This window comes from Lissotriton helveticus, chromosome 5_1 (assembly GCF_964261635.1).
Source record: "Lissotriton helveticus chromosome 5_1, aLisHel1.1, whole genome shotgun sequence".
Taxonomy (NCBI): Eukaryota; Metazoa; Chordata; class Amphibia; order Caudata; family Salamandridae; genus Lissotriton; species Lissotriton helveticus.
Genome location: NC_136065.1, coordinates 124,171,078 through 124,315,256, shown reverse-complemented (window position 1 = coordinate 124,315,256; position 144,179 = coordinate 124,171,078). Strand labels below are relative to the sequence as shown.

Genomic DNA, 144,179 nt, shown 5'->3' with positions numbered 1-144,179 from the left:
CCCGGCTCCCTAACCCGCCTCAGAAGAATTATCCCTCTTCTTATCCTTGGGTGCTGATGTAATTAATAAAGAAGATTACAAAAATAGATTACTGGTACAGTTAATCTAACCACAAATATATGGCACTGGAAGGTGGCACATAAAAACAAGTGCTGCCACCTCCGCCTCTGAAAAAATGATGTAGGCTTGCACCATTTGACACTGCCAACAACAGCAAGGTATGCGGCTAGCAGACACACTGGTGTAGCCGCACCCTCTCTCACACCTCTTACCCTCCTCTGCCATGGTGCTGGGTGGGAAGAAAAAATCTGAAAGAAAAGGAAGGACGGAAGGAATAATAACCAAGTAAAGGGAAAAGCAAAAAAAGTACAAAAAAGTCATGAAAAACACACAAAAATAACATGAATGTAAAATACACAAAGACACACTGATAAAATAAAGGAAAATGAAGTGTGGATGAGGCAGATGGGGGAGAATTGAAAAGATTAAGGCTGGATTGAAAATAAGCCTAGCAGCACCATGCATAGAGGAGAAAACAAAACGGCCACACCCATGCAAACCACGTGGTGCCATTCACATGCAGTTTCCATTACAGAAACGCGCATTGTGCTACTCCAGTGGTATTCCGTGGAATCTCGTAGAGTTTTTGGGCCGCTCCGCGGAATTCCATGTAGCAGAACTCTGCAAGCATTGCCCTGGCCTATATATAAGCATGTAAAAGCCAATTTTGAAAAGAAGAACATTCTATGAATTGGTTTCTATAGAATGGTAAATTCCATTCAGTCTGCAAATTTCGATTAAACAGTTTAGGTGAAATGAATTCTCAGTAATGGTTTTCCATGAGTCGTTTTTCTATAAGATCACATCCAACTACTGGAACACTTGTTCGTCCTTAGTCCCATTATGCATGCTCTGATGGGGGGGCGTGGCTTGGACAGCAATGAGGACGGGAGCCTGAGTCCGTTACCTCAACCAACCCGAGGAAATAACGGCGATTTAGCGAGCGAAACAAACCAGCGCAACAGCCAAAACTACAAGCACAGACGTCTGAATGTCAAGCGCTCAGACTGAAGTACCCCACCACAGCCATTGAAAACCGCAAAGCCAAGAATCGGTCCTCAACACAAGACCAAGACAGACGCGAAGAGGAGCAGAAATGGCGTCACTGCACCGGTGCTAACCAGGGCATGAGAAGACCTAGCCCCGAGAAAAAGGAGAGTGAAAGGGTCCGAAACGGAGCACCCACCTGAACTACCAAGCCAGGTTAGTGCTAAGAGTTTGGGCAAAAGAGAGCACTAAACCGCGAAACTGCTAAAAAGGGACTAATAAACAATCTGGCAAAAACAAAAATCAAGGTGCATACTGGCAGTGGCCATCTTGGCCAGCACACAACCGCAGGACGCAATAAAGTAGGCGAGTATGCGCAGAAGTAACTCATAGGCGTGCCTGCTACACCAGAGGAACATCCTTAAGCACAGCCCTAGGAGCCGGTGAGCCCATGAACCTGAGAGTGCGAACAAGCAAGACATATCGAAAGGCAACTAGCCAACGGGATATACGAAACTGGAAGTGCACGCTGGTAGCGGCCATCTTTGCTACCCACCAAACATAAGAACAACCCTGGTCGATGGCACGCCGGTGAACCAGCGAGTGCGGTCAAACTCAACGAATCAAAGACAACAAGACAACGGTGAATACAAAATTGCAGGTGCACACTACTAGCAACCGGCGTACCCAAGATCAAGGCAAACGGCCACACGAAGCTGGAGGTGCCTGCACAATCAACCTCCCATGCCCACACTGTCCTACCCAGTGCGGTAAAGTAAGCTAACAAGAATAGAAGGCTAACTGTCCGACCCAGGGCACAGAGTAAGGGGAAAACGGCGAGCACAGCGAAGACCACACGAGAAATATGAAACTGAAAGTGCACACTTGCAGCAGCCATCTTGGCCGCTACAAGCTCGGCGAACAAAGCAGAAGGCAAAACGAGTGCCTGTACAGAGGGGTAAGCTGTTAACAGGCCGACCCACGGGACGCAAAGTAAGAAAAAGACAGCGATTAAAGCAACAGCACCACGGGGCATATGAAACTGAAGGTGTACACTGCCAGCATATCAACAACAAAAGGTACCAGAGGGTCTCGAGGAGTGTGCCCAAAAGAAACAGAGAGCCAACCTTTCCCAGCAGACCAAAGTGATACAACACAGAAAATTCTCAACAGGATGAGGAGAGTACCCATCAGTCACCATACGGATCCGCCCTTCATCATTTGGGATTTTATCCGTACCACCCGTCTGAGAAGCTCGGTGCCACACTGTGAGGTCAACCCGGTGGTAAGGGGGTTCCTCAAAGGGGAATGGCAGTGACAGTGTGGTAGACCACTCGATATAGGTAAGTGGCCCTGGATGTGGGACTGGGGTGTGCAGTGCTAGAAAAGGTGATAAAGTGAAAGAAACCCATAAAGTGTATGTTTAAAATTGGTTTGAATAGGCACTTGAAAAAAAGTTTATTCCGTGTTTGCCTAACATACCAACAGTATAAAAACAATATAACCTAAGGCCTTCTCATAAGGTAGACTGCTCTAGGTCAGAGTAGGTCGACTAGTTTCTGCAATAATGGGACTATAGTTCCCTTGCATTCTTCAGGACCAATATAAATAAAAACTACTGCACCAAGTGAATTAAAAAATAGTAGGTGAAAGATGACACCAGGGTAACAGTGCAAGTGCTAATAAGTCACCTGAACGCTCCCGGTGCCCTTACAGTCTGTGTTGATCACTAAGGAGAAAAAAGTGGGTTAGGTATGGTTAACAGTATAAATTGGGCTGACCAGAAAGTCTGTTTCAGTACACTGCCAGCAGCCATCTTGGCCAGCACACACGTACCTAACACTACAAGCTCGGCGAACAAGCAGAAGGCAAACGAGCGCCAGCACAGAGGGGGAAACAGCTAACAGGCTGACCCAGGGGGCGCAAAGTAAGAAAAAAGACAGCGATTGAAGAACCGGGTTTTCTTAGAACCCAGCGGTGCCAGGGACACAAACGAAGTCTTCGAGTTCTCCTGTCTTGGAATACAGAGACACGGAATACTTCTAGGTGGCATCAGATATCAAATTAATTAGCTGCAGCTAGTAACAGTAAACCAAGCAATACAACACGGTGTACAACTCAGGAGACTGCTCAATTTTCATAGAGCAAGACATCACTTTTTATGCTGTTTTTGATTAATTACGAATGCACACCCACTGCGGCAAATTCTGACCAATGGAATACATTTTCACATACATTATTACATTCCAAAAAGCTCACTTTACATTGTACCAACCCACAAGTTAATTATTAGGACTGTCCCAAATTCAATTTCCACAAGCCGGACAAACCCATGATTGAAAGCACTACCCATGAAATGAAAAGTCGTAAGAAAAGAAACAATTCAGATGTTGAGTAGGATAAGATATGTGCAAGAAACTAAAAGTTAACGATATCCTGAACATTGATTGGTAACCTCAGACAACGATCAGCTAGGAAAATTGGCTTTGTGAAAGGGTCAGTTTCAGGTGACGGGGTCAGCATCTTGCAGTTCACTCGCAAGTCGAAAAGAGCCTGTTAATGCATACATGAACAACGAAGCCCATGTAACTTTGTTTGTTCGTTTACCTCCATAGGCCTACGTGAGGGCAACACAAAATCGCGTCACGAACAATGCAAACAAAATGGAGTCCGGTCCCGAAAACCACGGAACCTCAGCCCCTCCTTTTGCCATTACGTAGGCAATGACCTAAACTCACGTCAATCTGAATCCAGGTCTATATCTATTCTCATTAGGTCATCAAGGTGTTGCTGTAAGATCATCTTATTATCCTTCGCTTCTCTCGGGACGGGTCTTCTCACACAGATCGTAGCACAAAGGCCACAAATGGCGGGACCACACTGGATGCATAAACAACAGGAGAAAAGAATTGCTAAAGCCATACCAAGGAGCATCAGAATCTTCCATCCCCATTTGGACAGCTGTTCCCAAAACCATTCTATCAATGACTAGTTCCCTTCGTCTACATGTATAGACTCAGCAAACTTATGCAACTTCAAGATGGCTTGGTACACTGTCGGGGCATTATCTGGTATGAAAACGCAGCAACTACACCCGATCAATTTACATACTCCACCTCTATCTGCAAGTATAATATCTAAAACAAAACGGTTTTGTAATGTCATAAGACGATCTGCTTGAAGCTCAGCTGTAATATTGCTAAGGGCACCTACAGTCTCATTTATCGTGGCCTCGACCACTCTCGTGAGCTGACAAATATTCCTACTATTAGCCATAGGACCCCAAAAGGGCAGAAAACCCTTAAAGAAGTCTCCAACTTCTTGTGCGACAGTATCTTTCGCATCGATAACACCTCTACCATATCTTGTCTTATGATAATTGAAAGCAGCTGTATACGTAGGGGGAAGCAAAAATGCCACATAACATGTGCCTGTAAAATCAGAAGACAACCATGTATATGCTCTGTCGTAACAAACAAAATACGTGCCTTTAGCTGGCACGAACGGTGGAGATTTCTGCGACGTATAGACATAGGTGTGAACACACACACTCTTACCAAGCTGAGCTCTCGGATTCTGACCATTACCTTGCAGACAAAAATGACATCGGTGGGGTACAATCCAAATAGGAGGAGACCTTTTCTGTCTCTCTTTCTCTGTCAAGCTAATGCTATATCCAGTCTTGTTCCAACCAACATATGCTCGTACCTCATCTTTAGGGATAGCATTATATGCATCAATATCTCTGATCATATCTACTATTCCTTTGTATCAAGGCATTATTACTCGCATTATCTTTGACGGAACGTACAGGAGATGCTTCATTCGCATAGATAAACATTGCTTGGAGTGCCCATACTGACCCATTAGGCGAAAAAGGCAAAACTAAATATGGCATTCCCTTATCTGTCGTATGTGGCATAAGAACACAAAGGAACCACTTTCCGGTTACCACTGCCGCGACAACCTATTTTAATGAATTTAATTAATCAAATTCATACTCAATTCTTTGTTTTGTTCACAATATATCCAATAATCTTGATCTAGTTTATTCTTCAATCCATTATACTCATTGCCATATTTTCTCTTTCACTCTTAACTTTCCACAAAACGCAGGAGATTCACTGTTTCCACATGCCATAGATTTTATTGGAAACCCAATGCATTTCGGGTAGGACCCTTCCTCAGGGGTTTCTAAATTACAAAAGGAATTCATCGTATTTAATACCAATGTTCTGGTAATACTTGAAACCAACCAAATTTACATTTTTCTAAAACAATTCATTTATACATAAAAGTACACTCGTTTTGCTTATAGCCCGATCGTGACTACCCACTCACCCTTGCTCGATATCAAGACTGCACATCCCCTCTTTTGTTTAACATCCTGATATCTATACTATACTATATATACGTAAGACCACATAAGACCACACCCCCAACAATTAGTGGTATTTACAACTAACTGATGCTAATGCAACATCTGTATAAACAAATTGTTCACAAATTCTGATCTTCGTGTCTGTTCATGTTCAGGCAACGTGTGAAACTCATGTGGGGAAACAGTAGAAAAAGAAAGAGTAGGTTGGGAGGTAGATGCAAGCGTCTGTTGTGTAACATAGACAATCCAACCCACGCAAGGCAATGTAATATTCAAAAGCATTAGAAAACACAGTATTAAAAAACATTTGTTACGGACCAATGTACACATTTTCACTTTACAATCAATTCTCTTAATACCCTTATCAGACTCAAAAGACTCCATCCTCTAACGTGCTGCTCATGGCTATTACCTTCTTCACTTAAGTGTGCGTCAAGATCGTACTAACGACCATGAACTACAGACCTTATGTCAATACGCGGCTCACCCCTTAAGGCTGTACCGCGACCTTGCAGCTGAGTCCGGATGGTGACTCGAAAAAGAAAAAGAAAAATAGTCTCTTGATCTGACAAGGTGTAATTCACTACATAAAAAAAATTCAATCTTTATTTGTCCATAGGTTCAGTCTTTCTTGGTCTTAGATTGTAGCGCTCTTTACCAGGCACAGTTTGCTCTTGAAAAAGGATTTCCGGATTTGTTGTGTCAAGTCTCAAATGGGAAGGCACAGCAGCTTGCAGAATGTTGTCATCCTTGCGTTCTGACTCAGTCCATGTCAAATGTGCATCACTAAAAGGTACAAATCTAGGAATTCTTTCACATTCAGAGTCGGCTATACCATCCCTCACCCACTTATCATACGGTAAGGGCAAAGGAACTCTTTTGCAATGGGTGGCATGCACCCAGTTTTTTTTACCAGCTACCCTAACAGCAGTTCTAGTGGCCAAAAGGACCAAATGTGGTCCAGTCCATCTTGGTTCCAAATTCTTAGTTCGTTGGAAATTCTTCGTCAAGACAAAATTGCCAGGTTGAATGGTATGGCCTGGATCTGCAGTAGCTGTCGGCAAACTGTCATAGACCTGTTGGTGGAGAACACGTAATTTAGCAGTCAAGTCATGTAAGTAATCCACCAACATAGGGTACTCAATCTCACTGTATTTCTTAGGACGAGGCACACCCCAAACATTCACTGGCCGACCAAAAACTATTTAGTATGGGCTAAGTCCCACACGAGAATGCGTCCTTGTTGACAAAAGAGCCAGCAGCAAGGCATCTGGCAAGCTTGATTCCGGTCCAGGGAAGACATGGCTTGGCAGTTCGGGCTGGACTGTTCCCATGAGGCTCAGGGTCAGACTGATTTGCATATGGCCATGTCTGAACTGGGGTGGCGGAGTGAGCTAAAGAACGGCGATGGATTAAACCCAGATCAGTTGACTGGGGGTGAGTGTTTGTATTTTCAACCCTCCGTCCATCACCACCTTTGTTTTTTCTTTGTTCGCCCTAAGTTGGCAGGGTATGCTCAGATGCGAGTCCCTTGCTCACTTTGCCACTGGAGTTAAGCAAGCCCGGCTGAAGACGGCTGTAATGCCAGAAACCGGCCCTGGGAAGCTTGATTCCGGTACATGGGAAGACATGGCTTGGCAGTTCGAGCTGGACTGTTCCCATGAGGCACAGGGTCAGACTGATTTGCATATGGCCATATCTGAACTGGGGTGGTGGAGTGAGCTAAAGAACGGTGATGGATTAAACCCAGATCAGTTGACTGGGGGTGAGTGTTTGTATTTTCAACGCTCCGTCCATCACCACCTTTGTTTTTTCTTTGTTCGCCCTAAATTGGCAGGGTATGCTCAGATGTGAGTCCCTTGCTCACTTTGCCACTGGAGTCAAGCAAGCCCGGCTGAAGACGGCTGTAATGCCTGAAACCGGTCCTGGGAAGCTTGATTCCGGTCCAGGGAAGACATGGCTTGGCAGTTCGGGCTGGACTGTTCCCATGATGCACAGGGTCAGACTGATTTGCATATGTCCATGTCTGAACTGGGGTGGCTCAGTGAGCTAAAGAACGGTGATGGATTAAACCCAGATCAGTTGACTGGGGGTGAGTGTTTGTATTTTCAACGCTCCGTCCATCACCACCTTTGTTTTATCTGGCCATGTAAGGCCAGTGCTCGCTTGTATTTTAGCCTATTTCAACTTCAACATGCCATTATAGCACTCGACAAGTCCAGCAGACTGGGGGTGATTCGCAGCATGGAATTTCTGATTGATACCCAAACCAGCACACACTTTCTTCATAATCTGACCCACAAATTCATTCCCATTGTCGCTCCATACAATTCTCGGCAAACCATATCTAGTGAAATACTCTTTGAGCAAAACCTTGGCTATAGACAAGGCAGTATTATCCTTTAGGGGGTAAGCCTCTATCCATCTGGGAAAGGCGCAAACAACCACAAGGACATACTTCAAATTATTGCATCTCTCCATGTAAATATAATCTAGCTGTATCACCTCAAACGGATACGTCGGAGGAGCAAAATGACCAGCTGGAGTTGGATTTCCCTTTCCAGGATTGTACTTCAAACAAATCATACAATGTATCCCCACATTCTCAGCACATTTAGGAATTCCAGCATTCTGCCATACTGGAGCCAACAACTTGCATATCCCTTTCGAGCTAATGTGAGCCATTCCATGAGCCATAGTAACCACTGGGAACACATACGCATCAGGCAACAACCATCGCTGGTGTTCCGACAACTCAACCCAACAACCCGTCTAATCCAACATAGCCGTACTTTCTCTCCATGTACTCACTTCCTTTTCTGTAGCTTCAGCCTGAATTGACTTCAAACTTTCTATTGTGTCTTCACACATTCCACCAGCCATAACCCAATTAGCAGGGCCTGCGACATACATACGGCTCATCATGTATTTCGCCGTTTCCTTCGCAACTGCATCCGCAAACGCATTTCCTCGACCTACATCCTCCACAACTTTCTTATGGGCACTACACTTCACAATTGCAATCAGCTGTGGGAGAGTAAGTGATTCTAGAAGTTCATTCACTAACTGCCCATGCTGTATTTTCATACCATGGGAAGTAAGAAATCCTCTCTCTCTCCACAAACGCCCAAAACTGTGGGCAAAATCAAACTGGCTATCAGTATAAACATTCACTCGCTTTCCCTCTGACAATTAACCCTGGGCGTAGTGGGCGGAGTTGGGCTCCGCGGAGCTACGTGAAGTGGGCGCACAACTACGCCCACCCACGCAATCCGCGTAGCCCCACTCCGCGCCGCCCGCCTCCCTCCCGCCCTCCCTAAATACATAAATAAATGAATAAAAAGCTTTAAAAAACACTTACCTTGTCTGCCGCGTCCCCGTGGCTCCCTCTCGCCGTCCCGCGATTCGCGCCGCCACCGAATCGGATCCTAATGCGCATGCGCGGGCGGCCGCGCATGCGCATTCCTCACAAGAAATGCGCATGCGCGGCCGCCCGCGCATGCGCATTAGGATCCGAAATGGCGGCGCGCATCGCGGGACGGCGAGAGGGAGCCCCGGGGACGCGGCAGACAAGGTAAGTGTTTTTAAAAGCTTTTTATTCATTTATTTATGTATTTAGGGAGGGCGGGAGGGAGGCGGGTGGCGGCCGGCTACGCACCGTCTGCGGAGCGCGCGTAGTGCCGCCTGGCTACGCCGGCTACGCAAAATGCGTAGGGGACGGCACTCCGTGCACTCCGTGCACGGAGCGTAGCTGGCCGCCCACCCTTACTGACAATACACACGCTCTAGTCAATGCAATCAACTCTGCTGCTTGCGCAGAATTCTGTGCTATGCGTGCTGTTTCAACAACTGTATGTAAAGTTGTGACAGCATATGCCGCAGTCGTCTCACCATTCGGAAGCTTGAAACACGAACCATCTACCCATAAGGTACCATCAACATTCGTGAGAGGAGTATCTTTTAAATCAACTCTAGCCTTCGTTTCCTCCTCTGTCCGGAGAACACAATCATGCTGTTCCTGAACATCTGTCTTTACAGAAATCGGCAACAACGTAGCTGGATTCAGCACATTACATCTTTTAATGTGCACATGGCTAGCCAAAAGCGTCAACTCATATCCTGACAGACGTGCACTAGTAAGGTGCTGAGTCTTAGTCCTATTCAATAAAGTATCCACTGCATGTGGGACCATCTTAATCAATGTATTATCCAATACCAAACCAGCAGACTGTCGGATAGAAACAGCCGCTGCCGCTGTAGCTCTCAAACAACTCGGCAACGCTTTAGCTACCGGATCTAAAGTCGCTGAAAAATACGCACATGGGTGTTGCTTGTCTCCAAATTGTTGCGTCAACACTGACAATGCACATCCTTCTCTCTCGTGAACATACAATGTGAAAGGTTTACTGTAGTCCGGAGTACCCAATACCGGAGCACAATGCATCACGTAATTCAGAAAAACTTTTATGACATTCATCAGACCAAGGGAGAGGAGAGGGAGTATCTTTAAGAGTCAGTGCTAACAGAGGTTTCGCTAGCAATGAGAAATTCGGAATCCACTGCCTACAATACGACGTGATACCTAAAAAAGCATGCACTTCTCTATGTGTGGATGGCGCACTCATTTGGGCAATCGCTTGAATTCGTTCTGGGGTCAATCTTCTTCCCTCCTTCGACAAGAGATGACCTAAGTAGGTTACTTCTTGTCGGCAATACTGTAACTTGGAAGGTGACACTTTATGATGAAGGTCAGACAAATGTCATAACAAAGAAAGAGTAGCCTTTTTACAAATCTCTTCATCATCAGCAGTAACCAGCAAATCATCAACATACTGGATAAGAGTAGCACCAGTAGGCAACACAAAATCATCAAGCTGAGTTTTCAACGCCTGACTATAGATGGAGGGACTTTCACAATAACCTTGAGGAGCTCTCTTAAACCGGAAGCTTCGGCCTCCTAAAGAGAAGCCGAAAATATCTCTACTGTCCTCGGCAATCGGAATACGGAAGAAAGCATTCTTCAGGGCGATAACAGAAAACCAGGCTGCTGAAGCAGGAATCAGAGTCAACAAAGCAGTGATTCAGGGACAACAGGAAACTGTGGCACAACAATCTTGTTGACCTCTCGAAGGTCAATCACAAACCGATAGACAGGTGGCTGAGAAGCATCAGTACGCTTAAGGACAGGCAGAACAGGACTGTTACACATATCCTCTTGTTTCTTCAACTACACCCTTCTCAACCAAATCATAGACAATCGCTAGAAGAGCTCTCTCGCCATCGCTCAATATTTTATATTGGGGAATACGAGGTAACCTAGCATTCGACTTGAGGGTAACAACATAGGGTGGAATCTGCAAGAGACCAACATCATTGGGACCTGTAGCCCAAAGTGTATCAGGAAGAGAACGCAATTCCAGTGGAAGACAATCTTTAGACAAATACATCGGAGAAATCACTTTCTTACCCAAGGTAAGATGTACTCCCGAAGGAGAGCAATGTAATGTCAAATGCAATCTTTTCAGCAAGTCCAAACCCAATAGATTCCCACCACAACCACTCGTTAGAATAAGGGGAGCTTCCAATTCACAAGGACCAATAGAAAGGGACAGAGGACTAGAAACCGGGTTACAAACAGGGGCGTCTGAAAATCCTACTGAAACATTGGTCAAGCCAGACAAAGGTGCGCCAGGAAGTTTAGAGTGCATAATAGAACTCTTTGTCGCACCAGTATCCAAAAGAAAAGGTTCTACCACACCTGATGTAATCACTTCAACATAAGGTCCACTCTGGTCTACTGGAACTGACACTACTCCCTCTCTTTGCCCCATGGCTGTTCTAACTATCATGATAACCAGTACTCTCACTCTCGACATAATAATCCTCAACATAGTACTGGGCAGACTTAACAGTCGGAACATTCTGTCTGTCAAAATAATTCGCAGAATTCTGAAGGGGAAAGGAACGCTCATTCTGGGGTAACACACCATGCCCCCTACCCCTAGGAGCTTGCTGGAAACCACCACGACCTCTTTGACCAGATACACCATTCGCACGCTGTAACAAAGCCGGGCAACTATTCTTGAAATGACCTTCATCTCTACAGTAAGCACACTGATTAGGTCCAGGAAAGAATCGCGGAGCATAAGGCTCGGGCTTCTGTAACAATCTCTGAAACTGTGGGGGTTGCTGAAACTGAGGCTGATTCGGACGAGGCGGATAAACTTGCTGCAAAAGAACTTTCATCTTTAATTCTTTAGTCTTCTTCTCTATTTTACCCTTCTCATCTTTATCCCTATTCTCATAATATTGTGCAGTAGCCAATATCTGGGCTGACGAAGAAACAGCCCATGAACTCTCAGAGTCCTTTAACTTATTAGAAAGTTCGGGTAGCAAATTAAAGACAAATTTGTCCACGAACAACCTTTGACCACCTTCCGTACTCATGTCCTGACCACTATGATCGATAAACGTTTCCTCAAACCTCGTGAAGAAATCAGACACACTCTCATCTTTCTTTTGCTTGCATGCTGCCAACTTATCCCAATTTACTCGTAAAGGAGGCATCATCGTTTTCATTAAATTAATAATCCTACCAGGTAATTCTGCAACTAAGGGCTGCCGACCATCTGCAGCAACAATATTAGTCCACGTATCTCCTAATTCTTGCGCATGATTCTCATGACGAATCTTCGCCCACAAAGGTTGAGGAACTACATTACCCATTAACATATCTATGTCAGCTAAATTCATAATACATGCTTCAACTGTCTGAGACAACTCCTTGTAATAACCGGCAGGATTCCTACGGGGATAAGGTAAGGTCTGCTTAAGAGCCAAGACCTCTGCTCTCTTCCAAGGAACATGTACCCATACTCGCTGAAAATTTGCCGGTACACCCTGAATACCCTGATTAACATTAGCAACAACTTCCTCTCTCCATACTGGAGGAACCTCTCTCATAGGATACTGTTTCACTTTCCTCCTAACAGAGGAATCAGGTTCGTATAATGTCTGAGGCGGAAGCCTAGACCTAAAAACAAGTATCGTCTCTATGGCTTCCTCAACATCAGACTCCACTATCGTCCCGTTAGCAAATTCAGACTGAACATCAAGCACTTCCTGCGGAATTGGACCCAACTCATTATCTTCCCATTCCTGACAGAGAAAAGTACACATTACATCAAAAACATACCTTTGCTTCGGCGGATCCCACTGAAAGAAGACATCCATAACCGCTTGTAAATTATACCTGGAAACATTTAAAATCCATCTATGAGGCAAAAGATCCAACACTGCCCGTTCCTCGGGACCAGGAAGCTGACTACGACTCTGCTTACGTTCCGAAACAGGGGTCATACTCAGTGACCCAAACAATGGAGACTACAGATTAGCAACAGTCTCAGTCATTCATTTTCGAGCAGAAGGAGAAGAAGCAGACATAAGAACAGGAGAATAAGTATTTTGAGGGAAAAGAGGTGTAGGAACAAGAACAGTAGGAATCGAAGATGCAGAAGTAGAAGGCAAAGGAGTTTGAGGAAAAGCTGGTAGCAAAGCTGGCGACCCTAGAGTGGGTTGCACAGTAGGAGGCAAAACCATCTGTGGAGCACCGGGTGGCTGAACAACAGCAGGAGGTTGAACAACAAAGGGTGGAACAACCGGGGGTAATGGAGGTGCAGTAGCACCCTGCACATAAGGGGGTGGTAATCTAAGTAAATGAGAGATCCATGGATCTTTTTCAAGATCTTCATTTACTTTCGGAGGAGAAGACGACAAGGCCGGATAACATTTATCTATGGCCATGCAACGCTGTCTATCTAAAACTTCACTCGCACGCTCTTCTCCATCTTCCCTAAACTGCCTAGCAGCTTGTAGTACTGACATATTCTTATCTTTCCTATCTCTCTTTGCTTGCTTAATTTCTCGCTGTTTGGCTTCCTTTCGCCAGAGGCGGAAAGAGTCAAACATTGCCGGCCGGGCTTTCTTCTTAAATAGCGCAACTTCCAAATTATCTAATATATTTAATTCGAAACTACCATATTGGGGCCATCGCAAAACACCATCTTTCCTTGTATAGTGGACCCACACTTCATTATAAGTGATAGGACCCACTCCGTGTTTTGAATAGAGCTCATAAGTCGGAGTTCCAACCAGAGGTATCGGACACGAATCTTCCAATCGGGAATCCCTGTTGCAACCACAACTAAACCATTTCCCATATTTGCTAAGACCAGGCATCTTATAGCTCACTAGTCTAGCTTCAAACTTCAAGGGGTTATCAACTATCGATACACTTGTAAATATACGAGCCCCTCGGCTTCGATTTTTGCAAAAATCAAATCAAAACCAAGAACCAAAACAAAGTCGTGGGAGCGACCCACTTATACTTAACCAAAGTATCTGTCACGCCACCAGAAGACCGTCTATCGCCTTGCTTTACAAAGGATCAATCAAGGGTCCAAGACAGGGCGAAAGTCAGGGCAGCAGTCCTTCGTAACCGTCGGAAAGCGGGAAGCCTCGCAGAAAACACCTTCGGTCCACGTCGACATGCAGGGGTCGATGAAGTGGCGACCTTCCTCCCGAATTTCCTCACGTGGCTCCTCACGATCCTTGGGCTTGGACCGGTACCGCTGAAGTCGCCCCACGTAGGGCGCCAACTGAAGAACCGGGTTTTCTTAGAACCCAGCGGTGCCAGGGACACACCCGAAGTCTTCGTGTTCTCCTGTCTTGGAATACAGAGACACGGAATACTTCTAGGTGGCATCAGAGATCAAATTTATTAGCTGCAGCTAGTAACAGTAAACCAAGCAATACAACACGGTGTACAACTCAGAAGACCGCTCAATTTTCATAGAGGAAGACATCACTTTTTATGCTGTTTTCGATTAATTACGAATGCACACCCACTGCGGCAAATTCTGACCAATGGAATACATTTTCACATACATTATTACATTCCAAAAAGCTCACTTTACATTGTACCAACCCACAAGTTAATTATTAGGACTGTCCCAAATTCAATTTCCACAAGTCGGACAAACCCGTAATTGAAAGCACTACCCATGTAATGAAAAGTCGTAAGGAAAGAAACAATTCAGTTGTTGAGTAGGATAAGATATGTGCAAGAAACTAAAAGTTAACGATATCCTGAACATTGATTGGTAATCTCAGACAACGATCAGCTAGGAAAATTGGCTTTGTGAAATGGTCAGTTTCAGGTGACGGGGTCAGCATCTTGCAGTTCACTCGCAAGTCGAAAAGAGCCTGTTAATGCATACATGAACAACGAAGCCCATGTAACTTTGTTCGTTCGTTTACCTCCATAGGCCTACGCGAGGGCAACACAAAATGGCGTCACGAACAATGCAAACAAAATGGAGTCCGGTCCCGAAAACCACGGAACCTCACGATTAAAGCAACAGCACCACGGGGCATACGAAACTGAAGGAGTACACTGGCAGCAGCCATCTTAGCCAGCACACACGTACCTAACGCTACAAACTCGGTGAACAAAGCAGAAGGCAAAACAAGCGCCTGCACAGAGGGGGGAGCAGCTAACAGGCCGACCCAGGGGGCGCAAAGTAAGAAAAAGTTGGCGATTAAAGCAACAGCACCACGGGGCATACGAAATCGAAGGTGTACACTGGCAGCAGCCATCTTGGCCAGCACACACGTACCTAACGCTACAAACTTGGCGAACAAAGCAGAAGGCAAAACGAGCGCCTGCACAGAGGGAGTAGCAGCTAACAGGCCGACCCAGAGGGTGCAAAGTAAGAAAAAGACGGCGATTAAAGCTACAGCACCACGGGGCATACGAAACTGAAGGTGTACACTGGCAGCAGCCATCTTGGCCAGCACACACGTACTTAACACGACAAGCCCGGTGAACAAAGCAGAACAAAGCAGAAAGCAAAAAGAGCGCCTGCACAAAAGGGGGAAGCAGCTAAACAGGATGACCCAGAGGGCGCAAAGTAAGGAAAAGACGGCAAATTAAGCAACAGCACCTCGGGACATACGAAACCGAAGGTGCACACTGGCAGCAGCCATCTAAGCCAGCACACACATACTTAACACGCCAAGCTCGGCCACCAAAACAGAGGGCAAAACGAGTGTCTCACAAAGAGGGAGAGCAGCTAACAGGCCGTCCCAGGGGGAACAACCCGGAAATACGCAGACCAAAACAGCAAGGGTGCACAGTAAGAAAGAATCACCTCATCCAGCACCATCAAGCGGAACTGGCGGGAGCTAAAACAAGAACAAGGGCCATCCGAGAACCGAGCAGGTATAGACTAGACCGTCAGTACATGAGCAAAGCCACACTGGGTTCAAGAGGAGAGCAATCCAGCTCAGCCACACAACGCAAGGGCGACAGATTGGACAGCTACCTAGCCAGAAGGCGCCTTAGCGAGATGTCCAACCCAGTAGGGAAGGTTGCCAACGAAATAAAGAAATACAAAAACAATCCTGACTCGCCCTTGAAGCTCAAAACCGACACAACGCTGGACACAATCCTCAAGAAAGTCAATGAAGGCAACGAGGTTCCCAGATTCACCAAACAAACTATTGACAACATGTAACTAGAGCTGGCAGCCATTAGAGCAGACCAACACAACACAACCACTAGGATTGACTCGGCGGAATTGAGAATCAGCGAGATCGAAGATGCCAACACGAATTCCAGCAGGGCCCTGCAGTCAATCTCCAAAGCCAACTACAGCCTACAGAAACAGCTGGCCGAACAAGACGACCGCACAAGAAGAGGCAACATAAGACTTCTTGGCGTACCAGAAGGGAAAGAGGACAAACCCGGATCCTGCGCAGCCCTCCTAGAGGAGCTCATCCCACATATCACTGGTCTCAGCTTTGACAAACATTTCGAACTAGACAAGGCCTACCGAGTACCAGCGATGAAACTCCAAAGCGCACGTGGCCCCCGCCCGATTATCTGCAGACCCCTTAGATCGCAACAGACCGAGGCAATATTTGCAGTGGCCAGGAAGAACCAAACACTAAAGTGGAAAGACACCAAAATAATAATCACCCAAGACTTCTCGCGCCAAACTGTCGAAACAAGGAAAGGCTTCCTAGCTCTGCGGGACAAAATGAGGAAAGACAATATCACCTTCAGCTTTGCAGGCCCGGCAAGGCTGAGAATCGTGGACAAGGGGCACCCACTAATCTTCGACGACCCGGGAGAACTGAGAAGACATTTACTAGGTCCCCCGGTGGAGGACATGGAGTCGCAACACACAAAGACGGCGAAGGGAAGAGCATCATCGGATAACACGAGTGCAAATGACCAGGCCTGCAGTGGACAATAACCAGGCACACAAAAGAGCTCGATCACACAATCAACGACTCTACCTCAACTAACATTCTACCTCACGGTATAGCCTGTATCTAGATCAGGTCCGCACGATAAGACGCTCCCGTTCCCCAGGGTGGACACTGTCACCGTATCTGCAAACCGACACTACCTCAACACCCTGGGACAAGTGGAAGGTCAACATGGCATCAACTCCTGTATGGACCAATTGTATATCCTTTTCTGATATTCAGGGGTTCGTGCACGGCGCAAATATCGCAGACAACTGTAACCCTTGGGGGGAGGAGCGGGGGGAAGGAACTTTGCTGTTGCACGCCCATCTATCGAAATGCGGGAGGGGGGTGGGGGTTTGGGGGGGTAGGAGGGGTAGACCAGTACAGACTATTTATTCCTTTTTTCTTTCTTTCTCTACTTCTTTCATTCTCAACGGACACACATACACAGCCATCACGCATTGCAGACAGTCCAGACGGGGCACGCGGGGAGGTACCAGGAAGGGAGCGGATAGGGCAAAATGCATAGAAGCCAACCATACAACACCAAGCATGGGCGATAACATACATTCACGATGACAATGAACAACGACCACCCAACTACTATCTGACCTGAAGATAACCTCACTTAATATCAAAGGGCTCAACCACCCGATAAAAAGGAAGAAGATAATGAACTATCTAACCAATCTAAAAAGCGATGTATATGTCCTGCAGGAAACAAAACTTTCTGAAGAGGAAGCAAAGCGCCTAAAGGCGAGCTGGGTTGGACTAACCCTGTGCTCACCAGCCATACACAAAAAAAGAGGAGTAGTAACGATAATAAATAAGAAAGCCAGACTGACCTTACTCGAACACCAGGCGGACTAAGATGGACGCCTGCTAATCACTAGCCTGAAGCGGGGGGAAGAAACGATACACATCGCCAACATCTACGGCCCCAACACGGAGGACGAGTCCTTCTGGGGAGCAGTGGGAGACAAACTCGGCAATCTCCCCCAGGAGGAACTACTGATAGTAGCAGGGAACCTTAATCTGGTACTAGACCAAAATCTAGACTGACACCCACAAAGGACTAGCCACCAAACACAGCCCCAAAACACACTTAGGAACCTATGCGCAAAACACCATCTCAGTGATCCATAGAGACTCCAGAACCCAGACGCCAGAGACTACACATTTTACTCTCACCCCCACAACTCGTACAGCAGGATTGAATACATCCTGATATCAGCCACTCACACTCACCTCATAGAACACACGGAGATTGCACCAAGAACAGTGTCCAACCACTCCCTCATTAGCCTAACACTTAGCGGTCGCCACAACGAACCAACTAGCTGTAGATGGAGATTCAATAGCGATGTCATTAAGGACCCGACCAATGCAGCAGCCATAGAGGAAGCCATTAAAGAATATCTAGAAATTAACGACAAGCCAAACATAGACAAGGGTGTACTCTGGGATGCTATGAAGGCCACAATAAGGGGGAAAATTATAAGCATCAAGGCCAAAATGAACAGGGACAGGAACAAAACAATAGCAGATTTAGAGATACAAATCAAAGACCTAGAGATGCACCACAGCGTCAACCTAGCAGATAGGAACACACTAACTAACCTGACTAGGAAAAAATACGAACTAAATAAGATAGTTAGCGAGAGAGCGGGCACATGGATCAACAAGTACAAAGCCATAAATCTCTGTTCAGCAAACAAAGCAGGGAAGGCCCTGGCCTCCTACTTTAAAAGCAAGCAAAGACAACACACCATAGCAGCCATAACCGACACCAACAAGAAATCTCAAACATCCAACAAAGAAATTCTCAGAGTGTTCAAAGAATTCTATGAGGTATTATACAAAGAGGACAAGAACCTCAACCCCGACGGGGGGGTAACCCTCCTAGGTGAACTTAGTCTACCCAAACTAACAGAGGCACAATGCGCATCACTAGAATCTGTAATAACAGGGGCAGAAATAGATCTGGCAGTAGCGGCCTTAAAAGACAATAAGGCACCGGGTCCGGACGGATACACAGCCAAATTTTACAAACACTTCCTCCCCCATATTAGAAACACACTGAAAGAGGTTTTCGCACGCTGCATCAAAGCAGGGAAGATGACAAACTCAATGGCAGAGGCCAATATCATAGTCATCCCCAAAGAAGGCAAAGACACGCAATTTCCGCCGAACTATAGACCCATCTCTCTAATTAACGTAGACTGCAAAATATACGCAAAAATACTAGCGGGTAAACTCAATGCGCAACTCCCAAACCTCATACACAAAACGCAAGTGGGCTACCTTAAAAACAGACTATCCCAAGACCACACTAGACTCCTCTGCCACGTAATTAACTGTGCCTCCTCCAACACCAAACCAGCGGTGATGATCGCGCTAGACGCAGAAAAGGCCTTTGACAGAGTTTCTTGGCCCTTCCTTGACCAGTGTATGCAGAAGTTCGGCCTAGGGGAGAAGTATAGGTCAATGGTCACAGCTCTGTACAAAGCACCCAAAGCCCGAGTCATGGTTAACAGTGGCACATCAGAGGCCCTATCCCTGGAAAGAGAAACCAGACAAGGTTGCCCACTATCGCCTGCTCTGTTCCTACTGACCCTATAACCCCTTCTGACCATGATCAGGAACAATACCGAAATCAAGGGGGTGGAGGTCAACGGGAACACGGTCAAACTAGTAGCATATGCCGATGACATACTCATTGTGACAGAGAACCCCGAACCCTCAATAGAAGCACTAATGAACACCATCGAAGTGTATGCCAATGTAGCAGGGTACAAACTTAACAGAAGCAAGTCTGAATGCAAGCCTCTCAACGTTCACACCACCAGGGAGGTGTTAGGAAACTCTGGCCTACTCTGGCAGAAGAAGGCACTTAAATACCTAGGTATCTACTTTGACAGGGACCTCAGGTCAACACTGGAGCATAATGAAAAATCAATACTAAACAAAATAAAAGACAGACTTGACACGTGGTCCCCCAAGTACGCTAGTTGGTGGGGCAGAGTAGAAACCATTAAAATGATGCTAACTCCAATGGTCAACTACCTGCTGAGTATGCTGCCACTGATAGTCACGGAAGAATTCCACAAAAAACTGAACACAATGATAAACTCGTTCCTCTGGAGGGGTAAAAAAAGCAAGGATTAGCCTCCAGAAACTCAGGCTCAGCAAGGACCTAGGGGGGCTTAACGTCACAAACTTTAAGACTTACCAAGCAGCCTGCCTGGCCAGGCAAGGCATATACTGGCTCACGCAGTAACAGGGTTACACACCAGCCTGGCTGGAACTAGAGATAGCTCTGATGGGAGGCATAAACCCGGAGGCCCTCCTCACGGCTAACAAACATCCGGCAGCCACTAATATAATCCTCAGAAACACCAAAAAGGCCCTCCTGCAAGTAGACAAATGAATGAAGAAAAGTATAAAAAACACAAAATACGAATCCATTTGGTTCAACACAAAAATTAAATACAAGAACAGAGTACTTAACATAACCCCCTGGCTCTGGCGTGGTATCCACACCCCATCCCAACTAGAGGAACGAGGGTCTGCTGCCACCTTCTCCAACCTACAAAAGGGGCATGACCTCCCAGACATAGAACTATATAACTTCCTCAAAATCAAAGCGGCCATCACTAGAGCAAAATTAAGCAAAGAGGTGCCAACAATACACCAATACATGTCAAATCTCAACAAACTCGGACACCAAACATCACACCTCTACAAATTACTTAGGGCAAAAACAACAAATTTGAACAAGAAAGTAAAGGATCACTGGGAGACACTAAACGAGGGGCAGTTTAGCGAGAAAGAAAAGGCCCGCCTCTGGGCCTCGGCAAGCAGGCACAAAGTCACCTCAACACTAGCGCAAACGAAATTCTGGCTCCTACACAGGGCGCACTGGACCCCGGCGCGCATTGCAGCAGTCGGTCTAACTGACAACGACTTATGTTGGAACTGTCAGAAACAGAGAGGGGACTTAGAACACATAATAGTCCATTGCCCTAAAGTCAAAAACTTCTGGGGGAAAGTAACAGAGTTCATCCACAATGTAACTGGGTACACTCCAAAAATGGATCTCCTCAGCATAGTGTACGCATTCACGGCACCGCAGATCCAATCTGCCAATGACAGGAGCCTCATTGACCTGCTCCTCACGGGGGCAACCAAGACAATCCTGTCTAACTGGAAAGATACAGGGAGGGCCACTTTCAAAGTATGGTTCAACTGGGTCACCTTCGTAAGGGGAGCAGACAACATAACGAAAACCCAAACACCACAAGTCGGACGCAGCAATGAGATGTGGCTCTCCCTGGACAAATACCTTACCTCACAAAAACCGCCGTGAATGCACTTCTCGCCCCTACACAGACTCCCGCCACCCCCCCTCCACCTCCCCCGCGTGGCGCAACCCGTCTGCAAAATCGATCTGGCCATACCACCTCTATTCATCGCACCTGTGTCCGTCTTTTCCCTCACTCCCTCTCATCTCTGTCCTACTTACCTCTACTCACGACCTTTGCCGACCGTAGGGGGCAACGCATTTGACCGGTATGTAAAGACAAGGACTCAAGCAGCCTATGTATTACCAGCTCACATGCGCCATAACAAGCCCTTATGTATTATTACCGATAAGTATGTTTACACTTACCAATGTTGCCTTCGATCGGCTTACTTTGTACTGTCTTTGTAAAAACTTCTTCTAATAAAATCTTTTGAAATAAAAAAATAAATAAATGCTCTGACTGCTTGGAAAATTCACACAGACCTCATCCTGTGCAATGATAGTGTCATAAATACAGAGAACGAAGTTAGGAACAAGTTAGAAAGGATGAGGAGTAAACTAGGCGCCAATATGGAAGTCATAGTCATAGTCCATGAATCACTTATTGAAGACAGCTAAAGGCCACTTCTCAAAGCAGTATGAAGCAGGGGGTAGTGGGCATTAACACAATTCAGAAGGAAAGGTGTGGCATTCTCACTTCTCCTAGGCACGGGGGCTCATACGTTTACCCTAAAATTATGTTTACTTATAATCTTTGAATGATCACTGTGCTTTGGGTCATAACAATATATATGTGTTGTTTGACAAACAAAGTGTTCAAGAGGAAAATTCAGGGGTTTGTAAACGAAACAGGGCACAGTAGGTGGAAGGAAAAAGAGGGGTATAAAAAAAGAGATATGGAGACTGACGGTCATCCTAAGTGATTTTAAGTGTGCCCAAGAAAGCACAAAATAGGAGATTGTAAAAGAAAAACAAAATTTCCCATAATGAGAAAAAAAGCACCTGTGCAGATTTAAACTGGTTTCCTGTGGCCTCCTAGCCTGTGCTCCTCTCCTCAACATCAAGAATATGTGAGCAGGTCATCTTATCTCTCTGCTGGCCCTGGAAAAATGTAAGCTAGCCCTTACTGCTTTGAGACAACTGCTGTTCCTAGACATTGGTTAGAGTATATCCATCATCATCATTATGTCTTTATTTCGAATAAAATTCATAAAAGACGACATACAATACTAATACAATTAAAAACTACTACAGACATATCCCCAATTGACTAAAAAGAGTATGGCAAGCAAACACATGTAATCATAACAATTAATTTAAAAATATGTTCAATTTCTTTGTGCGGATCAACCACGCCCCACCCAGAAATTTAGCTACACAAATCACTGACATTTCGGTTCTAATATCACGTAATTTCTGCAGGGCTTCCCGATGTCCCCCACAATCCGAAATTGGACATAAGGGTTTCAGCCATTTAATTCAAGGGGAACGATATGCTGGACATGCAAAAAACAAATGACCAAGGCTTTCTACCTGGTCGGGACACCAAAAACATTTATTGCTTGCATTCTTCGCCCACTTTGTAGTAAAGGAGTTGATGGGTAATGTACCTATACGAAACTGGTGATACAGTTTACGGTCTAGGGTTTTGCAAATCAGTTCCCAGTAGGGTTCAAGGGACGGAATTACCTTGTGTGTTAAAAAGAGTCCCGTTAAATTATTGTCCGAGGATTGGGTGACCAGTATAGATTTTTTCGAGGCCCAGAAAAGATCCTTAAACTCTAGTTTTAAAGGAAAACTGGAGCACCCAGGGTTTGTCCATAGCTCGGGCAGGCCCATTGTGTACAATATTTGTTTGACTTCCCTGAGCCATGGGATTTTGTGAGCACCCCACAGTGATTTGACCTCATCCAATTCATGGGCAAAAAGGCTAAGCTCTGGAGTCGTCCAAAGCCGACGCCATAGTGCCACTAGACGGAACTGTGCCAGCTCATCTAAAGGTCTACAACCAAGATCTAACAGCAGTGGTTTAATGGGTGAGAATTGTGGAAGCCCTACCAGGTTCCGAAGGAACCTGTTCTGTGCAGTGGCCAAAACTGACAAGTCCTTATAACCCCATATGTCCGCTCCATACAAGGTTGCTGCATTGACCTTGGCCTCATAAATTTTTAGTGCTGGAGTGATGCGTTTAGTCAGGGTTTTTTTTCGTTCCTGCAATAAGCAGCCTGTAAGGCGGACGAATTTGAGTTTTAATGTCTCCAATTGAGGATTCCAGCTAAGTTGATGATCAAGGGTCACACCCAAATACGTCATGACCTTGACCTGCTCTATTGGGACACCATTCAAAATAACCGAACTTTTAGTAGGGGTTTTCTTGCTAAAGACCATGAATTTAGTTTTATCAACGTTGATCTGCAAGTCGATATTCTTGCAGAACTCTGAAAACCTATTCAGGGCTACCTGTAACCCGCTCCGGGTTTTAGAAAGGAGCAGGGTGTCGTCGGCGAAAATGAACATGGGATATTTTAATCCGCCCAGGGTAGGTGCGTCAGTCTGTGTATTGTTAAAAAATTGGACTACCTGGTTGATGAAAAGGAGAAACAGGGTAGGATCCAACACGCAGCCCTGGCGCACCCCTCGTTGGACTGGAAAGCTGTTGGTCACCTGACCCTGCCTCCCCCACCTTACCTGAGCGAAATTATCCTCATGTAAACGCCTGACTAATTCCAGCAGTTCTAAGGGAAGACCCATTAATCTAAGAGCCTCCCATAGTTTCACTCTTGGAACTAAGTCAAAAGCCGACTTGAGATCGACGAATGCGGCATAGATAACTCCACCGCCCAAAAAGACCACCTTCCAATAGAGCATGGTGAGTCGAAACACCTGGTCTATGGTGCTGGTGCCTAATCTAAATCCTGCCTGCATAGGGGAAAGTATATTGTTCTGCTCGATCCAACCCTGAATTCTTACTAGGACCATTCTTGATACTATTTTTTGGATCGAATCTATCAGGCTTATGGGGCGATAGTTATTTGGCAGTGAGCGATCCCCTTTTTTATATACTGGCAGTATCTCAGCCCCTTTCCAGGATTGCGGAATCCTTGCCCCTGCTGCGATATTATTTGCCAATAGCGTGATGTATGGGACCCATAGATCAAGGTTTAATTTAAAAAGGTCCGCTGGTATAGCATCTAAACCTGGAGCTTTACCAGACTGGACAGACTCTAGGGCATGTACCGTATCTAAGGCAGAAAATGTGAGTCTATCCCCGGGGTTTATAGGTATTGTCTTCATCACAGGTTCGGTTATCGGTTCATGCTCGGCGCTAGTGTCTTTGAATTGGGTTGAAAAAAATTCCACCCAGTCCTGAGCAGAAACATGGTTGACCGATGTTTGGGAGTCCGGGTCCCTGCCCCATCTAACTGTCTTCCAAAATTTCACTTGATTAGATGACTCACAGGCTTTAAGGAGATCTAACCAGTAGGAATCATCCCAGTCCCGCTTAGCTACCCAAAGGACTTGTTTATAAAACTGCCTAGCTTTCCTAATGTCATAAATTATCCTAGATTTGACAGCTGCTATTAATTTACTGTGAGCATCTCTACAGCTCTTATTGTACCATCTTTTATGTGATTTAACAATCTTATTATTTGATGGCTTGGTGAGGAAGTTTTTGAGATCCGTAAAACACTTCTCATGAAGATTAATGATTAAGGGATCAACCCCACCAGAGGGGGATAATGCGATCATCCTACCCCTTATGTCAAGAACCGACTCCTCTATTTTACAAATAAGCACAGGGTTGTCTATAACTCTAGACCATTTAACTCGTCTTCTGTTGTCACACAAGACTAAGTCAGACGTTAAGTAGGTTGTTTCCATTTGACGATCACCCAGTCCAGGAACCCTGAGCCCCAAAGAGAGAGGGTTGTGGTCACTCTCTGGCCTAGTCTCTACCACCATATCTATTACATGTGACCAAGATTCTATATTGACCAATATATAGTCAATGCGACTTGCACTGAGCCCATTATCAAAAGTTGGCTTCCCCGAGTTGTCAGACGGAGTGCGGCCATTCACTGCCCGAAGGCCCCACTCCAGGCAGAGTCCCAACCAGTGAAAGGCCGCCTCTGTGCCCCTAACACCCTTGCTTATAGTTAACGGGGGAATATTCCAAGCAGTATCCTCTTCAATTCCCACATCTTCTGCCAGACTAAGGATGGGCTCAAATGAGCAGTTCAGGTCGCCTGCTATTATGACAAAATAATCGCCTTTGAACTTCTTCAGAAGATATTCTAAATCATTCAGAACTGGTTGCTTCCTCCCACCCTGACAGCCTCGGGCGTAGATATTAATTAGGAGAGTGTCCTTGCTGTTATCCTTACTCAGGCTAATACATAGGAGGTCGGCATTCTCTACCAGAATTTCCTTGACACGGAATCCCAGGGTATTTCTAATCCACACCGTGAGTCCTCCTGAAGCCCACCCCTAGGGCCCTGTATGGCCGGTTTATGATAATTCAGGTAGCCTACTCTAAATAGGGGGACAGTTGACCAGGTTTCCTGGAAAATGATGACATCATGTGTGTCGATAAAATCGACCCAATCATCGTTGTCCAGGCGACCCCTTAGTCCTGCAATATTCCATGAGGCCACCCTGATTGTATCCACTGGGCTACTAGATGAGATAGTCTGCGGTAAACGCAAGTCCCCTGTCCTGGTCTTAGTAGGAATATTAATAAGATCCAGATTTAAACCAGAACCTTTGGGAGAGGTTAAACAATCCGTACAGATTACTAGGGGGGTAGGGGGAGCAGTCACTTGTGGGAGAGTGGGTTCCATAGAGTGCATTAAGGCGTCAATCCCCCCAAGTCAATCAACCTCATCCAAACAACCAAACATATTAGAAGTGGGCGCCCCTTGCCACCAGTTATGTTGACTTTGCCCACCATCTCTTCGACCTTTCCATCTGGTGTTTTGAACTGTTGACCAAGGCCCCTCCATCTCAATCTGCTGCCGTGGAGGATAGAAAAAAGTAAGGGGTCTGACAACAATGGAAGGGTTGACATCTCGTGAAGACCATACACAGAGATGCTGAGCTGTATGAGGATCTGCAAAGGATACTACTATACAATCCCTAGCAATGGACTTGTGAGTAGGGCCTACCCAAGGTACTCTACGTACCATTAGTACCCGACTTCTTTGGTGATTAGGAAGCTGTTTATTTTCATTGAGCCAGTAGATAACTTTATTTTTTAGGGAATGATGGTTCTCTTGGGTTTGCGGACCCAGTGCAGGCACTCCAGCTAATACAATAACATAAGGCCCAGCTTCTGGTGGCAGATCAATAAAACCCCCACGAAAATTTGGACGACTGGGTTGCCGGGGTAGTATATTCACAGATTCTGGCTGTTTAGACTGATGTGGAGCAGCTTGTGACCTTAATTTGGAAGGGGCTATACTTTGGGGGGGACGAATGTTTGGTGCTGTGGATCTAGGAGTAGTAGCAGTGGGGTTACAGACTGTTGTACGGGGCTTTGGTATGGGTTTGAGTATTGGGGGGGCACGGGCGGAGGTTCTGGAGCCTGAGCCTGTGGGGTACAATCCTCACCCTGGGGAAACTTTGCTTCCATTTGTTTTAGACTAAGACTAGCCAAGGTGACTATAGTCCTATCCATTTCAAGTAAGTTGTCTTCTATATGGGAAAGCCTAAGTTCCAGGGGGGTGAGTAGCTGTTTTAGTGTACCCCAAACAATTTTAAGAAATTCTTCATCGCCCCCCCTATCCTTCCCTGTTTCTCTCAACCTACTCTCAGTTTGCCTCTCTTCGATCTTAACTGGAGAGGCTCCCATTGTAAGATCTAACACAGCACTACGTAAACCAGAATCAATTTCCTCACCCAGAGTGCAAGTGTTAGTTTTAGAGGCTTCTTCATTGACCCCATATGTGACCAGCGGTCTTCTACTATTAAAAAACTGGGACCTCGTGATTTTAGCCTTTTTACGTGCATAAATGGATCTAGCAAGACATTTCTTTTTATAGATGGCAACTTTCTTAGCACTTACTGATGACTTAGAAAAATTAGGTTTAGTGGGGAAGTCTATACCTGCCTCGCGGACATATGGTACAGACACTTCAGTGGGGTTTAAAGGTAGTGGTGATGGAATATGAAGGGGCTCAGGTAGAGATATGGTTGGAACAGGGTGGATATCTGCCGACGTTAACAATGGGCGAGGGCCTGATGTACGCTCAGGAGTTAAAGCTGAGGCAATATTGCCCAGAGATGATTTTTTAGAGAAAGCTAGGTTCTCAGAAAGCCTTCGTGCGGCTTCTAAATCCAACGATACCCTATGCTGCATTTTACTGATCTCCACGTCAATGGCCAAATTGGTCTTGGTGAGGAAATCATCTAGGGTTCCATTGGACTTAGTCGCTCCCTTAGCGGTTTTGCTGCGACTACCCCGTGAGCACATTATGAAGATTAGAGTGTACAAAGTGGCAGAGATGGAATATATCTACAACAGGGCAAGGGGGGTGGCCCAGCCCAGACCTCTCTGCCCTCGAACGGCCTCAAACAGCCCGCTCTTAGCCCGGTCTTTGCCCCGAGCTGCGTCCCGCGCTGCGGGAAATCCGTTCCTATATATAGTGAGAGAGTGTTATGGGCGGTGGGCGGGCCAACAGGGAGAGCGGACCGGAAGCTGTTAGACGGTCACGCAGGGACTCCTGGGTAATGGAGTCCCTGCAACGCTCGCAGCCCTGCAGCCCTCAGCCCAAGTCCTGCTCAGTTCTGCACCCAGTAAAAAACCAAGCTGCTGCCCCTCTCGGATTTCAGCGAAGCGGCACCCGCGGAGCGGGTGCGGCGAGGTCCGGTGTCCGGTCGAGGTGTGCACGTGGTGAGGTAAGCGCCTCCTGGCAAATGCGCTCCGTTTAAGGAAATGGTGTCCCAAGGATGCTAGGGCAGAAAGGGGTTTAAAAAGCCCTCCAGTGGGCGGTGGGCGGGCCAACAGGGAGAGCGGACCGGAAGCTGTTAGACGGTCACGCAGGGACTCCTGGGTAATGGAGTCCCTGCAACGCTCGCAGCCCTGCAGCCCTCAGCCCAAGTCCTGCTCAGTTCTGCACCCAGTAAAAAACCAAGCTGCTGCCCCTCTCGTATTTCAGCGAAGCGGCACCCGCGAAGCGGCACCCGCGGAGCGGGTACGGCGAGGTCCGGTGTCCGGTCGAGGTGTGCACGTGGTGAGGTAAGCGCCTCCTGGCAAATGCGCTCCGTTTAAGGAAATGGTGTCCCAAGGATGCTAGGGCAGAAAGGGGTTTAAAAAGCCCTCCAGTGGGCGGTGGGCGGGCCAACAGGGAGAGCAGACCGGAAGCTGTTAGACGGTCACGCAGGGATTCCTGGGTAATGGAGTCCCTGCAACGCTCGCAGCCCTGCAGCCCTCAGCCCAAGTCCTGCTCAGTTCTGCACCCAGTAAAAAACCAAGCTGCTGCCCCTCTCGGATTTCAGCGAAGCGGCACCCGCAGAGCGGGTGCGGCGAGGTCCGGTGTCCGGTGTCCGGTCGAGGTGTGCACGTGGTGAGGTAAGCGCCTCCTGGCAAATGCGCTCCGTTTAAGGAAATGGTGTTAGAGTATATCACTGTGCAATGCTAAAAAAGAATTGTACTTATCATCTTTTGGTAAGCTGGAACTATTTCCAATGGCAGGAAGCCCTGTTTGAATTATGTTGCTCATCTGTCAAGCTGCAAAATACCATTATTTGTGTAGGCCTCAAATTACGAAGAACCAAGTGACCTCTGACTGTGGTGGATTCTATAATTACTGGCTATGCTTTCAGCCTCAGAAAGAGTTTGGTGGCTGCCTAGAATGTTCTTGTCAGTCAACACACTACCCCGGCAATCTAAATAAATGTGTATTCTGGTATTACCTGAGAAAAGAGTCCTTTTTTTCACATCTCTTTTAGACGCGTCTGTCTGTGCCTCTGGAGAAGTGGTGCACCCTTTGTGTGATAGAAACCTATCCCACGATTCCACCAAACTCTCAACATACTGTAAACATTTCTCTCAACAGTGCACTCCTTGTGGTCATCAAACCTTCCATACCCACTCCTTCTCCTATCCTGGTGACCATCTGTTCCCCCATGTGGCCCACCATTTCTTACCATACTCATGTTTGGGTTCCTCCTGCTCTGCTTCTGGTTCTCTAACCATCTGGGCTGTTTCTCTCTCCCACCCCTCTTGTCATTCATCTTCCACCAGACCTGTGCTGCTTTTCCCTCTGTGCCTCTCTGCCCATTGCATTTGGGCTGCCATCATCACTTGGTCACCTTTCTTGGTCCTAAATGCCCCCACCGGACTTCCTCTTGCCCTCTCCTCCATCAGCTACACTGGCTCCCGGTATGAGAGCGGGTCAAGTTTAAGGTTTGCTGCACGGTTCACAAAGCTTAAAACCATCTTGGCCCGCCTACCTTGCTGTGAAAAATTCACGCCTTACACACCCTCTAGGTCCCTCCACTCTGGTACCCGATCTCTACTCGTGGTCCCCCCGAGTAAGGAAGGCCAGACTAGGTGGATAGGCATTCTTCTACTTTGGTCCTCTTAACTGGAACAAGCTCCCTTTGTACTTGAGACAATGCCCTGACCACCTTCAATTCAGGAAGCACCTTAAGACCTTCCTTTTTTGTCTCTGATCCTGATCCAGTCCCTCAATTTTTCAGTTGCTTGTCTGCAGCGCAGAGATACCCCTCCGGGGGTTGATTCTGGCGCTATATATATAAATAAATATATACATTTCTTTATCCGAAATGCCTCCAATTTGCCCTATTATGGCCATTTACCTTTGTACATGTCCACCCTGGACTCCCTAGAACTCATCCCTCTCTGTAATCTTTATTTTTTTCCTCTAACCGTTACCACATTGCAAGACCCTGGATCTTCTGCTATCCGAAATGTGTTCATCTATCCCGAACTCAAACAAGTCTACTATGCAATCTCTCTGTTCCAGGGATGTATAGCACTGCTACACCACCCTTCTGAGTTTTTCCTTTCTCTCCCTTTCATTTACATTGCACATTACTCTGTCGTAAGACAACCTGTCAAGCTCTGACTCAACGCACCTCCCATCCTCTGCCATATCATTGTGCGGCATATGGCTGGTGGTGCTATACTGACCCTTTTGAACCCTTTAGGACTAGAATCTTGGAGTGTAAGCACCTTCTATTTGGTTATCCACCACACCTTCTCCATCCTTCTGTTTCATCGTCGGCTGACAAGCGAGTCTGGGGTTGATCCCTGACCCTGTGGCTCCAGTCTCTTCTTGGTCACATTGTCCAAGTCCCATCACACTGTGGACCCACCACAGTACCATCCGCTCCTCCACATTCCCTACAGGGGGAAGCTTAGGCAGTCTGCCTCTGTATGATCTCTGTTGCACTGCCAACCTTGGTGCACCTTAGTCTTCCTGACTCTGGTCATTCCTGCATCACCTGTTACTGATAAACTGTTCGTCAGAGGTGCCCTTAATCACCTCGATGCCCACCAATCAGTGTGCCCTTAAGACTCGCTCACCAGCATTCCTTCTCCGGTCTTCTGTTCATGCTGCCTCCTCTGCTGCCATAGCCTCACTCCTGGTTCCAGGGACCACCTTGGACCCCCTACCGTCAGTTGTGGGAGTGGGGTGACACAGCTTACTTCTTGCCCTCTCTGCCAGTCTTGTGGGTTATTTTCTTAGTGTCATCTTCCCCTGCATATGGGGTGGTACCCTCATTTGGGAGTTCGGGCTGCACTGTTCCCATGAGGCACAGGGTCAGACTGATTTGCATATGGCCATGTCTGAACTGGGGTGGCAGAGTGGGCTAAAGAACGGTGATGGATTAAACCCAGATCTGTTGACTGGGTGTGAGTGTTTGATTGGATCAGATGCTCCGTCCATCACCACCCCCTTTTGTACCGCTGTGTCTTGGAACATGGCACACATTGTGTGTGGCATGTTGTTTTTTTGTTTTTGTCTGCACAATTTCATGCAGCCTGCAATGGAGGCCGCATGAGTTTGGTGGTAGGTCCCTTAGGGTGGGAAAGTACATGCTGCAGTCCTCAGGGACCCTCTTTAATACCCATGCCCTGGGTACCATTTACCAGGGACATACAGGGGTGCTAAATGTCTTGCTAACTGTGGAACAATTGCACCGCTACCTTGTTTTTGGGACAGAATTATCACTGGGGACCTGGTTAGACCTGAGGACCAGGTTAGCAGGAAACCAGTGCACCTCAGGCAAAGTTTCATCAAATACCAGACAAAAATTGTGGGTGACCATGTCAAAAAGGGGCACTTTTCTACAACGCCTCTCTATTCCTCATCACTGTTTCCCTCCCCAAATACCCCTGGCGGAGAGGGTGCTTCCCCACCCCTCCTCCAATATCCTGCTTGGCATCCTATGAAAACCTGTACTCAAAAGGCCGGTCTCAGCAGCTTCTCATAGTGAAAATCTTTCCTCAAAAGAACAGTTTAGTTTCCGGAAAAAAACTACTCAAATCAAGGATGTCATAAGCCATGTTTCGAACAATAACAAACCAACCGGAAACGTTTTTCTGGATGAAGCCAAAGACTTTGACAGAGTATTGCATCAGACCTGCCAACATTCAGATATGTCTCACCACGTGAAAGGAGGCAGTTTAAAGGGGGGCAGGTCCCTGAGCCCATTACTTTCCCGAGGCATGAGGGGTGATGCCATGGAGAAAGGAAGGGTCGCAGTGCTAAGTGCTCTAACCTCAAGTCACTGCCCCCCAAAAACATACAGAAACAAAAGCTTCCAAGGCTGCTGCTGGTGTCCTGGGGAGGTTGCAAACCCCCCCATGGATATTTGCTGTGCCCAGCCTCCAAACACAATCTGGAACCCCACTATGTGCAAGGGTTTCCACTTCATGTTATCTCCCATAGGTGATTCCTGACCTCGCCAGAGGTCTGATCGCTCCTCTCGCCGCACAGCCACCCCGGAGTGCTCGTGCCCCTCCCTCCTCCCAAACGCTACTGCCGAGAGTTCGCGCCCCCTGAGCTGCCCGTCCTGCGCGCTTGCACTGGTTTCTGTTTTGTACTGTGCCCACTGTTCGGTTTTCTGTGCCACATTTCTGCCCCTTTTGCTTCCTCCTGTTGCCCTTTTGCCGCTTTTGCTTCCTCTTGTCACCCGCTATCTCCTGTCCCCCTCGCCGTCTCCCGCCGCTGCTCCCCTGCAGCCCTGCCCTCTCGACAGCCCATTGGCTGCCCTACTCCCGCCTCCTAGCTGCTCCTCCCTCCCCTTCCGCCATAAATAGTGGCCGCTGCACGACCGTGGGCGTGATTCCTGACCTCGCCAGAGGTCTGATCGCTCCTCTCGCCGCACAGCTCCCCCAGAGTGCTCATGCCCCTCCCTCCTCCCGAACGCTACTGCTGAGAGTTTGCGCCCCCTGAGCTGCCCATCCTCCGCGCTTGCACTGGTTTTTGTTTTGTACTGTGCCCACTGTTCGGTTTTCTGTGCCACATTTCTGCACCCTTTGCTTCCTCCTGTAGCCCTTTTGCCGCTTTTGCTTCCTCATGTCGCCCGCTATCTCCCGTACCCCTCGCCGCCTCCCGCCGCTGCTCCCCTGCAGCCCCGCCCCCTCAACAGCCCATTGGCCGCCCCGCTCCCGCCTCCCAGCTGCTTCTCCCTCCTTCCCGCCTCATATGACGACCACTGCGCGACCGTGACGCTGGCGCACCGGAGGCGTGCCAGAGGCAAGCCCGTCTGCGCCCATCCACGTCTGGACCGTGCCCAGCGCCAGGACCCTGGACCCCGCAACCATTGGACCAGACTCCGCCATGACGCCAGCGCCCTCCACGCTCTCAACACCGGCCGAGACCACCACTGCTACCAGGCCGCCCAGAAAGGCACCCACGGACCTTTCTCCTGCCGCAGTTGCAGCTTCTCCTGCAACAGAGCCGCCAAACCCATCAGGACAGGTGCCAACTACCTCCGGTGCATACTCCTCAACACCAGCTCTGCATGCAAACACGCCGTCAAGCTCTGGAACCTGCTCGACACCCTCGCCCCAGATGTCGCCTTCTTGACAGAGACCTGGTGGAACGACTCCTCGGCACCCGACATCGCCATAGCCATCCCGGACGGCTACAAGGTCACCCGCAGAGACCGCAACAACAGGTCTGGAGGAGGAATAGCCATCGTCCACAACTCTACCCTCAAGGTCTCCTCCCACTCAGATGACACCCTCAGTACCGCCGAACACTTGCACTTCCGGATCCACACCGACCCAAACACCACCCTCAGAGGAACACTCATCTACAGACCACCTGGACCCCAGCCTCAGTTCAGCAACTCCCGCGCCGACCTCGCCAGCTCCCACGCACTCGCCTCCATGGACTACATCCTCATCGGGGACTTGAACTTCCACCTCGAGAACAACAATGACACAATTTCCACCACCATGATCGACAACTCATTACGGCTCCAACGCAGGCCGCTGGCCACATGCTTGACCCTATCTTCTCCACAAGCCCAAACGTCACTTTCAACCACACCACCGAACTCCACTGGAGCGACCTCCGATGCATCCACTTCACCTACAAGAAACCCACCACGCACCACTGCACCCAACAGCTACCCGGCCGGTGCTGGAGCAAAGTCACCAAGGACTAGCTGTCTGCCTCCCTTGCCCAGAACCCTCCCATCGACACCACGGACCCAGACCCCGCCGCACGCAACCTCAACCAATGGATCAAAAACTACGCCAACACTCTCGCCCCACTCAAGAAACCACCCAACAGCCGCACCAGCAAGAAAGCCACCTGGTTCATAGAAGAACTTCAGTCCTCCAAACGGACGTGTCGTAAACTGGAAAAGAAATGGCTACACGAACGAACACTAGACAACCGCGCAGCCCACAAGGACGCCTCTCACGGACATCACCACCTCATCAGACTAGCCAAGAGAGTGTCCTTCAAAAGCCGCCTAGAAAACAACGCACACAACAGTAAAGAGCTCTTCAGCATTGTGAAGGAACTCTCCAACCCCAGCGCCAACGCAAACGACATCCCGCCATCTCAAGAACTGTGTGACTCACTGGCCAGCTTCTTCTACCGGAAAATTGCTGACATCCACGCCAGCTTCCACAACACAACCGCCCCTACCACACTGGACTCCACTGCCCCAGCGAACACCACCCACGGCAACCACCTGGCCTCCTGGACCAAAGTCACCGTCAATGAAACACGCAAGACCATGAACTCCATTCACTCAGGATCACCAGCAGACCCCTGCCCACACCACATCTTCAACAAAGCTGACACTGCCATTGCCCCCCAACTACAGAACATTATCAACATCTCCCTGGAGACTGCCACCTTCCCAGAGAGCTGGAAGCACGCCGAAATCAACGCCCTCCTGAAGAAACCCAATGCGGATCCCAAGGACCTCAAGTACTTCCGGCCCATCTCCCTGCTCCCGTTCTTGGCAAAGGTCATCGAGAAAGTCATCAACGCGCAGCTGACCCACTACCTCGAGGACAACAACATCCTTGATCCATCCCAGTCTGGATTCTGAAGGAACCACAGCACCGAGACAGCCCTCATCGCAGCCACAGACGACATCAGGACTCAATTAGACAACAGAGAAACTTTGGACCTCATCCTCCTGGACCTATCAGCCGCCTTTGACACAGTCTGCCACCGCACACTAAAAGCACGCCTCCAAGAAGCAGGTATCCAAGAAAATGGCCCTGGACTGGATTACATCCTTACTCGCCGGCAGAACACAGAGCGTGCACCTCCCCCCTTCCGCTCCGAAGCCACCTCCATCATCTGCGGCGTACCCCAGGGATCTTCCCTCAGCCCGACGCTGTTCAACATCTACATGGCCCCCCTCGCCAACACGACCTCAACATTATCTCCTACGCAGATGACACCCAACTGATCCTTTCCCTCACCAAGGACTCGACCACTGCCAAAACCAACCTCCACGAGGGATTGAAAGCAGTCGCCGAATGGATGAGGAACAGCCGACTGAAGCTGAACTCGGACAAGACGGAGGTCCTCATCCTCTGCCCACACCCTCAGCCTGGGACGACACCTGATGGCCTACCATGCTAGGAACATCACCTACTCCCACCGACCACGCACGCAACCTGGGAATCATCCTCGACTCCTCCCTCACCATGTCAAAACAGGTCAACGCCGTCTCCTCATTCTGCTACAACACACTCCGCATGCTCCACAGGATCTACAAGTGGATCCCCACCGGAACAAGAAGGACTGTGACTCAGGCCCTCATCAGCAGCAAGCTAGACTACGGCAACACACTCTATGCAGGCATCCCGGCCAAACACCTGCGACGACTGCAACGCATCCAGAACGCCTCCGCCTGACTGATCCTCAACATCCCTCGCCGCACTCACATCACCCCCCACCTGAGAGATCTTCTCTGGCTCCCCGGTCGAAAAGAGGATCACCTTCAAATTACTCACCCACACACACAAAGCCCTCCACAACACCAGACCAGCCTACCTCAACGACCGATTCAGCTTCTACACCCCTACCCGCCAGCTCCGCTCAGCCAACCTCGCCGCAGTCCCCCGCATCCACCGGACGACCTACGGCGGCAGATCATTCTCCTTCCTCGTCGCCAAGACCTGGAACACCCTCCCCACCCACCTACGGCAGATCCAGGACCTCCTCACCTTCAGAAGACTCCTCAAGACCTGGCTCTTTGAGCAGTAGCAGCCCCCCCCCCCCCCACACTCAGCGCCTTGAGACCCTCGTGGGTATATAGCGCGCTTTACAAATATAGTGATTGATTGATATCAGCTCCTAATATGAGGCTACTGTATGACACACAGGTGCACTGTGGGTGTGGCCAGGCCTGAGGCCCACAGTTCTGATCTATTCATTTATTAAACTCAAGTTTCCAAGTTTCCTAGTAAACCTGCGGTCTAAAACTTACTGAGTAAACAAAGCACGATATCCTTGTTAGGGTGCCTCTGGGCTTTTTTGGGGGGAGGGCTCTCTTTATCCGGTGCCCTTCGTTTGCAAGTGGGAGGGGTTAGGCCAGCTACAAGCTCCCCTGAAGCCGGTATCAGCGGCTCATCCACCTAAACAACAGAGGCGTCAGGAGCCGAGCTGCCAGGAGCAACCCAGTGAGTGTGAGGAAGAGCCGGGAGTTGTACGGGTCTGAGGAGCTGATACACACGAGAGATGGAGTGCTCTGGTCTTTTTGGGGCCTACAAGGGGTGTTGTTGTCTGGACTGTCAGGATGTTGGGGAGGGGAGGACACGACGTGTTTAAATACTGGAAACTTGAAGGAGCCTCGTCCCTCAACCTCCGCAGGCATGGTTCACTGTCACGCGACTTTATCTGGTGAAAGTAGAACGCTTGTAACAGAATTCACAATGCTAGTGAGTCTCTAAGGGAAAGTTTGTTAGACACCCACCCCCTGGCTCGACTAGTGATGGCTCAGCTCCAGCCGGCCCTTGAAGGGCTCAGTGTATGTGAGGTAGGACAGCTGCTGGTTGGACGGTGAGACTGGGCTCCATACCGGTTGGTCTGTGAATACAGCTTCACTCGGGCTGGATTGGGCAAGTGGGCATCGGTTCTGGTGAGGGAGGTGTGCAGGTGGAGGCCGTCTGCAGGGCCGGTGTTAGGAGATTGCCTTGGGCTTGCATAATGGCTGTTCTTTGTGTTAGGCTCCTGGCAAATTCAAATTGGGTATTTGCATATGGCAATCTATCTATCTATCTATCTAGTATCTATCTATCAATCAATCAATCTATCTATCTATCTATCTATCTATCTATCTATCTATCTATCTATCTATCTATCTATCTATCTATCTATCTATCTATCTATCTATCTATCTATCTATCTATCTATCTATCTATCTATCTATCTATCTATCTATCTATCTATCCCTGCACAAAGGAAGCCACACACACCCATACACACACACACATATATATATATCCACATGCAATCTATTTTCTCGAAAAGATCGAAGCGGACACCTTCTGCAGTGTAACAATGTTGTTTTATTGATCTTCCACTATGACGCGTTTCGGCCGACCAGAGCGGCCTCGGTCAAATATATCCTGCCCTCGGAGTGCCTCCGGTCTGCGTTCTCTGCTTTGGGTGCAGGTGGGCTTGTCGTCTTGTCGCTGGCCGCCTCACGCGTCTTTTTTCTCTCTCTTTGCAGACCTGTCACCATGTCGGTTTCTCACAGCTCCCACCTGAACAAGTGTGTCCGGGAGCGGTACATGAAACTCCCCCAGAGGGGTCAGGTACTGGTCACCTATGTCTGGATCGATGGCTCCGGGGAGGGCGTCCGCTGCAAGACCAAAACCTTGGACTACGAACCCACGTGCCTAGAAGGTATGGATTTGTACAGCCAGCACTGTAAAAGATATGTAAAGGGTGTGTAGCTGCTAAACCCAAGTCATTTCCGTGGTCGCCTCTCCCACCCGGCAACACTAGCCAGGGGGGGTGGGGGGGATTTGAGGCACAGACCAGCTCATATTTACCTTTGCCCTCCCCCAAATGACCGAGGCAGCTGGCCCAGTATTTAAAGGGGCGTGACTTCTGACGGTAAATGAATGAGCCATAACAATGGCTTTAACATTTGATGTTATCTTTTTAGATTTGCTGCATGTTCCAAGGCAAGTAAAATGTTGGGCTGTGTCTTCTGACAAATTACGTGGAGATGTTGTTTACTTTTCTTTCTTTGACTGAAAAAGTGAGAGGATTTTGTAAAGTGATCTATGTAGCAATCTCATTGGGGTACAGACAGGGCCACTGGAATTATGCAAGAGGGGAGGCCTACATTTTGAATAAATTATGTGGCAAGAAAACACAAATTATGCAGCTTAATGTGGCGCATTATGTGATAGTATCACTTCTTTTTTTAATACTTTTTACGTTAGCGCTGTCACGGCACGGCAAAGGTTTCACTTTATTAGTACCAGTTCCAAATACAGCTATAAATAATTGAAAGGTGACCAGTCAACCTTTGCGAAGGACCTTCCACTGTCCGGCAGCACATGTTGCAGCGTTTTAACGTAACTTTTGATCTGGGTTAAATAGAAACAAAATTAGTTTTTTGTTACAATCTGTCAATTCTGCAGCAGATGATTGTGGCAAAGTAATTGTTTATTTTTTAATAAATATTTTTATTCAAAGGTTGCTCAGTATACAGCAATACATGTCAAATATGAAATTCAAAGCACAGGTCAATTGTGGGAGTTGGTGAACAGCGTTTACAACGCAACTTTTACAACAAACTACCTTTACCACGCAACTTTTACAACGCAAGTTGTTACAACGACTTGCGCTGGGGGCGTTCTAGGATAGGGAATTGTTTAAATTACTATCCAACACCTTCCCTACTATCCACGGGGACTGGAGTTGGAATAGTAAATTAAACTATCCACTATCCAGCGCCCCCCAACGCAAGTCGTTGTAACGACTTGCGTTGTAAAAGTTGCGTGGTAAAGGCATGCGTTGTGATAGCATCGTGCTAACGACATACATCAGTGGGAGTTACAGCCTACATCCATCCACGGTTGTGATTGCCATGCAAAATGTAGTAAACATACATTGCTGCATGTGCTCAATCCTACCCTGAGCAGGTTCAGCAAGAGATGTTTCCCATTCCTCCTTAAACCCCAGCCCGCCCTCATCAGGTCCCCATATATTGTGTTCAGTTGCCGCATTCTTTCTCATCATACTTGCGCGGACAACCCCGGCTCCGGTAGACCTTGCGTTTCACCAGTTGACAGCACTCTAATTCTTACTTCCCGTCCTGGATATCTGAGAGGTCTATTTGCTCCCCATGGTTTAGCAATGTTTCACGTAGCCACCCCAGCTGGTCAACTATAGTCTGAGGTATCTGGGCCACCTCTCTTCCCTGGAAATACCCAATATCAGCCATCTAACCTCTAGTGATACCACCACGCCCTAACCACAGTCATGACTGCAGTGATCACCCTCCTGTAGCCCTGGATCTCAGGGCATTCCCACAGTATGTGGAAAAAGGTGCCCAACGCTCTGCAACCCCGAATGTACTGGGCCAAATCGTTTCATCCCATGCGGTGTATTCTAGATTGAGAATATGTAAATGTAAATGTAAATGTAGTTGAGCTTATATAGCGCACAGCTACCCGCAGTGGGTTTCCCAGCGCTTGCTTAGGGAACCCTTCCTGGTATTCCCCTGTGAGATAGCAGGGTATCCACAAGGTGAAAGTCAGGCATCCCGCCGCGAGGGGCCGTTGTGGAGATTAAGCAAGCTATTGCCCAGAGTCGCAGAGTGTGAACCCGTGAGTTGAGGAGGCACCGGGGCGAGAATAATCGAGTCCGTGGAATTTTTAGCCCAAGACCCGCCGAGGCAGGGAAATGAACCCTGGTCCAGGACCGATCTCAGCTTCCGGGTCTGCTGCCTCTAACCCCTGAGCCACACTTCTCCACAATAGTAAGATCTGTGTAATATATGCAGTTGTTTAAGATGGAAGAGAGCCCTTATGGCTATTTCCCTATTGCTTTGGATGGCCTCTCCCCAGTTGTCGTCCTTTATGAGCCCTAAATCGCTCTTCCAGGCTTCCCGTAATGAGCAGAGGAGATACAGTGAGTTATTCACTAACTTTCGGTAGACCATGGAGAGCGCTTTGACCGGCATTTGGTCCAGCAACAGTCGGTCTTCCATGGACGAGTATTCTGGAAATTGTGTCCCCTCGGGTAGGCGACACCTCAAAGCATGCCACAATTGTAGGTACTGTAATCCCTCCTCCTGTGCCATATTATATTCCACCTACAGGCCCCTAGTTTATCTATCCCTCTCAGACTCCACCTGATAAGACTTCTCAATTTCTTTACTTCACTAAGGTGATCACTGTCCCGTAGTGGGGTAATTTCCCTTAACAAAGAGATGATGGACGGAGTGCTGAAACATTTCAGACACTCACCCCCAGTCACAGATCTGGGTTGAATCCATCATCATTCTTTAGCTCACCCCAGTTCAGACCCAGCTATATGCAAATCAGTCTTGACACGTTCCTCATGGGAACAGTCCAGACCGAACTGCCAAGCCAAGTCTTCCCTGGACCAGAAAAAATGCATCCTGGGACCGGTTTCGGGGTCCTCCTCCAGACGTCCGCTAGTTTATCCCTGTCAGATTCCACCTGATAAGACTTCTCAGTTTCTTTACTTAACCAGGTGATCACGGTCCCATTGTGGGGTCATGGCGGTTAATTTGCCTTCCCATCCCAAGTAACTGTTGACATCATGCCATGCTGCCACCACTGCCCGAGTATGGCTCGGAAGTGTATCCATCTTTTTCTTAGTATACAGAATGGCAGGGTATCCCCGATTACCCATGGTATCATGGTCGACCCTATAGACTGGTTCCTCCCTATCCCAGAATACCCACTTGTTGATCACCATCAACCTTGTGGCCCAGTAGTATGCACAAAGGTCTGGAAACACCAATACTCCCTCGAACACCCCCTCTGCAGCTTTCTGGGGATATACGTGAGCTGCCTCCAATCCAGAGAAGTATGCAAAGTTCTCTGTTAACCCTAGTGAAGACATTTTCTGGCACTTTATACAGGTATTTTGGAGGAAATATAGCATACGTGACAGGGCCATCATTTTAAAAAGGACAGCCCTGTCCATCAAAGAGTTCGGTAGTACCCTACAGTGGGCCAAGTCCGCTTGGAGATGCTCCAACTGAACGAAAAGCTTCTGTTTAAGGAAGCCCTGCGCGATCGAGTGATAAAAATTCTGAGGTAGCGGGATCCCCGTGTTGCCACTGGTGTGGGGAAACCTGGTGAAAGGGTAGAGGGTCCCTCCCGTTAGCGGGAAGATCAGAGATTTATCCCAGTGGATTTGATAACCGTAGTAACTCTTGAAGAGGTCAAGGATGTGTAAAAGTCTATGAACAGAGGATCAGGGCCGCGAAGCATAGAGTAAGGTGTCGTCGACATAGATATAGATTCTTTCCTCCCATGGCTGATCCCCCAAAATAGGCACCTCAGGATTAGACGGGCACTCCAACGTGGCATAAAGCCGGACTGGTCAGAATGAATGACTGAGGCTATGACCCTCATCAGTCTATTTTCCAACACTTTGGCCAACACCTTCGCCTCCATGTTAAGTAATGATTTAGGCCGGTACGAGCCACAGACCATGGGTGGTTTGCACTTCGTCAGAAGAACCACGATTGTAACTGTTCTCTGATCTTCTGGAAGGACCCCGTCCTTCTATGCTGCCTGTAACATATTAAGAAGATTAGGTGCGATTTTGAGTGCCACACATTTGAATAGTTCAACCAGTAGGCCGCTAGGCCCCGCTGCCTTGTCCGACTGTAACCCTCAGATGGCCCTTTCTAACTCTTCTACCATTAGGTCTTGTTCCAGTGCCTCCCTGTCCTCTTCTGAGATGACGTCCTGTGTCAAATCTTTCAGGGAATCGGTACAGTCATCCTACGTCCTGCGGGTCCCTGAAGAGTATATGCTCTCATAGTACTTTGCAAACGTTTATGCTATATCACTCACTCTGACATGCACCCCCGATCATGTTTCTCAGTGACCCAGCATCTGTCCCTGTCTCTCTTGTCCAGCCATGCGATCAACTTACTGGCCTTGTCACCCACATCATAAATCCATGTCTGTGCTGCCAGGGCTTGCAAGGGCTTGCAATCGTGATGGATTAAACCCAGATCTGTTGACTGGGTGTGAGTGTTTGATTGGTTCAGATGCTCCGCCCATCACCACCCACTTTTGTACCGCTTTGGCCACCATAAGTTGGCAGGGTATGCTCAGACATGAGTCCCTTGCTCACTTTGCCACTGGATTCAAGCAAGCCTGGCTGAAGACGGCTGTAATGCCAGAAACCGGTCCTAGGAAGCTTGAATCCGGTCCAGGGAAGGCATGGCTTGGCAGTTCGGGCTGGACTGTTCCCAGGAGGCACAGGGTCAGACTGATTTGCACATGGCCATGTCTGAACTGGGGTGGCAGAGTGGGCTAAAGAACGGTGATGGACCCAGATCTGTTGACTGGGTGTGAGTGTTTGATTGGTTCAGATGCTCCGTCCAATACCACAATCATTTGTACCGCTTTGGCCACCATAAGGTGGCAGGGTATGCTCAGACGTGAGTCCCTTGCTCACTTTGCCACTGGATTCAAGCACGCCTGGCTGAAGACGGCTGTAATGCCAGAACGGGTCCTAGGAAGCTTGAATCCGGTCCAGGGAAGGCATGGCTTGGCAGTTCGGGCTGGACTGTTCCCATGAGGCACAGGGTCAGACTGATTTGCACATGGCCATGTCTGAACTGGGGTGGCAGAGTGGGCTAAAGAACGGTGATGGATTAAACCCAGATATGTTGACTGGATGTGAGTGTTTGATTCGTTCAGATGCTCCGCCCATCATCACCCCCTTTTGTACCGCTTTGGCCACCATAAGTTGGCAGGGTATGCTCAGACGTGAGTCCCTTGCTCACTTTGCCACTGGATTCAAGCAAGCCTGGCTGAAGACGGCTGTAATGCCAGAAACTGGTCCTAGGAAGCTTGAATCCGGTCCAGGGAAGGCATGGCTTGGTAGTTCGGGCTGGACTGTTCCCATGAGGCACAGGGTCAGACTGATTTGCACATGGCCATGTCTGAACTGGGGTGGCAGAGTGGGCTAAAGAACGGTGATGGGTTAAACCCAGATCTGTTGACTGGGTGTGAGTGTTTGATTGGTTCAGATGCTCCGTCCACCACCACCCCCTTTTGTACTGTTTAATATACTGTAGCGCCAAAGTGCGCTTAACCCTGGAGCCCAGGCCATTCTCATTCCAGGACAGAATCTTCAAATCAGAGTGTGCTTGTGTTCCCATTAACATTCAGCTGTGTTGCTCAATCCTAAGCCTGCCCCCACCCTCACAGTCTGGCTGCTTCCCCCCCTTGACCCGTTCAGGAATCCTAGCTATAATTGTAGACCTTGCAACTATGAAAATATTAAACTCAAACAGAAAGAACCCAGCAACACCCCCTCCCTCCTACCCTGAACTGTGGGTCTGAAACTGCCCAACAACCCAATTTGCAGAGTGCCTGTTGCCCCAAATTAAACACTGACTGTATTGTGGGTTGGCTGCTCTGCCTTTATATTCTACCATACCCAAAATACGTGCAGACCCTTGTGAGGTCGAATGAAGTACCAATGGCCCAAATGTATCTAGAACTTGCTGATTTTACCCAGTCACCTGTCCCCTGACTTCCAAATATGAATACAAGACTCCAAGCCCTTCCCGGTGCCTCTTAACCGCACCCCCTCATCAGTTACATCAGTTAACTCACACTAGAAAACGTGCAGTTTGGTACTTGCTCCTAGCTTGATCATCTCTCGTTAGAGCCCTCTGAGGCTGTCCCATCAACTTGCTGGCTGTCGTCTTGTACTGAGGAGTTGCCTCTGTTACTGTCCTGCGGTTGGCCTTACCCACCCCCGGGGTCACTGCCGCCCGAAGTGCGCCAGCCGTCCAGCCGCTCTCTTACCTCCATTGGTGAGGTGTAGAACCAGGATTTCCCCTCTGCTACCACACAACGTTTTGCTGGGAAAAGCATCATGTATTTCAAGTCCTTCTCACAGAGCGCCCTCTTGACCTCCTCAAAGTTGCATCGCTGACGTTGTACTTGTAGACTGAAGTCCAGAAAGAATGGCACAGTTGTGTTCTCATACTTCAGGTTCTCTTGAGAGTAAGCCACCTGAAGTATAGTGTCCGGGTCCCGATGGTTGAAGATCCTGGTGATAATGGAGCGGGAAGGGGCTCCCAGCTTTGGCGAAGGCACAAGCGCCCTATATGCACGTTCAACAGATAAGAATTTTGATAGGCATTTAGTACTCAGAAAGTTAGTTATCAAATCTTCAACAAAGAGATCCAGACTCAGACCCTCTGAACCCCCTACCACTCTAAGGTTTTTACTCTGGGCCCTGCCCTCCGGGTCCTTGACCCTGGCCGGAAGGAGTTCTTGTTGCTTCATAGAGGTGTGCACCTGTTACTCCAGTGACTTTGAAGTAGTCTGGAGAGTGTGGATGTTGGACTCGGTGGATTTAACCTTGTCGGATATTTTCTAGAAGCTTGCCTGCAGGAGGCACACATCAATTGTTAAAGCATCTTTTTGGGTTCGAGCAGGGATTTGAGGTCCTAAATGGCCGCTGTAATTGCGCTTATGCCCCCAACTGGTCCGGCCCCTTCTCCGATCTTCCTAGGGACAGCGTATTTATCCATCTTGTTGGTTTGTAATGGCATCTGACCCTTAGGTTTCACCATGATCCCTGGTGCAGCCACTGGTGCAACAGGCAGTCGATGCAGACCAAGGCATGCCACCGCTGACCGGTCCCACTCCCGCCTCTGGAATCCCTTGGTCTCCTCAGTGAGATCACTGAAAGAACCCATTCTCTTTTCTGTCTCTTTTCTTCCACGGCCATGCTTGCTATGCCTCGTGGCTTTCAGTTGGGCTGTCATTCCAGGAATACACCCCCCGGCCACCCCGAATCACTAAGGGAGGGCTCGGGTCATGCAGAGGGCGCACCAGGGCACTCAACCCAGCCTTCGCTCCGCGTCCCCAGTTCAATCGTCTCATAGGCAGCAGTGACAAGGTAACAAGCTGTAGGCTTGTGTTGATCTAACCTTTTGTATGGCCTCTTGCTGTCCTTGTTGTGTGCCCTCCTATGACTGGGACGATACAGGGTCCAAGTGCACCCCCAATAGTGGCTAGCGATTCCTGCCCTCCCACACGATCAATGAAGGGAGTGAGGCTTGATGGTGAGGCCACTCAACAGTCCACGGAGCGAGTCCAGGGCCCGTCCACTGCCCCTGGCTCTTCTCCTTGATTTCCGGGGTATCCCACAGGCCATCTTCAAAGGCGTCGGGCCCCCATTAACCGACCCCAGGGCTGCAGTTGGTGCCATAGTTGTGTGCCCTCCTACGGCAGGGGTCTGATAGTATCATTTTGTCTGTCGACCAGGTAAGGTGAGGCCAGGCTACCAATGTGCGCACATAGCGCTCCCATCCCTGGGCCTCTGTCCACGCCGGTCATGCTACCTTCCTCCTGGTGTTTCATCTGGTGCTGAGTTGTCTGCGGGGGTCGGGCATAACTCACCCCAGCTTTTCTGTTGCTGCTGCATTGTTCCCAGGGATGACGCCCCGGCCTGCTTCCCATCCACGTCCGCTGTCACGCTAGAGATCAATCTAGGGCGGTCCGTCCCAGAGATGCACGGGGTGGGTCAACATTTACTACAGGGGGGTCAAGCTTACCCCCAGGGCACACAGTTAGGTTCTGGAATGCCAATTGGGACGGATTTCAGGACAGATGGTGGATCTGCAACATCTGGCTCAACGAAGCTTGGTTAACTTGCAGCCATATTGTCTGGAGCCAAGCCACGCCCCTCGCAACGTCATAGGTATGAGGAAAATGGCACAAATCACACAATTTCAGTGGCCTTCCATACAGGGAGTGCGAAAAGAAATATAGTATGAGGTCAATTTGTTTCTAATTCATTCAGTCAATAAACGTCTATTCGGCTTCAGCCATAAAAAAGTACTTTTCATCAATTTAAAACTAACTGATTGTTTCACAAAAAATGTAAATGTAAATAAACTGTGCAAATCATTCAACATATACCAGCAGTTATAAAAGCACTAATGAAGCACATTCTGTTTTATAATTCTGAAGTCTGATTGAAAAAAGATTTTAATAAGATCAAAAAATGTTGGGGATACACAAATGATAAATTCTGCATTGCATTGCACATTTGTATAGCACTTACTACCCCTATGTTTGGCACTGAAGCTCTTACCTACATGGGCAGCAAGCTACGCCATATAGAGTAGCGTATGGTTGGAAGGGTGTTGTCTTTGTTTTGTGATCCTATGTGGGAAGTGTTTCCATCTCATGTGTGATGACCACCTTTGTGCGGTTATCGTGTTACGAGATGCATCGCATAGCAATGCGGTGGATAATGACCTGTGGGATACACAGATGCATAGTTTGTGGTTTTTCAGTACACTGGCAGCCTTGAACAGCTCTGCAGGTGCTTTTATGGTGCTGCAGATGATAAAGTCTGCTTCACTGGTTACTGCACTGAGTTGTCCAATCAGACACTTTGGATAAATGTCTGGGGCAGAGGTGGCATTACTGGAGGGAGAGAGAAATGGAGAGATCTGATGGGATGTGCACTGCTACTATCTTCTCATATCTGAAAGTCATTGTGAGATGCAAAGTAGCTGCCATAGTGTATAGATATTTGGACCCACAGTCATGGACAGAGCTCTTCAGTTATTCCATGCCTGTTCATTTGGTGATGGTTTATTAGCTGCACAGTACTTTGATGGATAACCCTTGTAGAAATATGTCTTATGTGAGCGTAAGAGGAGTATGTTCCAGTTGGCTGCTGACAGCTGTGGGTTATGGTAGTAGTATTAGTTTGGGCCGGAAATGTTATGTATGGACTTACATGACTACATAATACCCCACCAAAGCATAAATCAGCCCTCCTTAACTTACCAGCTTATCGAAAGTAGTTTGCTCATTCAGTTGTTTTCAATCAGTGGATTGTGAGCTAAAGACTGAGCTTGAGGGTGCGACTATCTTTCCAGGTTCTGGTACCTGAATATCTGGTGCTTTAGTAGTCTTTGAAATAGCCATGTTTTCAACTGTCTTCTGAAGTTTACATGCTCCTGAATGCGAAGAATGCGCCTGGTAGGGAGTTCCAGAGCTTTGTGGCTTATACGGAGAAAGCAGTGACTCCTATGGATTTCTTATGGTAAGGTGGTATGATGAGTGGTGCAAGCCTGGAGCCCAGTGTCCTGATTTGTTTGTAATGCTTGAAGTTAGCTTGTAAGTATAGTCGTCCTTCTTCTTGGAGGTTCTGTGAACAATGCAAAGTGCCTTGAACATTGCTCTTCTAGCTATAGGTAGCCTGTGTAGTGATTGCAAGACTGGAGTCATGTGTTCTCTTGGGTGAAGGCAGAGAAGGAGTCTTGTAGCAGCATTTTGTTTGAGTTGTATTTTGCATATGATGCAGGTGCGCCAAGGTATAGACTGTTGGCATAGTCAAGTTTGGAGATTAATCAAGGTATGGGAAGCTGCAATGTAGTGTTTTCATTGTGTAGATGCCTCTCTGTGGATGGATTGGGTTGAAGGATGTAATCAGGATTGGCAAGTGGTTTAGGTAGATGTTGAATAGTAGAGGGGATATGATGGACCTCTGTGCGATGCAGGAGTGTTGTGTGAGAGGTTGGTCTAAAAGGTGGCACCAACACTAGTTTACTGTCAGAGTTGAAAGGCCAAGAATTCAGTGGGCATAAGCTGAACTCCCTTCACATCTTTTGTTGGAAATTGGGTCACTGGTTGATGAGGGGTGAGACCTTTCTCAAGCAGCAAACATAAAATTAACCTGGGCGTAACCCTCTGGTAGCTTGGCACACCGCAGACAGGTATAACTTGGAGGCAATGTGTAAAGTCTTTCTGTTGTACTTCAAACAATAATAAAGTGATAGCACAACACGTGGAAAACCCCGCACCATTTTAGAAAAATAGAATAAAATTGTGCAAATTATTTGACACCCCAACAACAAACATCCAATCAGTAGGACCAGAGAGACGCAACTTTAAAGATTTCGATAAAACAGTGTCTAAAAGCTCAAAATGCAACTGTGATTATCCGTCCGTGCTGGACAGGGACACAGTCACAAGTTTGGTCAAAAGCGATGGAGTTTGGGCCAGATACAGGGACCCAGTTAGGCCCGCTGTACCCTAAATCTCGGTTTGCAAAGTATTGCGAGACCCTGGGTAGAGGATGCGTAGCACAGCAGAAAGAAAAATGTTGTCAATCAATCAATGGCTTGTAAAGCGCGACTAATCACCCCCCCCCTCCCAAGGCGCTGGGGGGGTGGCATAAGAGGAGCTACTGGTCCGTCGAAGGCGCTATGTCATGCAAAAAGCAGCAGGTATCATAGAAGCAAAAGTTTGGACCTGATTGTAGGTTTCATAGGATTTATCAAAATTATCAATGCAATATGTGTGGCTAGAAGTAGATTATAATAACTGTGCAATGACGTTGTGAGATGCAGGTGGCTCTAATGACGTCAGTCCCTCATAGATTGTGTCATTGTGCGTCTATTTGTGCCTCTTTAATATTTTTCTAGACCACATGCAATGTCCAAGCTACAGTTGGATGCTTCAGATGCTTGTCCTGTCCTGACCATGACGCTCAGATTGTTACAACTGGGCATGCCTTCTCTTCTTCGTCATTATTATTATTATTACTATTATTATTATTATTATTATTATTGGTGGTTTTGTAGCGCGCTCAATTACTCACGAGTATCCTGGCGCGTAGAAATGCAGAAAGGCAGAAATGTCTGGTGTAATTACAATGAAAGTTTAAAAAGGTGGGTTTTAAGTGATTTTTTAAAAAGAATGAGGTCCTGGATAGCACGAAGCGGAGGAGGGAGAGTGTTCCAGGCAGTGGCTGCCTTAACGGTAATGGACTGGCCACCAAGGAGGGAACGCTTAAAACGAGGGACAACCAGCAGATGTTGGGAAGTGGACCGTAATGGACGGCTAGGTGAATACCAGGCAAAACGCCTCCTCAAGTACGCCGGCCCTTGGTCGTGAATGGCTCTATGCGCAAGAGTCAGAGATTTAAACACAACCCTTTGTTTGACAGGGAGCCAATGTAGACTACACAGATGTTGACGGACACTAGACTGCCGTGACATATTGAAAAGGAGTCTGGCCGCCGCGTTTTGTATAATTTGAAGACGATTGATGAGGTAGGCAGGAATGCCAGAGAACAGGGCATTTGAATAATCGAGGCGGGAAAGAATGAGAGCCCTTGCCACTGACTCTATGGCCGTCCTTGGCAACAGGGGAAAAAACCTATGGAGGGCTTTCTGAGTCCCAAAACACCCACAGGTGAGCTTTTTAATATGCTCTTCAAATTTTAGATTTTCCCCAAACCAAACTCCTAGATTTTTTGCTGATTTACCAGCAGCGCTGGGGAAGGGGACGTCAGATGGCCATAACGATTCTCTAAAATTGGGGGGAGACTGCCCATAGAGGAGTATTTCTGATTTATTTTCATTACATTTTAATTGGGCCAAAGCAAGCCAGGAAAAGACTGAGGAGAGGCAAGTCTGGACCGCAGAGGTATCCAGATCCCTGCCAGGCCAAGTGAACAACAGCTGCGTGTCGTCAGCGTAGGCAATTATTTTTGCTCCTAATTCTTCGGCCAGGAAGGTCAGGGGGGTGAAATAGATGTTGAATAACAGTGGGCTTAATGTAGACCCCTGTGGTACCCTAGTGGAAAGCAGCCTGGCCGAAGAAGCATAGGGGGGCATCCACACCTGCTGAGTTCGATTGGTCAAGAATGAAGTCAGCCATTCCAATGCAGAACCAGCAATGCCAATGGATGCCAACCGCGAGATCAGCTGCTGATGGGGTACCGTATCGAAAGAGGCAGAGAGGTCTAACATAATCAGAACCGCTCTGCCGCCCCAGTCCAGGCACTCCCTTATAGCCTCAGTGATTTCCACTAATGCTGACTCAGTGCTATAGGTAGAACGAAACCCAGACTGAGCAGGATGAAGAGCATGAGAGTCTTCCACGAAGGCATTCAACTGGCGGAATGCTATTTTCTCAGTTACTTTTGCCAGCGCTGGTAGCAAAGAGATGGGGCGATAGTTAGCTGGGACAGCTGAGTTTAGTCCTGATTTTTTGAGAAGCGGCAGGAGTTTGGCCTGTTTCCAACAGTCAGGGACTGTGGCAGTCCTGAATGAAAGGCTAATAATCTCTACGACCTCGGAGCAGACCACCTCCGCCACACCCCCTAACACGCGGGCCGGACAAGGGTCAGTGGGGGAACCAGATTTCATAGATTTGAGGACAGCTAAAGTAGCTGCCTCCGTGGGAGAGGAGAATGCCTTAAAACAGGAGAGTTAGGGGGAGGGGGACGGGAGGGAGGCATATCCTGGTTACTCTGATCCTGGCAAATAACACGTAGGCTGTCCTGGATCCCAACGATTTTGTCTATAAAAAAGGAGGACAAAACCTCACACCATTGGGCGGAAGAGGGAACCAAAGGTTGTTCAGCACAGGGGGAGAGAAAACTTTTTACAATCGAAAAGATTTCCTTGCTATTATTATTTGCCCTAGAGATCCTGCCTGCATAGAACTCGCTCTTAGCTGATTTTATGGCATCATAGTATACCCTCTGAGCCGCACGTAGAGCCCCCTTAGCAGTGGGGCAGTGGGCGCGTCTCCAGCACCTCTCCAGCTTTTTGCAATTAAGCTTCAGTTCTTTCAAAGCATGAGAAAACCAGGGCTTGGAGGGAGTGACGCGCTTAATTGAGCCGATGCCCTGTTTGACAGAGGCCTGCACCCCGAGCCGATCCAGGTGTCAAACTGCTGCACGGCAGCTGGAAGCTCGGGCCAAGCGTTGGACGACTCTGCTGAAGACTGTTGGTCAGGGCTAGCAAGTTAATCTTCTGATGGTAAATGATAGGCAGGGTCGAGCAGGGGGATTTAATTAGAGGCCAAGAACACCTAATGAGCCTATCAATCAATCAATCACAGAAATTTGTATAGCGCGCTACTCACCCGTAAGGGTCTCAAGGCGCTTGAGGGGGGGGGGGGTCGCTACTGCTCGAACAGCCAGGTCTTGAGTTGTTTCCTGAAGGCGAGATGGTCCGGGGTCAGCCGTAAGCGAGTGGGGAGGGAGTTCCATGTCTTCGCTGCCAGGTAGGAGAAGGATCTTCCTCCGACGGTGGATTTCCCGAATCGTGGGACGGCGGCGAGGGCGAGGCTGGCTGATCGAAGCTGGCGGGTGGGTGTGTAGAAGGTGAGGCGGCTGTTGAGGTACTTCGGGACCGCGTCGTGGAGAGCCTTGTGTGCGTGGGTGAGGAGTCTGAACGTGATCCTCTTGCTATGGGAAGCCAGTGCAGGTCTTTCAGGTGGGCAGAGATGTGGCTGTGGCGAGGGATGTCCAGGATGAGTCGTGCTGAGGCATTCTGAATGCGCTGGAGTCTTTTCTGGAGTTTGGCCGTGGTTCCAGCGTAGAGGGTGTTCCTGTAGTCCAGACGGCTGGTGACGAGGGCCTGGGTGACCGTCTTCCTGGTTTCGGTGGGGATCCATCGGAAGATCTTTCGGAGCATGCGCAGGGTGTTGAAGCAGGTGGACGAGACGGCGTTGACTTGCTTGACCATCGTGAGGGAGGAGTCCAGGATGAAGCCCAGGTTGTGTGCGTGGTCCGTTGGCTTGGGTGCGGTGCCCAGGGCAGGGGGCCACCAGGAGTCGTCCCATGCAGAAGGAGATGGTCCGAGGATGAGGACTTCCGTCATGTCTGAGTTCAGTTTCAGACGGCTGATCTTCATCCATTCTGCGACGTCTTCCATTCCTTCCTGGAGGCTGGCTTTGGCGGTGGCGGGGTCGTTGGTGAGGGAGAGGATCAGCTGGGTGTCGTCGGCATAGGAGACGATGTTAAGGTTGTGTTGGCGAGCGATGGCTGCGAGAGGGCTCATGTAGACGTTGAAGAGGGTGGGGCTGAGTGAGGATCCTTGCGGAACGCCTCAGATGACTTCGGTGGCCGCGGATCGGAACGGGGGGAGGCGGACTCTCTGGGTTCTTCCGGCGAGGAACGAGATGATCCACTCCAGTGCCGCTCCTTGGATTCCAGTGTTGCTGAGGCGCTGCTGAGAGGTCCAGGAGGATGAGGGCAGCAGTTTCCCTGTTGTCGAGCAGGGACCTGATGTCGTCGGTGTGTGGTAAATAAATAATTAATTACCGGTTCTATTTTTTAATACAGTGAATGAAACAGATAGCTCAATAAATAAGAGTCTGGATTCGAGGTATCTTGAGTCTACAGGCTTTAATCAGGCATAAAGGACAGGAACAGGACAGCCTGCAATAGTACGGGATGGCAGCTGCCAGGGAAGGGACAAGGGAAACTGGGTAACTTTTTGTAACAGTTCATAGTATATATATCAAAACAATTGCATTACATTCAATACAGTAGGCGTAGCAATAGGCGTGACTCGTATCAGTCGCGAAAGATAAGGGCAAAATGATGTAACAAGAAGGCGTGTACAGGGCGTATACATAGACATGTGATGTAAACGTAACAGAAGTGTCATAAACGGGGCGGAAACATGGAGGGGGCTACCTGAGCAGCTGGGACCTCTAACCTAGTGGTGCGCGCAAACGGGCAATGACGTGTTACCAGGGAGAACTGGGGGCTATGACTTCTGCGCTAGAAGAGGAGACTAAAGTCTGGAGTGTCAGAGCGACATGTACCTAAGGCATATCTGGTATCTGGTGTTTGGAGTACATATTGATAGAATCCAAAAGTTATCAGGGCAAAGGCTACTAGACATTAGGACTGATGCATGCATAATTCTACATGTATTGCGTGTACGAGGAATATTCTATGAATATTAATACAGTATTTCTCTTACATGGAGACATAAAGGCTAGACCATGACGGAAACTATTGATGCGATGCAGTAGCTTAGGAATGCAGAGAAGGAGGGCTGGACTGATAACTAGAAACATAACATACTCTTGGCAGACTGGGAGGCAGAGCCAGGCCGGGCCGGGCACTGCGAGGCATGAAGTAAGCGAAGGGTCAGGGATGCAGGTGGGGGCTGTATCGCTCCTCGGAGAGGGTTCCAGGAGACAGGAGCTGAATCTGGTGTCCGGCCCTTTTGAGGCCTAGAAACGGGGACAATTCAATGAGTTAACGTGCACACTGTAAAATGTGGCAACCTAGGCCGAATACTCGTTGCTTTCACGAGGACTGGAAACTGGCATACTAGAGATGGACACAACTGTAATTGCGTCTTTAATCGATCAGAGGGGTATACATGCATATTGATCATGCACATATAGCATAATATGGGGAACACGTAGGCACATACAACATGGCAAAATTTACTTTTCCACATTCCCTCCTTGTGCCCTACGTTTCCATCAGGAAACATCAATATTCATGATACCATCTATCTGTTCATATAGCATCATTTGCTCGTCTCGAATTGTCTTGGAACGGGATTTAGGACTAGGAATACAAGAAGTAGCACACATGCCGCAAATCGCAGGGCCACATTGTAAACAGAGGCAGCAACTGAATATGATCATTACTGCTATACCTAGGAATGACAATACTTTCCATCCCCAGGCAGATATAATACTCCAGAGCCAACCGGACCATGTCCAGGTGCCTGGATTCTGGTGTAACTGATGGGCAATTTTATGAAGTCTGGTTATAGCTGAATAAACAGACGGCGCGTTATTAGGAATGAAAATGCAGCAACTAGATCCGATGACTCTACAAGCTCCTCCTCTATCGGCCAGTATGACGTCAAGAACGAGACGATTTTGGAGCACAACAAAACGCATAGCAGATTGTTCTTCAGTTAAGTTACCTAGAGCGGAAGTAGTCTCATTCACTACTGCTTCAAGGGTTCTGGTTAGCCTACGTATTAACTTACTATTCTGGACAGGTCCTATAAAGAAAAAGAAACCTTTATTGAAGTCTTGATACTGTTCTAGAGCAGTTTCAGTTTGATCGACAATTGGGGACTCAGTCTCCCTTCTATGTCTAACGTGTACTAGATGTGTGTTTCTGTGATAATCAGATGGGGCTAGAAAAACTGGTGGCAGTAGGAAGGCAATGTAACAGGTTCCATCCCAATCGAGGGGCAGACGAACATATGCGGTCTGACCACAAACAAAATAAGAATGACGTGAGACTTTGAAAATAGATTTCCCACTGTCACTATACTCAACAGTAGTAGTACAATCACTATGTCCTACATGTGCGGAACCATTCTTTCTGATACATAATTCGCCTTTGACTGGTAGTACTGAAATGGCAGGCAAATCTGGAGTAGTATCGGACTGAACATTCAGGACCATGAAATTCGAAGAATAATTACCTAAATTATATACTTCATTTTCTAGATCTAACACTGTTCTATGGGAAAGACCTTGCTTGTCTGGGAAACATGTACGATTCAGAAGGGACATATCAGTTGAGGATGACGTTAACGTGGACCATGCTCCACACGAACCATTATGTGAAAACGGATAGGGAAAGAGTGGCAGAACTCCCTTCTGTGTCTGGAAAGGGGGGAGTCGACCACACACCCAACAATTAGTGGCATTGCTGGTCTGGTGTGAATAATGCAACATTCGGATAAAAGTATTATTTCGCATAGCAAGACGATAGGATAACTCGTGAGGAGGCAGATCACTAAATGTGTGCTCTACTGTAACATTAGAAAACATATGTACATGTGAAATAGGAAAACATAAATGTAACGCATAACTTATGCATGTAACCATAAGACTGAGGAACAATAAAAAGAATAGAACGATGATACATCTCTTAGAGTTTTGACTAACTCTCTCACTGTGTGGGTCTATCTCATACATGTCAGGAACCTGTCTAACCGTTTCACCCGAGAGGGACTTAGACAATTAAACTGGCTGACTTACTAGACCGCAACTTTGCTTTATACTCCTGCTGCGGAGTTTTCTCTAATAGAGGAATTTTGAGTTCAGAGTCTGTTTTTAGGCAGTCTTTAGGAATAAGGCAGTCCTTAGCAAAAGTCTTTTCTCGTAATCCATGGAACTTCTTTATATGGCTCAGGTGGACCCACCCCTTTCTGCCTTCAAGTTTGACAGCGGTCCTTGTTGTCAACAACACCATGCGAGGCTCCTTCCAACGGGGCTCCAGCGGACTTGAACGATCAAAATTCCGGACGAATACGAGGTCACCGGGAACGACTTCATGCGGTTTCACCTCGGTGTTGTCTGGAAATGCGGCGGCAACCTGTGAACGACAAGAGTGTAGGGCAGACATCAAGGAAGCTAGGTAATCTGTCAGCATATTACTGGAAACATCTGTAATACTGTGGGGTCTAGGTGTACCCCACATGTTTGGGGGGCGGCCGAATACGACCTCATACGGGGACAGACCTGATCTGGAATGTGCAACCATCCTCATATAGAACAGAGCAACTGGCAGAGCTACTAGCCAGTCTACACCTTTTTCTCTACATACTTTTGCAATGCGGATTTTTAAAGTCTGATTATGTCTCTCTACGAGACCGGCTGCTTCAGGATGGCGCACACAATGGAACTTCCACTGGTACCCTAACAGAAGGGAAACATGTTTCATGAGCTCAGATGAGAATGGCTGGCCGTTATCTGAATACACGACCCTAGGGAGTCCATAGCGGGGAAAGAACTCACAAACCAACTGCCTGGCAGTGGTCGCAGCTGTGTAATCCGGAACTGGATATGCTTCTGTCCACCTGGACAAAGCGCATACAACTACGAGGACATACTTGAAACCTCGACATCGCTCCATCTGAATATAATCCATCTGGAGGACTTCAAAAGGGTGGTCAGGAGGTTGGAATCCGCCTTGTTCCACCGGGACACTTTTACCTGGATTGAACTGACAACATATCATACAGGTACGGACTTTCTGCTTGGCTGCAGCTCGTAAATGCTTGTTGAACCAAAGGTTCTGAATACTGTCTAACATAGCTTTTTCTCCTAGATGTGCTGGACTATGTGCGGTATTAATAATGACTTGAACCATAGAGTCGGGGAGAAACCATGTGGCTTTTCCCTTCGTCAACCATCCTTGATCTGTCTGGACCCCTCCTTGTTCGGACCATTTCTTTATTTCTTCAGGAGTAGCATGTAACTGTATGTCTATGACATCTTGTGTAGGGTCCTTAACTGTCATACAAGTAGTCTGATCTGGAGTGAGTGTCTGTGTCGTGTTAACTGGAATGTCTGGAATCTGAGCTGTAAGCTTGGCTGTTCGATCTGCTAGATCGTTACCTTGGGAAATGATGTCAGTGACTTTCGTATGTGCCTTGCACTTCATGATAGCAATAGCTGTCGGTAAATGTATTGCATCTAACAGAGCTTGAATAAGAAGACCATGCTGGATCTTGGTTCCATGAGAAGTCATGAAACCTCTCTCCTGCCAGAGCACTCCAAAGTCGTGTACGACTCCGAATGCATAACGTGAATCTGTGTATATGTTTACTTTCAGGTTCTTGGCACGTATGCAGGCTTGGGTCAGAGCGACTAGCTCTGCTGCTTGAGCAGACAGGGTGTCAATACGATGTGTTTCTATAACTTCGGTGTCAGTAGTCACTGCATACGCGGCTACTAGTTCTCCTGTACTTGTTCTCATACATGAACCATCCACATAAAGTGTCAGGTCGGGATTAGGTAATGCAATGTCTGTCAGATCTTGTCTTGGCTTAGTCATAGTGTTAACAACTTCCACACAGTCATGTGTGGCAGGATTTGAAATAACTGACGGTAACAGTGTAGCTGGATTTAAAATGCTGCAGCGTCTGATTTCTATGTGTGGCTGAAATAATGTCAGTTCATAACCTGTTAAACGTGCAATTGTCAAGTGCTGAGTCTGGGTTCTGTTTAAAAGAACTTCCACGGAGTGTGGAACTTGTACTGTCAGGGAGTGTCCTAACACTATGGAATCACTTTGTCTGATAGCTAGAGCTGTGGCTGCAACCGACTTGAGGCACGCAGGCAGAGCCTGGGCTACTGGATCTAATGTGCTAGAAAAATAAGCACAAGGCTTGTATTGTCCTGCTTGATCTTGTGTGAGAACAGATAATGCAGTACCATCGCGTTCTGTAACAAAAAGTGTAAAAGGCTTACTGTAGTTCGGTGTTGCTAGAACGGGTGCTTGGCATAAGGCTTTCTTTAATTCATTGAATACAAGTGTATGTTCCTGGGTCCAAGGGAGGACAGTCGATACGGCTGCCTCCTGTGTCGTTAACTGTATCAGTGGCTTGGCTAGAAATACATACTGAGGAATCCATTGTCTGCAGTAAGAAGTGAGGCCGATAAAAGCTCGTACCTCCTTCTGTGTCTTGGGCTGTGGAAGACTCGCTATTAACTGGATACGGTCTGGTGTCAACTGCCTACCCCACTTGGACAGTAAGTGTCCCAAGTAGACCACTTGCTGGACACAGAATTGTAATTTGGAAGGGGACACCTTGTGCCCCTGCTCGGCCAGAAAATACAGAACCGTAAGTGACGCACGCTCGCAGTCACGTACAGTACGGGCTGTGATCAGTAGATCATCGACATACTGGAGCAGGGCAGTGTCAGTTGGCATGTGAATATTGTCTAGTTGTCTTTTAAGTGCTTGACTATAAATGCTAGGGCTTTCTGTGAAACCTTGAGGAGCTCGTGTGAATTTATAGCTTCTTCCATTTAAACAAAAACCGAAAAGGTACTGGCTGTCTGGGTGAATGGGGACACTGAAAAATGCGTTCTTGAGATCGATAACTGTGAAGAACGTAGCTTCAGAATCAATGGCTGTCAAGAGGGATGAAATATCTGGGACTACTGGATACTGAGGTATGATACATTTATTAAGTTCTCGGAGGTCAATCACTAATCGATATACTGGAGGTGCATTTGGATCAGTACGTTTCAGGACTGGAATGATAGGAGAATTACATATATTGGAGTCAGTTTCTACAACCACTCCTTGAACAATAAGTTCGTCAATAATCTTGGATAAGGCTGCTACAGCCTCAGGTGGCAATTTGTACTGTCTGATTCGTGGTAAAACTACACCTTGCTTTAGAGTCACACGATGGGGTGTGATATGCATACAACCTACATCAGTTGGACCTTGCGCCCATAAATGCTGTGGTACATTCAATAATCTTGGATCAAAATCACGTAATACATAATGACCTTTGAAGTCTCTCAAAAACAAACGGACCCCTTCTGGGGAGCAGCATATGACTGCTCCTAATTCTTTTAGTGTTTTAATGCCTAACAAATTTTCTGGACAAGATTTCGTAAGTAACAAATCAGTAGTTCGGGACAATGGACCAACTTCTAGAGTAACTGGTTTCGAAATTTCATTAACAATAGGCTTTCCTGAAAATCCAAGGGAAACATTTCTAGAGCCTGAGAGCGGAGCCCCTGGAACCTCGTCATGACTGATGGTAGTCCTACTTGCCCCTGTATCAATCAGAAACTTTCTGTCTTTCCCCAATACTTGACTATGTACATAGGGACCCTCTTGATCTACAGGTATCTCGATGAGAGGCAAGCCTACCTCCCTCTCTAGGCTGTTTCATGAATACGGCTGATAATCTGGGTACTCTGACTGTGCATACTGGTACATCTGTTGTGTAACATGCTGTGTTGCAGCGATAGGCTGCGATGCTGGAACTGTCTGTTGTGCATTCTGGGGTGGCTGAGAAGTCTGTGAAACTTGTTCTTGTCTAGGCGGACGTGGTCTCTCTTTAGTTTTACCAGTAGCTATGTTGTGTTTCAGAACTGCACACTCGTTTATAAAATGACCTGGCTGTTTACAGTAATTGCATGTCCCTTTAACGGGAACTGCAGGATGACTGGCTTGATTCGGATTCCTCTTCTGACTGTCTTGTGGAACAGATTGTGCAACTAATACTTTCATTTTCGTGTCTTTCATACGTCTCCTTTCGTGTTCCTGCTCTTCCCTGATTCTGTTCTGGTGATACTGGAGCATTTGTAACATTTGTGACGGAGTATTAGCTTGCCAGGTACTTTCTTTTTATTTTTATTTATATATTTTTTTTTTTGAAAACCTTTATTGTAACATAAGGCAGATACAATCATCAGCCAGCAGAAACAGAGCCGGCTATCATCACAAAGACGGGCAGAGCAAATCAAATAATGCAAACCACATACAACCCGCCTCGAAAAGTCCAGAGTAACAACCAGGACACTATCGCACCATAACGGCGCTAGGATAAGAGAGGTTTCATTTTTCTATGAGAAGAATCAAAAAAAGAACAGGATCCGATGACATACAATGTAGTAACGCCAGGCGTAGGGGACGTCAAAAAGCAGGATATGCACATTCGGGACCACTGCAAGCGGGGCGTATGCAAGAACACGCATTAAAACAGGATAAACAACAAACATTACAGCACGCCCCCCCGCGCAGCACCCGCCCACTGGATCTAATAAGAAGTCATTAGAACATCCCCCATACTGGTTGAAGACACAAAGCATACGGTAAACCACCCATCATTCGGAATCCCATAGAGAAAGGGAGAAAGAAAGAAGTGAAAAAGGCAAGCAGAACAAGAAGAAATAGAGGCCCTAGAAACTGAAAAAGAGAAAGAAAAACGAAGAATACCCCCCACCCTGCACCCCTGCCTCCAGCTACGGCCTCCCCCTCAGCAGAGTGTCTGTCGCCCCTGTCATGAAACCCGAAATGTAGAAGATAGAGAAAAGAAACTACCACCCACCTAGTCTAAAGAAGGAACCCAAGCGAGGGAAGAAAAGAAGGAAATGGAAAATGGAGGGGAGCCCTCTAACAGTCCCCCGGCCCTCCCTCAGCAAGGAACGAATGTAGACAGGACATAATACACCCCCGCATGAACGCAACAGAATAGAACAATGCACGAGGCACAGGAGCAGCCCAGCATGACAACAGAAATAAAGCAATACGTCACACATCCCCCTTGAACCCCGCAGGCAGGAAATATCGAAACGGAAGAAACAGCATTTGTCTTTGACCCGTCCTGCGCACATCACAATGGCCCAACAAATCGTCACACCCCAAGTCAGCAATCATAAGGATTAAAGATAGCGGAGGAAATCAAAACAACATCAAGTCTGTAGTGTCACACTGCGAGCAGACCACATCCGCGCCCGCTCCCCGCCAGCGTGGTGGATCAAACCTGAAACAGCAACATGATTGCCACGTCGCAATCAAAAAATCAGATCAGGGAAAAGAGCGTCACAGTGTAAAGAGAGGGCGGAGCAGAACCAAATATATCAACAGCATGGCGTGAAAACAAAGTCCCTAATTCGGTTCCAGGCAGGGGCCCACGGATAGTCACAGATCACAAACGTCACCCACTGGAGATAGCTCGAGAGCCCACGTTACAGGTTACAGGATATCAGTACCGGCTCCATCTTATCGCGCCTGGGTAAGCAACGCACCAGTCGGGCTCAGTAGGTCCGTAACAAAGACAGCACCCTCCAGCATACCACACAGTGAACGGGCATCCTGCGAGCAAATAAAACGGAGATTAGCTTAGGCAACAGGGAAATCGCCAAGATGTAGGTCTGCTCCATGTCCCCCATGTCGTCAAGCGCCCTTCCTCCATAGGACAGGAATCAGGCAAGGGAGTAGGATCGCGGGTGTGGCACTCTGCCCCCTCCATTACGTTCCGAGGAAGTACCATCCGAAATCAGGTCCAAGGTATGCGCAGCCGGGCATCAGGCGTCCTGGGATAACGATCAGGGCACTGAAACAGCGGAGACTCGACCAAAAACACACCGCCGCCGGGGGAAGCCGCGCTACAAAATGCAACTGAGCTCAAGTTCAGGATTCTCCCGCAATGAGCGGGACAGGACCAGCCACGGTCCCCGGCGGCAGCCGAGTAAAGTTCCAAAAACAAGATGGGGGGGGGACAAACGACCCAGGGAAACCAAGAATAGTCGGTCTCGTAGGCATGTCCCCCATCAGATGGGCGAGCGACCCGAAAATCGGCCGACCCGATTCAATCCAGCGCCGACCGGCCCCCACTGCAACCGGTGGCCGTTGTTGTTCGACTGGCGGCCGGATCAGCCTTCAGGCGAGTCCCCGGTCTTCACGCTGCCACAGGCCGCAAACGCCACCTTCCGTTTCTCCCCTTGTGGAGGTAGTACAGACCTCGGTCAATATCCGGAGCTGCTCCTGCGCCCGCTCGCGTCCACTGTCATTCAGGACAACAGGCGGAAGGCGTCCGGAGGAGGAGATGACACACGGAGCCGGGGGACTGAGCGGCCATCTTCGATGCCGACGTGGCTCCGCCTCTTGCCAGGTACTTTCGACTTTCAATACTCGATTTTTAACTTGTGGACTTGAATTCTCGACCAGTTTGGTAACAAAGAGATGAGGGTACGACTCACTACTTGTTTTCAGACCACTATTAATAATAAAACATTTTTCGAATCTAGAATAAAAATCACTAGTGTCTTCATCTTGTTTCTGTTTACAAGCTGAGATTGCATCCCAGTCTTCCTTTTTCGTGGCTAGTAATCTTGGCAAAACCTGTATCAATAACTCGGGCAATTCTTTAGCTTTATCCCCAAGACCGGTACCTGGTACTCGTAAATTATCTTCAGCTTCCAATGCTGTCCAATCTATCTTTTTCTCTCCCACCTCCCATTCTTTTTCTTTGAGTTTTTCATATATGCCTGCTGGCAACAGGACCTTTAACATTTTAATGATATCAGGATACGTGTATTCTCCCATACGGAGCATGTCTTTTAATTCACGGTGGAACCCTGCTGGATCTTTATCGTGACAGGGAATTAACTTTTTCATCTCTAAGAGTTCCATTTTTGTGATAGGGGTGTAAACAAATACTTGTTCTAGGTCTCCACCCGCTGTCCTAACTGGGTGTACTTCTCGTAACGGATGCTGTCTATCTATGTAAAATGATTTACTTTCTGGAGGTGAGACATGAACAAAATGCGGATTCAGAAACGTTCGATATTTGTGGCGCTGTTCTAGAATGATACTAATTAAATCAGTACCTAGACCTCTCCATCTATACTGGAGTAACTCGTTCAAAACATCATGTAACGGACCTGGATCAGAATGCTGACCCTCATACAGTGTAATGAGGTGCTGGATCATATACATACCCACCAGTCGCTGCTCGGCTGGGGGCAGTTTCAGAAACATTTGTGCCACTATTTCGTCTGGAAAAGTGGTAGAATCAGTAGTCCACCGGACTGCTGATCGGGCTAATTCTTGTTCATGCATGGTACTAAGTTCACTATAACTGATTCGTGATTTCAGAATGTGATGATCGGTAGCTTGGAATACTTGCTCAAGAGAACCTTGTTCTGGTGCTGGAGGAGGGAAACCTTTCTTGTGGTCTAGGCGTAAATGTCGGTCGGGATGTCTAGATCTACCTACATACGCTATTCTGGAGGGATTCTCGTTGTCTACCTCTTCATTAGGAGAGTCGTCTTCTTTCTCAGTTACTTGTGCTGCTTCCCGTTTCTCGTGTAACTTTATTATTTCCCTACGAATTTTCTTGTACATACTCTCTATACAATTCTGTGTCTTGTGTCTTCCCTCGGCTATATGGTCACTCCACCTGGTCAGGACCTTCATTTTTTCTGGATCTTTATCCGGATAATCTTGTTCTCTTATCAAACAATTAATTAGAAACTTTAAAAGCATGAGCTGAATCTCGACTTTTCTTTGAATCATGGCGTCGCGAACACTTTCTGGATCTACTCCTGTACGGATAAAACGATATATTCTGTCTAGATATTCTTTCATATTGGGCAGGGTGTCCAAATAGTCGGTCACCCGTCTTAAACGTAATGAATATATGACCATAGTACCATCGCCTGGAACTGGATCATAACGGCATTCGGTAAGTGCTCGCTTGATATCTGTAAATGTCTGAATTTTTGGCGAACGCTGTAACGCTCGTTCATGTAGCTCAAGTATTGTCATACGTCTGTGTTGAGGCGGGGTTCCAGGAGGACTTCCCCCCGTTGCTCCTAGACTAGAATCGTCGACAGGCATGGTATGTGCGGGCAGAGTGGCTGATGTGGCGGGTTCATGGTTCATGTACTGTAGGCTGGACCGGGGGTGCCGTGACAGGTGCTGCAACGGGTGCCCCGGTGGCTGGAGGAACAGGAATTACATTATTTACAGGAGCAGGCGGAACAGGATTTGCATATTCTGGGACTGTATCGTCCAAATAGGACGAGAGAAATCTATCAGCTGCGGTCGGTTTGTGACGTAGCTTAGTCGGAACTAATGGCGGCGGAAAATTACATGGTGCTTCCGGGGTTGCTTTTGGCAAGCCCTCGGCAAGAAGAGGATACATACCCTTAATAAGGGCATTTCTCTGTCTGTCTGACTGTTCGGCTTTAACTCGTTCACCTACTTCGATTAATTCCCTTTCTTGGGCTCTTTCTGAGGATTCCCTATTTAATTCTGTTTTTCTGATTTCTTTTTCGGTTCTTCTATGAGATTCTTTGCGCCATAACTCGATGGCATCTTTCTGGGACTGTCTGGCTTTCTTTTTCCATAATGCTTCTTCTACTCGCATGATGCACTCGGCATCCCACGTACCTGATACGGGCCATCTATATTTCTCTTCTAATTCCTTGGTGTAATCCACCCATAAGTCTAGATATAATATGGCACTTAAGCCATGCTTATGATACATAAAATGACCTGGACTGTCCCTAGGCGGGACAGGAACTGCTTCCTCTAATAACCCTTTTCTGGTTTTTAACTGACGTAATTTTGAGAATAGAGGCATTGTCTAGGCTGGAATCTGGACACAATACAATACACGATAAACACAATAATAACTGGAAAAACAAATCACTCATACCACGACATTGAAAACACATTGAGTAACATTTAGAATAACAGTTTGGACAGAACACATGAATTTCTCGAGAACAGAACTTACTAGAATGACTAGATGCACTGCTAAAACAGCGCGAAACTTACCGGTCCCATAAAGAGACACGTCAGGACCCGCGTCCACCTAGGTGAACACTTCGTGTTGGATCTGCGTACCCAAACCCACGGACCAGAGACAAATTAATTGACCCTGTCTAGATACTACCCCAGCAACGGTACTCACCGGGCAGCAAGAACGGAAGGCCTCGGACTGGACTGGACTGCTACGACGACGGACTACGAACTTCGGACTTCAGTTACAGGTGGGCCTCCGGATACCTCGGACCTTGGACTCTCGGCTTGGGCTCTGGTCGGGACTCGCTGCGTTCCTCACCGCTTCGTCTGGATGCTGGACCGCAACCTCCGTCTCCTCCGTGGACCTGAGGGATACTTGAAGCAGAAATATCTGCCGGTGCGCAGTAGAGTTCCGTCACGGCTGCAGAGGGTCAGGGGGCCTGCGTGGCTTCGCCGGCGCGTGGGGAAAGGGCAAGTCCCTATTCGGGCGCCATTATGTGGTAAATAAATAATTAATTACCGGTTCTATTTTTTAATACAGTGAATGAAACAGATAGCTCAATAAATAAGAGTCAGGATTCGAGGTATCTTGAGTCTACAGGCTTTAATCAGGCATAAAGGACAGGAACAGGACAGCCTGCAATAGTACGGGATGGCAGCTGCCAGGGAAGGGACAAGGGAAACTGGGTAACTTTTTGTAACAGTTCATAGTATATATATCAAAACAATTGCATTACATTCAATACAGTAGGCGTAGCAATAGGCGTGACTCGTAGCAGTCGCGAAAGATAAGGGCAAAATGATGTAACAAGAAGGCGTGTACAGGGCGTATACATAGACATGTGATGTAAACGTAACAGAAGTGTCATAAACGGGGCGGAAACATGGAGGGGGCTACCTGAGCAGCTGGGACCTCTAACCTAGTGGTGCGCGCAAACGGGCAATGACGTGTTACCAGGGAGAACTGGGGGCTATGACTTCTGCGCTAGAAGAGGAGACTAAAGTCTGGAGTGTCAGAGCGACATGTACCTAAGGCATATCTGGTATCTGGTGTTTGGAGTACATATTGATAGAATCCAAAAGTTATCAGGGCAAAGGCTACTAGACATTAGGACTGATGCATGCATAATTCTACATGTATTGCGTGTACGAGGAATATTCTATGAATATTAATACAGTATTTCTCTTACATGGAGACATAAAGGCTAGACCATGACGGAAACTATTGATGCGATGCAGTAGCTTAGGAATGCAGAGAAGGAGGGCTGGACTGATAACTAGAAACATAACATACTCTTGGCAGACTGGGAGGCAGAGCCAGGCCGGGCCGGGCACTGCGAGGCATGAAGTAAGCGAAGGGTCAGGGATGCAGGTGGGGGCTGTATCGCTCCTCGGAGAGGGTTCCAGGAGACAGGAGCTGAATCTGGTGTCCGGGCCCTTTTGAGGCCTAGAAACGGGGACAATTCAATGAGTTAACGTGCACACTGTAAAATGTGGCAACCTAGGCCGAATACTCGTTGCTTTCACGAGGACTGGAAACTGGCATACTAGAGATGGACACAACTGTAATTGCGTCTTTAATCGATCAGAGGGGTATACATGCATATCGATCATGCACATATAGCATAATATGGGGAACACGTAGGCACATACAACATGGCAAAATTTACTTTTCCACAGGTGGCTGCGATGAGGGCGGTCTCGGTGCTGTGGTTTGCTCGGAAACCGGACTGTGAGGGGTCGAGGGATCCGTTGGTCTCGAGGAAGGAGGAGAGTTGTCTGTTGACGGTCTTCTCGATGACTTTGGCTGGAAAGGGGAGGAGCGAGATGGGGCAGAAGTTCTTGAGGTCCGTGGGGTCCGCGGTGGGTTTCTTCAGGAGGGCGCTCAGCTCGGCATGTTTCCAGCTCTCCGGGAAGGTGGCGAATGCGAAGGAGCTGTTGATGATGTTCCGGAGTTGGGGTGCGATGATGGAGTCGGCTTTGTTGAAGATGTGGTGAGGGCAGGGGTCGGCGGGGGATCCGGAGTGGATGGTGTTTATCAGGCGGGTGGTGTCTTCGGTGCTGACAGGGGTCCAGGTGCAGAGGGTGGTGGTGGGGGGTGCTGGTTCGGTGGTTGGGTGCGTGGTTTGTGCGCCGAAGCTGTAGTGTATGTCGGCGTTCTTTCGGTGAAAGAACGAGGCGAGTGAGTCGCAGAGGTCTTGCGGGGGTGTGAAGTCGTTGTTGCAGGCACTGGGGTTGGAGGGCTCCTTAACGATGCTGAAGAGTTCCTTGCTGTTGTGGGTGTTGTTGTCCAGTCGTTCTTTGAATGCTGTCTTCTTGGTGGTGCGGATCAGCTGGTGGTGTTTGCGGGTGGCGTTCTTGAGGGCTGTCATGTGTTCTGCTGTCTGGTCGCGGCACCAGGCTTTCTCGAGGGTGCGGCAGGTTTTCTTGGAGTTCTTGAGGTCGTTGGTGAACCAGGAGGCTTTCTTGCTGCCTGGTCTGCTGGGAGGGTTCTTCAGTGGTGCGAGTTCGTCGGCGCAGTTGGTGAGCCACTGTGTGAGGTTGCAGGCTGCTTCGCAGGGGTCCGTCGTGTTGGTGGGCGGGTTCTGGCTGAGGGTGGTGGTGAGCTGGTTGGCGGTGATCTTGCTCCAGCTTCTGCGGGGAACCTGTTGAGGGTGGTGGTGGGTCGTGGTTCTTCTGAAGTTGAAGTGGACGCAGCTGTGATCTGTCCAGTGTAGTCCGGTGGAGTGGCTGAAGGAGATGTGTTTGCTGGAGGAGAAGATGGGGTCAAGCGTGTGGCCGGCGTAGTGGGTGGGGGTGTTTACCAGCTGCTTGAGTCCGAGGTTGCCGAAGTTGTCCATCAGGGCGGCGGTGTTGCGGTCCTTGTTGTTCTCCAGGTGGAAGTTGAGGTCCCCTAGGAGGATGTAGTCTGTGGAGGTGAGGGCGTGCGTACTGATGAAGTCTGCGATGGCTTCGCTGAATTGTGTGCGTGGTCCGGGGGGTCTGTAGATGAGGGTGCCTCTGAGGGTGGTCTTGGGGTTGGTGTGAATCTGGAAGTGAAGGTGTTCGGCGGCGGTGAGGGTGTCGTCGGAGTTGGTTGTGATGCGGATGGTGTTTCTGTGGACTATGGCGATGCCTCCTCCGGTTTGGTTGACTCTATGGTCCGACCAAGAGAGAATTTGGGGGTCGGATATTGTCAGAGCAAAATTAGAACAAATTAGATCCAAGAGATGGCCACCCAAGTGCGTAGGCAATTGTACCCACTGGGACAGCTGGGCTAAATTAAGGGATTCTAGCAGGCTAAGCGAATCAGATGACTCCTTCATATCCAAATGAATGTTGAAATCCCCCAAAAGTAGAAACTTTGTGAACCTCAGGGCCCGAGGTACGATCACATCCTCCAGCGCCTTAAGGAAAAGTCCAGAGGGACCTGGGGGGTGGTAAATCAGTGTGCCACCCAGTGTAAAATGAGGCGAAAGAACAAGGGAGAAGTGGAGAAACTCCCCATCTCCCAGTTCACTGGAGGACTCACTGTGGAAAGACCAAGAGTCCCTGAAAACGACCGCCACCCCCCACCTCTCCCAGCTACACGGTCAGCCCTAGTGATTTTGAAGCCTCTCGGGAAGGCAAGTTCAACCACAGGGGTGCAAGAGCTATTAAACCACGTCTCTGTGATGAACAAGATATCAAGATTGCCCTCAGAAAGCAGCTCAAATATATCCGCAGCGTGTTTCACCATAGAGCGAGCGTTAATTAGTGAAGCCGATATAATATCTTTGGTATTAGTTTCAGGAACTGGCGCGATTGATATTGGAGGGAGGGTGAAGTTACAAAGGGAACAGATTTTATGGGAGCAATCGGAGACCGCCCGCGGTTGAATGCCTTTGCAGATGGTATTGTTAAGAGCCATGAGCTCCTTCTGGGAGTACCTCTTTAGACCAACCGCTGAAGGGGAGGTAAAAAGGGCAGCATGGCCGGCACTAGGAGCGCCCTAGGCGTGGACGGGCGCAGACGGGCTAACCTTTGGCTTACCTTCGGCACGCCAGCGGCGCGCCCACTGCGCGTCCGAAAAGGCATGCGTAATTTATATGTGTACCTCCCTCCCCCAGCTAGAGCGCTGCCACTAGCCCAGCCGGGGTCCGGGACTACACCAAAGATGGCCGCCCGCCCTCCACACAATCGGCACAGCAAGCCGCGGTGGAACGGGGCAGGGAAGGCACACCTCGCACCCTGGAGTAAAGCTGACAGGTATGCAATGCACAGAACAAATTTTAAAACGATAAAATTCAGCAAGAGCGCTTTCGCCCAAAAGATCAGTTTCAGCAGCAGTTTAAAAAAGAACTAGCACAGAGGAGCATACTTTGGAGAGAAATACCTGTGCAGGTCTGAGCGGGACCGAGTAGGAGCTGCCACCAACCTACTCTAACCGCAAACAACCCAGTTTGGCAAGTAATTTATATGTGTACCTCCCTCCCCCAGCTAGAGCGCTGCCACTAGCCCAGCCGGGGTCCGGGACTACACCAAAGATGGCCGCCCGCCCTCCGCACAATCGACACAGCAAGCCGCGGTGGAACAGGGCAGGGAAGGCTCACCTCGCACCCTGGAATAAAGCTGACAGGTATGCAATGCACAGAACAAATTTTAAAACGATAAAATTCAGCGAGAGCGCTTCCGCCCAAAAGATCAGTTTCAGCAGCAGTTTAAAAAAGAACTAGCACAAAGGAGCATACTTTGAAGAGAAATGCCTCTGCAGGTCTGAGCGGGACCGAGTAGGAGCTGCCACCAACCTACTCTAACTGCAAACAACCCAGTTTGGCAAATAATTTATATGTGTACCTCCCTCCCCCAGCTAGAGCGCTGCCACTAGCCCAGCCGGGGTCCAGGACTACACCAAAGATGGCCGCCCGCCCTCCACACAATCGACACAGCAAGCCGTGGTGGAACGGGGCAGGGAAGGCTCAGCTCGCAGCCAGGAGTAAAGCTGACAGGTATGCAATGCACAGAACACATTTTAAAACGATAAAATTAAGCGAGAGCGCTTCCGCCCAAAAGATCAGTTTCAGCAGCACTTTAAAAAAGAACCAGCACAAAGGAGCATACTTTGAAGAGAAATGCCTCTGCAGGTCTGAGCGGGACCGAGTAGGAGCTGCCACCAACCTACTCTAACCGCAAACGACCCAGTTTGGCAAGTAATTCATCTAAATGAAATCCGTGCTTTCATGGGCAATCTGTGTTTTTTAGAGGTTACTTACTGAAAACCGTGACTTGAAGAAACGGTTCACAACCTCTCTTTCCTTCTTTCATTTAGTTGCTTCCCTGTGAAATGGATCCAAAAAAGACAAGCGCAAGCCTAGCCCTGGCAGGAAGGGGAGGGGAGTGTGGAGGGGGCCTGTGCCTGTTTCCCTTGTGAGAGTGAGCAGGAACCATATGGTTTCAAGGCTCGCTCCCGCAAGGGAATCGCCAAACGTGCACACGTTGCCATTGAAAGCAATGCAACGCGTGCATGTTTGTGGGGCCAAAACAGAATCAATCACTAGAGGTCTCCTAAGCAGCGCATTTGCGCCGCATAGTCGAGACCTAAAAAAATGCAGTGCTTACATGTGAGTTGATGCCTTGTGTTTGGGTGGATGGTGACATGAAGAAAATGCAAGGAAGTATATGCAGGACAGAGTGAAGAACAGAGAGATGAGGTGTGTGATAGGTATACAGAGGAATTCAGAAAGATGTGGGAGAAAAAGGATGTAAGTGTGTGAGACTGAAGAGGAAAGTTGTGTAAAGGGAAGAATAGAAGTGACTGAGATGCTCCAGAGACTACCACCCCATTCTACAGACCTTTGTAATGTTTAATTCACAGTCTCATATTTTCAGAATTTAAACACTTTCAATTCTAATTATTCACAACAAAATCATTGTTTATCTGATATGGCTAACAAGCATTGGCAAAACCAATAGGTTTGTTTTGGGTGCATATCCATTACTGTGCAATATGCCTGCATACAATAATGGAAACTCAAGGGAAGGACAAAAATACTGATCGGGAGGTGTGCTATGGGGCGCGCAGCATTTTTGTTTCCATGTTTAAAGCCACACCCTATATCATATAAGCCACGCCTCTTGTAAAGGATTCCTAGTTATGCTTCTCAGACCATGATACTTATAGAGACCACCATTTTTCCCATCTCCCTAAAAGCCCTGTCAAAATGTTCACTGCTGTCAACATAGAACACACTGTATCGTCTTTAGTACCAACCTACTGCTGTGCCTGCAGCTGTATCCGAAGTGGCTTTGCACCTCACTCCTGTGTGTATATGTGTGTCTAAGAATGATGCACATCTTTGGCCATTAATGATTTCTTGATGCAGGTAGAGCTGTTGGTACGGTCACTCTGTGCGCTCTATGTGTAGCTTTGACGACAAGACTGTTGCTAGTCTTTAAGATTGATAGTTTGAGGATCAGGCTTGGTGAGAAAGCATCAGTTGTAGTGCTTGTCGAATCTCGATTCAATACATTTGAAGTCCTGTGCAAATCGAATGCTCTAGTAAGTTTTCAACCCAGTTCACTTCAGTTCCGCTCTTCTCCCCCTTCCCTTTACCCACTGCTTTATCTCCCAGTTTGCCATCTTCATGTCCCCACCTACCTCCTGCCTCTCCACAATGCCCTTGCTCCTAGCTCTTTCCATACCACAGTCCACTGCTATGTAGTTGGGTTTGCAGTGTTAAGGGCCAACACTGCTTCTTGGAAATGGAGGTGAGACTCCTGGGGAGAGATCAATGTGTCTATGATTGCCATTCAGTTATGGTGGTTCCCCGACCTGACTCTGCATTGTTTCACACCATAAAGAAACCCTCGCCGTTTTTGTACTGTGGAGAGGGACACTGTCGGTACGGTGGGCTGTCGTCGGTTGGAGACCCTGATACTAGTGGCCTATCATAGCCTCATCACTATTTGAAGAAGGGTCATCTGCACTGATTTATTTATACCTTGATACCAATGGCCCATTATAGCCTCATCAACTATTGAAGATGGGTCATCCGCACTAACTATTCGTTTTATACCTACAGATTCTGTTATTGAGTCTGGTACGAGATTATACCTTGATTTACCATCTTTGAAACTACATTTGTCATTTGTCTACACCAATCAAGATCCCCGCAACATTGGATGCGTTGGTTCTAATTAATGACTCTACTTGCCCTGATGAAGTTCCCATGTTTGGAACGAAACGCGTTGGCTGTTGTCCAATTATGAATACTTATCGAAGAATAAAAAAGAATGAAACATATTATACTGGCTGCTTTCTGACTTCCTTCCTGGTGCTGCCTCCACGCATGTTTTTGAAATTTTGTTTTTGGATTTCCAGTGAGACCCAACCACAGCAGGTCTCGGAGGCTGTTGGCACAGGACTTGATACTTTGTTGGGACTGAATGATTGAGGTGCACAACATCTAGTCAGCTGCGGTGTTGTGTTTTTCTCTACATAAAGGAACCTGTAACCTATTTGACTTTAAACTTCTCACACAGACATCCCAGAATGGGCCTTTTCGGGCTTCGCCACCCAGCAAGCAGAGCCCTTCGAGAACTGCATGTACTTGATCCCGGTCCAAATGTTTAGAGATCCCTTCTGCTTGGACCCCAACAAACTAGTGATGTGCGAAGTACTGGAAGACAACAGGAAGGCAGCAGGTGAGGACTAAACACTATAATGTGCCTGAAGTGAATGCACCCACCCCACTGTTTGCACATGACCACTCTTGGTATAATTATTATAGTATTTTAAGGCGAAGCATGGGTACCACTTCTGGGAAGATAATATTATTTTTCTTAACTCGTAATATGATTGAATGTGAAAGGCCCTGTACTTTGTGTAGCTGGTAACCTCCCATGTGTTGCTGATGATCTACATAGCATGTCTTGGGGTGCTTCAAGCATTTGATCCTGAGTCACAAAGATGACCATTAACTGATGTTTTGGGAATTACAGGCCATTTTCTTTCCGGTGTATTACTTGCCAAGAAGAGGCATGTCTTCCTCCATCCTCATTTATAATTACTAATATTTCATTGTATTTGTGCTACTTGAGCTACTGTTTTAATATATATATTAATGGAGGCTGGCAGACTACACCAGATATATTGGCTTTACCATTGGTTGCTGATAACTGTCACCTACGTGCACACCTTGAACACAGTAGCATGTAGCTTCCAAGGATCTTAAGTATTTTAAGATTATCTCAGTCCATCTGTCGGCCTCTGGCCCATAAGTTATCACCTGTCCCAAGGGTGCCACTCCACCCTGCAATCCTCCACCACCTCCTAGCATCCATCTATGTCCAGAATGTAACTTAATAGTGAATCAAAAAATTGCCCTTTACCTTGACACACTCTGAACTCTCCCTTCTGCAACCTAAACACCACCATTGAGTAGAGTGGGAGCTCTTTTCCTTTTCAGTGGTGTAATTATGGCTGCTGTAGGATTCTGTCTCCTGTGATCAAACCTGGTGTGCATTCACCTAGAAATGCAAGAATTGCTACCATCGTTTTTCCAGAATGACATTTTCGCAACACTTTGCGGGAATCGAATAGATAGACTAGATTTTCCGCCCCTATTCTACTTCCAAACAGTACCACTTTGTGTACAGCTGGGACCTTAGCGTTCATGCTGGGTTGTGCATCGACCTGTCTCTACTTTTTTGTTTGACCTGTTATGTTTTACACCACAGATACCAACCTCCGGCACACATGTAAGACAGTGATGGAGAAGGTGAAGGACTTCCACCCATGGTTTGGCATGGAGCAGGAGTACACACTGATGGGGGTAAACGGACGTCCATTTGGCTGGCCAGAGAATGGCTTTCCAGAACCCCAGGGTAAGGGCGATAGCAGTGGGTAAGTGGCTCTGGAGGATGCGTGCTGCTTTCATGCTGGATCGAAGGACTATATCTTAAAATGAATAAGATGCTAGTAATCTTGATGGTAGTTAAATCAATCAATCAATCAATCAAATACTATCTGTAAAGCCCTGCACTGTCACTCCACGGGGTATCTTGGCGCTGTGTCTCTGTTTAAGAGCCAGGTCTTGAGTCTGTTTCTGAAGTCTGCCAGCGAGGAGGCTGTACAGAGCTGGAGGGGAAGGTCGTTCCATATCTTGGCAGCGATGTAGGAGAAGAAGCGGCCACCGCTGGAGATGTGACAGATGTAGGGAGTGTGTGCAAGGGAGAGTGAAGAGGAGCTCAGTTGTCTAGCGAGATGGTGGAAGTTCAGTCGGTGGTTGAGGTAGGCATGTCCCAGGCTGTGGAGGGCTTTGTAGGCTTGCGTGAGGATCTTGAACTGGCATCTTTTCTGGATTGGGAGTATTGTCATAATCGGGCAGTGAAACCATGCTGTGATTGGTGTAGTGTGGATATCCAGCAGGTCCGCATTACTTGGCTGAATAGTATTAGTTGCAGCACCCCAAGTAGAGGGGATACTCCCATGCTGTTCCACACTGATAGGAGCTGTCTGCATACTGAATGTGAAACGTGAGGCCAGAGGATCTCTGGTCTCATCCCTTAGTTGGCACACAAACTGTTGTCCCTCCTTGAAAACAAGAAAGTGACTTCCATTCAATGTTCATTATAGTTCATATTTATTCCATATTAAAGTTCTTTTTTTGTTTTTTTGCAAAACTCATTGATGGTTTTAAACAATCATTTGCAGCGTTAAACTTTTAAGCACTGTCTTTCAAGGCGTGTCCAATGCATTTCGGGCATTTTTGCTATGCCCTTCATCAGGGAATTGACACTAAAAACAACAATATACATATGTATTAGAATCATAGTAACTGATATGTCAAGCATCATGTAAAATCAAACTTTTTACAAAACATATTGGTAAGTGATTAAAGGAGAAGATAAAGCAAACGAACGATAAACCATCTTATAACATTGCGTGTCCAAAAACATTCTACATGGCTACCTATATACATGGAGGTTTGGAAAACGACGTCTCACTTACGTGCTTCTTGTAAGCAGTTATGTGAAAAATCTAAAGGAAAAGTACATGAAACGGTGTTACACTCCGTGGTATGAAAAACCACATTCTACTGGGTGCAGTGTATTGAGATGGTGAAAACTAACCTGAGCGGATACGTCAATGTGCTTAGGTCCGATGTTTGTTTCCTGCAAAACGCCGGCGGGAAACCTTCGTTTGCCGCGCTTCTTAAATTCAAATGGGAGAGTATCACAGGTGTGCTCACGGTCTCATGAACAGAGTAAACAGACTAAACTTAACAGTTTAAGCTGTTCGTATCGGGGTTTTCGGTTAGAAGCTTCAAACCATTGTGTTTAACATTACCAAAAAAAACATGGTAATGTAGTGTATAAGATGCTAACGAAATATAAAATGTAATGTGAGTTTCAAAAAAAGTTAAAAAAGCAATAAAAGAAATTTGGGCCATGTAAATCTAAACCTAACGTGGGATCGAACCCAGGTCTGTGAGAATGTAAGCGCAAACAACTAACCAGATGGCTACGTTAGACGGTGTTAAGAGTATGCTGTTTTTAGGCAGTGTCAACATGCTAATGAACGGGAATACACACAATAACATCACAAACAGGTATTTAGAGCAATTAAATCATAAGTAACAGGAAAATTCAATTCTTTCATTGAGGCCCATTGGCTTCTGGGTCGATAATTTGTAGATCCAATAGTTCTCTCTCCGAAGCAGAAATTTGTTATTGTCTCTTCCTTCTTGTTTTGTGACTATCTCAAGAATGATAAACTTGATTTGAGATACATTATGTTGAGCTTCAACAAAATGCGATGATAGAGCTGACTTAGAATTTTTGAGTCTGATATTGGACTTATGTTCCGTGAGTCGAACCTTCATGCGGCGCTCGGTTTTCCCAACGTATAGCTTCCCACATGGGCATTTGATTCCGTATATTAAGTTACTGGAGTCACAGGTGGCATTAACATGTAGTTTGATGGAGTTGCCATATCTCGGATGTTGGATTGAATTACCTTTAATAATATTATTGCAATTGCCGCAATTTAAACAGGGTCTAGTTCCATGGAATGAAATGCTCTCTTTAGGTTTAAGTTGTACCATTTCACCTACATTTCTGGCCCTGGTATAGGCAAATATTGGTGATTGGTTAAAAGAGTTCCCAAAGTCAGGTTCTAAGTTCAGGATTGACCAGTGTTTCATGATACTTTGTTTGAATTTCCTGCTTGAAGTCGAGTATTTAGAGACTACCACCGTCCGTGTTTGTTCAGGTTTGTTGGTTGGTGTTAATAACTTGTCTCTATCAGTCTCCACAATCCTCTTTTTCGTATCTTCTATTAAAGATTTAGGATAACCTCTGTTGATGAACTTTTTGGACATTTCATTAAGTCTCACTGTCAAGGTAGTTGAATCTGACGAAATTCTTTTAACTCTCGCCATTTGAGAGTACGGTAAGTTCCGTATAAGGTTAGGTTCATGGAAGCTGGAATGTAATAACATATTATTCCTGTCTGTGGGCTTCACGTACAGATCAGTGACGAAGCCTTGTGGAGTTGCACTGACTTTCACATCAAGAAAGTTAACCGAGGTATCTGAGATCTCCCAGGTTAATTGAAGTCGTTGATCAATGGTATTGAATTTGTTAAGTTGCGTTCTTAGTGACTCTTCAGTGTCAGTCCAGACGATGAAATAATCATCGATGTATCGAGTTATCATTTTGAGGTGTTTAGTCCAATCACTATTATTGAGAATGTGTTGTGTTTCATACCATTGCATAAAAATATTCGCATACACAGGGGCTGCTGAATTGCCCATTGCCATCCCTGTAAGTTGTTGGTACCATTCATCTTTCACTCTAAAATAGCTGTGGTACAAGGTGAAGTACATCAGTTCCATAAGGAACAGTTGAAAGTCTTGATCTAGATCGGTCTTCAAGAGAGCTGCTTCTATTGCTTCAATCCCCATGTCGTGTGGGATGCTGGTATACAGACTGCAGACGTCTGCCGTACATAATATCAACTTCTCAGTTGGATCCACTGGTAATTTACGTAATTTGAGTAAAAAGTCGGTTGTGTCCTTGATATATGTTTGCATTTTTTGTACTGAGGGTTGTAAGTATTTATCAATCAGTTGTCCTATGGGTTGATGCAAGCTGCCTATGGTAGAGACTATGGGTCTCATGGGTGGGTTTTTCAAATCCTTGTGTATCTTGGGTAGCATTCTTAAGGATGGACTTTTGGGGTTGACGGTCGTGAGAAAGTTTTTAGTTCTTTCTGTGATTGTACCATGTCGCGATGCTCGTTCAATGATGTTCCTCAAGGTAGTTGAATATTCCATGGTGGGAATATTCAACTACCTTGAGGAACATCATTGAACGAGCATCGCGACATGGTACAATCACAGAAAGAACTAAAAACTTTCTCACGACCGTCAACCCCAAAAGTCCATCCTTAAGAATGCTACCCAAGATACACAAGGATTTGAAAAACCCACCCATGAGACCCATAGTCTCTACCATAGGCAGCTTGCATCAACCCATAGGACAACTGATTGATAAATACTTACAACCCTCAGTACAAAAAATGCAAACATATATCAAGGACACAACCGACTTTTTACTCAAATTACGTAAATTACCAGTGGATCCAACTGAGAAGTTGATATTATGTACGGCAGACGTCTGCAGTCTGTATACCAGCATCCCACACGACATGGGGATTGAAGCAATAGAAGCAGCTCTCTTGAAGACCGATCTAGATCAAGACTTTCAACTGTTCCTTATGGAACTGATGTACTTCACCTTGTACCACAGCTATTTTAGAGTGAAAGATGAATGGTACCAACAACTTACAGGGATGGCAATGGGCAATTCAGCAGCCCCTGTGTATGCGAATATTTTTATGCAATGGTATGAAACACAACACATTCTCAATAATAGTGATTGGACTAAACACCTCAAAATGATAACTCGATACATCGATGATTATTTCATCGTCTGGACTGACACTGAAGAGTCACTAAGAACGCAACTTAACAAATTCAATACCATTGATCAACGACTTCAATTAACCTGGGAGATCTCAGATACCTCGGTTAACTTTCTTGATGTGAAAGTCAGTGCAACTCCACAAGGCTTCGTCACTGATCTGTACGTGAAGCCCACAGACAGGAATAATATGTTATTACATTCCAGCTTCCATGAACCTAACCTTATACGGAACTTACCGTACTCTCAAATGGCGAGAGTTAAAAGAATTTCGTCAGATTCAACTACCTTGACAGTGAGACTTAATGAAATGTCCAAAAAGTTCATCAACAGAGGTTATCCTAAATCTTTAATAGAAGATACGAAAAAGAGGATTGTGGAGACTGATAGAGACAAGTTATTAACACCAACCAACAAACCTGAACAAACACGGACGGTGGTAGTCTCTAAATACTCGACTTCAAGCAGGAAATTCAAACAAAGTATCATGAAACACTGGTCAATCCTGAACTTAGAACCTGACTTTGGGAACTCTTTTAACCAATCACCAATATTTGCCTATACCAGGGCCAGAAATGTAGGTGAAATGGTACAACTTAAACCTAAAGAGAGCATTTCATTCCATGGAACTAGACCCTGTTTAAATTGCGGCAATTGCAATAATATTATTAAAGGTAATTCAATCCAACATCCGAGATATGGCAACTCCATCAAACTACATGTTAATGCCACCTGTGACTCCAGTAACTTAATATACGGAATCAAATGCCCATGTGGGAAGCTATACGTTGGGAAAACCGAGCGCCGCATGAAGGTTCGACTCACGGAACATAAGTCCAATATCAGACTCAAAAATTCTAAGTCAGCTCTATCATCGCATTTTGTTGAAGCTCAACATAATGTATCTCAAATCAAGTTTATCATTCTTGAGATAGTCACAAAACAAGAAGGAAGAGACAATAACAAATTTCTGCTTCGGAGAGAGAACTATTGGATCTACAAATTATCGACCCAGAAGCCAATGGGCCTCAATGAAAGAATTGAATTTTCCTGTTACTTATGATTTAATTGCTCTAAATACCTGTTTGTGATGTTATTGTGTGTATTCCCGTTCATTAGCATGTTGACACTGCCTAAAAACAGCATACTCTTAACACCGTCTAACGTAGCCATCTGGTTAGTTGTTTGCGCTTACATTCTCACAGACCTGGGTTCGATCCCACGTTAGGTTTAGATTTACATGGCCCAAATTTCTTTTATTGCTTTTTTAACTTTTTTTGAAACTCACATTACATTTTATATTTCGTTAGCATCTTATACACTACATTACCATGTTTTTTTTGGTAATGTTAAACACAATGGTTTGAAGCTTCTAACCGAAAACCCCGATACGAACAGCTTAAACTGTTAAGTTTAGTCTGTTTACTCTGTTCATGAGACCGTGAGCACACCTGTGATACTCTCCCATTTGAATTTAAGAAGCGCGGCAAACGAAGGTTTCCCGCCGGCGTTTTGCAGGAAACAAACATCGGACCTAAGCACATTGACGTATCCGCTCAGGTTAGTTTTCACCATCTCAATACACTGCACCCAGTAGAATGTGGTTTTTCATACCACGGAGTGTAACACCGTTTCATGTACTTTTCCTTTAGATTTTTCACATAACTGCTTACAAGAAGCACGTAAGTGAGACGTCGTTTTCCAAACCTCCATGTATATAGGTAGCCATGTAGAATGTTTTTGGACACGCAATGTTATAAGATGGTTTATCGTTCGTTTGCTTTATCTTCTCCTTTAATCACTTACCAATATGTTTTGTAAAAAGTTTGATTTTACATGATGCTTGACATATCAGTTACTATGATTCTAATACATATGTATATTGTTGTTTTTAGTGTCAATTCCCTGATGAAGGGCATAGCAAAAATGCCCGAAATGCATTGGACACGCCTTGAAAGACAGTGCTTAAAAGTTTAACGCTGCAAATGATTGTTTAAAACCATCAATGAGTTTTGCAAAAAAACAAAAAAAGAACTTTAATATGGAATAAATATGAACTATAATGAACATTGAATGGAAGTCACTTTCTTGTTTTCAAGGAGGGACAACAGTTTGTGTGCCAACTAAGGGATGAGACCAGAGATCCTCTGGCCTCACGTTTCAGTATCTAGTCTGACGTCGTTGGGCCCTCGACGCCACCTTGGTGAGCACCTATAAAACCACAAGAGACTTTTGATCCTCATTTCAACTTTTTCAATAGCTGTGCATCTATCCGCTAAACAGTTTGCATACTGAATGTGACATTATCTGCCCTAAAATTATTATTCTGTAATGAATATTTGGGTACAGGTGCTTTCAGTCAGGAATGGTGAGGTGTCTGTTGGATTTCACCTGGGATTTTTGCACACACACAGACATCACAGACAAAAACACACACACTTGTTAGTGTGAAAAATATTGTGCTTTAAGTACTCCTAACAATCTGCACTCCTCTCCCTTTCCACTGCCCCTTAAGCTCCCCTCATACCCTGCTTCTCATATAATGTATTTTAACTAGGGGTGGGCGAAGAGTTCCGCTCTGACGGCGGTGTTCTCAGAGTTTTGTGCACTCTGCGTTCCGCAGGGATCGCGAAGTTCCGCACAACTGCGCAAAGTGAGGTGGAGCACAGTTTTTTCTCTCAAATAGCTCACCAACATTAAGTTTGCGAGCACTAGCAAGAAAAAAATCACACGCTAGAACACCTCCTGGGGAGATTTCTCAATGCGGGTGGTCGCGGCAGGTCGCGACCGCTCGTGTGAGAAATCTGCTATTCATGTTGAAGATGCTGCAGCTTGAGTAGAACATATACTCGAACAGCAGAACAAAGCTGCGCCCTCTTACGCTGCGCGAAGTGCTGTTCGCACAGATTTTACAGTGCGGGACAAATTCCTGGCCCTAAAATTCAGTTCAAGCAGTGCTACTTGCTAAACTCTGCTGCTTGCTGATCCCCACACAGCATAACTGAGTTTTGCATCACTTCGGGAAGTTTCACGGAGCAGAACTCCACAAACTCCGCCCAGAAATATCAGTGTAATTGTTGGGAAATCTGAAGCTCACCCCCCGTTGTATTGACCAAGGTACGCCCCTGACAGCCAGCTGTTTACCTTCACAACTTTGCCTTGTGCTCCATTAACTGGAATTTGCTTTTCAGAGCATTTCTTTCATACTTTTATGCAGTTTTTTTATATAGCACAAACTCGACCTTAAGGTATTGGAGAGCTTTACATACGCACCAGTTACGTTACACAAGGATACATTCATTCTTTGGTAGGCACAGGGAGATTAAACGATTTGCCCAGAATCAATGGCTTTTGAGCAAACGCCGAGACTCGAACCTGGTTCCTCAGTTCCAAAGTTGGCAGCTCTGACTGTTGAGCTACATCCTCTCCCCATATCTTCACACCATTGAGCTCTCTAGCTGCTGATTAGAAACCCACTCCCACACACAGGTGTATGGGCAGCATTGTACTCCCCTCCACCCTCGGCACCGACGAAGAGTAAATATGGCTAACTGTTGGGGGGCGCTAGAGGGCGCACGGCAAGATGGCCGCACATCGGTGAGGCTCTGCCAGACTAAGCTGAATATCCGCTAGTAATCCGCATAATCCAGATACCGTTGCTCTTTGCCCCGGCGGAATATTGTGCCTGACTACCGGTGGAGTGGTTTGAGCCTGGTACGGGGGTCTGCGGCCCCGGTTTGACTATCCTTACAGCCCTCACGAAACCGACGCGGCCACGGCCGCGTGGAGAGTACACAGGCCTGCTGGAGCCGGGAGCCGATTGTCATCGGCACCTGTGGTGGGCCTTGCCGATCGGAGTAGCAGTGATTGGAGGGAGGTGCGGATAGCAATCCTGTGTGCGGTAGTTGACTGAGTCAGTGCGGAGTGAGTCCTGACCTCCGGGAGCCCCGTGCAGGCACCGTCAGACCGGAGCGCGCCTTGGATGCTGGCGGCCTGTGCCTCGTACGGAGAGCAGAGCTGAAGATCGGACCTGGCGCTGCCCGGGAGGCCCGGAGGCGTTGCTGCCGAGAGATCCGACGGAGGAAGTTGCCTGATGCTGTGGAGGAATTGGTGGACGGCGGCAAAATTGAGCACTCGCCTACGCTGGTTGCGGTGAGTGGGGCTGAGGCCTGGCGGCGACGGTTGCTGCGGAGGCGGGATTCGGTAGCTCCGGGTCTGGCCGCGCGAGCTGTGACTGGCGGGGGTGGGCTACTGATCGGGACCGGAGGCGCTGGGCTGTGGAGAACCCTCGATTGCATGTGGGCAGCTGCTTGCTGATCGGTGCACGCGGGAGCGGCTGTCCGGCCTGATTTGGCAGTGGTGTTGTAGCGACAATTAGGGAACAACGTGGTGGAGGACAGGGCTAGAGTTGCGGATAGCGTCTGAGTGAGCGTATTTTGGATATCGAGCGCCTGCTGGCCCTGACTCTGCTGGAAACTGCATTTCATTACACCTGCTGGGGAATAGCTGTGTCATTGCCCAACTCCTAGCGACATTTGTGCGCCTCCCGGGCTGGCGGCGCCATTTTGGGATACACCGAAGTTGCTCATCAGTGTCTTGAGAGGGGTGTACAATTATAACTGGCGCTATGGGCAGGCCTGAGAGAAATCAGCCCAAGCTAAACTTTGAAACACGTAGAACTGGGGTGCCCCCGTCGCAGGGTCTATCAGATACTGAACCGTCAGGAGCCGCGGGAGGTGCGCCGAACTTGGAGGCCACGCTAATAGCCATGCAGAAAACGCTGCAATCTATAGAAGGCACTATGGAAGCAGTTAATCACCGACTGGACCATATGTCCACGCAATTTGAGCGGCAAAATGAACGGATGGGTGAGGTAGAGCAAAGGGTGTCTGCGACGGAGGATGGCCTCACGACAGTGACTAATAAAGTTTTCAGTATGGAGAGAGTGTTGGCGGTAATACAGGCTAAGAATGAGGAGTTGGAAGGGCGGTCCCGGCGCAACAACATCCGCGTCACGGGGCTGCTGGAATCAACGAATGTGGGCAAAAGGGAAGATTTCATGGAGAGACTCTTTGTGGAGATATTTGGTTCTGACAAGCTTCCTAAAGTGTTTATAGTGGAGTGGGCACACTGCTCTTTGGCAAGGCGTCCGGTGCCGGGGGCAGCGACACGTCCTATAATTGCTCGAATTTTGAACTACAGGGACAGGGATACGCTGCTGCGATTGGCGAGGGAAAAAGGCACCATAGACTATCAGGGTAACAAATTGAAATTTTTCCCAGACTTCACCATGGCTGTGCAGGCAGCGCGTAAGGAATTTGCCGGAGTAAAACAGATTCTCCGGGCCGAGGAAATTCCATATGCTATGTTTACCCAGTGCGGCTACGTATAGGGGCACCCAATGATAACAAAATCTTTAACTCTCCGAAGGCAGCCATGGAATATGCGAAGAAGCAGCAGAAGCGCAAGAAAGACTCAGCCTGGGCGCAAGATGGGGATGACGACATGCCTGAGGATCAATGACTGCACTCCTATGTTTGAGGCATTAATAACTGTTTGCTAACGGGCCTCTAGTGACGTGCCTATTAAGAATGATTCGCTCTTTATGTAATAATGGCTTCTACTCTTGCAGGTGCTGCTTGGTTTCCGAATTTTACAAATTCTTCATGGGTCAGAAGGCTAGGTGCTCTGTGGAAATTGTGCAATAGTGTTGCATATGGCACAGGTGGTTTGGGATAATTGTGCTTACTCCTAGGTCATGGGACTTGGGACCGTTTAATGGACAATCTGAGATGCTGAACTATAGTTTATACGCCTGGCCATGTAACACTGAGTTGTAGCACTGGCTCTTATCACTAACATAGCGCCAATGTGATCTATGTAGACTAAACTGTGTTGTATGACTGAAGAGTTGTGGAGTGGCGCATGTTGCTCGCTAGGTGGTGGGCATCGGCCATCTCTTGGTTTACGGACTGGCTACTTTTGGTATGGCCGGGGTAGGCATGAGACGACGGGCTGGGTTGCATATACTGGCAGCTTAGTCACCTCCTGCTTTCCTTGAAGGCGGGAGTTTTGTGCCTCTTAGCCCCCACATATGGGAATACCCCACATTCTGTTTGCGAGTTGGTTGGGAGGAGGGAGGTGGGGGGGGGTTGGGTTTGCTTTGGCTGGTTGGGGGGGCCGAAGTGGGAGGGGGGGACAGGCAGGGATCTGGGATGGCTTTGGCAGGTTGGAGGAGCTGAAGTGGGGAGGGGGGGACGGGGGAGTTCCAGAGAATCCAAGCTATGGTTGGGCTATTGATGGTGCGGGTATGTGGACGGGAGGGTTGGCAGATGGGAAAGGCATTGGTAGGCTGCAATGCTATCTACTTTCTAAGAAGGAGCCTGCAGACCATTGGCTGATTTGTGACTTTATGCTTAACAACTGGTGCTGGGAAGTGGGCGCCACAGATCCGATTACGAGGCTACCTCATGACAGGTCATATGGATAAGGGGGGCAGAATTACTTGGATCACATGGAATGTGCGGGGATTGAACAGACCACAAAAGACAAGGCAGGTATTGGCATATTTAAACAGACACGGAGTGCAAGTGGTATTCCTTCAGGAGACTCATCTTAAAGGGCGGGCGGCGGGCGGCGGAAACGGTTGCTAGACAATGGGCTGGTACTAGGCTGGCATCTAATTACTCCTCATATGCTTGTGTGGTCATGATCTTGATTAAGAAAAATTTGCCGAAGATGGCGTCGGAGTAGGACGCTTTTCCCTGTCTCTCCGGCGCCGATCCGGCAAAGCAGCTAATAGCGCGGCACCTGGTGCCCAGCTCGGCCCTTACTCGGTGGCGGAGGTCGCCGGTACACTGCGGTGGAGCGCGGTGCCGTCGGCGAGGAGAGGGATCGCTCAGAGAGGCTGCGGGACCGGCGGAGCTCTGCGGCCTGTGGATCCCCGGTCTCGATTAGCGGAGGCCGGCCCGGCGAGTCGCGGGGCCTACCGCGACGGAGGAGGTCCATTCTGCGCCCCGCCCCGCCCTGGGTCATCTGGCATCGGACCGCCTGGGCTGCGGGCTGTCGGCGGAGGCGGAGAGGGGCAGCTGCGATCTCCGGTGGGGCCTGAGGGTGCCGGCGAGTGGCGACCTGGAGAGCAGAGAGGTCCCGGAGGCCTCGGTGTGGGGCGGCGCCACTGAGCCCGCCGGGGTCCGGAGGTGCACCTGTGGAGCAGCGAGGACCGGGCTCCGCGAGGACCCCAGGAAGCCTAGTCCTGGTGAGTGACCCCCCGCTCTGGACAGGGGAGGTGCGGAGGGAGCCCGGCCAGCCGAAGGGGCCCGTCGAGGGACGTGTTGGGGGAGCTGCCGGCTCCTGGTGTGGCGGCGACCTAGTGACTGCCCCTGGGGTGGTGCATGCCCTGGAGGCCTTCTATGGACTGGCACGGCGCCGCTGGGCTGTGGGGGTGTACCCGCGCGGCGGAAGGTCCTGACTTGCGAGAAGTGTGGGGGCCCGGGAGCACCGACCAGGAGGTGTGGTAGAGGCCCCGGGCGCTTCCCAGAGGCCGCATTTACCAGGCCAAGAGCTGCTGGACTCCATTGCCTGTGCCCGGACTTCCAGAGGAGGCTCCGGTCCTACGCTGCGAGCTGGTGAGGACTAGGGGTGCTGTTGGGGGTGCGTACCTGGAGGCCCGGAGGTGCTCTGGTTGAGGAGCGTGGCGCCGCCATTTTGCCTGGCTCAGCCGACTGTTTGAGTGCGTGGCGCTCGCTCATGGACTTTTGCTGTCTGGATTGCCTTCGTGCACCGCCTCTCTAGGGCTTTCGTAGCTGACTGGGGGCCTCTTGACCACTGGGCTTTGCGCACCCCTACTTCCTGGTGTCTGGGCGCCGGGGATTCGCTGGGAGCCTCTGGCCAGGAGCTGTGTGGCGGACACAGAGTGGGACTGCCCGCCGGGGCCAACTGCTGCGTCTGCAGGCCCGGATCTGGGTGCTGCTTGGTTCTGGTGGTGATTAGTGGAGCGTTTGCTCTGGTGCAAGGCGCCCGGCATTATGGCTAACCAGGCCCGCAAGGGACGCGTGCTGAAGGACGGCGCAGCTAGATCGTCACAGCAGCCGGCATCCCCCGGTGCAGGTGGGTCGGCCGGGATGTCCGATGACGAGGCCCCGGCCACTAAGGCTTTTATGACCGAACTTTTTGCTTCCATCAAGGAGGACATCTCTGAGCTGCGGGCGCAACTGGCCTCTGATCTCCGGGAAGTACGGCGAGATGTTGATGGGATTGGAGAAAGGGTGGCGACTCTTGAGGACCATGATTTGAGCACGGCCAATGATGTCCATTTACTCCAGCAAGATGTCATTCGCCTCACGGAGCAGAACTTGGACCTGCAGGCACACATGGAAGATCTTGAGAACCGCTCCCGGCGGAATAACATTCGCATTAAAGCGGTACCGTGGGATGGTGAGTCGGGAGACCTGCGAGGCTATGTGCAGGAGCTGTTGCTGCAGATCCTGGATGAGGACGATGTGAAGAATATCCAGATGGATAGAGTTCATCGCGTTGGTTTGCCCAGGAGAGGGGGGGGGCCGCCCCCTGACATCCTTGTTTGTGTACATGACTTTCAATTGAAGGAGCGCATCCTCCGGAAGGCTAGGGCCATCGATTCGCTGAACTTTCGGGGCCATAGTCCTCAGCTTTTCCAGGACCTCGCAGCGTCTACACTTCAAAAGAGGAGGGATTTTCGGCCGGTGACTTCCTTTTTGCGGGAACGCAACATCGCCTACTCTTGGGGGCACCCGTTCAGGATCATCTTCAGGTGGCAGAATCGGCTGATGCAGATGCGCTCCCTTCGGGAGGCGAAGGAGCTCTTGGGTTTGGAGGAGGTTGCCCCGTCCCAGGGGTCGAATGCATCCCCATCTCGGAGGCGACGTCGGTCCTCCTCGTGGCATAGAGTGGGGTCCTCTCCGGCGAGGGGGCGCCCGGACCACGATGCCAGCCAGCAGGAGAGGGGAAGTGCAGTGGCATCAGTGGTTTCAGCGACGGTGCCGGCGTCACAGGCCAGCTCTGGAGCGGCGTGACGGTGACTTGATACTACGGATCGGCGCTGGAGGGGCATGGACCCCCCCGGTCTGGGTGAATGGATGTACTTTCAAAGAAGACTCCCCAGACCGTGACCTTGGGAGGAACCGAGATGGTCTTCCTGACCGGTCCCCGAAGTGGTCGTAACTTCGTGACCTGTGGACCACTGGGACTGATGAGTATTTTCTTCTCTGTTTTTGTTTTGTTTACACTTTCACTGTTTCCCTTTCCTTCGGCCTACAGGGGACTTCGATTGCTGTCTCCTCGCCAGCCCTGGGAGGAATTTTGTGGACTTTGGATGGGTTGTATGGGGGTTTCCGGGGGGGGGAGGGTCTTGGGGGGGCTGTTTGGGGTGTTGGGGTTGGGGATGTGGGGGGGTTCTGGTGGTGACGCGGACGTGTTGTGGATTGTATCGTGTGGTGGTGAGAGGGTGGATGGGAGGCGCCGTTGGTATGTGAGTTGCGGGGTGATTTGGTATGGGGTTCGAGGTTGGGATTGTGGGGGGGAGGGTTGGCGGGAGTATGCTTTTCTTATGTGCTGTGACCAGGGTTCCTTCTGGCGGGGGTGGTGGGCGGGTTCCAGAGTCATAGAGGAGTCTAGTTTGGTGTCTCACGATGCCTGTTAGCTTAGGGACCTGGAATGTTAAGGGGCTGAACTCCCCGCAGAAAAGGCAAAAGGTGTGGAAGTATATAACTGACCACCAATTGGATATAGTGGGACTTCAGGAGACTCACCTTGCACGCAAAGATGAGCTGCGTCTTAAGCATAAGGCATATCCCCTAATATACAGATCCTCTGCATCCACAAAGCATAAGGGGGTGGCCCTCCTCTTCCATACTTCGCTGCTTTTTCAGCCGGTGGCGGTGCGCACGGATAGGGAGGGCCGTTGGTTGATGGTGAAAGGGCTGGTGCAGGGGAGGCTTTGTACTTTTGTTGTGACGTATGTTCCTAATACTGGCCAGAATAAGTTCTTGCAAGACCTGCTGCATAAAGTGAGTGATTTTGTTGAAGGGCGGTTGTTCCTCATGGGGGACTGTAATTTGGTGTGGGACAGGGCGCTGGATTGTTCAGGCGCTCGCAGGGCGGATACTGGTGTGTTCTCTGAGCTGTCACGGCAAAAGATTACGGAAATGGGGTTGGTTGATGGGTGGCGGTTTATGCATCCAACGTCCAGAGATTACACATTTCTTTCTCAGGTACACCACTCATATTCACGATTGGATCATGTATTCCTCAGCCAGGCTCTTAGAGGAGATGTTCTTGACTCCACCATCCTGCCCATCTCGGTCTCGGACCACAGCATGCTGGTGCTTACTCTGCGCTGGTCGTCGGCAGATACCGGGCAACGGAAATGGTATTTCCCAGCTTCGGTACTTCGGGACGAGGATTCTAACAAGGCGCTGCGGGTGGCCATTAGGGAGTTCTTTACCCTCAATCCGCCATCCGATACCTCTGTATCCAACACGTGGGATGCCTTTAAGGCGTCCGTCAGGGGCACGTGCTTGAGCCTTAATGCACAACTCAATAGGTTGCGCCGCAAGGATCGGGAGGCCCTGGAGGCTGAACTGGCATCTCTCGAGCGGGCGCATAAACTTAACCCCTCGAGGGTGACCCTCCGGCCTCTCACGGCGGTACGGGGGAAGTTGAGGGCGCATTACAATAACAGGGCGGAGTTCACGCTACTGAGATTGGGCCGACAGTCCTACTCTTGTGGTAACAAGGTGGGGAGGCACCTGGCCCGACAGCTTCGCGACAGGCGGGAACGTGAGTACATTGGGGGGATCCGCGACTCTGTGGGTCAGTTGCAGCACCGGGACGAAACAAAGGCGGCCATTTTCGGACGCTTTTACTCGGATCTATACGGGGGGGAAAGGCTGGGAGCAGCTGCCCAGAGGGAGTACCTGGGGCGTATGCACCTTCCGCAGGTATCCAGGGAATGGAACGAGCTTTTAGGGGCCCCGATCACCAGGGAGGAGGTGTTAGATGCTATTGCGAACTTGAAGCTTCACAAAGCACCTGGCCCAGACGGTTACACCGCTGTGTTTTATAAATCCTACGCTTCCGAGATCTGCGACTTCTTAGTCACCCTTTTTAATGACATGGCCTCCTCCGGTTCCTCTGCTGGCTCCTTGGCGGAGGCGATGATTACGGTCTTGCCGAAGCCGGGGAAGGATCCAGCGCAATGCGCCTCCTTTCGCCCGATAGCGCTTCTTAATTTGGACGCCAAACTATACTCGGCGATCCTGGCACGTAGGCTACAAGACCTTATGCCGGCGCTAATCCATCCAGACCAGTCTGGCTTCATCAAGGGGCGCCAGACGCATGATAACACTCGTCGGGTGGTGCATCTAATAGAAAAGGCAGAAAGATTTCGTATTCCGGCGGTCCTAGTGGGCCTGGATGCCGAGAAGGCCTTCGATAGGGTGGACTGGGGGTTTCTGTTCAATACCATGACTGCCTTTGGTTTCTCGGAGGCTTTCATCACTATGGTGAAGGCTAATTTCTGCTGCCCCCGGTCCCGGGTGGCGGTGAATGGTCATATGTCAGCGTTCTTTACTCACGCTCGGGGCACTAGACAGGGTTGTCCGCTGTCCCCCCTGCTGTTCGCGCTGAGCATCGAGCCGCTGGCGGTAGCGGTGCGGGAGCACGTCGGGATCCGAGGTCTGCCGTTCGCGGGGGAACAGCACAAGATTTCGCTCTTTGCAGACGACATCTTGTTCTCTATTACTGATCCGGAAACCTCGCTGCAGTTCATCAGGGAGGTCTTACTGGAGTTTGAGGCCGTGGCCGGTTTTAAGGTCAACTATGGCAAGTCCTACATCCTGAATCTTAACCTTTCGGAGGTCGAGAAGGACCGGGTACGGCCGCTGACTCCGCTGGCCTGGGCCACAGGTTCGATCGTCTACCTAGGGGTCCATCTGACTCCGACAGTGGGCGGGCTGTTCCAGGCCAATTTCCCATCTTTGTTGGCGAAGACCCGGACGGAATTGGACAGGTGGAAACCAAAATTTCTGTCATGGCTGGGCAGAATTCATGCCGTGAAAATGGTTCTCCTCCCTAAATTCTTATATTTGTTCCAGGCATTGCCTATCCCCATAGACAGCGATTTCTTTCGACGGCTCAAGACCCAAGTATTACGCTTCATTTGGCAAGGGGGTCAGGCACGGGTCTCCTATGCGGTTCTCCGTCGGCCGAGACCTGAGGGTGGAGTCGGGCTCCCTGACCTGCAGTTATATTACAAAGCGGCGCAACTGCGAGTGTTGGTGGAGTGGTCGCAACAAACCTCCGAGAAACATTGGCTCCATATGGACCGATGCGTTGCCGGCAGGTCGATCTGGGACTTAGCCTGGAAACCGAAGAAGGACCGACCTCTCAACGCATATATAAGCACTCCTACGAGCACAGTGTTGAAGGTGTGGGACTCGCTAGCGGCGGACGACCGTTGGACCACGTTCCCTTCGCCATTTACGCCCTTGCATTACAACCCGGCTTTCCCTCCGGCGCTTCATGAAGGGCCGTTTGCGGTGTGGAGGGAGGGGGGGTGTCGGGCGTTGACCCATTTGTTCCACGGCCTGGACACCCTAACTTTCGCTAACTGTGTGAGAGATTATGGGGTCCCCCAGACTGAACAATTCCGGCATGTTCAGCTGCTTCACTGGGCCACGTCACCTGGGGTGGTGGAGGCGGCTACGAGACCGCCGACTCCTTTTGAAACCTTTATATTACGCACATCCACCATGAAGGGGGCCATTTCCTTCATATACCAGTTGTTGCTCAAATCGACGGTAGCTCCTCGCCCTCGTTATATGGGGCAATGGGAAGAAATGCTGGGGCGAGATATCTCGGATGTGGAATGGTCGGCGCTTTGGCGAGACCTGACGACCTTTAACCATTCCTTGCACCTGAGGGAAGCCCACCTCAAGACGGTCATGCAATGGTATATGTGCCCGACTAGGCTTCACCGCATTTTCCCGGCGACCTCGGATAAGTGCTGGAGGGGCTGCGGGCTTTTGGGGGACTTCCGCCACATCTGGTGGGACTGCCCGGTGATCCGTCCGTACTGGGAGGAAATCCTCTCACATATAAAGGAAGTGCTGACTTATCCCATTGATGAGTCTATGGCTTGTGTTCTGCTGGGGCTGCGTGACCCCGGCCTTGTTTATCAGACCAGGGCCGATAAGAAGATTTTGTGGCTATGCCTCGGTGCTGCGAAACTCACGCTGGCTGCGGCCTGGAAAAAGAAGGATGCCCCGGCAGTGTCACTATGGCATGCACGACTTTGGAGGTTGCTCAGTTTGGAAAGAGTGGCGGACATCTTCCTTGGCCAGTATAAGAATTTCCGATATCAGTGGGGTCCCCTGGTGGACTTTCTCTCTAAGGGGTTACCCTCGGCGGTATGTCCGGCTTCATTGAGATCGATGCACCTCTTTCAAGTGTAATATGGATGTGGAATGAATGATGAGTGAATGGCGTCACTACCAGGGGGGAGGGTGGGGGTGGGATGGGGCAGTTGGTTGTCATGGTTTATGGGCTGTGGAGGGTCCGCGGGCTGCTTATCTGCACCGCTTGTGTGGAACCTGGAGGATTGGGGCCCAGCTTATTGCAGCTCTGGTTATCCTGGATGGCCTGGCCTACTGATGGGCTTGTAGGCCGCTGGTACTGTGGTCCTAATTACTATGTTGTCTCGCTCCTGGCCTGGATATGCTTGTAATATAGTCTGGGTCACTGCTGATGCATGCACAATGATTTGCCTGATCTGGAGTAATGTGCGGTTCCTCCGCAGCCCGATGTTTGTATGTTTATTCTTTTTTGCAAATCAAAATAAAAATTTTACAAAAAAAAAAAGAAAAATTTGCCATTTGTCTCGTTACATGAGGAAATTGACAAAGAGGGTAGATATATTATATTGCATGGGAAATTGTGTGGCACTCTGGTCACAATGGTCAATATATATGGCCCGAATGTTGAGGACCCCGAGTTTTATATCACCATATGGAACAAAGTGTATGCTTTACCTCCCTCTGCAATTGTCTGTGGAGGGGATCTGAATGTGACGCTGGATAATGGTCTGGACAGGAAGGATGATCGTCCCTATGCTGCTAAAAGGGCAACTACTGCGGTGTGTGATGGTTTGAATGGACTTGGATTGGTGGATGTATGGAGGCTTGGGCATCCGGGAGTACGTGAGGGTACCTGTTACACTTCGGCGCATGATACCTGGTCGCTTTTGGACTACTGGTTGGTGACAATGGATGTTAGCGGATGGGTGGTGAAAGTGTGCCATCTCACTCGAACATTATCCGATCATGCCCCTGTGCTGATGGAGATGTCGTTGCCATCTCATACACCTGCCCCTTTCTCGTGGCGCGAGGTATTATGGTGAGGGAGGGCGTCCAGGACGTGGGCTGGCAGATAGGATTAAGGAACTATGGGCTAGACACTGTGGTGTACAAGAGATCATGGATGGGGACGTGAATGTGACGACTGCGACCGGTGTTCTCGATTGTTTTGTGCAATATTATAAGCAAATGTATGGGCATAGGGAGACGGCTGGAGAGGATGACACAGCACAATACTTGGAGGACATAGCGCTGGTCTGGCTATCGAAAGGTCAGCAGGATTTTTTAATGCATCATATCACATAGGGGGAGCTCCGCGATGCCATCGCGGCTCTACCAAACGGCAAAGCAGCAGGTACGGATGTATTGCCATGCGAGTTTTATAAGGAATATGTAGACCTTCTGCTGCCACATTTGGCACTGGTCCTTGAGGAGGCCTTAGAACAGGGACAATTGCCGGCCACGATGAGGGAGGCTCTACTGGTGGCTCTACCGAAGCCGGGCAAACCACGTAATCAATGCGAGTCGTACAGACCATTGTCCCTTATGAATACTGACGTTAAAATTATTGCTAAAGTGCTGGCAACGGGACTACGCTTGATATTGCCAGTCATGGTTCTACCGGATCAGTCCGGTTTCATTCCCCTCCGCTCTACAACACATAATTTGAGGGCGTTGTTCGCTGTTTTGCATCTCCTTCAGCCAGACCTAGCTGCGGTTGCTGTGCTGTTGGACGCTGCTAAAGCATTCGACTCTGTTGCATGGCGATATATGATAGTGGTGTTGCAGCGCATGGGTGTGCCCTCCTTCTTTATATCCTTGATCATCCTGCTTTATACAAACCCGATTGCAAGGGTGCGGGTGAACGGTCATGTGTCGGCCCCGATTTCTGTTCAAAGGGGCACTAGGCAGGGTTGCCCGCTATCGCCCTTGCTGTTTGCCATCATAATGGAGCCACTAGTATGTATACTGAGACAGAGATACGCGGACACGGCATTGCGCTTCCCTCTTAGGTCTCTGGCGATATCCATGTACGCCGACGATATGGTTCTGTATGTGAGGGAGCCTGCCCAAAATCTTGAAAGAATATTGCGGGAGTTCATTCGGTTCGGGCGCTTTTCTGGCCTTACCATTAATTGGGACAAATCCATAATATTACCTCTTACAGGCATCACGCAGCCGTTTCCATTGGAATTTCCCTTGGCATGGGCCATTGAACCTGTTCGGTACCTGGGGATCTGGGTACATCGCGACGTCCAAGAGGTGACTAGAGCTAACTACGGAGTGGCTATATCAACCTTGGAAGATCAGGTGACCCGATGGATACGATTGCCACTTTCGTTTGCTGACCGGGTCTCTCTGATTAAAATGGTAGTCCTGCCTAAGTTTTTGTACTATTTCGTTTATATACCAATTGCCCTAACATCACATTTTTTTGCACAGCTTCAATCATTGTTAATTACGTTAGCCTGGGGAGGGAAGAAACTGCGAGTGAAGTGGGATACCCTAACGAAGGCATACGAGTTAGGTGGATTTACCGTGCCTGACATGAAACTATATTATCTCTGTGCTCAAGCCCACTTCGCCACTTATTGGCTTTCGGCACCACCATATACGCCGCATGTGGCGCTTGAGGCCAGCGCAGTACAGCCTATACCCCTAAAGGCGATGGTGGTTAATTCTCATTCGGTATACGAAAAAGGCGAGGTGTACACGGTACAGTGTACCTCCATGGCATGAGGGAATTGGGCAAGCGCTCGAACAGACTGCCGCTTTATGCACCGGGAATGCCGTTACTATATCATGAGGATATCTCGGTTATGAGTGAAGTGGGAGCATTGCAGCTGCTGCAGGAGGCTGGAGCAAACACTATGGAAGATGTTTTTTCCGAATGCTCAGTTTCTCCCATTACAGACTCTATTGGATCAGACGTCGAATACCACCATGGCCACCTTTATTTATGTTAGGTTGCATGCTGCGATACGAGCTTTATATCCCTCTTTCCCTGCGGAACCGTCTGTGTTGGGCGCATTGCAAATAATTTATACGACAACTAATCGGGCAAAATTGATCTCACGATTATATCGAGCATCGCAAGAGGATGAAGGAGGAGGGGCTGAGATTGCGAAGGCAAGATGGGATGAGTGTTTGTCTGAGCCCTTGACTGATGATGAATGGTCTGAGTGCTGCACTATGACTGGTAAATTCGTAGTGAATGAGAATTTTCGACTCATTCACTATAAATTCTTGTAACAATGGTATTATACGCCTGCACAGGTATGGTCTCTGTGATTCATCTGTTTGTGTGCATTGTGGGTTGGATGGCGCAGACTTTCTCCACTTGGTCTGGGGATGCGCAAGGGTGTCTGCTTTCTGGACGGATGTCACTGTCGCGTTATCCGAAATGACATTGTTTGAGCTTACTAAGGATCCGCGCCTGTGTCTGCTGGGCATGGCCTCTGGAGTACCAGCTGGAATGAGAAAATTGGTAGTGCTAGCGCTGCAGATTGCTAAACGAAAGGTGGCCGCTTGCTGGGGTGGGAGAAGGGCGCCTGATGTCAAACTATGGCTGCAAGATATGGCATATTGTCGTGATCAGTTGGCTTGTTACTACGAAGAACTACCTGCTACTTCACGCCCACTAGATATTTGGGACCCTTACACTGAGTACATGCTATCTAAGCTAGGAGACGATTAATGTCTGTTGAATGCGAGCGTGCAGTACTTGAGTGGATTATTCCGGTACTTCCTAAATGGATAGATGCCCGCTGTTGAGTAACGATTGTGGTAACGATATCCCTTGTTGCAGCATGTGCATGATCAATATATACTTTATATCTGAGGCCACCTGACCTCCCCTTTTTATGTTCTATGCTGCGTTTCACTTCCTATATGAGCCTTGTGTGTATGAACCTAACCTGACCAATGCCTACACCACTACTGTGACAATTTCGAAATCCTGCTTACCTTACCTATCTTCTGATATTCTGCAATATTGACTGCTGCCTTGATTGGATTCCGGGGTTGTTGGGGGGGGGGTTAAATAGTTTGTCTGTTACTAAGGAATAATCGAAATAAGGCTGCTTGTATCTATATTCTGACAATGCAAGACTTTAGATTGACACGTTGAAAGGTTGTAATACCATTACATGGATTGAGACTACTATGCTTTGATGTGATTCCTGAAACATGACTATAGTATCGTACTGCGGCCGGCCCCATTGGCGGGTTGTAGGCCAAATGATGTATTCTTGCATTAAGGTACAATAAAGGATTGTTAAAATAAAGGATTGTTAATATATATATATATATATATATATATATATATATATATATATATATATATATATATATATATATATATATTCACTGAAAAAACCATAGGTTATAGACCATATATAGTTAGGAATTAGCATTTACAAAACCTTGAAAATTCACTGAAAAAACCATAGGTTATAGACCATATATAGTTAGGAATTAGCATTTAAAAAAACTTATTTTACTCACACAAAACCATTGAAATTCCATATATAGTTAGTTGCACTAACTATATATCGCGCACCCGCAATCCACTGCTGATCATGTCACATATTACATCATTCATGACATGGTCAGTGACATCACTGATGACATCACTGATGACATCTCAAATGACATCACTGATGACATCTCACATGACATCACTGATGACATCATCTAGTGTCTGTGTGTTTTTGTAAAGTTTAAATATGTTTTACATATTGAAGAATGAGTGGATGTATAAGTGTCTGGATGAAGGATTTAGTAGGTGCGTGACTGACTGTATGAGTGAGTGATTAAATGTGTCTCACTGAATGCATGGGTTAGTGACTAAACTGTCTTAATTTGTGCATCATTATGTCTGTTGTTCTGTAAACTGCTGCATGTGTTGATCATTAGCTATACGAGAGGCTATATGTGTTATTAATTGGTTGCCCAAGTATTTCTATGGGAGATTGAGTTTGTGTAGGGGTGGCTGGAAGGTGTGTGACTCTATGCATAGATGTGTGAGCAGTTTATTCACTAGGTGTATGAGTTCAAGAGTGCATGTGGAAACAGCTACATGGGCAGTTGACTGTGTGCATGAGTGTATTGATGAGTGAATGGATATCTCAATGCTACATGTCATAGTAAGTACATATGTAAAACACAGTACATGTGAGAGTTGGCATATATAAATAACTGTGCATGAGAGCCACTGAATGAGTGAGTAGTTGTATCGATCATTGTGAACTTGTATCAGGGATTGTATAAGAGAGTAAATATGTGTTAGTATATGTTTCAATAAGTAAGGTGTGTTTAACTGTATAGTTGAAGAAATGGAGGTGAGATTGTTTCTTTGCATGACTGACTGGGTGTGTGAGTAACTCCATGGATGAGTGGCAGTGTGTGAGTGTCTGTATACACTGAGTGTATCTAAGGTTATATTAGAGTCTGAAGAGGTTTATCGTATTAGCACAAGAATGATGTCAAATGAGATGTCATCAGTGATGTCATTTGAGATGTCATCAGTGATGTCATCAGTGATGTCACTGACCATGTCATGAATGATGTAATATGTGACATGATCAGCAGTGGATTGCGGGTGCGCGATATATAGTTAGTGCAACTAACTATATATGGAATTTCAATGGTTTTGTGTGAGTAAAATAAGGTTTTTTAAATGCTAATTCCTAACTATATATGGTCTATAACCTATGGTTTTTTCAGTGAATTTTCAAGGTTTTGTAAATGCTAATTCCTAACTATATATGGTCTATAACCTATGGTTTTTTCAGTGAATTTCAATGGTTTTTTAATAGCAAATATCATAAGCTGTCGAATGTCAAGTACGTGGTAAGTGAAAACATTTTCGTGTTTATGCACACTGATCTGCTTTGAATGGTGCCCCCCCCTCATTTCTATTAGGAGTACTCTCTCTTTGCAGATAGTGAAAGGTAGTTAACGCAGGCCTTTGCCCCCATTGTAATCCGTCGTGCCTGCTTCTCTCTCCATTTGATTGATTGTTATCCAAGTATTTACTGTTTTAGAATTAGTTCTCTTTGGTTCATTCTCTATTTACAAACAAACACAGAGTCGCAATACTCTGTTTAGTCTTTGCAGATAACGAAAAATCGTGTAAAAAAAAAGAAAAGGAATCGAGCAAAATCAGTAGGCCACTAATGGGATCTCTTTTTGACCTCGCTAAAATAGAAACATTAGGAACAACCCCTCATGACAAATACAAAACTAGTGAGATGAACTGAACTCCACACAATGATGGCTGCAAAACAGCTCGGCTCCGCCACCCACCCCGCCCAAAATAACGATAAAGAACGGCTGCCATGATTGGTTGCGGAATGACCACGACGGAGCTACGAAATTGTGCTGCTCTCATGCTAACCCCAGCTTCAGTCTGAAACATCCAGAAACACTGTAGACTACCAATTCGATCAGTTCCGGTAGCGCCCCAATGTAACCCGGTAGAGAAGAACTAGCCCTCCCCTCTTTGACTGATGGTTCTTGTTGCCTGTCCCTTCTGTTGTCATTTAACAGAACTATTTAGCCTGCTGAAAGGGGTTGTGTTACGACCGCTGGTTGGTGGAGACATTTTGACTATATTCTGTACCTGCGTTGTCGCGTAATGCGTCATATGACGCGCCGCGTTAGCGCATCCGGAAGTCATCCGGGGCGCGCAGCGCGTAACGTAAGCATAACAAGTCATGTGACTTGTCAATAAAACTTTTCATTGGTTCATTTTACTTTTCTTATTGTAATGATGAAAGGCTTGGTCATATGACCTAAAAATTACGCTTTTCATTACTTCCGAACATTATTTTTTCTTAAATATATGTTATAATGTTCCAGGCTAATGTACTTTCCCGGAAATTTTACAACTGTCCTGCAAGTAAAATATATTCTTTTTTCGAGAAAAAGAGCGTTTCTTCGTTCCATGACGGAGCCGTTGAGCAAAAGAGGGTCGACCTGCTGTCTTAGTCGCCGATACGCCTGAATATGAGATTCTTATCGATCACTTTATGTTGCAGGAATAGAAAACACAACAGCCCTTGACCATTTATCTTTACTGCGTTCCTTCGTATTATACCTTTTACCCTTCATGTAATTGGTCTGCTTTATTTCACTTGCCTTTTAATGATTCTAAAACAGTCACTATTATTAAAAACTTTACCAATGTATATACTACTACCATGTTTTCTTTTAAAAACCTTTATTGTGAAAATTTCATTATACAAATACGAGCCTATAACCACGTGGGCCTGCCACAGAGCAAACTGTAATCGTATATGATGAATAGACATTTACACTGTAGAGGAACGTAACGGGCGGGCCATTAGGTTGCAAGAACTAAGGTGTCTAACAGTTACGGAATCGGTGGACGTACATTTTATAATTAAAATACGACAGGGCCAGTTACAATAAAATTATCTAGATATACATTTGCGGGCAAGTACCATGGGTGACGTTAATTCGAACTTTCAACAGTACAGTAATCAATAACACATCAGAACTTAATATCAATAGGGATGTCGAAATATTCAATCAATTCTCGTCCCCGCCCGCCATGTGCTTCAAAACTGCATACGTATCTCGTGATTTCAAGGGTCTGCAACCAGTACACAACAAGGAGTTACGAGTCCCATTTATTCCGGCGCCATTTTGGGCGAGGACGGGCAGGTCCAGGATATAGTCAAAATGTCTCTACCAACCATCGACTATGATGATGTTCATATGCTGTATTTATTAGAGTAACACTCATCTGTCCACATGAAATTAATTTGCCACAATCTAAACATGTCATTTTAATCTTTCCAAAGTTCTTCTAAATATTTGGGACCGTTTCCCTTGCCTCTGAAGCTCTCAGTGCCACTTCTTTGATGAATGTACTAGCAGGTCAGGGGTTCTCCTCCAAATCTCTCTTTTATGCAGCACTATAATTAATTGGTGCCACCTCTCCATATGACGATGCATGGTATAGTTACCACAACTATATTTTTTTTCGGTTCCTCTGGAGAGTTCATCGTGGCAGATGAAGCGTGTAACGTACCGGGCATTTACCTTTTTTTGCATGTACAGCAAAGGAAAAAAAAATCGAGCGTCCGAGTTCTAAGGTGTCCCAGGGCCATTTTAGTGGACCAGGCCCAAATCCAAAGAACAGGCCGCCATTTTGAGAGTCCTCTTGCAGCCGCCTGTCGCTGTAGCATCAAGAGCAGCCGAAACTCAGCTGAATGGCAACTGAAACGGTAAAGGGGCGCCCCACTACAGCAGACGAGCCTCCACCTAGGAAGGCCCATTCACGCCGGCTCCCCCCCCTTCGGGCACCCCACGCCGTTATTCGGAGCAGTATTGTAGGATGGCCACACCAGTGCGGCAACTTGCTAGACATCACCTCGGTGGTAACCGAATCTCAACGCCTTGTGGTGTCTCCTATTCAGAAAACATTGTTATGCTGCCTTCGACCTATTCGCCGCAAGTGCGCACACAACTCAACTGCATAGCTTGCTAGACACCACCTCGGTGCCATCCGGATCTTGGAATGTCAGCACCTTTTGGTGTTTTCTCTTCAGAAAATATTGTTGCGCTGCCTTTGGCCCCATTCGCACATCGGTCCGCTACTGACGCCATCTCACAGGCTAATGGGGCGCCCCACGCCGAGTTTCAGCATTGTAGAATAACCACACCAGTACAGCAACTTGCTAGACATCACCTCGGTGCCATCCGGATCTCGGCGCCCCACTGCAGATGAAGTGCCTCTCAACTATGAAACCACCACGGTGACATCCGGATCTTGGCGCGTTGTGCTGCCTTCGGCCTATTCGCACATCGGTCCGCTACTGACGCCATCTCACAGGCTAATGGGGCGACCCACGCCGAGTTTCAGCATTGTAGGATGACCACACCAGTACAGCAACTTGCTAGACATCACCTCGGTGCCATCCGGATCTCGGCGCCCCACTGCAGATGAAGTGCCTCTCAACTATGAAACCACCACGGTGACATCCGGATCTTGGCGCGTTGTGCTGCCTACGGCCTATTCGCACATCGGTCCGCTACTGACGCCATCTCACAGGCTAATGGGGCGACCCACGCCGAGTTTCAGCATTGTAGGATGACCACACCAACTTGCTAGACATCACCTCAGTGCCATCCGAATCTTGGCATCTCAACGCCTAGTGGTATCTTCCATACAAAAAATATTGTTACGCTGCCTTTGGCCCCATTCGCACATCAGTCCGCAACTTAGACATCACCTCGGTGCCATCCGGATCTTGGCATCTCAGCGCCTTGTGGTGTCAGTCAGAAAATATTGTTGCGCTGCCTTTGGCCCCATTCGCACATCGGTCCGCTACTGACGCCATCTCACAGGCCAACGGGGCGCCCCACGCCGACTTTCAACATTGTAGGATGGCCACAGAAGTGCGACAACTTACTAGACACCACCTCGGTGCCATCCGGATCTTGGCGCGTTGTGCTGCCTTCGGCCTATTCGCACATCGGTCCGCTACTGACGCAAACTCACAGGCCAACGGGGCGCCCCACGCCGACTTTCAGCATTGTAGGATGGCCACACCAGTGCTGCAACTTGCTGGACACCACCTCGGTGCCATCCGGATCTTGGCGCGTTGTATTGCCTTCGGCCTATTCGCACATCGGTCCGCTACTGATGCCGCCTCACGTGCCAACGTATTTTCTCCGCATTTTATACCCTATGCCGCATAACAGGTCATGTGACTTGTTTATAAAACTTTTCATTGGTTCATTTTACTTTTGGTTTCCTAATGATGGAAGGCTTGATCATATGACCTAAAAACAACACTTTTCATTGGATGAAAACTTTTTTTTTCCCCCAAACGATGAAAGCCCCACCTTGTTTCTGGATGTTTCAGACTAAACTGGCGTCAGCATGAGAGCACCACCATCTCGTAGCTCCGTCGTGGTCATTCCGCGAGCAATCATGGCAGCCGCTCCCCACCAGAAGCCTGCAGGAGTCGGGGCCCCCAAAACTTTTGATGAATTCTCAAGGCGGAGGGGACGCTTTCGAGAATGGGGTCCAAGACCTAGCAGACAAGCGTCCGATTTCCAAGGTGTCCCAGGGCCATTTCAGTGGACCACGCCCAAAAAGGAAAGAGCCTGCCGCCATTTTGAGAGTCCTGTGGCAGCCGCCTATCGCTGCACCGCAAGAGTGGGCGCAACTCAGCTGAATGGCGGATTTTGACACAGTGGACCAAAAGCGGACGGAATGGCAACTGAAACGGTAAAGGGGCGCCCCACTAAAACAGATGAGACTCCACCTGGAGAGGCCCGTTCACGCCGCCTCCCCCGGGGCGCCCCACACCGTTATTCGGAGCAGCATTGTAGGATACCAAAACCAGTGCGGCAACTTACTGGACATCACCTTGGTGCCATCGTTCTGCTGCCTTGGAACTATTCGCACAACAGTTTGCTACTGATGACCCACCCCCCGCGACGCCCCACGCCGTTATTTGCTGGGTGGCAACTTACTAGACATCACTTTCGTGTCATCTAGATTTCGGCGCGTTCTGCTGCCTTGGAACTATTCGCACAACAGTTTGCTACTGATGACCCACCCCCCACGACGCCCCACGCCGGAAATCTGGACGTTGTGCTGCGTTGGGACTATTCGCACAGCCGACCTCCACTTCGTTGTTTTTCCCTAAAAATGTTTATATGTTATTACTATTTTTGTTTTCTTGTATATATTTATAAATTATTAAAGTTTTATAATCTTACTACTTTGTCGGAGTGCTATATATTTTTAATGTGACACATAATTGTAAAAACTTTGATGTACAAAGAGTCATCCCTGGAATCTTCCGCTTCACGCTCGGTCCCCTCCCCAATCACAATACAGGATGGTTTTCAGATAATAGCAACGCTTCTGCTGTGACGGATCTCATCGAGTGTGGGCCTTGATCTACTATAACTCCTTTGAAGAGGGGTGATTCTTTACAGCTGTGGCCATAAACTACATCTGCAGGGCTAGCTGATAGCCTAGGACCGGCCTGGACAATCGGACACAGAGGAAAAGGAGTGTCAGAGGGTGCGGTAGTGAATAGGGCGAAAGGGAGGTGTCGGGCGGGCACAGGGTGTGATTCTCAGGGAAGAGCAGCGCAGATGGGGGGAGGTTTATTACCCATGCATAAGACAGAGAGCGGGGGTGACCACTGCCTGGGTGAGATGCTTGCGAGGGTGGGGAGCCATGCTAAGGATCGACAGCGTGCACAGAGTGGGTCTGGTCAAGGCATCTAAAATGGCTGCCGTGCACGACAAAAGTGTGGCATTTGAAAAAAGACAAGATGGCGCACACAATGTTTTTCAACAATTCCTGATTTCCTTCGAATCGAACGTTAACAGACGTTGGGGCATATTACCAAAGTTAAGCGATATTTATCCCTAACGATGCATTGCAAAGATTTTTTTACCGTCAGAAATTATCGCAGATAAACCTTGCTATTATCAAGGTTTATCGCAAATACGATAAAAAACGACCGCAATGCATTAATATCGCTGAAAACTCAGCGATATTCATGCATTACCGAGCTAATGCTCTTAGCCATGTTATCCACCTCCCATTGGATAACATGGCTAAGAACTGCTCAGGGCAGCTGTTACTTTTTGGAGATATTCGCGCTTATCTCGAATATTTCCAAAAGTTGATAATAGGAGATAGCGATGTTAGCGACTGTTTCCAGTCGCTAACATCTTGGCATGCCCACTTTGCATGTCATTAGTGATAAATATCACTCACATGCAAAGTGGGACCCAAGATGGTCGCTATCTCCTACTAGCCGTCGCTAACTGGTGTTAGCAACAGCTAGGTAATACAGATATAATTTTATCTCCGCGAAGCGGAGCGCTGTTACAGATATATATCTTGTTTTTGAACGTTAATTTCTCAAAATGCACTGAAGCACATATATTGAGACATAGCAAAGGCACATCGGGCTACCAGTCCCTAGGAGATAGCGATGTTAGCGACTGTTTCCAGTCGCTAACATCTTGGCATGCCCACTTTGCATGTCATTAGTGATAAATATCACTCACATGCAAAGTGGGACCCAAGATGGTCGCTATCTCCTACTAGCCGTCGCTAACTGGTGTTAGCAACAGCTAGGTAATACAGATATAATTTTATCTCCGCGAAGCGGAGCGCTGTTACAGATATATATCTTGTTTTTGAACGTTAATTTCTCAAAATGCACTGAAGCACATATATTGAGACATAGCAAAGGCACATCGGGCTACCAGTCCCTAATATTTTACCAAGTTTCGTGCAAATCCATTCAGCCGTTCGATTATTATTATTTTTTTTTTTTTTTGCCCCGCGGGGCCCTTTTAAAACCTCCACATCAAACCTAGGGGGTCAGCGAGGATCTACTATGCCCCCTTATGGTCATTTGCCCCTTCGCTTTGGCCTCCTCTTGTCTCTCGATCCTACCGAGAGACAAGATGGCGGCCGCTACGTACTGTTTGGAATGTTTACAGACACCGGAGAGCCAATCAGCTTCGCTTCGCAAAGCTCCGTAACGCGAAAAGTACGCGAAGCGGTGCGCTGTTACAGATATATATTTTTTTTGAACGTTAATTTCTCAAAATCCACTGAAGCACATATATTGAGACCTAGCAAAGGCACATCGGGCTACCAGTCCCTACAATTTTGCCAAGTTTCGTGCAAATCCATTCAGCCGTTCGATTATTATTATTATTTTTTTGTTTTTGCCCCGCGGGGCCCTTTTAAAACCTCCACATCAAACCTAGGGGGTCAGCGAGGATCTACTATGCCCCCTTATAGTTATTTCCCCCTTTGTTTTGACCTCCTCTTGTCTCTCGATCCTACCGAGAGACAAGATGGCGGCCGCTACGGACTGTTTGGAATGTTGACAGACGCCGGAGAACCAATCAGCTTCGCTTCACAAAGCTCCGTTGCGCGAAAAGTACGCGTCCTGGGCCGCTGCCCAGTCCGCTGTTACAGATATATATCTTTTTTTAAACGTTAATTTCTCAAAATCCACTGGAGCACATATATTGAGACCTACAAAAGGCACATCGGGCTACCAGTCCCTACAATTTTGCCAAGTTTCGTGCAAATCCATTCAGCCGTTCGGGCTAAAAGTGAGGCCAACCGCCCTATGGAAATTAACATGGGAAAAACGCGTTTTGGGACCCCCCTTTTTTCTCGGCCCCCACTGGACGAACCCCCCCCAAATTTTCAAGGGCTGCTCAGAAACAAAATGTGCCATTTTCCTGAAAATTTCAGCCAATTCCGTCCACAAACGCCAAAGTTATTAGACATAGAATTTTCAAAAAACCCATAGAGAAAAAATCCTAACTATATATACCTACTGGCGACCGCCAGTAGGTAATATATATATATATATATATATATATATATATATATATATATATATATATATATATATATATATATATATATATATATATATATATATATATATATATATATATATATATATATATATATATATATATATATATATCTAACTGTTACCTACTGTGGTTGCTAGGGCACAATCCACCGAAGCATGCTTTCTGCCCTCCCCAATAAAGAGTGCATAACTCAGACATTCATCCAGTGTTTCAGCATGCTTTAACTCACTGGGAAAATGGAACATTTCTGCCTCCTGTAAAGCACTTAGGGCATGCCTAATGATTCGCTCAGGGCTTTAGGTGGGCCAGGTCCCTCCGGGTACCAGACCCGGTAGTCATTAAAACGGATATTGAAACATGTCCCTATCAGGCCCTACATACATATCCTTAATTGTAATGGCAAAAACGCTGATCGATTTCCGAACAATAAATGTAGAAAATGGCAAGGTACTGAATGTCAGAGATTTAGTTCCCTGTGAATTGATCTTACATTTCCTAGGGGGTTTATAACTGGCCTCTATTGAGCGCTCTGGAGTTGAGGGCTATGTAGCTGAGCACTCTGCAGTGAGAGTTTCTTACTGTGCCTGTCATTTTATCAAAAAAGGTGTTAAGAATTCATGGTCATCCAATCCTTGGCCTCTCTTCAGAGAACAATTGTTACCTATTTGTGTTGGAATTGTGACTGGGCAAATATGTGTGAAGGAGGTACAGAGACATCAAAACATTGAGAAAGCAAAATAAAATGAGACACTTACAGGTGAGTGGGTGCTCTGTATGTGTAGAGGTTGGTGAAGTGAAGGAGATGCAGGAAAGTGCGTTCAGAAGGGAGTGAAAAGAGGGTGCTGAGGAGGAAAGAGATGAGGCGCAAGATACACAGATGGACAAGATGTGGAGAGAACAAGGGCGCACATGTCTAAAATAGAGTCAACATGACAGGGTTAATTGAGTCACTCTGCAGACCTCTACCCCTTCCACAAGCCTCAGTAATGTTTATTTCACAGTCTCACAATTTCAGAACTGGAATTTTTTAATATGAATTGTTTACAACAAAATCATTGCTTTTACTCACTTATCTTAAACAGCTAATACGATTGACAAAGCCAATAGTCCTGGCTGTGTTTTTTTGCTGTGAGTTATGTTAAATATCTGGATACGATAAAAGAAAGATAAGAGAGGAATCAAAATACCGTTTGGTGGCACAGTATGAATCACAGAAATTTTTTATGTTTTTAAGCCACACCCCTAATTGCAGAGGCCACACACCCTTAAGAGCCCCCCACACACTTTTTACATTCAACTTAATGCCTTGATTGAGACTCAAACGAGTCCCTCAGCGGCAGCGACTGCCATAAGCAAAGGGTTGTGGTGCGGGTGGGGTCACTCAGGGGGTGTGGTGCGTGGAGGGGGGTGACAATATTGTATAAAATATAAATAAAATGTACCTTACCTTCAGCGCAGGCCGCCTCCAGAGTCGTGCCGCTTCTTCTCCTCTTTCTGGGTGATGTCCCAGCAGCCCCTGGGATGGACTCCCATACAATCCTGCAGCACAGGGATTGTTCTGAGCAGGCAGGAAAGACACCCTACTCAGACCAGGGAGTTTGTGGGGTTTCTCCAGCCCGGGCTGGAGAAACCTAAGTGTGCATGTGTGTTTTGATTGGCCTGAGATGGCCGGCCGGCCGGCCAAAACACGTATGCTCACTTAGGGACTGGAGATCACTAGTACTCCTCCTCCCTCCTCCTTAGCCTCGGCCCGCCCCTCCCAACACAGCTGTCTAAGAGACGGCAAATGTAAAGTAAAACAATGCAAGAACATCATTTTAATTTACATTTACTAGCTCTGAGTCAGGCTGTGGAGCGACACTCCTCCACCATTGCAGAGGAGCCGCTACTTTCCCTCGGTGCCTCAGAAGGCTACCGCTTCAGCGCATTCTTTAATGAAGGCCTGAGTCGCTCTTTTTATCAATCAGGTAATTTTCTTCTTGATGGGTTCTTGTTTACAGGAAAGGTGAGGAGTGGCCCGGAGGTCCACACCATCAGCTCTAGTTCACAGTTGGGCCTGCGGTTTACTACTCCATAAATGGCTGACAAGCACGAAGTGTTCTAATGAAGGTTGTTTCTTCTAGGTCCATACTACTGTGGTGTAGGTGCAGACAAGATGTTCGGACGTGACATTGTAGAGTCCCACTACAAGGCGTGCCTGTATGCCGGGGTCAAAATCGGTGGAACCAACGCTGAATGCATGCCTTCTCAGGTGATTTAGCCAAATTTGGGCCTTGCCTTACCTTTCAAATTTAGCAATGATGGTCTTTTATTTGCCTGCTGAAAGTTGTCGAGGGGAAGAAACATGTCAAGATTATACTTACAATGTAGTCAAGCATTAAAGACCACAGACTCCGAATTCTAGTTTATGGGTCTAAAGCCAAAAATAGCTGAATATATACACAACGGAGAATTAGTGAGTATAGGTACAAGAAAATCAATACAGAGCCAAATCTATGCATATAATTGATTCGGCATAGAAGACACAAAGTCATAAACCCTAAGATTAGTACATAACCCAAGATGGATGCTGAATCCAAATCCTTTTTCATTAGGAAGGAAAGCATGAATTATCTTTCCCTACACTGCTCTTATTGATGGTGTTTCTGGCTAGTTCCCCTGTCTTATTTCTCAAAGGTGTGCGCACTTGTAGACTTCCTTAGAAGTACTCACGTCAAAATGGGTCAAATTAGCGTAATGCTATAGAGCTCGGTCTTAGGATGTTCCTTCTCCGAAAATCTAGATGTCTGGTCTTTCTGTCCCTGCGCCTAATACAACAAGGAAAAACTCAGCCCCCCTCCCAAATGTATCACGTGACGAATCATTTCATTCTCCAAGGTTGTGGTGATTTTCCATAACTTCTTAAATTAAATCTTCTTTGCTTCTTGTGACCTTGGAGTGTCGATAGGCCAGGCACAGAAGAAATCCTCCCTTCCCACTTCTCAGACTTTTCAAAAACATTCCAGTTATCTCCTTAAACTAACTAACGATGTTGAATTCTTTGTACCTGCAATGGGATGAGAGCATACTGTTCTGGCACACACAACAAAACATTTAATTATTTCTTCAGTAACCGAGTCTTTCGAAACCATCAGCAACTTTTAACTCTGGGCCTACAGTGCAGGCAACTTTAACACACAATTACATTATTATGAATATAATATCATTCTGCACATATGCATACAGAAATGATGGTGTCTCTAATACATGTAAATCCTATTTAAAGATATACATTATGATTCTATGTTTACGATGTTGAATAAATGCATTTGATAAATGTAATACACTGCACACGATAGAAATATAGATAGATGCGTTTAAACCATGAGTATAATGCACCCCTACATTTTAGAGTGCTGTGTGCGCTCTATCACAGGTGAGCACCGGACGAGCTCATGTATGTTCTCAAATGCAGAGCTTTTTGTTAACTCAATAGTTCGAAACAGTCTGTAGCTTGTATGCGGGGTGCTCAGGGGGGTTGAAGGCAGTGTGAGTGATGCTGTTGGAGATGGCTGAGGGATGGTCTGTCTGTGAAGGTGCATGGAAGAGTGTTGACATAATTGTCCTTTAGTCAGAAGGCAGGTGGTAGATGACTACTCTGGCTTCCTGGCAATTTCTAATTTAAAGCTCTCTTCATCAACAACACAGCCTTATCCTTACAGGCTCTGTGATTTATTTGATTTTTCTAATTGCAAATAAACTAAAGACACCGCCCACAAGAACCTTGCACTCTGCTACAACTAACTTGCCAATTCAAAAATTCCACAGAAACAGAGTTAGGGGCCATCTCTTATTGGTGTGCTCAGCTAAGCTCTGGAAGCTTCTGCCAGATAGCCTACGTGCTAAAATGAATTATTGCTCCTTCAGGTATTCTTGAAAAAACGTGACTGATTCCTGTTTAAGTGGTCTAGCGCCAAGAAACCTATGGTAAAAGAGCGCTCAAGACCTTATCCTATAGGGTCTCTTCTGGTGCTGGGAAGCAGGTGATAGTGCAAGTTTAATTTTATTCTTAGGCAGCCTTGTTAGATACCGCTGTTGGTATGAAGCCTTAGGTCTTATGTCATTTGGGTGATCATATCTTCTAGTACACTGTGCAGTAAGCTACCTCCAGGCACTCTGCATTCCCTGGTCTAACTGTGCAGCAACAATGATAAAGAGTCTTTTACCGTGCCCTGAATGGATACGATACGATGGTCAAATATGTCCACAAAACTCAGGGTTGACTAAAAACCTGTGGTCACCCTCCCTGTGGGTCTAGAAACTGTGTACAATTAATATTTGGGGTGCACATCAGTGAAATTTCAGTGGATGAGGGGAGGTTATATCTGCAAAGTGAAGGGCTTATGTCCACATAGAAAGCGCTCTGGAGTGTAAAATAGATGTAACCGTTTCCTTCCATCGTTGGGAAGAGATGCTTTTTCTGGGCACCTTCCCAAGTGACTTTCAGATAGACTAGTGTTTTTCACTGTGTGGAAAAGCTATTTGAGCAGTCGCAGCCGGCACCGATCGGGGGTATCAGGGCGGGGGATGGGGGGTGGGATGGTGGTTAAGGAGAGTGAAATTAATAAACAAAACAAGAAGAAAGAAATTACCGTACCCCACGTCTCTCCTCGTCTCTTCTCCTCATCCCTCAGCACCACCGGAAAAGGATAGGAAGCACACCCAGACTTCCTAAGCCAATCACAATGCTGCAATGCAGCGTTCTAATGGGTAAACACCCAGGTTCCCCAAAGCCAATCACAACGCTGCAGAAATGGTCTGAGCACAGCCATTCGCCGGGGAATGGGAGCCTCTGCATGTTCTCCACCAAGGCTGTAATGCAGCCAAGGTGGAGAACATGCTAAGTAACAAGGAATGTTTGGGTGGCCCCAGATGGCCAGCCAGACATTCATGCGCACTTGCAAAGTGTGCTCACCACACCCCCTACTCCTGTGTCAGAGCAGCCCACCCACCCCTGCAAAGCTGCCACAGCAGGAAAACATAAAATGATAATAACGTCGAGCTATTATCATTTTATTTTTCCTTTATTTCACTGCTGCACAGCAGTGGGGCAACGTTCCTCCGCCTTAGTGGGGGAGCCGCCACTGAATGTGAGGAAACCAGGATTATGCTCAGAATTGAGGACTCTTGCTGGATAGATGCAAGAGGCAATGTTTCTGGTGCTAGCTTTGGTGCATTCATTTATCAGTTTGGTTGTACTAGCTGTGGTTGTCAGTGAATGGCTGAGGTGGAGCTATTAGCCTAGAGGTCCAGCAGTGGCCTAACATATGCATACGCAAAAAAAAGAACCCCTGAGCCCTTCCACCGGTTGTAGTGTGGGTGTCAGTCGAATGCACCTGTAATACTTTCTAAAGTTTCAAAGTCCAAGTGGAGGTGTGCTTTTCTTGGGCACATAGAACAGTGGGGCCCTTTAGCATATGGCTTGGCACTGCCCTTTGAACATCTTATTAAATTCATGTCTTAATGTTTCTCTTTGAGTAAAATTAAACCAGCAGTCCTGTTTCCTTTTTGTGCTCAGTGGGAGTTCCAAGTGGGTCCCTGTGAAGGGATCATCATTGGAGATCACCTCTGGATGGCTCGCTTCATTTTGCACCGAGTGTGTGAAGACTTTGGGGTCGTGGCCACGCTGGATCCCAAGCCGATGGCTGGAAACTGGAACAGTGCCGGATGTCACACCAACTTCAGCACTGAACCCATGCGCAAGGCCGGTGGGCTCAAGTAAGTCACCTGACCAAACTCTGCTGTAGCTTTGTTTTCAAATTGTTCTGGTTCAAGCTTTACGATTGAAGTTATAGAAGCTAATCTTGTGTTATATCATGAAATGAGTGGTGTCTAAGCTCCCAATCATTTTCCTACCCAAATATGCATAATTCCCTTGGATGGTACTTGTTTATGGGCTCAGTGGAACACAACTCTAAAATAAAGGGTTATTTTTCTCTCTGAATGGTGAATTGCTGCAGTTTGTATGATCTTCCAGTACAACTGGAAAGTGGAAGGGAGAAGGGGCAAAAATGGGTTTTGTTATGGGCAAGCAATAGGATTTTACTGTAATATTGATGTGAGTGAATGAAAATAGTTTACCGGACTAGTGGGACAGCATTGTTTCGACAGCTAGCTGGCTTTTGGATGCGGATGGCTGTCCACTGTGTTTGTTCCTCATTTGAAGAGGAATGTGGGGGTATATTATCAAGGGGTTTATCTCTGCTTTTTTGGCTTTAAAAGCCAAGAAAGCGGAGATAAAATTATCTCCCTATTACCAAGCTGTCGCTAACACCAGTTAGTGACAGCTAATAGGAGATAGCGACCATCTTGGGCCGCGCTTTGCATGTCAGTGATATTTATCACTAATGACATGCAAAGTGGGCGTGCCAAGATGTTAGCGACTGGAAACAGTCGCTAACATCGCTATCTCCTATTACCAACTTTTGGAGATATTCGCGCTAAGCGCGAATATCTCCAAAAGCTAACACCTGCCCTGAGCAGTTCTTCACCATGTTATCCAATGGGAGGTGGATAACATGGCTAAGAGCATTTGCTCGATAATGCATGAATATCGCTGACTTTTCAGCGATATTCATGCATTGCGGCCGTTTTTTATCGCATTTGCGATAAACCTTGCTAATAGCAAGGTTTATCTGCGATAAAAATCGCCGATGTGCGGCGATAATTTTTGTCTCTAAACAAGTTAGAGACAAAAATTATCGCTAGTTGTTGGTAATATACCCCGTGATGTGGTGGCATTGCTTAGCCATCAACATGGCCATGGTGAAGTATTTTCCTAAGGGTACAGGGATGCTGTTATACATCCAATGTCAGATGCAGTTTGTATGGAGCTGATTGCTTTGTTAACTTGGAAAACACGCCTGTAGTGTGAAGAGATGGCAAACAGAAGTAGGAAACCGCATGCCTAACTGAAGTCATTTATTTTTTGGGGTAGGTGAGTGAGGGAGGTCACTCAACTCTAGCCTACCACGTGGTTGATCAAAAATGACACATGGGAATGGCTCATTCATTGCAAGGTGGTGGTCTGTACCACTGCGTGACGATCAGCCAACAGCCCTCATGCAGGCAAGGTACCTCAAATGAGCACTCTAGTAATGTGTTCATATGCTTTTTTTTTGGTTCATTTTTTTTAATCGAATATAAAAGAGGGTGACTCTACAAGGTATACGTAATAACCTTATATCATCATGTTCTAAGCTCATTACATAGAAAATAAGAAAAGAATTGGACTAGTAATACACAATTAAGTCATAGAGAGCATAATAAATGAGACATGTGTGCATTTAAGGTACATAAAAGAAACATGTGGAACTATTAGGGAAGTCAGGGTGGTTTGGGAACCTCGTGTTGAGAGGGCGTTGGTAGAGAATATCGTCTAGCATGATCATATGTTTTTTAATGCTAGCCTATGCTTTTTCCCTCTTCCTCTCTTCAGATACATTGAGGATGCCATTGAGAAACTCAGTAAGAGACACCACCACCACATCTGTGTGTATGACCCCCACGGGGGCAAGGACAACTCCCGGCGGCTAACTGGACAAAATGGGACCTCCGTAATCCATGACTTTTCTTCTGGTGTAGCCCGACTCGGTGCCAGCATCCGCATCCCACACCAGGTAGCCCAAGAAGGCTTTGGCTATTTTGAAGACCGCCGACCTTCGGCCAACTGTGACCCTTATGCTGTCACAGAAGCCCTGGTGAGGACATTACTTATCAACGAGGCCAGCAGTGAAACCACAGACTATAACAAGAATTAGGCATTTTTTTTTTAAATAGCCACATTCTTCCTGCATTCTTTTTTTGTAGTGTGTTTATTGTTTACCTGTAAACCTTGAGAAGGTGCTTTTGTTAAACTTACAAAATAAAACAAGTGTGCAGAATTAACGTGCAACTTGTATTAAAATTGCACATTTAAAAGTGAAAAACATGCAGTACACAGTCATACTTGTTAATGTAGATCTTAAAAATGCTTTTTAACAGGATGCTAAATAATGGTTTGAATAAAAAGTGCACAAAATGCTTGAAAGCCTTACCTCAACTTAACCCCTTCTTTTAGAAGAACGATTGCTTGAAAGTCTGTGAACTGTTTCAGTTAACAAAGAAAGGAATGTTGTCTTTTCTTTTGTGAAATAATGAAGAAGTTTCACACAAATTACAGCATGTAACTCTGGACTTGACCTCTTATTTTCGCATACTTTGCGTAGAAAAATGTTTTTTAGGACTATTTTGTTTCGATCAAAAGCTGGTAAATGTTACTGTTCACAAAGAAAACCATTCATAAATTTGGCCTAAGCTTTCTTTTATTTGCTGAGAAAACATACATATTAAAAAATGCATTGCTCATGTCATGACCTTTTCTTTTAACATTTTGGGCCTGATTTCGATGTTGGTCGGGATTCCGTCTTGCCGACACCGACTCGGTCCTGGGACTAACCAACACCTCATTAGGCTGTTTGGTTGCACTCCTATATTTCATAATGGGAGCATGCATTACGGCCATTAACTGGCCATAATACATGATCCCATAGTGAAATGGGAGGTGCAGAACCTCAAGATGCCTGCCACAAGGTGCATGAATCAACATGGGGGCATGATAGGTGGTCCCTCGGCCTCTTAGTGGAGGACCTGCCCCAAAGGGGCCCTGCTGAGGGCCCCCAAAATGCTTTCCGACATGGTTTTCATGTCGGACAGGCTGGTGTGGAAACCATGTCAGAAACTGTGCATTGTAATTTCAAGGTTGGAAAGACCTGTCCTACTAGCTGGCTACCGACTGGCAGACGGGCTCTCCGAGCCAATCGGAAGCAAGCCGGAATGGCTGTCCGGTTTACTTTCCAAAGACTTCCATGATAATGAGGCGGTCGGAAAGGAAACTGAGCGGCCCATTACGATGTGGGCCTGACCTCTAGGGGCCCCTTTGTGTTTCAAATGAATTAATTTCCTACTTAATAATTTCTTTTCTTGCAGCTGATATAATGCTGTCATATAGGTTATTGTTTAGTTAAAATATATTATGCTTTAGTGGAAGGTCAGGAAATGTATTGAAATCATGGAAAACAAAGACTAGAATTAGAAATGAGATTAACAAAAGTTGCAAATGTGGAGATAAAGCCTGTGTGTACGACTCAAGACTTGTGAGAACCAGAGAGAAATATGCACTCAAAGGAGAATACTGAATTCATACTGGCTGAAGACGAAAGAACATGTAAACCTGCAACATGCATAGCAACATTGATTTATGCTGCCTTATTAAAGTGTGTGTTTCAAGTACAGTTCAAAAGAACCCTTTTGCCACTCTATCAGACCCATACTCTATGATTTACCTCTTGTTGATTTGCCTCCTGCTAATGCTTATTTCCCTTATGGTGTTTTAAGATTCCACTGAATCTTTCAAACCTCTCTTTATGCGAAGTTCTGAAACGATTGATTATTGATTATGAACTTCATGCTTTATTCTCACTCTTGCCTCTCACTTTTGAATTCTTCATGGGATTTGACTGACACAATTTTTGCCTCATTTTTAGAATAGTGATTATTTCCTTTGTGCGTTATTTTAATATGAGCTGTTCCAAACCATAATTGGTATTATCAATTCTGTAATCTGATTGATATATGACTAAGGAATAAAGAATCTGAATTTACTAAACTTTTAATGAGAAAGAAAATATTTCCCATCACAGCGATTCACAACTCTCATTATTGAAAGAATTTGGAATTGCATTTGAGATTTGCTCTCTCTCGCTCCCTTGTGCTGCTTCCCCTTAGATCCCTGTCCTTCGCTTTCACTGTTATTCCCCACTCTTTCCAGCTTGGCTCTAAAAGTACAGAAAAATGTATGAATTTTCTGGGGTTTACGTAAAGAATAAGGTTGCTTTTGTTTTATCTTCTGTGTTCCACATGTTGCATGAAAGTCCAGACATCGGCACACAAAAAGAGCATTTATGATGATGCGCCTGGGATGGGTTCCTGTACTCACTGAGCTGGTCTTTAGGCAGAAGTTGCATTTAGCATGAATAGAACAGAGGTGTCTCTTCCTCTCCTTGAGGCCCTGGGCTGCTACAGAGTATCAAATGGCTCAAGCATTCGTTTTAGTTCTGGTTTAAAGTAAATTAGGTGTTGGCAAAGCTTTTCCTTTAAATTATGGCACTTTCTTATTCATGGCTTCAAACAGATGTTATGTTTTTTATGTCCCTGCAACTAGTTCTCTGTGTTGTATGCATGTTATGTTATGTTAATAGCTTTTATAAAGCTCAGCGGTTACCCAAGGGTGTCCTGGCGCTAGATTATTTATCCTGAAGGCACAGAGCGAGGAGAAAGAGGATTTATTCAGTAAAAAGCCAGGTCTTCAAACCCTTTCTAAAATCTAAGAGATCTGTGGCATTTCTTAGATGAAGCAGCAGATCATTCCAGGCTTTCGCCGCGCAAACAGCAAAGCTTCTACCACACCACAAAACCTGCAACAGGTTTTCAAAATTTATTGGAGTTACCTTGTAAAAGGAATTTGTAAAAGAAACCATTGTGTTAATAAATAATGACAATATTGAATTTAAATGTACTGTTTTCAAACTCAACTTGAACTGCCAGAATGTAAAACAAAAACATGGCTGACCAAGCAAATCTTGGGTGGAGCTGGGAAAATTCTGAGGTCTGAAATAGTCATTGGGAGTCGGGACAGTAGTGGTTTACCCTGCCTGGTAGTATCGGAACACTTAGGCAGATATCAGTATCTTTGAAATGTCTCAATTTTGCTTGAATATACTGGTGCAATACATTTTTTTTACCACCCCTACTATATTTCCTTTTCAAGTTTTCTAGACTGTTCCATTAGTGACTCATCCACTTCTGCTTGTTCACTTGTGTAGCTATAAATCCAGGACTAGAATGCACAAATAAAACCCCTAGACTGGATTAGATACTCAAGCTGACATTGAAAAGTGAAAGCTTGGCCTGGGGTGAGCCAATCTGTCTATGTAACTGGAGGTTTGACTCCGTGTTTTGGAAGAAATAAAGAGGACGTCAAGGTAGAGCTTGCTGCATTAGCCCAATGTGGATAAGTGGATTATTAGTTGAGGTTAATGGTAGTCCACCACAAATTAGAATATCACTGTTCTTGTTAGGTCCAGTAAACGTTTAAGTATCTTAAATCTGAGAACAATCCCCGGTAGCCATGGCACAAAACAGAAAGGATTAACTTAAGAAAATGTGTAAATCCATTAGAAGTGCCAAAACATTTAAAAGGTTGAAAACAAATCAGAATACAATTCCTACATCAATTAAAGAATTTTGAGAATATGTTATTGAACAAAATGACACCAAAACAATAAAAATCCAAAAAATAGAAATGAAGAATTGAATTTTTAAAGTTTTAATTAAGTTTTAACACCAACAAGTGCAAAGACTCAACCCTATGCAACTGGTCACACAAGGCCAGGACAAAGTTAAAGTTTAAGGCTGGAGGATCAGATACAAGTCCCATGCAGGTCCTGGTCAAAGAGTTACCTTTGGACTTAAACATTTGCTGAGAAGCCAGGGTCCTCAACAGGGAAAGGTTGCAGGCTGGATCTGAAGATGATGTTGACAATGGGTTGGCAAAGGCGGTAAAAGCTCTGAGCGGGAATTCATCAATATCGATTTGATACTGCTTGGCATCAGACCCAGTGAATATTTCTACCTTTGGGCTTAAACTCTTTTCTGAAACTTGGATTCTTTAGGCGAGGCAAGGCTGCAGTCTGTAACCGAAGATGGTTCAATGTCATCAGATGCCAGTCTGTGTTGAGCCTGCTGAATCGTATTTGCTGCCACAGAGAACAATGTAGAGAGAACTATGTCAAAATCAGGCCCACCGGCAATGCCCTCTCGGCTTATCAGCTACCTTGTCAGGTCAATGCCGGTCTTCTGCCGATTCAACAGGACCTTAGGGACACCACTTTAAGATCAGGATTTACTCCAGCATAAGCAACCAGCAAGATCCAGTTTGAACTGGTCAGCTGAGCTCTTCAGGAAGGTGGGCTGCTTGCAGCTTATGTGTTCCTGTAGATTAACAGGAGGTCATTGACAGGCAGAAACTGTCCTGGCCCCTGTGGAAGGCAGTGGGCATACACACCCTGGACCAGCTCCGCCACAAGGGCGCCCTCAAGACATTTGTGCAATTAAGAGAGGAATTTGGCCTCCCCGCGCCGTAGTCCGGGAAATTAATGCAACTACAGCACTGTCTGACAAAATGCTTGGTCCTTACCGGCCTCGCTAGTGGTATCGTATCTGCACACATGGGGGAAACACAATGTGTTGACTTCCGGCCTGTATTGGGTACTCACCTCCCACCTCTTCTCACAATCCCTGTTGCGAGATCTCCGCACCAGATGGCAAACCCGATTATCGGTCCCCTATGAGGAAGACGAGTGGGCAGAGCTTCTAGAATACCTGGACAGAGGCACGCGGGAAGCAAGATTGAAATTCTGTATATTTAAGGGCCTACACAGTTGGCACTGGTCACCAACGAAACTGCACAGGGCAGGCCTACTCCCACATGCAAACTGCTGGAGATGCATGAACACAGGATGCGACACAACCTATTTCATAAGCAAATGTCCATCGGTGCAACCCTTCTCGACCACCCACTCTTCATCTCCAGTTACCCTGCACCCCCAGATATCTGGACACTACTATGATCTTTCTCACCCACTACACATATTCCCCATTACTCCCTGCCTCCCTACTCTGCTTTCATCCCTCTGTCCCTCCCTACCCATACTCTCCCCTGGTGCCTCAGCCCCGCAGGCAAACCATACCCAACTCCACCCAGGTGCCGAGAAGGGACCCCTCAGAAGGCGACGTACAACATCCCCGTGCCCTAGACCCATGCCCCCAGGTACAGCTGCACCACCCAAGTGGAGGGCAAGCCCATCTCATGCTATAAGCCAACACAGAGATGGGGAGCACACCCCACTACCTGCCATAGCCCCTCCTCGCATCCGGCTACCGCCTCGCACCTCTTGCATACGATCCCCGCTTCTCCTGGAGACCATCCTGGCTCCAGCCTAATGAAGGAAAACACAGGCCCTGGGGCTTCTTGCACTGATGCTACTACTTCAGGACTCCACACACCTGGCCAGAGCATGGACACCACCTGAAAAGCTAACGTCAGCATGCCTCCCATGTCACAGGATCCCCCACCCCACACCCTTTAGATACTTCTGTCAGTTCCTAAAAGGCACTCACCACATACGTTTTCGTTAAATTATTTCCTCCGGCCATTGTGTGGCCAATGCTACTGCTCTCAAGATGTAATTTCTTATGAACTGTTAATAAAGAATTACAATACAAAAAAAGACCCTGCTCCCATGCCTGCTGTTTGCTTACAGGGAGGTGTCAGAGAAACGGGTTGGTTTTAGCCCCTGTGCGTTACTCTTTGGACACCCTATAAGAGGGTGAACCCTTGGGAGAACCCAAACAGAATGTGCTGGTGGACTGTGTGCTACTGCTCATCGTATACGAACCACATAACTTTGGCTTTGTCCCAGTACAGTACGACCAGATAGCCATAGTTAGCGCTTTTCACTTTAGGCAGTAGAAAGCACTTTTTTAAATATAATCTTCAAAAATTCTTTATTTTTATAAATTGGTGTTGATTTTTTTTCCGTTTTGTATTTTCCTTATTTACAGTTTTGGTGATATTAAATGCTTTACACAACTGTCTCCTAAGCAAAGCCTGACTGCTCGTCAGCCTAGCTACCAAGGGTTGAGCATGGATACATTTATTGAGACTTGAATGGACCCTATTTGTGATTGTGGTGTTATTACTAGCTGTAAGTACCTAAACCACCATCCAACACACATGACAAAGAAACCCTTTCTACATAGACCTAAAGCACAGACAACAGTGTTCCAAGTGCCTTACATTGGAGTAGTAAGAGCTATACATATACCATAATACAGTAAAACACAATACAATACACCAGGGCAAGGAACAGAATCGACGAAAAGTCTAACATGCTGGTGGACCAGCCATTGGTGTAAAATTACCACATGTCTGCATGTCACCAAGAATTCAGTGCACCTGTCCTGTTTTTTTTTTTTATAACAACTTAAAGCATTCTGGGAGTCCACATTCACTTCGCTTATTCCAATTAAACTAATACAGATGAAAATAATGATTTGAAAAAGAACAGACAAGGGGTATTGATAGTTGATATAGCATTGCATCCTTAGTGATGTGCAGCTATCTTGAAAAATTATATCAGGCTGACTGATGCCCACTCCTGCCACAGCTGCAACAGTGTGGGATTAGTAGGCAGGGTGCCCCTGCGACAGGCATTTGGTATCTACTAGTTGTCAATCAAGTTGTCCTTAGTCAAATGTGAATACTTTATCCACCATGGTTATATTTTGTGGGATTCTACTCTTGGTGGTTATGTAAATCCAGTGGTAAATTCAAAATTGCAAATGAGATAGCTGTTGGTAAACAGGACTCAGGGGGAGGGAACTATTTACAGTTGATATGGGATAATGTTTATGATCTCTGAGCCTAATTGAGGATGTTTTATTTACTATTATTTTATTTGCAGTTTTTCTATGCACCATTAGCCACCCTATGGTAGCTGCAAAGTGCTTTAGGAAACAACAAATGACAGGGAACCATAGCGCATGCATCAGGCTCTTGATGGGGAGAACCAGGCATTTATCTGCAACAAGAGAGGTAGTGAGATGACCCATTGTCAAATTAGCACTGTAGAGATGACAAAGCCTTGAAGAGATAAAACTGCTGATGACTTGGAGAACAAGGCAATGCAGGTGTTAGGTGTTTTACTGGATAAAGACTTGGGATCTATCTGAGATGGGCTGGTGTTGTTTGACAGAGAACACCCAAATGCCTAGGTGAAGAAAAAGGTGAGACTTTAAAGAGCTTCTGAATTGGAGATAATCATTTTCTAATCTTAAATCAAGAGGTATCGAATTTTGCAAGGAATAAGTGACAGGAACGACAGCCATGTATCTTATATTTGAACGGTTATCGTGGTAAGAGGTGCTGTTTGGTTGACCAAAGCCATCTGGTTGGTTTTCTAAACACTATTTTAGGAGGTAATTGAGTTCTTCCTCGGGTGCTGATTTGTAAAGAAGATATTACAGTTCCTCTGTATCTTGTAACCTAACTTACCCTGACCATCTACCCCATACCACCTTCGAGGATGGGAGACGGGTGCTGAAATGTACTTTGCTCTCACACTTTGCATCCAGCTCCTCTGGATTACCCATATGCAGAATGCATAGGTGGTGGATGGGATATCCTTATCACACAGCTGTGCTCAGGCAGAACAGGGCTTCTGTCTTTTTTGCAGCATTCTGCTGAAGTCTAAAGCCGTAGGTGCCAAGTTTCTAATGTCCATCTGTTGCTAGATAGGCCAGTACCTTTTTCTTTCTTAGAATTCAGGAGCTTGCGTTTTTATTTAACCCAGTACAAAACCAGGGCTACAAGTCACATAATTCTAAGGAAAACGAGACTGAACTAACTAATTACACATGGACTTGAGAAGCTTGGCACCCATGCAAAGCATGACTTTGGCTGACGGTTAAGGCAGGCCTTCAGTCACTCTGGGGGGATGGGATTCTATCACGGATATATAACCTCAGTGCATTCCTTTACCAAATGTTTTCTATCTTACAATGTGCCTTCTGTATTGCCCTCTATCATCTCCACCTCACCTGCTCCCCTCTCTCCATAATCTGCTTCAGAGCTCTCAAGTCTTCAGTTACATACATAAGGAAGTGAAATTTTTCCAGAATTTTCTTTACGTTCTGGGATTTGTATTTTTTTTCAACATATTACAACAAAAATACCATATGCCACAGAATACAATGGAATGACCTGGACTGTTGAGCTTCCAACACATTTACAGGTGAAGCATGAAAGCTCTACTTTACCCCTCTAACCCGCCTGCTCTGGCCCTCCCGCCTCTTTTTTGGCTAGCCTCTTACCCACCCATCCTTCTTTTCCTGCCCTCCCATCTCTTAACCTGATTTGGTCTGTTTCTGCTCCACTTTACCTTATCTACAGCCTGGCCTTTCCTCTGTATTGTACAGACTCTCTCTGACCTTTGCCCTTTCAGTTCTCCCCAATCCAGGTCTCACCTTATCTGTCCTAAAATCAGCCCCATCCTTTCTCCCATCTTGACTTCTCATTCAAAGTCCCACGGAACAGATTATATATTAAGATTTTAAGGTCATGGTTGCAATGCTCCATTTATGGGCTCTTGTTTCACATCCAAATGCTCTATGAGTTGTAGTCCTAGTTCACTTCAGTTGAGCTAATTGAACTAATGCACCTTAACCCCTTGCCCTACGGCCGGAATTCCGCTCCTGTGCTGGACATTCCGATCGCGGGCGTGGTCATGACGGCCACCAGCCGTCATCAGCACACGAGCTCTGTGTGCCATGACGGCTGGGGGCTGTCATCAGCATGGAAGGGGTTAAAGCAATGATCTGTAAAAGACAAGCCAAGGACAGAAGTTCTACACCAGTAGGAATATGTAATCATCTGGTAATCTTAAAGTAAACCTGTCTTGGAGAATACATTGCTGCATAGTCTAGTTGTTAAAATTCCTGCCTGATTCCTATTTTCCCCCCATTTATATTGGAAATAGTATATTGTCTTGCCTTACCGAGTGGTAAAGGAAGAAGGTCGCTAACTTTATGCACTGCTTTCACATTGTGAATTCCTCCAGGTATCATTATCACTAAACTGCTCGGCGAAAGACTTCAGATCAAGTGCAATTAAATTAAATTGTTTAAATTGCATTTATATAGTGCTTACTACCACTGACGAGTCTCAAAATGAAGTGCTTTATGGCGAGTGGCATGTTGCCTGGGAGCCCAAAGTTAATAGTCAGTCAATTGGCTATTGGAGTTAATTTTGCATGCTTATTCCAAGCATTCACTTCAATTTCTTTGTAGTATATTATTGACATAGATGTGATCATTAAAGGGGGCTATGTGAGAAGGAATTGCTTGCTCGACAACCGGAAAGATCTGCAGCTATGGGGGCAAATGCTGTTGAAAACTATGCAATTGGTTTTCAGGTATCACCATGAACCTGTGTTAACACTGAAAGAGCACCCCTATCTCTCTCACTGCAAAATAATGTGAATTCTGATGAAAAATAAGTCATTCCTAGAGCAGGGGAGAACACAATCTGTCTTTCAGCTCCAAGAACACCTTTGAGTATTTGTCATCTCATGGTATCGGATCTCGCACATCCTTACCCGTCAACCTCATTAAAGTTTATGCCATTATGGAAAAGTTTGATATCCACTGCCTACAGTAGCCAACCATTTCCAAAACATTCTGACTTCCTTTTAAATTCTCTGTGGATTATACTGCAACATGGCTTCCACTCTCTCGGGTGACACCTTTCTAACACCTTTTCATAATAATGTGTCTCAGATATTTAACTTCTTTTTGACAGTGCTATTGCTTTCCTGGAGACACTTTGAGTCCATTCTCAGCCAGGTGGTTTAACAAAGCAATGGAATCTTGTTTAGAGGCCTTTTGCATCTCTGAAGCCACAAGCAAATCGTCAATGAGTTGGATGGGAGTTGACTTGTTAGGCATGTGTAAGGTCTCTATACTTTTCTTCAGAATCTGGTTCAAGATATAGGGACTCTCTGTATACACCAGGCTAGTACCTTTTGTTGGAGCACGAAGGAAAATAGGTACTTGCTTTCTTCGTGCAATGGCACTGACAAGAAAGCCTGGCACAGGTCAATGACCATAAACCATTCTGCTTACACAGGATCTGAAAGGTTATGGTGACTGGATTCAGTACCACGGGACAACATGGAATAGCTATCTCATTAATCCTTCTCAAATCCTGCACTATTTATATTTCCTATTGGTTTTCTGTAATTCCATGATTGGAGTGTTACATAGACTCCAAAGCAACTCTCTCAATGTTCCTTACTTCAGCATATCTTCTATGACTGCCATTATTCCAGCAATGGCTTCTGATGTCAAATGGTAAGGCGGGTGTTGGGAAACACTGCGTCTGGTTGTACTGTAACTAAGACTGTCCTACACCTTTTACTAATCCGATATCTTTCCCTGATAAATCCCAAACTTCAGGGTTCACTGTATCTTTCAAATAATCAGGTAATTCTTCAATAGTGAATAAAGGAAACACTAAAGGAAAATTTCCTATTTCAATTTTCTGTTTAATCAATTTGTAATATACATCCTCATGATGAATTTGGAAAGCAACACTATCCATCAGACAGTAAATTGTGCAATTTACCTTGCACAGCCAATCTCTCCCTAACAGATTCATAGGGTTGGACTCACAAACAACGACCTGGTGTTTTTCTTCAAATGAAGCTATTTTTACCGGTACTTTTTCTGAAATAGGGTTTATGAATTGTTTATTTGGAACTCCCACAACTTGGATTGTTTTCCCTGAGACAGGTTGATCTGGAACTACCACTGTTCTCCATGAGGATCTAGTAGCTCCTGTATCAATTACAAATGATACTGGGTGGCCCCAAACTTCAGCATCCTAATATGGGCCACTCTGGTCCACCTCTAAGGCTGTGGCAAGTATGCAATCTGTATCCTCTCTCAGGAACCGTCATTGGGAAGTATCAGAACCTGAACCATCAATTTAGAAAAATTGATATTGCCGTAATACATTCAGGTTTGAATTTTGAAATTGTAGCATGGCATTTTGGAAACAGTTTGTGTTAATTTTTGGCAGCTAATTTAAATCAAAGTGAGGGTTTCCTACATTTTGGGAACTCATCTGAACGAAGATAGGTCTTTTTTCCGGCATGGAATCACAACGTGGTCATTATAACAACCGCATTTGGATTCCGCATTCCATTACTCCGCAAGTCGGAACAGCGACTTGCGGAGGGGGGGCGCTGGATGTTGGAATAGTATAATTTACTATTCCAACTCTAGTCTGTACGGACACTAGGGAAGGTGTTGGATTTTAAATCCAACACCTGCCACCCCCTCCGCAAGTCATTGTTCCGAGTAATGGTTCGCGGAATCACAACGCGGTCGTTGTAACGACTGCATTGTGATTCCATGCGGGAAAAAAGTTTAGTCATAAACGTTGTTTACCCATCTGAAATGATGGGGTGAGCATCATTGGAGTCTGACCTTGCATAGGCATCTGGATTTGTAGTGCAGGCACATTTGGATATTTTCATTCCTTTCGGCATCTGTACATTTCTGACATTATTATTAGGATTATGCCTGCATTCTCTCTTCCAATGTCCAATTCTATGACAGACGTGACATTGTGGACTCTTTTTCATAGCAGCAATATTTGTTCTAGATCCTGTACCAAAAAATTCAAAAGAGGAATGGATCACTTGTTCTGCGTATCCAGGGTTTTATGAAGTTTTCGTACTATGTACCGATAAAAAACCCTCATTCATGTACAAAGGCTGGTGGTGGCGGTTTATCTTGATTCTCCGCCTTACTCTTTAAAAACGTGACCGCATCATCATTTGGTTAGTGCTAATGCTTCCTCCACCCGGAGATGTACCCCTGGTTAGAACAGTAGTGATCAGTAATAAGGGGGTTGTTGTTGTCATAAAGAAACCTTAAAATTAGCTCGTATAACCAGATTCGAAACTTTAATAGCTCTGGGTTCGAGATTCACTTCAAATCAGTTCTGTGCGTAGGGGGATTTGTTTAGGGATCTCCCACACTTGAAACTGTCTGTAAAAAGGTCGACTTGTTTCAGTCCCAATATTTGCCCATGCAGGTCAAGTGGGCCTTCTTCAGAACCTAGAGTGAAAAATGAATGTAAAAGTGATAGAGTCTATGTGCGTCGCTGTGATTCTAGACCGTTGAGTGTCTGGGTCATGAGGGATCACGGTATAATAACCTGATTCCCAAGAGGTCTAATGGTACCTGTAATAATAAAGAAAGAAGGCGGGGAGGAAACAAAAAAAAACTGAGAATAATTGCAATCTATTCTCCGCATTGTCACTGTGTCGCGACAGGAACGTAACTAGAAAATGGCAATTCTTTTGGTCGAGACAAAAGTCCCTCTACAGACTTTATTGGCAAAAGTTCTCTCTATGCTCATTGTATAAGGCAGAGGTGTCCCGTGATTTGTAACGACATGGATAGAAAGGTGATGCCATGCTGTATGTCTTCTTTTATATAGAGATAGTGTGTGTCTGAAAAAAAAGATATTTCTGTGGACTATATGCAAAAAGAGGTGTAGTTATGTGTCTCATTGTCACCGCTATTATGTCTTGGACTATTTTGAGTGTTGAGGCTTAGTACACTCTGATATGACCTTTCTTGTTTATCCTTTATCTTGCCGTCTTCGGTTGTAAAGGGGCTCATTCATACTGCAATTTAGCGCATCCACCCATTAGCTCATTGGTAAAGGTCGCGTGCATATGGTCAGAGGAGGGGCATGGTCTCGTAATTTATAGCGTGACCTGGTTTCACTGTAGGCTCTGTGAGTTATTGTGTAATTCACGGAAATGGAAGGATGCACCCATTTTCTTGAGCGTGTCCCTTTTATCATGGGACATTTCTGTTATAAATATCTAGGGCGATAAGGTCTGTGCAAACCCATTTTGTGGTATGGTAACGTTACGTGCAGGCGCATAATTGATTCACAATTTGTTTTCCACAGCACATTAGAACTATCGTCATACCGTCTTTGTTAAAACCAACAAAAGCGACATATATACTCTAGTGAAAAAGCCCGCATGCGTAAGCGCATACCTCTATGTACTATTCTTCGGACATCAGCAGGCAGTCAGGGAGTTCATGGCATGCTGGGGGGTAGACATTATAAATAACACATTACTTAACGGACATGTATACTTTGCAGTTTGTGCTGGTTGACGTCCTCCATGTGGCTTGTTTTTACCTGTGTGCAGACGCAGCACGACTTGTGCTGACTCTTCCTCTGGAAGCCCGGTTACGTGTCCTCTTCTGGGTGGTGTGTTTTTGAGGAAAAGAGCAACAAACATAGAAGGGGGACTGTTGTGCTGTGGAAATGGCACTAGGACCCTGGGGCACAGGGTGGGGACAAGAGATACCGGACACCACATCCGGTATGGGGAGGGGACCAAGAGGTCACTAAGGAGCAGGACCTTGGGGCGAGAGGTCGAGGGTACGACGAGCTACAGAGATGTAAGAGCGAAGCGAATAAAGATAATATTGAAAGCCATACCGTTTCCTGTGTGTTCCTGGGTCAAGAGAACACGACATCTGGCGACGAAGCAACGCATCCCTCTGTGTGCTCATCGAAGTAAAAAGCGATTTTACACCAGGAGCCCACCCTGGATCGCATCGTGCCCAGAAGAGAAGACTGAGTGAAGCGCCAACAAAGAAGCGCAGCGACGCGGGAGCCCACCCCAACCGCTGCGAGAGAAGACTGGTTGTGCCGGTAAGCGCCGTACAGCACAGCGCGAAGTTTAAAGATTTGGCCCGAGTTCTCGCGAGAGTCTCGGCGGACATCTTGGGGTCAGGCGCGAGGGCCAATCAGCGAGCAGCAACACGCGGGCGGCCATTTTGAAGTCAGGCAACACTACAATTGGCTGCGAAGTATCGCGAGACTATCGGCGGCCATCTTGGAGTCAGGCGTGAGAGCCAATCAGCAAGCAGGAAACCCGGCCATTTTAAGGTCAGGATGAATCGAAAATAGTGAAAAAACGCCGATTTTTAAAGGAAAAAGGAAAATAAAGCACAGGCAAAGCCAAGGGGAAGAAAAGAAAGGAGAAATAAAGTAGAAATAGAAAACAAAAAGGAATATAAAAGAATTTACTGGCAAACTAAAGAAAGAGAAGAAAGAAGAAACAAACAAGACATAAAAGGAGGAAAGAAGAAATGGCAGACCCGAAACCGGATGCGCAATACAGAAGGCCACTACCATTCACCCTTTCTGAACCACAAACAGGAATTAGATGGGAAAAGTGGGTCAGACGATTTGAAAACTATGTGGAAGCTACTGATGTAACAGCAGCAAAGATGAGAGGCCTATTTGTGAACCTAGTAGGAGATGAAGTGGAGGACCTAATGGTGACTCTGCCGAAAGAAGAGATTGCCACCTATGACCAACTAAAGAAGTGTTTAACGAATAAATTAGATCCCCAGAGAAATGTTGATTTTGAGCGCTACACCTTCATGATCGCATTCCAACAAGCAGAAGAATCTCTAGATGATTTCGCAACAAGGTTACGGAAACTGGTGACTCATTGCGAATTTGACAAATTCGACAATGAACAGGCAATAAGGTTACGGATCATCGAAGGCTGTTGTGACATCGACTTTCGCACAAGGATCCTAAAAGAACCGATCTCATTAGAAAACATTCTGGCACTGGGAAGGGCTGAAGCCAGGGCTACAGCACACGCAAAGGAAATGGAACGAGGCAAAGGACGAGGTACAGAACAGATTCAGCGAATGACGAACAACAACCGCTCAGGAGGCTGGAGAAAAGAAAAGAATGAACATAAGGCAAAAAAACAGACGGAAGGAACTTGCTACAGGTGCGGACTAGAGTTCCCATACAGAGGCCCATGCCCGGCTTTTGGCCAGACCTGCAGAAAGTGTAATGGAAGAGATCACTATGCCAGTGTGTGCCAAGGGAGGCAATTCAGAAACGACCGAGGACGGCCAGGAAGAACACGAATACCAACAAACAGACACATCAGACATGTCGAGACAGGGGCAAGAAGCTCATCAATAGAATCGGAAGAAGAGGAAGCAGAAGAAAAAACGGAACGATTGTATCTCATGACCGCAGAGTCAGAAACAGACGAGGAAGATGAAGAACGAATATGCCTAATAGATAAAAAGAAAATAAAGAAAACAGAGTCGGTGAACATAAAGGTCGGGCCACATGAAGCAGAATTTGTCCTGGACAGCGGTACAACATGCAACAAGGGAGAAACTCCCCAAGGCAAATAGTGGCATACGGAAGCAAGAGCTTGTCAGAAGTTGAAAAAGGATACTCGCAACCAGAAAAAGAGAGCTTGGCAGTGGTGTGGGCCTGCGAACACTACCATATGTTCATCTACGGGAAGCCATTTACAATCATAACAGACCACCAGGCACTCACAACAATTTATGGAAACCCAAATGCAAAAATACCGCCCAAGATAGAGAGATGGGGGATCAGGCTCATGGACTACAACTTCAAGATTATTCACAAGCCAGGAAAAGAGCACAACCCGGCTGACTATGTATCGCGGCACCCTCTGCCACAAGCATCACAAGTAACAACGATGGCAGAAGAATACCTCAACTTTGCACTGAAACTCAGTACAACAATCACATTGGAAGAACTGCAGGATGAGACAAAAAGAGATCGCACCATGCAGGAATCAATGAAGATCACCAAACAGCAAAGATGGAGACACGTGAACAGCAACAGCCATGTGGAAAAAGGGGTAGAAAAAGAAGAACTGTTAGCTTTCAAAAGGATAAGTGAAGAACTGTCAGAATGTGGGAATGGAATAATAATGAGAGGCACACGGATAGTGATGCACAGGACACTGAGAAAAAGGACCGTGGAGCTGGCATATGAATCACACAGAGGAATTGTAGCAACAATGAAAAAGTGTGGTTTCAGGGACTAGACAATACGGTGGAAGAAATGGTGACGCGCTGCTACATTTGTCAAATAACAGGACCGTCATCAAAGCCAGAACCACTGCAAATGTCCCCACTACCGAAAGCGGTGTGGACAGAGCTGGCAGCAAACTTCTATGGGCCCCTAGAAACAGGAAGTTACCTGTTGGTGATCATAGATGAATACTCAAGATTCCCAATAGTGAGACCAGTAGCATCAACGTCAGCAAATGCGACACTGCCTGTGCTAGATGATGTATTCGCAGCGTGGGGCTCACCCCAGACACTAAAAACATATAACGGCCCGCCATTTTCTGGCGAGGAATTCAGGAGTTCATGGCGTACTTGGGAAGAAATCACAGAAGAATAACGCCGCTGTGGCCGCAGGCAAACGGCATGGCAGAACGGTTCATGGGACCCATCAAAAAGGCGATACAGAGAGCAAAGCTGACACAAATATCAAATGGACAGGCACTATGTCAGGTGCTAAGAGACTATCGCAACACCCCCCACAGCTCCACGGGGAAATGCCCTGCAGAACTGGTATTAGGGCGTTCAAGCAGAACAAGACTGCCACAAATAAAGGAGGTGGAGCAAACAGAACAAAAGGGCATCGCAACAAGACACAAGGAACAAAAAGCGAAAATGAAGGCGTATGCTGACCAGAGAAGACACGCGACAGCACAACAATTAAAGAAGGAGACACTGTGCTAGTGAAACAGAGACAAGTAAAAAAGTCGGACAGTGCTTTCGCAAAAGAACCTTTGAAAGTGACTGGAGTCAAAGGGCCTATGATCACGGCATCAGTCGGCAGATATCACATCACGCGGAACAGCTCCCACTTCAGAGAACTAAAAACAAAGGAAGAAGAGACACCGAAGCAAGAACAAAATGAAGACACAGCACAAACAGAATCACCAACTGACGTCAGAGAACAACGACCAAGAAGAGAGTGCAAGAAGACAAAGAGACTGATTGAGGAGATGTAAAGAGACACAATAGGTGGACAAGCACATGTCTGAGGGATAGAGCTGAAGAACTGAAATCTTCATTCTCAGGGAATACTTACTAATATAACAAAGAACTTGGCACAGAAGCTGAAATATGAAAAGACATCTTTATTAAATTTAATAAGTGAGGCCACGTCACACAGAAGCCGTAGCAACTGAATGAGGCAGTCTGAGGAATACAGAGGACAGAGGCCTTTTATATGTTTTAGGGTTACATGACTCAGCACAAAAGTAAGGGGCAGTCCTATCTTTTGCAAGCATGCACAAAAACCAACATTCCTTCTTACACAAGCTGAACAAACCCATAATAAAAGACCACAACCCATATCGTAAACAGGTCATAAAGAGAAGGAACAGAAACAGATGAGATGCAAGATAGAAGGGTGTGTGCGTGTATCATAAACTCAGCAATGTCCTGCTCTTTGATGTCTATCTCGATCAGCTAAAGGGCAAGAACTGGTTTGTCAAGGTCAGCTTCAGGCAACAGGGTCAGTTCGCTCAGGTCATCTAAGAGTCAGCTAAAGTCATCGGCCTATGTGAGGGCAACCACAAAATGGCTGCCATGCACAAAATGGAACCCAAAGGTTCAGAACTAAATCTTCAAATACACAGTGAATCCATCGGTGTAACATGACGAAAACACTCATGCTTGCTGAGCTCACTGTTTACGGTTCGCTGTTACCAAAATCGTAACAGAACCACGACCTTTATGATCCAGGTTCAGAATTCACGGAACCTCAGAGCTCCTTTCACAGATATCTATCTCTCTCTCTCTCTCTCCCTCTCTCTCTCTCTCTCTCTCTCTCTCTCTCTCTCTTGCTCTCTCTCTCTCTCTCTCTCTCTCCCTCTCTCTCTCTCTCTCTCTCTCTCTCCCTCTCTCTCTCCCTCTCTCTCTCTCTCTCTCTCTCCCTCTCTCTCTTTCTCTCTCTCTCTGTTTTGTTCACAACAAAGGGGGAGATGTCGAGCCGTGGAAATGGCACTAGGACCCTGGGGCACAGGGTGGGGACAAGAGATACCGGACACCACATTCGGTCAGGGGAGGGGACCAAGAGGTCGCTAAGGAGCAGGACCTTGGGGCGAGAGGTCGAGGGCACGACGAGCTACAGAGATGTAAGAGCGAAGCGAATAAAGATAATATTGAAAGCCCTACCATTTCCTGTGTGTTCCTGGGTCAAGAGAACACGACAGGGACTATGTATTCAGTACCTTATGTGTTGGAGGGAGGGAGTGTTTGTGTGTCAATAAAGATTTTGTATGCTGACAATAACGAGATATGTTTTTTTGTGTGAAGTATCATAAATTGGTTCATCCTCATTTGGTATTATTATTAATTTTGTAACTGGCCCTGGTATTAATGGCTTTGCATAGTCACGGTGGGTAATCTGATTAAAATTACATGAATTAAAATTAAGAGGTCAAGAGCTGATGGGGGGAGTGCTGTTCCCTTTCAAATGTTCAAATCTTTACTTGTTCATATATTTACATTGATGAGTATTTTGGTTTTATCCCCTTTTTTTTCTCGCAATTATCTTGTGTAAGTCAGTCCTCTTGGTTGGTAGATGGCAGCTATTAAGTGGAACGCCCTACTTGTTGAGGCTCAACCAAGGTATATTGTCATTAAGCCCATGCTCGTTGGTTCTGAGGCTATGTACCCATCTTTGTTCCTTTTCAAACAACACTCTTTCTGCGTTGTGGTTTTTCATTAAGAGTGTTTCCAAAATGACCCACTGTAGGTCATCCACTGTGTGCTTTGCCTCTATGTAGTGATTGCTCATCTTTGTCATATTTATTTTGCATTTGACATTGTTTTTGTGTTCACCCATTCTCTGTTTCACTTTGCGGCATGTCATCCCTATGTAGCGTTTGGCACAGGGACAGGTGATCATGTAGATTGCATGTGTTGTATTGCAATTCGTATGGCATCTGATTGTCCACTTGACGTCTAGTAGGAGTTGGATACTCTTTGTTGCTGTAGTGAGATTACAGACTGAGCATGAGCCACATGGATAGTGTCCTAGAACTGGGGGATTGTTCCAAAGTCTTGGGGTTGTGTCCCTCTTAGTTCTTAAAGGTGGTCTGGTGTGGGCCAGAATATCCTTAAGATTTCGAGATCTTTTGTTGGCGAATCTGGGTTTAGGCCAAGAGAGGGAACCTGAGGTTAGTATCCTCCAATTCTTGTTGATGACTTTTTTTACATTAGTGGATGCTGCGTTAATGGTGGTTACGCAGGTTATCAGGTCAGTATCTGCTGTCTTCGACGTGGTATCTAGGAGACTTTCCCTTGGTTGATTTTTGGCCCTTTTCTTACATTTGTTTATAGTGCTCTCGGGGTAATCACGTTTCCTCAATTTTTCAATCAGATCCTCCGCTTGTTTCTTGTAGTCTTGGGTTTGGCTGCAATTGCGTCACAGTAGTAAAAATTGACTATAGGGAAGGTTCTCCCTCAGAGGTCGGGGGTGGAAGCTCTTAAATGAGAGTAGACTGTTTTTTGATGTTGCTTTGAAGAAAGTTCTGGTTTGTAAAGTGTTGTTCTCGGCATAGATAGTGATATCTAGAAAATCTAGTTTTTTCTCATCTGCTGTGCACGTAAATTTCAGTCAATCATTCCTTGTGTTGATCCATCTGTGGAATTCTTCCAGGCTTTCCATGTTGCCTTCTCATATCAGGATGATGTCGTCGATGTAACGTTTCCAGAACAGAATCCTCTGTTGGTAGGGATTTGTAATGTTCTGTATGTGGGTCTGTTCAAAGTCACTGAAGTACAGGCCTGCCACGCTTGGGGCAAAAGTGCTGCCCATGGAAGGCCCATGGCATTGCTGGTATAGGGTATTATAATACTCAAAATAATTTTTGTTCATGGCTAGTCTGCAGCATTCCAAGACAAAGTGTCTCGGGGATTTGAAGTTCCATTCTCTCTCAAAAAGTAGTGTTTCTAGAGTGTCTAGTGTCTTTTGTTGGGGGAAGCTAGTGTAAAGACTTTCTACATCTAGCCCCACTAGTAACATGTCGCCTTCCGAGTACCTTTGGTTTTTGAGAAGGTTTAATAAATCTCTGGTGTCCTTCAGATATGTTGGAGTCTTCTGGACCATTGGTTTAAGATACTGATCTGTAAACTGCGAGAGGGGCTCTAGAACAGAGCCGATCCCTGAAACGATAGGTCGACCGGGAGGGTGCCTTCGCTCCATATGGATTTTTGGAAGCGAATAGAAGTACGGTACTCTTGGTGTTGGGGTCTGGAGAAACTCCGCCTCATTATGTGAAATCCAGTCATTCAAAACAGCTTCATCAACCATCAGTTCAATAGTTCTCTGCAGTCTTTTCGTCGGATTTGTCACAATTTTTTTGTAGAATTTTTCATCTGTGAGTAGTTCTGTGCACTGTCGGTCGTAGCCCTCTCTGCTCAGCAGGACAATCCCTCCACCTTTATCTATCGGCTTAATCACTGTGTCCCCATCTTGTCGTAATTCATCCAGTGCTTGTTGTTCTTTCTTCGATATATTCATGAATGCTTTCCTGGTGTTGTTTTTCAGGTCATCTACCTCTTTCATAACTGCCTGTTCGAAGACTAGTATTTCTATTGGAGTTTTATGAGTCATGGGGCAGAATCTGTATTTGCGGCGTAATGTTGTGTCTCCATCTCCATCTGTGACGTAGTCCTCTTGGTTGTTGAAAAAGGCTTTTAGTTTAAGTTTGCGGCAGAATTCTGCCACTTCGCATTATAATTGGAAGGTGTCCAATGTTGGAGTTGGGACATAGCCTAGTCCTTTGTTTAGGACGTCTTCTTGTTCCTTTGTTAGCGTTTTGTCTGTTAAGTTGACGATGAGTGTGTCGTGCTTGTTCCTCGTTTCGCTCCTGTCATGCTCCGGGTGTGTAATTGCCGCTCCTGATCTGTCCAGGTCACTCCTTTGCTCATGGTTCTCTGGTTTGTTTGGCCTCTCTCTAAAAATGGCATCCTCTGTGTGTAGTTGTGGCTCATCTGTGGGATCATTGGGGGTTCTATCGTCGGTGGGCCTTGAAAGTACGGATTCATCCACCCGTGGAAGTTGGGGTTGAATGGTTGGTAAGGCATCCCTTGTTGTTGGTTGCGTAATATGAGGTGTGCCATGTGTTTGGTCTCCTGCGGTTGGGACATCACCACTCCAATCCAAGCCATCCGTTGAGGTCCCGGCACTTGAGTTATTGTCAGATATATTGTCTTGGGCTTTATAGTCTTCCGAGCTACATGGGTGCCTGCGTTCCATTGAGAACTTCTTCAGGTTTTTCCCAAGCTTCTGTATTTTGTTTTGTGTGAGATATTCATTTGTCACATTCATTTCCCGGTTGATCTCCTCGAGTGTTTTTTTGCATACTGTTATATGCACCATGTTCTTTAGTTTAATTTCAGATACCTGGATCTTAATGGTTAGTTCTTCCGTTAGTCTTGTGGCAGTTTTTATAATAAGCACTAGATAGTCCCTTGTGCACTTCCTTGAGCTTGCTGGCCAGTCTTTCCGGAATATTATGTTGTGTAAAAAAATGCGCGGGACATTACTCACCCAAAGTCATTTGGGTGCAGCATTATTGCGGAGATATTCAGTCATTATGATCCCATGTACAGTTGTTCTTACTTGTTCTTTTTTCATCTCAGAGAGTGTATCCAAGTCGTTAGTTTGGGCCAGGGTCTGTGTCAGGTCTTTGTCTTGAAGTAGTGATGGTAGAGATAGAATCGTGACACAGAGACTATGCAGAGAATAGATTGCAATTATTCTCAGTTCTTTTTTTGTTTCCTCCACCCCCCTTCTTTCTTTATTATTACAGGTACCATTAGACCTCTTGGGAATCAGATTAATATACTGTGATCCCTCATGACCCAGGCACTCAACGGTCTATAATCACAGAGACGCATATAGTCTGTATCACTTTTACATTCTTTTTTTCACTCTAGGTCCTGAAGAAGGCCCACTTGACCCGCATGGGCAAATATTGGGGCTGAAACATGTCGACCTTTGTATGGACAATTTCAAGTGGGGGAGATCCATAAACAAATCCCCCTACGCACGGAACTGATTTTAAGTGAATCTCGAACCCAGAGCTATTAAAGTTTCGAATCTGGTTATACAACCTAATTTTAAGTTTTCTTTATCACAACAACAACCCCCTTATTACTGATCACTACTGTTCTAACCAGGGGTACACCTCCAGGTGGGGGAAGCATTAGCACTAACCCAATGATGATGCGGTCACGTTTTTAAAGAGTAAGGTGAAGAACCAAGATATACCGCCACCACCAGCCTCTGTACGTGAATGAGGGTTTTTTATCGGTACATAGTATGAAAACTCCATAAAACCCTAATTACGCAAGACAAGTAATCCATTCCCCTTTTGATTTTTTTGATATACGACTAAGGAAGCTGAATGGCTCACAGTTTCTTCTTTCTCCCTCCATTGATTTAACCTACCTCCTGTACCCTCAGGAACACCACTACCTCTGCCGTGAGACTGGTTAAACTCTCCTGTATTTTGCTGAAAACCAACTGAAGGAACAGCACTTTGATGTCCTGTAAAAGAAAGATTCTGTTAACCTTTCTGACCCAACTTTATTTGTTCCTACATAAACTTTTCCTTGATATGTTTCTGCTTCATGTCTAACTCATCCCTACAATATTTAGCATACCTTGAAATTTTGTCTGCCAACTTGTCTGCCAACAGATCACTCTTTTCGTTATGTGTGCACAAATCTCTGGTTTTAATCCCAAAACAAACTATGACATAAACATCCCTGTATCCTTCACCTCAGGATATTCTCAACCCACTATGCTGCTGAAACACCTGCAACAACTGTTCATAGTATTCATGTACTGTCTCTTTTGGCTCTCGAGTGATTCTTTTAATTTTAAGTCAATCCAAATCTCTTGGCGGCACTCTACCCTTCAGGGAAGTAATCACTGCCTCATATTTCTCCATTACTACAGGAGATTATGCATTTATTTTAGTCTCCCCAACTGGCTCCTCTTTTGGTTGTTGTACTGCAACTTTACATTCAGCCCACAAATCAGCAGGTAATGCTATATTGTAAAACGTATTCAAATCTGTCGACAACACCTTGGAAATCTTAATGAACCGCACAACTTGGCATACCATTGCACCAGTTTGTCTCTCAATTTGAGGAAATTGCTTGTAAATACAGCCAAATCACCTCTACTTCAAGTAACATGTACATATATTCCTACTGCAATTTCTCCAAGTTAAAGTGCTGTCACCTCTCTCTTGTTTCCCTCATCTGGGTACATGTCCATAGCTCCCTCTCTCTTTTCTTTTTGTGTTTCGTTGCCCATTTCATTTTTAGTTTCTCAATCTCACTCCATTTCTTAATGCATTTGACAAATTCTGAAATGTCTAAAGGCATTCCTGAAACTCTCGTGTTTTCTAATGATGGGCCATCTAATTGAACTCTGCAGCTTCTTCACAGGTGAAAGTTTTTTGCAAGATCGATATCATATTTCTGGGCTACTTCTGCCAATCTGTCGTACACTATTGCTGCTCTTCGTGTGATTTCTTGACACATAAATGAATTCCTTTCTTTGGTATTACTCGATATGTTCAAATTCTAAGCATGCTCTTATTATTTCTACTAATTCCATCTTCAATCGGGCCACATTTTATGGTTTCTCTGTGTCTGAATCTTGCCTTTCTAATGCCTCAGTGCTATCTATCTTCTTATTTCCTGCTGCTTCTTCTAGCCATACTGGTACATTCCCTTCTGTAGGAACAATTGTAGTTGTGAAGACTAAGGTCCATCCAAATATCAGTGCTTAGATAAGGTATTTGTCAGTAACCACTATTATTGAGACGTATTCTCAGTACGCACGGTTTTCATTTTCGTGTTAAAAGGACTTATTTAGAGTTTTTAGGCAGTCAATTCTGGTAACGGTCAAACACGGAGAAGCAGACGCGATGGTGTAAAGTTTCAGATAAGCGGGTTCTGGTTTACAGTTTGTGATGCTTAATGAAAACATCGATGGGGATGGTGGTTACATACATTTGATTGGTTACAGAGTGTTGAGTCATTGTGACGTGCAGGAGATTCTAGGACGGTACGTCGGGTGCTCTGCTACGATAAAAGTTAGTTGTCAGTTTCTACTAATGCAGAGGCGCAAATTTCAAGTTGCATTATTTTGATTTTGATCACAAAGGATTCATTTCATGTTTTCAGGTAGCCGTTCGATAAATATATTTTCAGGGCAATGTACAGCAGGTAGAATTGGCGGTGTGAATGTAAGTCATGGTATTTCAGTTTTTCAAGCTGCTTGGGGTAAACAGGTGGCAGGTCACTATTCATCCACTTTCTTTGGTGAAGGGTGTTTTCGATCACTACTATTGGGCAGCTAGGGACATTATAATGCAAACTTTTAGTGTTTGGTCATGATGTTAAAAAGGAGACAAAGTTTGATGATCTAGTGGATTCATTTCCTCCTTGTATGTTTAATTTGAGCATTTATATTTGATTTTCAGTTCCCCTGTGTAGTGAATAAGTTCAAGTAGACGAAGGCTGTAAGTTCTCCAAAAGATTTATTCATCAAGTTAGAAGCACCCACGACCAGACGCTCCCGCTCCACTCCAGGACACCAAGCAACTGACCAACTTTGCTGGAATCCTAGAACAGGACGGCAGCATCCGAACATGGAACACAATTCAAGGAGATACAACATGTAATGTGTCCTCGCAATGTGATACAGTGCGAGGACCGCGAGCTCAATACAAATCAATACACTACAACTTCTCTCCCTTCACAAGGAAGACAAAATTCAATATTTATAAGAAAGAAAAGTAAAATAAACACAACATACCAAATAAAAGATGAAAATGCTTATGATAAAACATAATCATTGAGGCTTGCAGGTAATTTCCTGCATCGAATTCCCAATTCCGCAGAAGAGTGGACATTATTATCAATAGCTTCAGAAGTTGAAGTAGAGGTGGATGGGCCAGAAAAAGTAGAATGATCGACAGAAAAATTCGATGTAGTAGTACTGGTACTACTTGATAATGGGATTTTGTAACCAAAAAGACCAATCACAGTGTTCAAACTCTTCTTTGGTTAAATTGAGTAATCAATGTGCCTGTGAGGGAGACAAATGTACCAGAGCCCTTTTGTTCCACCAACCTCTACTGCCAAGTAGAGCAGAAGCTTTGCTGATCGACGTGACTTGCACTGGAGGGCAACATTTCGAAAAACCTTTAGTGACCTTCTTAGGATTTTTAATAAGGACCCAATCACCCACTTTCAAATCAAGTGAAACAAAACTTTTAGACAAATCATGTTTAGTTTTCATAAGGTTTTGTTTTTGCAATACTCTGTTGGTCAAGCTTTCATTGTCAATATTGCACTTATTATTCTTTTGAGTTAACCAATTAGGACATAACTTAGTGTGAACAAGTCTATTTCTCAAAAGTGAAATGGGGAAACACCTGTGGTACAATGTGGGGAAATGTTATAGGACCATAACTTAGCTTCAAGAAAATGTTGAACATCTTGGTGAGAGGAGATGGCTGTTTGAATGGCGTCTTTAACTAATCTGTTGGCTCTCTTCACTAAACCATTAGATGTGGGTGAATAAAGAGCCACCTTATAATGAACAACATCATGTTCACTTAAAAACGAAGTGAATTTCTCAGAAGTAAAATGATAACCATTGTCTGTCACAACAATAGAAGGAGAACCTTCAATTAAAAATACATTTCTTAAAACTTTCACAGCATTAGTGGAATTAGCTGAGTCACAGAACATATGATAGACCCATTTAGAATGATAATCAATTAACAAAACAAGATACTTCATTTCATGAGAAAGTATATCATAAGGGCCGCAAAAATCTAATCCAACCTTTTCCCAAGGTTTCTCTGGGAAGGGAACAGGATGAAGAGGAGTGTTCATGACTTTCCATTTTTTGTCAGAAAGCAAACACTCATGACAGGAGTCAATGAAGAACTTAACTTGAGATTCCATGGATGGCCACCATTAATGTTACTTAATGAGTTGTGAAGTTTTTGAGATTCCAAGATGACCTTGGTGTGCAAATTGAATAATAGCATTTCTGATACTAGAGGGAGGTACAAAAACATCATGTCTCATTACCAAGCTGTTGACCAGGGATAGCTCAGAAGCGACCATAGCAAAAGCCTTTAATTCATTAGAAAGTTTTCTGCTCTCTGGCCAACCCTTGGTAATGTACTTTGCTACTAACTTCAAATTTTCATCCTTATTATATGCCTCAAACCAAGACTGTTCGGAAATACAAGGACACAATTTGGTGGCATCAAGAGCAGCAACCACACATTCGATATCCCCAGCTTCCTCAGCTTCAGAAAAATCTTGAAGTGCCATGCGTGACAGACAGTCAGCTCTGAAGTTTTTCCCTCCAGAGATATCTTTTATGCAAAAATGGAATTCATGCAATTTAGACAAAAGTCTGACAAGCCTGGAAGAAGTTTTACCAAGACCATCGCCGTTGAGCAGCTGAGTGAGGGGTTTATGATCGGTAAACAACTCAAACTCACATCCCCATATATAGTTCTTGAATTTCTCTATAGCCCACACACAAGCGAGTGACTCGCGTTCAATGGTGCTATAATGTGTCTCTGAAACTTTAAGTTTCCTTGATGAAAAAGCTATTGTGTGCTCTTTTCCTGACACCCACTGGCCTAAAACAGCCCCTAAACCTGTCAAACTGGCATCTACCATCAAGAACCATCTGGAAGAGTCGTGACAAGGATGTAAAGCTGGAGCTTCAACAATCATATTTTTGACTTGGTCAAAAGTGGCAGCAATATCCTCTGACCACTCAAACTTTGACCCTTTACGTAAAAGAGCACGTAGTGGTTCAACTATTTGAGCACACTCTTTGACAAAGCGAGCGTAATATTCTGCCAGGCCTAGAAAAGAGCGAAGGGCATCTTTATCCTTGGGTGGAGTGGCATGAGTGATGGCTTTGATAAGGGAAGTTTTGGGTTTGATGCCCTCTGGGGACAAAGTATGACCTAAATACTCCAATGACTGGGTACCAAACTTACATTTATCAGCTCTGACTGTCATGCCTGACTCATCAAGTTTACCTAAAACTGAAGTTAAATTCAATAAATGTGACTCCCAATCACCGGAAAAAATCAAAATGTCATCCTGGTATGCTTGGACTCTGGGCATGTTCTGGAAAAGATTATCCATAATCTTCTGAAAAACACTGGCCGCCGAGGCCAAGCCAAAGGGAAGTTTTAAATATTTGTAAACTCCAAAAGGAGTAACAAACATGGTGAGTTCTTGACAATCCTTGGTTAGTGGTACCTGGTGGTAGGCTGACCGTAAATCAATGATGAAAAAATATTTCGTACCCCCTAAGTTAGCAAGAAGATCGTGAATTTTGGGAAGGGGGTGGCAGTCAATTAAAATATTCTTATTTAATGTGTGCAAATCGGCACATAACCTGACCTCACCATTTATTTTTCTGACAATAACGATGGGAGAAACCCATTCTGAAGAGTTAGAAGGTGCAATAACACCATTATCACATAAGGATTTGAGAACAGACTTGAGTTCATCCTTTGCACTAATGGGTACAGGTCGAACCTTATGAACAACGGGTTGAGCCTGAGACTTTAGTCTGATTTGATGTTGAAACCCCTTTACAGTACCTGGTTTTTCTGAAAACACATTAGGAAATGTATCTAAAATGTGTTATATATCAGAACTATGATCAGCGAGAGCTAAACAGTCAGTTTTCAAAGGTGGAATAGGGACATAACCCTGAGGAGGTTCACCTAGTGCAATTGGGTTTTCAGAACCAGGAATCAAATATAAACCCATTTTCGCAAGGTCTTGCCATCCGATTATGTTGCGTCCCTTGACAGCAACATATATCTTCGTAATAATAGACCTTTCCAAACATTCCAACCTAGAATTAAAATAGCCTAGCATGTCAATATCAAATTCACCGAATGCTTGAACAAAGAAACAGAATTATTCCACTTCTCATAAAATACAACATCCGACAAAATAGTTATAGGAGATCCAGAATCTGCCATCATGGGGATCTCAACATCACCAAAAAGTGCAGTACCTAAAGGGCCTTTGACTAATTTGGAGTAAAAATTGAGTTACATTCAATGGAGACCACCATATCGTGAAAATGATCTACACAGGCTTCTACGTATTCAGGACAGTCGATATTGTTGACTCTGGTAGGTCTTTTAAAGGATCTACATGAGCCTTGAAAATGACCTAATTTCTTACATAATACACATCTTTTCCCAAGGGCAGGACATGTGGGATTATTACCAAGATGTGACTTCGATCCACATCTGTAACAAACAGTATTAGGATTTCTAAACATTTGCTTAAAAGGTTTGTTAGCATTCACCACATTAACAGAATTTGAGTTATCGTGTGAAGAACTTGACCAGGAGTACGAAATTGATCATTTTGAAGAACTCTGGAAGTGGTGATAGCCTCTCAATACTCTTCGCGATATCAATAGTCTCTTGAAGTGTCGGTTTTCTGCAACTCAGTAGACGTTCTTGAATTTTCTTTGAGTGGCAAGCAAAAACAAATTGATCCCGAATATAAATATCTGGACTTGCTTCAAACTCACACGTTGAAGCCAACACTCCTAATTGCACAATATACTCTTCCACTGACTCATCATCGCGTTGTCTCCTTCTAAAAAAATTATGTCTCTCAAGCATTACATTTGATTCCTCATCATAATGCTGTGCAAGACGAGATAAAGCTTCTTTGTATTCATCCCAATGATCTGCATCACCAGCCTCTCCTGTAGGAGTTGGAAATTTCGGAAGGTTCTCAAAAACATTTTGTGCCGCAACACCTAAGCAACCATAAAGAACTGCTACTTTCCTTTCCGGGCTAAATTTGACGGCATCAATAGCAACAATATGATTTGCAAAAGCCTTAATCCATTGACGCCCAGGAATAGTTGGTTTTCCGGGATGTTGTAAGAAGGGAGGAGGTTGAGCAAATTGTTGTGAAGAAGCCATGACTTGAGAGTTAAATAAGTGAGTTCAAGTGTAAAAAGAAATTTAAACACAAAGCTAATTAAGCTAAAATAAAGGAAGAAATATTGCACCAAAGTCATTCGAATAAATAAAGAAAATATGTGTAAATACTCTCAATAAAAAGAAATAAAACTTATTAAAAATGCAGTATTAAGTAAAGCAAGGTGTGCTTGTCACCGTGAAAAGATGCAAGCTGAAGGTGTGCCTGTCAGCGTTAAACAAGTCTGAAAGGTGCAGGCAAGGAGGTCTTTAATACTATAAAATGGTGTGCCTGTAACCGAAAGAAAACTGGAAGGATCGTACCTTAAACGTAGGCGTGTGCCAGGTTACAGCTTATTTCCAAGCGTCAGCACAGCGTTAGCGTTTAATGGCGTTGCCAAGTAACCGGAATGGTAAAAAATGCCCGCCTGACGCTTGCACGCTGACGCAGCACTTCCGAGCGTGATAGAAGACCCAGAAAGGCTGACTCACGCCTGCGCGCTGAAGCGGCGCTTGCGAGCATAAGCAAGGAACCAGGAAGGCTGACTCACGCTAGAGCGCTGACACTGGATGAAGACGAGTGATGTGTGTCTCTGTTGCCAGGTTACAGAGAATCAGCCATTTTAGCCCAGGATCACCCAAAATGCCAGAAATGTTGAGACTGAGGCAGGAAGAAGGTTTCATCCGTGAGCGAAACAGTTGTGTGGACAAGGCAGAGCAGAGAGGAGCGCTGAAAACCGAAGAGGCGCCGAAGTAGGAAAATTTAGTCGGTGGGTGCTTGAGAAGGGAGTTCTTGACCCGCTCATCGTCAATTGTAGTGAATAAGTTCAAGTAGACGAAGGCTGTAAGTTTTCAAAAAGATTTATTCATCAAGTTAGAAGCACCCATGACCAGACGCTCCCGCTCCACTCCAGGACACCAAGCAACTGACCAACGTTGCTGGAATCCTAGAACAGGACGGCAGCATCCGAACATGGAACACAATTCAAGGAGATACAACATGTAATGTGTCCTCGCACTGTGATACAGCGCGAGGACCACAAGCTCAATACAAATCAAAACACTACACCCTGATGAATGGATAGGATTATCCCGAAATGCATTGGGAAAACAACATCAAAGATTATTGTTTTTTGTGATTATTGTGTATATGATGACTGTAATAAATATGTCTTTGTTAAACGCATGTTAATGACAAGAGGATTACAGTAAAGCATCCATAATAAAAAAGAGAAATGTCTTCAGATAATGTGTGAATAGTATGTTTTGAACTTTGGAATAGTGCTGATCTAATGAATTGTATTTGCAGCCAAGGCTGTGCGGGAACGGGCAGGTGAATGGTTACACTTGCACTCTCCATTTTGTCTACACAGAGGCTGGCAACGTCTTTCCTACCCAGCACGCCACATTGTTACATATAGAGAACGTAAGAGAAAACCTAGTTTATATACAGATAGGTGTGCGCGGTCCCACCCACAAGAATTTTTCAAAGTGTACCCACTTTCCAGGTCTAAATATGCCCTTTTTCTACATATAAGGCACCCCTAACGGAGGCCCAAGGTAGCCCATTGGGCAGCTGGCAAATTCGAGACGTCCGGGGGCTAGAGGTTAAGTCATCACGGGAAGCGGCAAGTAAGCGGTCCAATCAGTATCCTCTTTGGGCTGGTAACCACGATCAGCATCCCCGGACTTCTCTACTTTGCTGCCGGCAACTTACTACCATCTTGTCCTGAACTACTGGAACTATAGCCCCCATCCAGCCCCTGGACACTCATTCTTGTCGCCTGCCTTCCTCCTCCCTCTCTCACACACAGGATTCCTGTTTGTAACCGCACATCAGTCCCATTCCCAAGACGCTATCCGTTGGAATTGTGTGGCGCTTTCCATTTTGTATTCCGGCTGACAATACAATTGCAACATTAGGCCCTGACCCTCGACCAGTGATTCACTCTTCCTGGCCCTCTACTATATCAGCACCTACACAATGCTAACCTGGCCCTGAAGATTACCCTGACTTACCAAGGGTCGAAACGCAGTTGACTTCCCAGTGCAACTTTTGGCACTTTCTTCGGGTTCACAAACTGTTAAATCCTCTGTAAAACTCTTGTAAATAATCAATTGTTAACCTAATGTACCTTGGTATTATTTTCACAACTGTTCACCCTGCGCCATTCATTGCTGAGTCACTTGGCACTTGCGTCGTCCACCTTGTGTGTCACGAGCACTTATGTGCACCAAGTGTTTTCAGATTACGCTTACATTCAGTGTAAACAGTGCTGATAGAACTGGTTTCAGATACTTTGCTATAAACACATAGTGCCTCAAAGATATCCTTTAACCTTGGAGTCTCCCTTGTCTGTCCTTTTTGCAACTATATGTGCATGCTTATCAAATAGCCTAGTTGAATATCACCTGTTGAGACATTGTTCTTGTTACATACGTTCATCCCCCAGGTTTCAACTGGGTATACAGGTGCACTCCTGTCATTTGGTACTTTCAGAAAGTGGGCATTTTCTTGCTTTACCATTCTGTGCCTCTGCCTGCCTGTGGACTCAACGTCTGTTTTAGAATGACTTGGGCTGTTTGTGTATTCACTCTAGACAGTCACACAAAGAGAGCTAAGGTGTGTCCTGCATATCCTGAGGAGCCATCACCAGGCTGATGGGTCTTCCTGATCCAGAGTGGTGGGCAGAGTTGTCACTGACAGCTGTATAGGGCTGTGCCTGCCCTCTCACAATGCTGTCTCCAACCCCCTACAGTGTGTCTGGGGCCAAGGCTGGGCAAGGCAAGAAATTGTAAACAACAAAGACTTTCTTTTAAATTATGCCTACTTCAAAGGCCAAAAGGGGTATAAGCATTGGACCTAAAACCTCAGACTTTCAGAACACTTCCGGATCAAGAGGAACCTCTGCCAAGGAGAAGAGCTGAAGAACTGTGAGGAGGAGTACTGCCCTTTTGCTCTGTGTTGCTTTGCTGGGTTGGCCTGTAGTTGCTTCTTTTTTTGGGAGAGTAAAAGGACTTGACATTGCTGCGTATCTTGCTTGTGAAGATTCTCCAAGTGCTTATGTGTGCTTGCCTCCAGTTAAGAAGTCTCAAGGACATCAAAGACTTAATCTGCAGCAGCCCTGAACTCCACTGCTGGGAGTTCTGACTTGCGTTGTACTACCAATTTCAGTCCGGGGCCCGTGGAGGTTATTTTGCTCTTTGAAACCATCTAAATCAGCGCATCCCTCTTCCAGAGCCTGTTTTTTCTGATGCAACACTACTGTGAGGAAGAAATGTACATGCACTACCACCATGCAGCTGCAAAAATCAGCTCAGCGCCTTGTCCGTGGCGGAAGAAACTGCTGCAACCCGAGTTCAGTGTACCATGTCTCCGTAGTCCAAGACCACTGCACGAACTCCAACACAGGTCCTGCTGTGCGGCTGAAAGAATAGGCACATTGTTGGACTGTGGTTAAAGAAATTGATGCAGTGACTGTTTTGCCACTGCTGTATCAACCTCCAGTGTGTCTGGATTTCCACGCATCACACCTGTGTGCCATTTCTGTCATCAACGCTGGGCCGCAGTAAGGAACCGAGACATCACCTTTCGTCGCAGTACGAAACTGACGCATCACCTTCTCTCACAGTAAGGAACCAACGCATCATCTCCCCTGGATGCAAGGAACCAATACATCACCTTCCCTGATGCATCAGTTTCCCAGACAGTAAGAAACTGAAGCATCGCTTTGGTTTTTTTTGGCACCTCATCTACCCTACGCCTGTTTTCATCTATGGATTTTGACACATCCGGTACTTTGTGCTAAAAAGTAAGTGACGCATCCATAGTTTTATATAGACTAAACTGTTTTGAACCTTTTTAAAGTGATATCTTGATTTACGTATATTGGATTTTTGTCATTTTGGTCTTGTTTTGATTAGATAAATATTGACTATGTTTCTAAACTGGTGTGGTTTCATTTTGTGGTGTTTTGACTGTGTTACTGTATATTTGCGCAAATGTTTACACATTGCCTATGCAGTTTAGCTTGACTGCTCTGTGCCATGCTACAAGAGGGTGCGCATAGGCAAACTTAGGGGCATATGTACAAGTCCCTATCGCTACGAGAATGTCACTTTTTTTGATGT

At 46.5% G+C, this 144,179-nt stretch overlaps 1 protein-coding gene across 1 annotated transcript; it reads left to right on the top strand.

The window, feature by feature from the left end:
* Positions 1-37,253: 37,253 nt before the first annotated feature.
* On the top strand, positions 37,254-111,186 carry LOC144753013 (glutamine synthetase-like). Its single transcript, XM_078640820.1, has 6 exons — positions 37,254-37,423; positions 71,111-71,272; positions 72,308-72,454; positions 105,501-105,628; positions 108,935-109,134; positions 110,855-111,186. The coding sequence occupies exons 1-6, from the start codon at positions 37,258-37,260 to the stop codon at positions 111,174-111,176; spliced, it is 1,125 nt and encodes a 374-aa protein (XP_078496946.1). The 5' UTR covers positions 37,254-37,257; the 3' UTR covers positions 111,177-111,186.
* The last annotated feature ends 32,993 nt before the right edge of the window (positions 111,187-144,179 follow it).

Bases quoted from the DNA above. Each gene is read 5' to 3' on its own strand.
- LOC144753013 (XM_078640820.1), top strand. From the start codon at position 37,258: ATGTCGGTTTCTCACAGCTCCCACCTGAACAAGTGTGTCCGGGAGCGG. The intron at 72,455-105,500 runs GTAAGGGCGATA...TGTTTCTTCTAG, and splicing joins TGGCTTTCCAGAACCCCAGG to GTCCATACTACTGTGGTGTA. The intron at 105,629-108,934 runs GTGATTTAGCCA...TTTTGTGCTCAG, and splicing joins CTGAATGCATGCCTTCTCAG to TGGGAGTTCCAAGTGGGTCC.